The sequence below is a fragment of the Pleurodeles waltl genome, chromosome 2_1 (assembly GCF_031143425.1).
Source record: "Pleurodeles waltl isolate 20211129_DDA chromosome 2_1, aPleWal1.hap1.20221129, whole genome shotgun sequence".
NCBI lineage: Eukaryota > Metazoa > Chordata > Amphibia > Caudata > Salamandridae > Pleurodeles > Pleurodeles waltl.
The window spans coordinates 15,500,757-15,644,935 of NC_090438.1; the positions used below are offsets into that span (position 1 = coordinate 15,500,757).

The 144,179-nt window shown below is 47.3% G+C and overlaps 1 protein-coding gene across 1 annotated transcript; it reads left to right on the forward strand.

Annotated features, from left to right (window-relative positions):
• The first annotated feature begins 36,833 nt into the window (after positions 1–36,833).
• LOC138270197 (vomeronasal type-2 receptor 26-like) lies at positions 36,834–110,040 on the forward strand. Its single transcript, XM_069218849.1, has 4 exons — positions 36,834–36,974; positions 41,702–41,929; positions 57,301–57,424; positions 109,139–110,040. Exons 1-4 carry the CDS (start codon positions 36,834–36,836, stop codon positions 110,038–110,040), a joined length of 1,395 nt encoding a protein of 464 aa, XP_069074950.1.
• The last annotated feature ends 34,139 nt before the right edge of the window (positions 110,041–144,179 follow it).

Below are 144,179 nucleotides of genomic sequence, written 5' to 3' on the forward strand. Positions count from 1 at the left end.
AGTTGTTGCATTGCTGGTTTGTGTCTTTCCTGCATTATTCCTCTAACACGACTATTTTGTCCTTAGAGGAACTTTAGTGCACTTTGCACTCACTTTTCAGGGTCTTGGGGAGGGTTATTTTTCTAACTCTCACTATTTTCTAATAGTCCCAGCGACCCTCTACAAGGTCACATAGGTTTGGGGTCCATTCGTGGTTCGCATTCCACTTTTGGAGTATATGGTTTGTGTTGCCCCTATCCCTATGTTTCCCCATTGCATCCTATTGTAACTATACATTGTTTGCACTGTTTTCTAAGACTATACTGCATATTTTTGCTATTGTGTATATATATCTTGTGTATATTTCCTATCCTCTCACTGAGGGTACACTCTAAGATACTTTGGCATATTGTCATAAAAATAAAGTACCTTTATTTTTAGTATAACTGTGTATTGTGTTTTCTTATGATATTGTGCATATGACACTAAGTGGTACTGTAGTAGCTTCACACGTCTCCTAGTTCAGCCTAAGCTGCTCTGCTAAGCTACCATTACCTATCAGCCTAAGCTGCTAGACACCCTATACACTAATAAGGGATAACTGGGCCTGGTGCAAGGTGCAAGTACCCCTTGGTACTCACTACAAGCCAGTCCAGCCTCCTACAAACATGCCAGGCAAGATGGTACTTTCCTACACAACCCCCCCCCCAAACGAAGGACAATAAGACTAGCCATGACCTGATGAGTCTTCATTGTCTAAGTGGAAATATCTGGAGAGTCCATCTGCATTGGAGTGGCTACTCCCAGGTCTATGTTCCACTGTATAGTCCATTCCCTGTAGGGATATGGACCACCTCAACAATTTAGGATTTTCACCTTTCATTTGTTTTAGCCAAAGTAGAGGTTTGTGGTCTGTCTGAACAATGAAGTGAGTGCCAAACAGGTATGGCCTCAACTTCTTCAGTGCCCAGACCACAGCAAAGGCCTCCCTCTCTATGGCAGACCAACGCTTTTCTCTAGGGGTCAACCTCCTACTAATAAAAGCAACAGGTTGATCCTGGCCCTCAGAATCGGGTTGTGATAGGACTGCCCCTACTCCTAATTCAGATGCATCAGTTTGGACATAGAATTTTTTAGAGTAACAAGGGCTTTTCAGGACAGGTGCAGAGCACATGGCCTGCTTCAGCTCCTCAAAAGCTTTCTGACAGTTTGCTGTCCATAATACCTTTTTAGGCATCTTTTTTGAAGTGAGGTCATTAAGAGGGGCTGCAATGGAGCCATAGTTCTTAATGAACCTCCTGTAATACCCAGTGAGGCCTAGGAAGGCTCTCACCTGAGTCTGTGTGGTAGGGTGAACCCAATCAATAATTGTTTGGATTTTCCCCTGTAGTGGTGCAATCTGTTCCCCACCAACAAGGTGTCCCAGATAAACCACCTTACCCTGCCCTATCTGGCACTTTGAAGCCTTGATAGTGAGGCCTGCCTTTTGCAGGGCCTCCAAAACTTTACATAGGTGGACCAGGTGCTCATCCCAGCTGGAGCTAAAGACAGCTATATCGTCTAGATATGCTGCACTGAAAGCTTCCAGCCCTTGCAGGACTGTGTTCACCAACCTCTGAAAAGTGGCAGGTGCATTTTTCAAACCAAAAGGCATTACAGTGAACTGGTAATGTCCTCCAATGGTCGAAAATGCAGTCTTAGGTTTAGCATCTTCTGACAATTTGATCTGCCAATACCCTGCAGTCAAATCAAAAGTGCTTAGATACTTGGCAGATGCCAGTGTATCTATGAGCTCATCTGCCCTGGGTATAGGGTGAGCATCAGTTTTGGTTACAAGGTTGAGACCTCTATAGTCTACACAAAACCGCATTTCCTTCTTTCCATCTTTGGAATGGGGTTTTGGTACAAGTACCACAGGAGAAGCCCATGGACTTTCAGAGTGCTCAACCACTCCTAGTTCTAACATTTTCTGTACCTCTTGCTTTATGCAGTCCCTGACGTGGTCAGGCTGCCTATAGATCTTACTTTTGACAGGCAAGCTGTCTCCAGTATCTATAGTGTGCTCACACCAAGAAGTGGTACCTGGCACAGTAGAGAAGAGTTCAGAGAATTGATCTAGGAGGTTTATGCAATTGTCTTACTGCTCAGCAGTAAGGCCATCAGCCAAAACTATACCTTCCACAAGAGCATCTTGCTCTGTGGAAGAGAAGAGATCAGGTAGAGGATCACTGTCTTCTTCCTGTCCCTCATCAGTTGCCATGAGCAGGGTGAGTTCAGCCCTGTCATAGTAGGGTTTCAGGCGGTTTACATGGAGCACCCTAAGGGGACTCCTTGCAGTGCCTAAGTCAACCAAATAGGTGACTTCACCCTTTTTCTCAACAATTGTGTGGGGTCCACTCCATTTATCTTGGAGTGCTCTTGGGGCCACAGGCTCCAAGACCCACACTTTCTGTCCTGGTTGGTACTGCACCAAAACAGCCTTCTGATCATGCCATTGCTTCTGGAGCTCTTGGCTGGCCTGAAGGTTCTTACTGGCCTTTTTCATATACTCAGCCATCCTTGATCTGAGGCCAAGTACATAATCCACAATATCCTGCTTAGGAGCTTTTAAAGGTTGTTCCCAACCCTCCTTAACAAGTGTGAGTGGACCCCTAACAGGGTGTCCAAAAAGAAGTTCAAAGGGGCTAACGCCCACTCCTTTCTAGGGTACCTCCCTGTAGGCAAAAAGGAGGCATGGTAGAAGGATATCCCATCTCCTGCGGAGTTTTTCAGGGAGACCCATAATCATGCATTTGAGAGTTTTGTTAAATCTCTCAACCAGTCCATTTGTTTGTGGATGATAGGGTGTGGTGAACTTGTACGTTACCCCACACTCCTTCCACATGGCCTTTAAGTATGCAGACATGAAATTGCTTCCTCTGTCTGATACTACTTCCTTTGGGAAACCCACCCTGGAAAATATTCCCAGGAGGGCCTTTGCCACTGCAGGAGCTGTAGTGGTCCTTAAAGGAATAGCTTCAGGGTATCTTGTGGCATGGTCCACTACCACCAAGATATATCTATTGCCTGAAGCAGTAGGAGGGTCAAGGGGGCCAACTATGTCAACCCCTACCCTTTCAAAGGGAACCCCAACCACAGGCAGTGGAATAAGGGGTGCCTTTGGGGTGCCACCTGTCTTGCCACTGGCTTGACAGGTTTCACAGGACTTACAAAACTCTTTTGTGTCCTCAGACATCCTAGGCCAATGAAACAGGGGAACAAGTCTGTCCCAAGTTTTCATTTGTCCTAGATGTCCAGCTAGGGGAATGTCATGTGCCAGTGTTAGGAAGAACTTTCTGTACTCCTGAGGAATCACTAATCTCCTGGCTGTTCCAGGTTTAGGATCCCTTTGCTCAGTGTACAAGAGGTTGTCCTCCCAGTAAACTCTGTGAGAGTCACTGACATCCCCATTAGCCTGTTTGACAGCTTGCTGTCTGAGACCCTCTACTGTGGGACAGGTTTGCTGTGCCACACTCAGCTCCTCTCTGGCAGGCCCCCCTTCACCCAAAAGCTCAGCAGTGTCTGCTCCAAGCTCCTCTGGTGTAGGTTCTGCACAGGGAGGGAATTCTTCTTCCTCAGAAGTTGAATCCACTGTAGAGGGAGGGATAGTAGGAAGTGATTTGCTTCTACTAGCCCTAACTTTAGGGAGCACTTGGTCCATTGTTCCAGGATCCAAGCTTCCCTGTCCTTTTTGCTTTTTGGTCTGAGCCCTTGTCAAAGCAAAAATATGCCCTGGAATGCCCAGCATTGCTGCATGGGCCTCCAACTCCACATCTGACCAAGCTGATGTCTCCAAATCATTCCCTAGTAGACAGTCTACAGGTAAATCTGAGGCTACCACAACTTTCTTTGGAACAGTAACCCCCCCCCAGTTGAGATTAACAACAGCCACGGGGTGGCTAAGTGTGTTGTTGTGAGCATCGGTTACTTGGTACTGGTGACCAAGTAGGTGTTGTTCAGGGTGGACCAGTTTCTCTATGACCATAGTCACACTGGCACCAGTGTCCCTGTAGGCCTGAATCTCAGCACCATTTATTAGGGGTAGCTGCCTGTACTTATCCATATTAAGGGGACAAGCAGCTAAGGTGGCTAAATCAATAGCCCCCTCAGAGACTAACACAGCCTCTGTGGCCTCCCTAACAAGGCCAACCCCAACTAAGTTACCAATAGTGAGCCCAGCTACTCCCTTGGATTGGCTATTAGTAGGTTTGCTCCCACCACCACTGCTATTAGTAGGGACACTAGGTGTAGCAGTAGGGGTTGTAGTGGTAGGGGACTTGGTGATTTTCTTTGGGCAACTGGAATCTGTTGCCCAATGGCCTTTTACTTTACAAAAATAGCACCATGGTTTCTTTTCCTTGTTCTGATTAAAGGAGGATTTGGACCCACCACCCCCACCAGAGTGTTTTTGTGGGCCTGATGAAGACTCATTTTTAGATTTGTCCCCACCCTTGTCTGAAGACTTACCATCCTTCTTTTTGTTGCCATCTTTGTCACCCCCTGTATGAACTTTTCTGTTCACTCTTGTTCTGACCCATTTGTCTGCCTTCTTTCCCAATTCTTGGGGAGAGGTCAGATCAGAGTCCACCAAGTACTGGTGCAACAAATCAGACACACAATTATTAAGAATATGCTCTCTCAGGATCAAGTTATACAGGCTTTCAAAGTCAGTAACCTTACTGCCATGTATCCACCCCTCCAAGGCCTTCACTGAATGGTCAATGAAATCAACCCAGTCTTGTGAAGACTCCTTTTTGGTCTCTCTGAACTTTATCCTGTATTGTTCAGTGGTTAAGCCATAACCATCCAGGAGTGCATTCTTAAGAACTTGGAAATTATTGGCATCACTTTCTTTCACAGTAAGGAGCCTATCCCTACCTTTTCCACTAAATGATAGCCATAGGATAGCAGCCCACTGCCTTTGAGGGACATCCTGTACAACACAGGCCCTCTCAAGTGCAGCAAACCACTTGTTAATGTCATCCCCCTCCTTATAAGGGGGAACTATCTTGTGCAGATTCCTGGAATCATGCTCTTTTGCAGGATGACTATGGGGAATACTGCTGCTGCCATCATGGGTTTCAAAACCCAATTTCTGTCTTTCCTTCTCTACTTCTAAGGATTGTCTATCTAAATCCAGCTGTTGCTGTTTAAGCTTCAGTCTGGATTGCTCCACTCTCAATCTATTGAGCTCCCTTTCTAACATTCTGTCATCAGGGTGGGTGGGAGGGACATTCCTAGACACAGAAGTATGATGAGAATGGACAGAAGGAGACCTGTCCCTTACAGAAGCCACCCTAACAGCTTGGCTAACAGAAACATCACTACCAGTGTGGTGAGAATAAATGCTTTTGCTATGATGTGAGACAACACTATTTGTATGGTGTGGCTCTCCATCATTACCAACTATGCTAGACTGTCTAGTAATGGGCAGGCTAGGAAGTTTCTTCCTTGAATCTTTTCCTGGGAGAGTCCCTGGATCAGATTGGGAACCACTAGCTACTTTTTCAACAGATGTGGCACTTATTGCCTTATCTTGTTCTCTAAGCATGTTAACTGACAATTCCAAGGAAGGATTCTTCCCTACACTCAAACCTCTCTCTATGCAGAGACTCCTTGCTCCTTTCCAGCTAAGGTGATCATATGCAAGTTTGGACAGCTCAACATTTTGGACTGTGCCAGACATTTTTAGAGAGAGTTAAAGTGATAGAAAAAGAGAAAAAAGTTTTAAGAACTTTTTAGAAAGACAGAAAAAAAACTTTTTAAACTTTTAAGAACTTTTTGAAAGTTTAGAAGTACTTTTCAGCACTTTAGAAAAGAGTGAAAAGAGGAAATGCAAAACTTTTTAGCAATGTGTACACACACTGAACTTGTTTTGTATATTTTTCTCTTATGAAAAGTACAATGACAAGAGTGGTAAGTAGTCTTAAAGCACTTATCCCACCGCTGCACAACCAATGTAGGAGGCTGGACTGGCTTGTAGTGAGTACCAAGGGGTACTTACACCTTGCACCAGGCCCAGGTATCCCTTATTAGTGTATAGGGTGTCTAGCAGCTTAGGCTGATAGATAATGGTAGCTTAGCAGAGCAGCTTAGGCTGAACTAGGAGACGTGTGAAGCTACTACAGTACCACTAGTATCACTTGCACAATATCATAAGATAACACAATACACAGTTATACTAAAAATAAAGGTACTTTATTTTTATGACAATATGCCAAAGTATCTCAGAGTGTACCCTCAGAGTGAGGATAGCAAATATACACAAGTTATATGTACACAATACCAAAAATATGCAGTATAGTCTTAGAAAACAGTGCAAACAATGTATAGTTACAATAGGATGCAATGGGGACACATAGGGATAGGGGCAACACAAACCATATACTCCAAAAGTGGAATGTGAACCACGAATGGACCCCAAACCTATGTGACCTTGTAGAGGGTCGCTGGGACTATTAGAAAATAGTGAGAGTTAGAAAATTAGCCCTCCCCAAGACCCTGAAAAGTGAGTGCAAAGTGCACTAAAGTTCCCCAGAAGACAAAGAAGTCGTAATAGAGGAATAATGCAGGAAAGACACAAACCAACAATGCAACAACTGTGGATTTCCAATCTAGGTTACCTGTGGAACAAGGGGACCAAGTCCAAAAGTCACAAGCAAGTCGGAGGTGGGCAGGTGCCCAGGAAATGCCAGCTGCGGGTGCAAGGAAGCTTCGACTGGACAGAAAAAGCTGCGGTTTCTGCAGGAACGAAAAGGGCTAGAGACTTCCCCTTTGGTGGACAGATCCCGCTCGCCTTGGACAGTCGTGCAAATGTGTTTTTCTGCCAAAAGGACACCAACAAGCCTTGCTAGCTGCAAATCGTGCGGTTAGCTTTTTTGGACGCTGCTGAGGCTCAGGAGGGACCAGGAGGTCGCAAATTGGACCAGAAGAGAGAGGGGACGTCGAGCAAGTCAAGAAGCCCTCTCTGAAGCAGGTAGCACCCACACAAGTGCCAGAAACAGGCACTACGAGGATACGTGAAATGGTGCTCTCCGAAGTTGCACAAAGGGGTCCCACGTCGCCGGAGACCAACTTAGAAAGTCGTGCAATGCAGGTTAGAGTGCAGTGGACCCAGGCTTGGCTGTGAACAAAGGATTTCCGCTGGAAGTACACAGGGGCCGGAGTAGCTGCAAAAGTCGCGGTTCCCAGCAATGCAGTCTAGCGATGTGAGGCAAGGACTTACCTCCACCAAACTTGGACTGAAGAGTCACTGGACTGTGGGAGTCACTTGGACAGAGTTGCTGGATTCGAGGGACCTCGCTCGTCATGCTGAGAGGAGACCCAAGGGACCGGTAATGCAGCTTTTTGGTGCCTGCGGTTGCAGGGGGAAGATTCCGTCGACCCACGGGAGATTTCTTCGGGGCTTCTGGTGGAGAGAGGAGGCAGGCTACCCCCACAGCATGCACAAGCAGGAAAACAGTCGAGAAGACGGCAGGATCAGCGTTACAGAGTTGCAGTAGTCGTCTTAGCTATTTTGTTGCAGGTTTGCAGGCTTCCAGCGCGGTCAGCAGTCGATTCCTTATCAGAAGGTGAAGAGAGAGATGCAGAGGAACTCGGATGAGCTCTTGCATTCATTATCTAAAGTTTCCCCAGAGACAGAGACCCTAAATAGCCAGAAAAGAGGTTTTGGCTACCTAGGAGAGAGGATAGGCTACTAACACCTGAAGGAGCCTATCAGAAGGAGTCTCTGACGTCACCTGGTGGCACTGGCCACTCAGAGCAGTCCAGTGTGCCAGCAGCACCTCTGTTTCCAAGATGGCAGAGGTCTGGAGCACACTGGAGGAGCTCTGGACACCTCCCAGGGGAGGTGCAGGTCAGGGGAGTGGTCACTCCCCTTTCCTTTGTCCAGTTTCGCTCCAGAGCAGGGGCTAAGGGGTCCCTGAACCGGTGTAGACTGGCTTATGCAGAATTGGGCACATCTGTGCCCAAGAAAGCATTTCCAGAGGCTGGGGGAGGCTACTCCTCCCCTGCCTTCACACCATTTTCCAAAGGGAGAGGGTGTAACACCCTCTCTCAGAGGAAGTCCTTTGTTCTGCCATCCTGGGACAAGCCTGGCTTGACCCCAGGGGGGCAGAAACCTGTCTGAGGGGTTGGCAGCAGCAGCAGCTGCAGTGAAACCCCAGGAAAGGCAGTTTGGCAGTACCAGGGTCTGTGCTACAGACCACTGGGATCATGGAATTGTACCAATAATGCCAGGATGGCATAGAGGGGGCAATTCCATGATCTTAGACATGTTACATGGCCATATTCGGAGTTACCATTGTGAAGCTACATATAGGTAGTGACCTATATGTAGTGCACGCTTGTAATGGTGTCCCCGCACTCACAAGGTTCAGGGAATTGGCCCTGAACAATGTGGGGGCACCTTGGTTAGTGCCAGGGTGCCCTCACACTAAGTAACTTTGCACCTAACCTTTACCAGGTAAAGGTCAGACATATAGGCGACTTATAAGTTACTTAAGTGCAGTGTAAAATGGCTGTGAAATAACGTGGACGTTATTTCACTCAGGCTGCAGTGGCAGGCCTGTGTAAGAATTGTCAGAGCTCCCTATGGGTGGCAAAAGAAATGCTGCAGCCCATAGGGATCTCCTGGAACCCCAATACCCTGGGTACCTCAGTACCATATACTAGGGAATTATAAGGGTGTTCCAGAAAGCCAATGTAAATTGGTAAAATTGGTCACTAGCCTGTTAGTGACAATTTGAAAGAAATGAGAGAGCATAACCACTGAGGTTCTGATTAGCAGAGCCTCAGTGAGACAGTTAGTCACTACACAGGTAACACATTCAGGCACACTTATGAGCACTGGGGCCCTGGAGAACAGGGTCCCAGTGACACATACAACTAAAACAACATATATACAGTGAAAAATGAGGGTAACATGCCAGGCAAGATGGTACTTTCCTACACCAGTCTACACCGGTTCAGGGACCCCTTCGCCCCTGCTCTGGTGCGAAACTGGACAAAGGAAAGGGGAGTGACTACTCCCCTGACCTGCACCTCCCCTGGGAGGTGTCCAGAGCTGCTCCAGTGTGCTCCAGACCTCTGCCATCTTGGAAACAGAGGTGCTGCTGGCACACTTGATTGCTCTGAGTGGCCAGTGCCACCAGGTGACGTCAGAGACTCCTTCTGATAGGCTCCTTCAGGTGTTAGTAGCCTATCCTCTCTCCTAGGTAGCCAAACCCTCTTTTCTGGCTATTTAGGGTCTCTGTCTCTGGTGAAACTTTAGATAACGAATGCAAGAGCTCATCAGAGTTCCTCTGCATCTCTCTCTTCACCTTCTGCCAAGGAATCGACTGCTGACCGCGCTGGAAGCCTGCAAAACTGCAACATAGTAGCAAAGACGACTACTGCAACTCTGTAACGCTGATCCTGTCGCCTTCTCGACTGTTTTCCAGGTGGTGCATGCTGTGGGGGTAGTCTGCCTCCTCTCTGCACTAGAAGCTCTGAAGAAATCTCCCGTGGGTCGACGGAATCTTCCCCCTGCAACCGCAGGCACCAAAAAGCTGCAATACCGGTCCCTTGGGTCTCCTCTCAGCATGACGAGCGAGGTCCCTTGATTCCAGCAACTCTGTCCAAGTGACTCCCACAGTCCAGTGACTCTTCAGTCCAAGTTTGTTGGAGGTAAGTCCTTGCCTCCCCACGCCAGACTGCATTGTTGGAAACCGCGTCTTTTGCAACTACTCCGGCTCCTGTGCACTTCCGGCGGAAATCCTTTGTGCACAGCCAAGCCTGGGTCCACAGCACTCTAACCTGCATTGCACGACTTTCTAAGTTGGTCTCTGGCGACGTGGGACTCCTTTGTGTAACTTCGGGTGAGCACCGTTTCACACATCCTTGTAGTGCCTGTTTCTTGCACTTCTCTTGGTGCTACCTGCTGCTGAGAGGGCTCCTTTTCTTGCTCGACGTCCCCTCTCTCTCCTGACGCAATTTGCGACATCCTGGTCCTTGCTGGGCCATAGCAGCACCCAAAAACGCTAACCACACGATTTGCAGCTAGCAAGGCCTATTGGCGTTCTTTCGGCAGGAAAACACTTTTGCAAGACTCTCCAAGGCAAGTGGGATCCGTCCACCAAAGAGGAAGTCTCTAGCCTTTTTCGTTCCTGCAGAAACCGCAGCTTCTTCTGTCCAGTAGAAGCTTCTTTGCACCCACAGCTGGCATTTCCTGGGCATCTGCCCATCTCCGACTTGCTTGTGACGTTTGGACTTGGTCCCCTTGTTCCACAGGTACCCTAGATTGGAAATCCACCATTGTTGCATTGTTGGTTTGTGTCTTTCCTGCATTATTCCTCTATCACAACTTCTTTGTCTTTGGGGGAACTTCAGTGCACTTTGCACTCACTTTTCAGGGTCTTGGGGGGGGTATTTTTCTAACCCTCACTATTTTCTAATAGTCCCAGCGACCCTCTACAAGGTCACATAGGTTTGGGGTCCATTGGTGGTTCGCATTCCACTTTTGGAGTATATGGTTTGTGTTGCCCCTATCCCTATGTGTCTCCATTGCATCCTATTGTAACTATACATTGTTTGGACTGTTTTCTAAGACTATACTGCATATTTTTAGTACTGTGTACATATAACTTTTGTATATTTGCTATCCTCACTCTGAGGGTACACTCTGAGATACTTTGGCATATTGTCATAAGAATAAAGTACCTTTATTTTTAGTATAACTGTGTATTGTGTTTTCTTATGATATTGTGCAAGTGACACTTGTGGTACTGTGGTAGCTTCACACGTCTCCTAGTTCAGCCTAAAGCTGCTCTGCTAAGCTACCATTATCTATCAGCCTAAGCTGCTAGACACCCTATACACTAATAAGGGATAACTGGGCCTGGTGCAAGGTGCAAGTACCCCTTGGTACTCACTACAAGCCAGTCCAGCATCCTACACTGCTGCATGTAGGGGGCACCAGCACCCTTGAACTGCACACTGTCTGCATAGGCATGGGCAGCGCAGGGCCCCCCTGTGGCAGCCAGCACTTGTTCTGTGCCAGCCTTTTCATGGTAGTGGAGCTGCCATGAATATGCTGGGTGAGAACAAGGTTGTAATAAGCTGGCAGATTACAACCTGACCCGCTGCCAGCCCATCGGGACCAGAGATCCTGCTGGAAATGGCAGTCTTCCTCCTAACTGTGTAATGTGGCAGTTGGAGCACTACAGCCAATAGAGGCTCATTTCAATATGTGTTTTTAATTGCTGTACCAGGTCCAACCAACCCAATCTCGATCCTTTAATCCCGTGATCCATGCAAAGCAGATGGCTTGGAACAGGGCGCACAAACTATTGGGGGTTCAATATCAGGCTCATCTGTGGGGCAATGCCACTCTCCGAATCAGTGGGTTGTCCTTCAGAGGGCCGCAGTGGGAAGCGGACGGTATATTGACCCTTGACCAAGTAATAACAGAGAACGGAATTGTGCCCTTTGAACACCTCAGAGAGACATACGGCTTACCTCCCCAACAACAATGGTGATACCTACAGCTACAGTGCTGTTTACGCAGCTGTCTTAGAACATCCCCGTGGCCCCCGGCACCCTCCCCAGTGGTGTCCTACCTGATGACCTGGGGACGATCTAGGGGGGTGATGACGGGTCTCTGTGAAGTCCTTACTAACCATGTCTTCTCAAAACCCGTACTAGCCAATCTACGAACCAAATGGTCCACACGACTGAACATAGACAGAGAGGAGGAAGGATGGCCGGCCCTGCTAGAGGCACTGGACAAAGGGATGCGAGAAGCGATGCTGAAATGTTGTCTATTTAAGACTTTACATGATTGGCATTGGACACCCATCAAGTTACACAGAACGGGACTTCTACCGCACATGAGCTGCTACAGTTGTCCGCATGACCAATGTGACATCACACACATACTCTGGGGCTGCCTCTGGGAGGAAGTTGGCAGCATACTGAGAAAGACCATGCCTATTTGAACGCCATTGACACTCCTGCTCATCTTTCTTCATGACACAGGAGACACGCTAGGACTGTCGCGACCCAAATGCCGACTCCCAAACACAGCCCTCGCAACAGCTGAAGCTTGTATCCTGTGACAGTGGAGATCCCCTACACCCCCATCCCTGGAGGAATGGCTGGTAGCCCACAAAAGAGTCCTTTATTCTCTTCAAGATCAAGTAGCCCTCTTTACCCAGATCTGGTCACCTTTTGTTGTAGAAACCCCCAGAATCCAAGAAAGCTCAGATAGATTTCCCTTGCCACTAATCAGTGAGGGAAAAAGAAATAACAACTATTCATATACAGTTTTACCCCTCACCGCTTTCAACACCCCCTCAATCTCATCACACCCCTCGCTCCCATAACCTGCTGGCCACTGACTGCAGAGAGTGAGTAGCTACCGATTAAGAATCGAAACGGTACCTACTATAAGCCTCCCTGAGAAATTGAGACCTTAGTATCCACACCGCCTGCCGTAACATCCTCCTCACTGCTAGCCCTAAGGGGCCTCATCAAGACATACGCACCCTGCAGTTAGTCGCAAACCCCAATCCCACCCGAACTGACACGCCCCTGGTAAACTAACTCATTATTCCATTAGCTACCTACCCCACCCTGGGATCTACCCTGCGACGGAAACTTCCACCACCCCCTCTTTTATACTCCAACCAGGAGCAGATCTTTCCACGTGAAGGGGGACCTGAGATCTGAGTGCCTAGATGAGGACCTTGAATAAGGACACACAGCTCCTACGGACTCTGTAGTCTTTCCAATACCCTTCTTAACTATTCTTCAACCTTCATCCCTTTCTCCCCACATATTTCTTCTATCCAGAGAATATTCTTTTGTAATGTTGGATTGTTTGTCACTATGGATTTTATTCCCTTCTGGGGATCATTATGTAACTGTACGGATAAATAATGCCTCTTCAATAATAAAAGAAAAAAAGAAAAAAGAAGAAAGAAATAGACATAACAACAGTTAGAAAACAGTGCAATTAGTGAAAATCACAATAGTTAGAAGTGGGCCTCGGGGGAGCAAAAACCATATACTAAGAAAGTGGAATGCGAATGTTGGTTTCTAACCCAGGCAAGTGTAGTGTGTAGAGGGGTGCTGGGAGTACTAGAAAACACAAAAGGTAAGTACTAGAACCCACCCCAGAGCCCAGGAAAGCAGGAGTAAAACACAATAACTTTCCCAGAACACACAGAAACTCAATAAAGAAGATTATGCAAGACCCAGAAGAGACTGCAAGACACCAACAGTGGATTTCCGGACCTGAAGACCTGTGGAAGAACGGGGCCAAGTTCAAGAAGCACAGAAAAGTCTAGAGAGAACAGGAGACCGTGCTAACCCGGATGATGGTGCAAACAAAGAACCACTGGTGAGGAAGAACAGTCAGTACTGCACCCAAGAAGATGGATTCAGGTTCATGGTTGGTGCAGATGATGTCCCACGCTGGATGCAGGATTGCAGTCTGGTTTGCATCACAGGAGTCCACCAGCAAGCCTTGGCAAATGCAAAGGTCGGGGTTAGCAGGAAATGGCACTGCCCGGGACCAGGAGGGACCTGGTGGACTCTACCCAGGAGGGGGAGACAGAGAGGGCTCTCAGTAACTCAGAGAGCCCACCAAAGACCAGGCAGTGTGCAGGAGTCCTACAGCATGGGGACAAAGGAGGTTCATGCAGCACTACGACAAAGGTGCCCAAACCACCGGAGACCCACTCAGGATGATGTGCATCACAGAATGGAGTGCTGCGGGCTGGAGCTTCACGGTGCACAAAGAACTTCGAGGAAGGATGCCAACAAGCCGTGGCAAGTGAAAAACATGCGGTGCACGGGGGTACTGTCTTGCAAGGGAAGGCAAGCTCTTACCTCCACCAAAGCTGGACTGTGTGATGTCAGGACATCAGTCCACCACCCGTGATGCAGGATATAGTCAGCTCATCAGGAGAGGGGATCCACACAGCTGGTCGTCATTGCAGAGAGGTGCCTACTGAAGCAGGGGAGTGAATCCTTCACTCCAAGGGAGATTCCTTCACTCTTCTGGTGCAGGCTGAAGACCTCTGAGGATGCACAACCGGGGAACAGTTGCAGTTGATGGCAGGAGCATAAGATACAATGTTGCAGAAGTAGTCTTTGCTTCTTTGTTGCAGTTTGTAGAGTCCTGGGGGTACAGATGTAGTTTCTTCGGTGAGAAGGTGACAAAGAGGATGCAGAGGATTCCTTGTGGAGTCTTGCAATCCGAATTTGAAGAACCACCCAAGAGGGAGACCCTAAATAGCCCTGAAAGGGTGATTGGTCAGCTAAACATATAAGCACCTATCAGGGGAGGGCTCTGACATCACCTGCTACTACTGGCCACTCAGATGCTCCCAGAGTTCCCTGTCAACTTGGAATCGAACATCCATCCCTTCTTAATGGCAGCTGCTGACCACTGAGAGGGTGACTGTGTCTGTTGCCCTCTTCTGTGCAGCTCCTCCTGTTGCTGCACCTGCCTCTGCCTTGAGAAAACTGAGAGCCTGTCTGACTCTCAGTTTGAGGCCCCCCTCCACCAGCAGACTCCCACCTGAGCCTCATTCCTGGTGGCTTAATGTCCATCTGCATCTTCTGTCTCTTTTTACTCCTGCTTTTTACTTCTGTTTTATTTTCTGTCTTTCATTACATTTGTTCCTTCTTGTCTCTTTCTCTCTACTTTTACTCTCCCCTTGTTTTCCCTGTCCGCTGCTGCCCCTGTGGCTCTGCCCTCTTCCCTCCCTTTTCGAAGCGCTTTTCCCACCCTTCCATCTCCCAGCTGACCTGACACCCCTTCTCCCTCCACTTCTTAAATAGTGGCTGCTGTTGGCCTGCGCCGCCGATGCACTAAAGGCAAGACCATCTGCGCCCCTCAGTGCTTGGACAGCGCCATGGTCCTTGCTCCGTCTGTTGGTTCGACACCAACACTCTACGTGCCCTCACCCTGGGAAGATCCTCTCCCTGCCACCTAGCAGACCCCAGGAACACTCATGGACCTATTTCATGCCACACATGCTCCAATACCCTCCAAGGACTGCCTCATAAACCAAGCACAGATTCAATTACACACTCCTCAACACATGCTCCCTCGTCAAAGATGCAATAGAAGTCTGAGACCTCCTCGACTTGACCGCCCAGGATGTTGCCTTCTTCACAGATACATGGATCACCCCACCTTAGCCTCGGACATCACCACGGCCATCCTGGACAGCTACAAAATCATCCCCAAGGACAGATCCAACCGAACTGTAATAGGCATTGTCATAGTCTACAAGAACACCCTCTACCTGACAATCACCAGTGAGTCACAGTCGCAGCCAACTCATGAACACCTACACATCCAGATTCAACTCCTCCCTCCATGGCACTCTCATCTACAGGCTGCCTGAACCCGACCGCAATTCTGCGAAGACATCACCAACCTTGTCATCCCCCCCAAAAACTCACCTCCTCCGACTACATCCTACTCGGCAACCTCAACTTCGACCTTGATATCAGTGATGACCCCAACACCACAAGCCTCCTGGACAACCTCACAACTCTTGGCCTCATACAACTTGTCAATGTCTCCACCCACAAAGCTGGACCCATCCACGACTCCGTCTTCTCAGCAAGGAACAGCATCACCATCTCTCACACCTCTGAACACCACTGAACCAACCACAAGTGCATCCATTTTACCTTCACTAACAACACTGCATGCCACTACGCCCCCTTCCCTCTTTTCAGATGCTGGGGCAAAGTTACAGAAGAACAACTCACCAATGCTCTCAACCACTCCCTCCCCACTGAATGCAGCAGATGCCATTGAAGCTTCATGCAAAATGCACCGCTGGTTATTGGAATGCGGCAACAACTTAGTCCTCCTAAGGAGACCTGCAGGAAAGAGACATAGCAAAACACCTAAATGGTTTAAGGCTGACCTACAAGAATCCAAACGCTCCTGCAGATGATGGAACAGAAATGGAGGAACAGCAAATCAACGCACAACCTACAAAGAGCTCTTCACTATTGTCAAAGAGTTCATGAACCCCAGGACAGACACCTCATCTATCCCTCCCTTCTAAGACCTTTGCAACAACCTTGCCACCTTTTTCCACTGAAAAATCCAGGACATTTACAAGGCTTCAGGAACCAAAGCAAAACACAACCACAGATCCAGCACCACACCAGAGTCTAAGCTCCTGGACCCTCATCACTAAAGAGGACACCCAAAGACTCATGAACTCCATCCACTCAGAAGCACCCTCTGAACTGTGCCCTCATCACATCTTCAACCTGGCCAGCGCCACCATACAGCCCGAGCTCTGCTGAACTATCAACTAATCCTTCGAGACCGTCACCTTCCCAACAGACTGGAAGCATGCTGAAATCATCCCACTGCTCAAGAAATCCACAGCCGAGTCAAGGGATCTGAAAAACTACAGACTCATCTCCCTGCTCCCATTCCCAGCCAAAGTAACAGAAAAGGTCATTAACCAGCAACTCACAGAGTTCCACAAGGCACACCAAATCCTAGACCCATCCCAATCCGGATTCAGAAGCAACCACAGCACCGAAAGAGCACTCCTAGCAGCCACTGTCGACATACGTACCATACTAGACCATAAAGGTATGGCGGCACTCATCCTCTTCGACCTCTCCGTTGAATTTGGCACCATCTCCCACTACACCCTCTGCACCAGACTACACAATGCCGGCATCCGAGATAAAGCACTGGATTGAATCAGGTCCTTCCTCACCAGAAGAACACATAGGCTCTCATTACGACTTTGGGGGTTTCCAGGCAAGACCACCGTGAAGAATACCACCACCATACCGTCAGTGCTGGCGGTACAGTGACTGCCTTATTATGAGTCACAAAGTAGAAACTGCCCAAATACAGCCACAAATACAACACTGCCAAGCTAACCGATGGCAAAAGAATGACTGTCCGACCACCAGCCCCGTCATGCTGACATCATCCTGTCTGCTCTGTTACGTATCAGATTCCTGCTCAGCAGCCCATGCATGGCAGAATACAATTGGCAGTGCGTACCGCCGTGGTTCATAAAGGTACTGCCAACTTTAGGCAATACCACTGTCGAGAAGCCTGTGGACTGGGTCCTACCCCTGTATGGACAGTTGTATGGGGAACCAGAGCAGCAGGTGGGTCTAATGTCACAGTCCTGTCTGATAGGGATGTCGATGTGGATGTAAGGCTTTGGGACGAGGCAGATAGAGTGGATGCATGGAGATGGGTGAGGAGTCCAAGCGGTAGTGGTGTGAAGACATGTGAGTGTGGGCATGAGATGTGTGCTGTCCACTACTGTCCCTGTGCTGCCACTCTACATGACTTTGCCCTTCTGTCTCTGTCACCCGTGAAGGTCAGAGCCCCTAAGAAGAAGGTGATTTGGTGGGCCATCGCCAAGCAAGTGCAGACCCTAGGGGTTCATGCTCGGTGGAGCACCCACTGCAGAAAGAGGTGGGAGGACCTGAGATGCCGGGCCCAGAAGACCGTCGAGGCCCAGCTGGGGAGGTCCTCCCAACGAGGGAGGGGTGTCCATCATACCCAGATCCCCCTAATGACTCACTTTTTGGCGTGGTCTACCCTGAGGTTGGATGGCCACTTGAGGGCAGCACAGCAGCCACAAATGGGTAAGTACACACTCTCACCTTGTTAATGTGTTGCTTAGGTGGGTTAGGGGTGAGGACTAGTGGGAAGCTGTAGCGTAGGCAGATGACTGTCCACTACGGGTATCAGCCACTTTGGCAGGATTGGTATCACAGATGGGTGCCCATACCCTGCAGACAGTGACTTATGAGGACTTCCAATGTGTAACTTGTGTGGTCTCCCTCGTCCAAGTATTGGAACCTGGATCCTGCCAACATCATCAGTACACCTGAAGGGTCAGAAAATTGTCATCTGTATTTGCCTTCCACTGTGCTAGGGGAGATAAGTGAGTCCTCAATCTGCTGCCATGTGCTGTATGTGTAGTGAGGTAGTGTCGCGTGGGCTCTCATTATCCTAAATAAGACTACTGGATTTCTAGGTAGCAGGATCGTTCACGGTGTGGGGGACTGAGTCTGACCCACTTGGAAGGACCTCTGTCACCCTAAATCCGGTTTTGCTCCGGCTAACTAGCAGTGCCTCATCTCTCCCATGTGGAAGGGATGATTGGGCAGCCGAGCACATTACATCTTTGGAACCTCTCAGGGAAGTCGTGGTCACTCAGATCCAAACCAACCCTCTCATTTACAGTATGATCTCATATACAAATGACAAAGGCAGTTTAAGTTTTATATGTTGTTTTAATAAAACAACTGCATTTTAGATATTAAGGCGTGAGCCGCAATAACCAGAACCATATAACACAGTAAGATTGAAATAGTCGCGAGGAGAGTGAAACATAAGAATAACGCTATCATGTTGCTAACAATTTCTACTCTCTCTCAGCTAGTTCTAGTTCAAGCACAGCATGTTAAGCTTCTAACTTGCCTTTCAGATTCTCTGGGAAGCCATCAACCCTCATACCTGAGCAAAGGCCTGTGATCTGGTTCAGCATCTGCTATGAGGCAGTCAGCGTCTAGTTGTGGTTCCCTGGTCGGAATCTCCCTCTCCCATGTATTTGGACAAGGAAGTGTTTTATAACTAACATGTCAGCGTGATCACAAAATGTCCCTACGCAAGAACGCCAGAGACTAAACTCCTACCACGTTTATCGGCAATGTACCAGACTGTATCCTTGACTGAAGCACAGAGTGAACAGGAATGTGTTATTGAGAACTCCAGTGCTGAAGTAGGCTAAACAGTGTGATATAAAAAATAAAACAAGACCGTAGAACTGGTTATTTGAAAAATAACAGTACGAAGCCGAATAAAAAGAATGTAGAGCAAAGCTCACATAGGCTCAAAGCTGCAAGCAAAGGAATAAAATACATACAGGGCAAAGTGCACAAAGGCCTAAAGCCTGAAGCTAACGCGCAAAGGATACATAAAACTGACCACACTACACCCTCCCCTTGTCGGTAGCAAGTGGTTCTAACAAAATAAAAATATGCCCCAGATACAAAAACACATCAAATATATTTCGACAAGATCAGAGGATAACAAAGCAGAAAACAAATTTAAATTGGGAAGCATGTGACGGGAAAGCCAAATTTGATATAATGTCAATTTAAAAAAATCTAATTTTTAGTCAGAAGCCACGGAAAGCAGGAGATCCTCCACTTCGACAGACGGCAACATTGGAAAATCCACGCCAAAAATCATCATGGAGCAGGTGTGTTCCAAAGCCCCAGAACCATCCGGGGCGGCACCCCGTACAGGGCCTATGAATGAGACAATACCATCTTCCTCCAGGAAGGGAATCTCATAAACCCCTTCACGAAGCAAACGCAACCGCAGTGCACAAGTCTGGGAATGAGCCCTAATCGGGAACATCAACAGATCAGTATCAACCACTGGGGGGTGCTGCAGTGAGAGACAGAGAGCCAGTGCGTGTTCAAACGAGCACCAAAGGCACCGAAACACGGGCTGCACACAATCCAAAACCGGTCGGAATGATAAAGACCAGCCACACTCCAAATGTCCCAGGAGTGTTGCCCCGAAATGCTGCATCATGCGTTCACAACACAGCTGTGCCGACGGGAGCACTAATATTGGATCTCGTCGCAGTGGAACAGCCATTGCGGAAGAACAGCAGCAACAGCAAAACCCCAGCCAACAAAGCCAAAGTAATCGGGAATCCCCCAAAAATGCTTCCGAAAATAGAGTGAATAGCCGAAGATATTAAACCGAATATGGAAGAGAAGGTATGAGCAAAACCAACACCAACGGCTTTGAAAAAATGTGCAATTCCAGCAGTGCTGGACGCATTAAATATACGCCCCACGAGTTCACCAAAGTGACTCGGAAAGTTAGTATTCAAAAGGGACTGTATTTCCGCTGATGACCTCGCCACCTGAAGTGCGTAGGTCTCGCTAGCAGATGTAAGGGCCACATGCTTTTGAAACAATAGAACTTTCAGTCGACTCAACTTGTCGAAATTCACCTTGGAAGTAGCAATATGAGGCCAGATGTCCGCTACCTCCCTAATTTGAGTGGGGGGAAACAACACATTCCCGCAGCACGTAACGGCCTTGGTGACAATGACTACGTAAACTATTCCGGCACGCATGCCACAACAGGGTTCACTGTTAAGAAGGACGTAACTGCCGTTCGAAAACACCTGGAAAGTGTTTTTAATTACCGTGACTGGAACTACCTTAAGATAACAAGCTAAGTTAGCAATCAAGGCATTACACGCCCCGTGCAAAGACAGCTGTTTACAAACCATGGAATGGCTGACAGAGGTTTCGCATTCACTACCGCTAAAAAAAACCTCCCTCAAACCATTAATACATCTGTATAGAAAGGGAAGCTCCCACACCTCGTGAATGTAACTGTCTCCCAATCGTTCATATCTACCCACCGGAATGTGCTTTAAACAAGAAGTAAATTGCAGAGTGGAGATAGGCAAATTAATAACCCTGTGAATCAAACACTCAGCTGACGGAATCTCAGCCACAGTAAAAGGCAATTTCTCTAACTTTTCAATATTTAACATAACATATGTTGCTTCCTTCTTAGCCATCAGCTGTTGTTGATGAGTCAAATTAAAGGAAATAAATATGTCCCTGGCACGAATGTGCTGCTACGGAACGCAACCTGCCTTTAAGGTCTGTAGAGTCCAACCCAACTGAATGACTGTCCGCGTTTGACTCTGCCCATGATATAAAGAAGACATATCAGATTTAATAATGTCTATAGCAGAGGAAACAATGTTGTCAATTGTGTATACACGGTCTGAAAGGGTATGCATTCCATTATCCACAACAGACAAAGCCTGTATCAAATTCTCCTGATCAATTTGCCTCAACCGGGCCGTTGCCTCTTGTTGTGAAAGCTTCCAAATCTCATTATATACTTCATACAAAAAACGTTCTTCCGCGGCATTCTTGGTCCTGACAAAAAATCTTGCAAGTCAGTATCATTAGACAGTACCGTGAGATGTGTCTTAACTGCATCCAGCGTGGATGACTTCAACCATTGTTGACAAAGTTTCCCCACGCTGTATGTAGTAATGATATCAGCATGTTCTGGTGATATGTAGCGAGGGTCTGCCCTACTAGTCCTGAACCCCCCCGAAGAGGTGACAAAACGCTGATGACACCCATTAGTGTCTATGGGCCACAATAACCACCCGTCTGGACGTATCAATGAAGTGTTAAGCGTACCATTCTGGACCCATTCTGTAAGTTCACTAAACGTGGCATTAATATACTGCTGCCAATTGTTCAATTTGGAAGGGACAGGTATGCTAGGCAAATTCAAATCTCTAATTGTTGCTAAGCCCATGCAACTAGTCTGTTGTACAGCGTCATTAAGGAAAATCATTTGGACAGGAATAATACAAGCCCTAAACAATGTGGCCCTGCCCCGCATTTGCCAATTTTTCGTTCCCCAGACACTTTTCAAATCAACAGTCTTGAACCAGTATTCATACCCCTCAATCGAAAGTTTGGAGACAAACAAATTTGAATACAGCAATTTTGTATCAGTCAATAACATTTGCTTATTAGCATGCAGAGTAACTTTAAAATAGTAAGACTTAGCATTCTGTTGATTTTGCCCAGAAAAATATGCAAATTTATCAGAATGCGTTTTAGAGCTCCCCTGTGGAGGAGTCGGGCAATGTTCCCATTGCATATATTCAAATATCGATTTAGGGTTACTAGCCTTATGAATAAAGTGGTGTCCATAATAATTGTAGCAAACCATGTCACCATAATTATCTCTAAATAAGTAAGCATCTTCATTTTCATAGACTGTATAGTATTGCAATTCCGTCAACATAGAATCCACTGTCTTTACATCCCAATCATCAGATACAATGCATGGTATAACGATATCATTCATTGATAACTTGAGAACATACGGTATTTGAATTATTTCGGTGGGACCATATATATCAAACATTACTCTATCCCACACAATCCCATCCGGAATCGGCACAGCAGAAATGTTCATAAAGGATAAGTCTCTTCGAACGATATGTGATGAAAAATGTGGTTTCAACAACGTCTCCACGTGCTCAATGTCAGAGCGTTCAGGAAGAAAATGACCATGTATTACCAGAAAAAAGGTAACAACAAACCCCAGCCACAAGAAAAGAGTCATTACAGTCATAAAAAGCCACAGATAGATCCAAGGAACAACAAAATATGTGTGTTTAAACCAACACAGCAGCTTACGCGGACCCAGAGCTGATGTTGAAGAGGACGAGGAGTCCGACACAGTATCATTAGTGGTGTTGAAGCAGCCTGAGGCAGTTCTTGCAAAAGGTGCAACCGTAAACATAGAAGCAGATGGTGGCTCTCACCTTGGCACGCTATAAACCACATGTTCACCAATATCAGTAGAATGTACTGCAATTTGATTAAAAGATTCCAAATCATTTGTCGTCTGTGGAACAATCGCAAGATCAGCTTCCTCCCTCCCCAAGCTCGGAGAGGAAATAGAGTTGGTGCAAATCACCTGCAGCGGAACTTCTTCCCCAGTAGTGAGAGGGATTCCGGAACTACTGGGTGTCCCCCTTGGTCTGCTGTGCAGATTCGGCCACATGTTGTAACTTGTCATTATCAATAGAAACAAAGCGATTTCCTTTGGCCCCTTGCAACGGCGGCAAAATTACAGTTCTCATGCCGCTGATCCCTATCACAGGGACAAGCACTCGATAAGAAGGACCAAACTCTTTTTTTACTGCAACCTTTTCACGCACAGGATCCCCAATCCTGGGAATCCAACCAGTAGACGTTACTGGTTCATCCTTAATTCCTGTGGAGGCAGCACTTGCAGAAGAGTTTTCCTCACGGAATTGCTGTAAATCCTGCAAGACAGTGACACGTTCATTTATGTCAAAGGGCGTATCCGCCGTCTCCACGCCAGGACCATCTAGATCAGGAACATACATTCTTGTTCCAAACAGGCACTCATATGAAGTATGACCCCCCAGTGACCTTCTAGGCAAGTTATTAAGTGCTCTCTGTACTCCATACAGGTGGGCTAGCCAACTACATCCGTACCTATAACTCTGGCCGTTAAGGATTGCTTTAAATCGCGATTTAAACGCTCCACAACAGAATTTTCCTGGGATGAAATGGAGACGAGAACTGGAGCTGGACCCCCAACAAAGCCATGGTGTCCCTGAATGCCTTAGAGGCAAAAGCAGGCCCCTGGTCCAAATGAAAAGCCGCAACTGCAAATGTATCGACAAAGATGCGCAGATCTTTAATAACAGTTTGAGCGTCAGCCGAGCGCTGTGGCCAGACCCACACAAATCTGGAGCACGAATCTACGGCAACCAATATATATTTGTATGCACTATCTGGCGTCAGTGGACCACAGTGATCCAATTACACACACTGTAAAGGTTTATTTGATATGAGAAGGGGCGTCTGCTGCGGGCGTCTAGCCGTGGAAACTTTAATTTGTTGGCAGACATCACAACAAAGGACATACTGCTTTGTCTCTTTATAGAGACCAGGCCACCAATAACGAGCCTGTAAGAGTGAAATAGTGGCTGCCACGCCCGCATGTGCAGAAGCCGTCCCCTCATGTGCTGCAGTAATTTTTTGAGGTCGCTCAATTTTATTGGGCATTTCACGTACACCAACGCCAGGGATATTAACTACAGCATTTAGCATACCACCCATACAGTAATTATATTTAGAAGGGAATCCTTTAGGAAATGATGTGCCATCATCCGTAGCTTTTGACAGCCAAAATCTCTGTGTCTGGTTTGGAACTCGAACGAGTTACTGCGGCCACAGTGGCAACTGCCACTGCCGATTTTGGGGCTTCATCAGCCAAAGTATTCCCAGCAACGTGTATTCCAATGCGCTGGTGTCCAAGTGTATGCACAACATGGACTTTAGGAAGCGTTTCTTTCAGATCCGCAACCTTCCCCCACAGCAATTTGTGTTTAATGGTGTTACCTTTGGAATCTCTGAACCCTTTCAACCTCCTGTAGTGCAAATATTTGTTGAAAGACTGAACACAGTAATAGGTGTCACAAACCAGCAATGTCAATATCGCCGGATCTGCGTGTTCCAAGGCTAACAATAGAGCTTTCAGCTCAGCCAACTGTGCTGTACAATCTCCCAAGGTCTGTGTATAGTTATGTCGGGGCAGAACACTTCCTCCTCCATATAGCCGTTCACCACTGCACATGCAGCAAAATACTGTTGTTTAGTCCCAACCGCTGGTTACGCAGAGCCATCGGTATACATGACCACTTCATAATGGTCAATAGGCAATGTGCCAGCGGGAACTGGGTACTCCATTTCATATTGAAGGAATTCTTGAGTCTGCAGTTTAGGGTCAAATATGTAATATACATCAGTGGCTGTCAAAGACGTAGCCCATTGAATCCATCACGGGTGTAAAGCTTTTGAATTAGGAACACTCGCTTTTGTAACAGCCTCTAAGGCTGGAATTGGGGAAACGACCACAATGTGTTGGCCCTGGGCAAGAGGCCGTTCTTTAATCACAGCCATCTGTACTGCAGTGAGAATTTTCTCAGTTTGTGCAAAACGTTGTTCTGCAGCAGAATACAAGTGCAACTTATATGCTATCTGGACTGTGTCACCCTCATTAAAGGTGACATATGTAAACCCAACGGCACCAGGTATAACCCTGATGACCAGATGCGTTTTATTGTCCTTAGTGTGTAAATGTGTTACTGCTAAGAGATCAGTTTGTAAATCTCGAAGAATATGAGTATGTTCATTCGTCTAAAATCTACTCGAAAAATTTGGGCGAATCAACTCGTATAATGGTTTTATACGTGTAGCGTAATCAGGAATGTAAGATCTGCCAAAATTTAGAAACCCCAATAACGACTGGAGTTTCCGAACCATATTAGGAGGTTGCAACTGAGCACATTTCTCCAAAAAGTGAGGCGCTAAGCTCTTGCCCTCATTCGACAACTCATGTCCCAGGAAAATGACGCTGAGGAAGGCAATCTTTGATTTTTTTAAATTCAACTTGTAGCCAATTTCAGCAGATCCCACAACAATGCGCGCTACCCGCCTTAAATGTTGCAGCAACTCATCGTCTGTCAGATATATATCATCAACATATGATAACGCTTCGGGGTCCAACCCGTGCAAAATTTTAGTTACACAAGCCGAAAACAGTCCTGGGCTATTCTTATACCCCTGAGGCAGGAGACAAAACTTTTTTTGAGAGCCAAACGCACTAAAGCTCGTATAGTCCCTACTTTCGGGCGCTATATTTTGGCAGAAGAATCCATTCGAGATATCTAATGTTGTTTTGTATTTCTTACGCACTATATTATTCATGAGCGCAGCGCTGTGTGAATTCTGTATTGCATATGTGCGTGTATGTCCAATTAAATGTCTATAATCCACCACTATCCTATAAGAATGGTCCGGTTTTGCTACTGGAAATAAGGGATTATTCATCGGCGAGACACAGGGTTCAATTACTCCCTGGTACTCCAATTGTGTAAGAATTTTCCTTACCGATGCCCTTGCTTCAAATTTTATAGGATACTGCGGTTGCGTCTGAGGCTCGCCCTTTATCGGAATTACATGATAAGGTGAATTTCTATCCCACCCCACATTATTTCTATATAGGGCGGGAGCCTGTGCTAGAGCCCATGTTTTACTATAGGACTCTGCTAGTTCTCCCGGAACAAGTGGTGAGAATGAAGGTGTAATAACATCCTCCCCAACTGAACAGTCACGAACAAAGTCAGGTGGCCAATCCTGTTCGTCCAGCAGAACGTCATACAATTTGACCACACGGTCCCAAAAGATGGCGTTTATAGTGCGCTCAACGTCCCCTTCTAATTGTAAAGTTACTGTATAAACTCTATCGGGATCAGAGACACGCATATCTGCTGTTTCAACTTGTATGAAGTCATCAGTTGCTTTCACCTCCAGATGCTCTAGAAGACTCCGGCGAACTATTGTGACCTCTGCCGCGCTGTCTAACAGTGCTAACGCCCATGTCTTGTTCTTCAAGTGAACTCTCTTCTTGAGTGGCATGTCTAACTGAGACCGCCGCCACTTTCTTCTTTTTAAATTGTTGCTTTTGTGGGATCGGTTTGTCTTCTTGTTTGACTGAAACCTCCGATGAGCGTTGTGACTCCTGTCTCGGTTTCACGTACTCTGTTCTCCGCTCTGACTGCCCACCTCTCTCATTTCTCTTTTCCGAGGAGTCCTGAAAGGAACGAGATTGGCGTGTATCAGTATATCGATATCGATCAGGCGTCTTCAAATTATCCCTAGTCCTGAGATTATACCTATTCTGCGGGGTCTCCAGCTGCGGAGATTGTCCCCTATCTGTCTTAGGTGTCTGTTGTTTTTTCTCCCAGCGCTTTTTAGTACCCTCAGGTTGCTGTTGTTTAGTAGTATCTTTACTATTCTTACCCTGTAACTGGGGTTTCTGCGGTCTAGCCCCAAGGCTATCACGACCGATACTCGAATATGTTTCTGAAATTATCCTCGGCAGTTCCCGCTCCTGGTTACCTTGTGGGACGTCTCGAAGACGCATACGCACCGCTAGTGCTACTGCCTCACCTTTGAGATTACTCAAAATCATAGAAGAAACCGCGGCAAAATTGCCCATCAGCTGCATCCCTAAATCTAAGGCCGGGGCAGCTCCATATTCATCCTGAATTTGTTTCAGCACTTTCGGTAGATTCGCCAATGTCGGTGTACCGTGTGCTGTAGTGTAGAGCGCGGCAAACACCGTGCCCCAAGTATTACAATGGTCCACAGGAGGAACCATTCCATACGGCAAACACATCATCAATACTCTATGTTTATCCTGAGGTCCCGTATGGGGAAATACTGCTTCCAGCATATTAATTTTTTGCTCCCGTTTTGCTGGGACTTTACCCATAACTGAGTGTACAGTGGTCGGATTAACCCCCAGAACCACTGCATGTGGTTGCGCCAGAGCAGCACGCGCTGGGTTTGTGTTAAGTGTCTGCATCACAAATTGAACCAAGCGTCTATATGTAGCCGTTAATTCCATATATAAGCGACGAACTTCAGCCACTGCCAATTGAGCAACCGCAGGATGTGGTGTATATGTAGCCAATAAAGGCCAGGTAGGACCATCATTACTCAGTGGACTTAACCTAACAGGTGTTATGGTATGGTGTAGGGCGCCATCAAGCCAATTATTATGTTCCTGATTTGATAGAGGTATCTCTAAATATGCATATGCCCTGTATTGTCCAGGGACATTAGCAAGAGTGTACTAGTGAAAAGTGTTTGTAGCCCCATCAACTGCTGGAAATACAACCCAAGAATAAAAAATCTCTGTTCTATAAGCTGCATGGGCGTCTACCACAAACGTGACCGGACCCCGCTGGTTCGTGAGACCATGTGCTATCAGATGTCCCGTGAGCGGTTGGCGCATATTAAGCGCTATGTTCACTACTTGAGGATTTGCCATTATAAAAACAGCACCAGGGCAGAGAAGGCACACCAATATCGGGGCTTTCCTTTCAAAGTTCAAGCTTCAACAACCGACCACTAAGGAATAGGATGTACTATCTCGTGGTGGCGGAAATCCTCAGCCCCACGGATGTCTCTGTTAACGGAACCGAGGAGTCAATATATATATGAGACCAAGAGAGTCAGCTGGACCCAAAAATTAGATCCAGACCAATCGTTGGCGGTGCCATGTGTCGTGGGCTCTCATTATCCTAAATGAGACTACTGGATTTCTAGGTAGCAGGATCGTTCACGGTGTGGAGGACTGAGTCTGACCCACTTGGAAGGACCTCTGTCACCCTAAATCCGGTTTTGCTCCGGCTAACTAGCAGTGCCTCATCTCTCCCATGGGGAAGGGATGATTGGGCAGCCGAGCACATGACATCTTTGGAACCTCTCAGGGAAGTCGTGGTCACTCAGATCCAAACCAACCGTCTCATTTACAGTAGGATCTCATATACAAATGACAAAGGCAGTTTAAGTTTTATATATTGTTTTAATAAAACAACTGCATTTTAGATATTAAGGCGTGAGCCGCAATAACCAGAACCATACAACACAGTAAGATTGAAATAGTCACGAGGAGAGAGAAACATAAGAATAACGCTATCATGGTGTTAACAATTTCTACTCTCTCTCAGCTAGTTCTAGTTCGAGCACAGCATGTTAAGCTTGTAACTTCCCTTTCAGATTCTCTGGGAAGCCATCAACCCTTACACCTGAGCAAAGGCCTGTGATCTGGTTCAGCATCTGCTACGAGGCAGTCAGCGTCTAATTGTGGTTCCCTGGTCGGAATCTCCCTCTCCCATGTATTTGGACAAGGAAATGTTTTATAACTAAGATGTCAGCGTGATCACAAAATGTCCCTACGCAAGAACGCCAGAGACTAAACTCCTACCACGTCTATCGGCAATGTACCAGACTGTATCCTTGACTGAAGCACAGAGTGAACAGGAATGTGTTATTGATAACTCCAGTGCTGAAGTAGGCTAAACAGTGGGATATAAAAAATAAAACAAGACCGTAGAACTGGTTATTTGAAAAATAACAGTACGAAGCCAAATAAAAAGCATGTAGAGCAAAGCTCACATAGACTCTAGGCTGCAAGCAAAGGAATAAAATACATCCAGGGCAAAGTGCACAAAGGCCTAAAGCCTGAAGCTCATGCCAAAGGATACATAAAACTGACCACACTACAGTAGAGTGGGCCAACATGTCACTGTGCTAATTATCCATGGCCTAGTAGGCATGCTACCTACCCATGCAGGATCAAGTTGATTCAGGATTACAGGAATTGTTATCCTAAAGGGCCATATGTTGTTGCCAAGTGCTGTGCAAGTCTGACTACTATGACTCACCTCAAGTACGTGAGTGCAATTGTACCACCATCAGATTTTCACATCAGCATAGCTGTAGTTTCCACCATAGTGTCCCACTGTTGTAGCATATATAGGTGAGGGCATGGCGTGCCATGGCATGGCAGCAGATGATGATGTTGTTACTCTGTGTGACTGTTGTGCTGCCATTGACCCATTGTACCCTGCCCCTCTCTCTCTCTCTCCCACCTTCCCTCCCTCTCCTCCTCATTCTTTCTGTGCATCAGCATCATCTGACAAGGGAGAAGGAGCACTGGTGACAGAGGGGCCTGCATCCCACAGGACCCAGGAGGCAGAGACACTTTATTGATATTTATATATTTGAATTTTTTATGTGGCTCTTGCACTAAGCAAATTATTGCAAAGGTGTTTGAAAACCTAGATTAGATTTTCCAGGCCCCCAAGGTCACCTTGTGTGGTCCTGCGTGGTTTGGTAAATCTGGGGTAAACACAACATACTGCAAGTTTCTGTCTTGCATTAGTCTGCCCAGGGAGGTGTCCCTTTCTGAACAAAATCAAGCCTACCTGTAACACAGGCAATCTTGCACCACGGTGTAAGGGTGCCTGTATTGATGCTAAGCAGCAGTTTTGTGTGCCAGCCCAGGCAGAGAGCAGCAGTGTGGCATATCTTGATAGATATGGCACATTCCTGCCCTCTCCTTTTCAGACAGTGCAGCAAGGTGTCTTGCTGCACTGCATTACATGAAATGTTGCCTTACTTTATACCTATAAGGCCATGCAAAGCAATGCACGGTGGCTTCACGTCACCTCATACAAGCTATAACGTGACTCTTACATGTAATGATTTCACTCCCTATCACAATGTTCCAATTCCATGAACGGCAACGTACACGTCCTTCGCAGGATATGAAAATATTCATGCTCAGTTCCTTCACCAGAGGTTTACAGTCCCCTACGAACACAGGTGTGTGAATAAAGACAAAGGTACCTTCATAAGTGTACAAAGCGGCTAAAATCCATTCGGGCACTTGCTGCTGTTTAACTGATTATTGTGTCATGGCCTCTGTAACAGCTCTGTGGCAGGTCTAGTATGATTAGCAAAATGTATGTTACTTGCTTTTAGCAGGTTCCACATGCTGTGGAATGGGCGATGATGTTTAGATGTTGCAGCATAGCTTTCTATCCCCATCTATTCATACCCGTGAAGGTGCCCCTTGGCCTAGAATACAAACTCAAACATACATTTTGTCAAGATCAGCATCTTAGTTGCAGAACTCACACAAAAGGATGTGGGTCTTACATCAGCGGTGGAAATGTTTGATTTACAGACTGCTTGCACCCCATCAGAGATACAGACATTGCTGAGGACCACAATATCTGACACACTTATCTAACTTAATATACAGAACTCCAAGCACACTGAAAACAAATCATCTTTGAGGTGTGTTCTGTGTTATCACTAGCAGGCGTTTTTCCTCTCAAGGAGTTTACAATTCTCTGACAACACATGTTTCGGCGTTGCTGCAGATTTGGAAGCACGCATCATCAGCACTCGTTTGGTGTTCCTACGAAGATGTGTCTATTGTCCATTGTGAAATATCTGGTCATCCAGAGGCCAAGGATTGGAAGACCATGTGTACTAAATCCCTTTGTAATCCACTGACAGGCACTGTGAGGAAGAAATGCATTAAACCAATACAGAGTGATGATGGCCTGTTAGAATGACATAGTTTAAAATATGCACTATACAACACCAATAAGCTACACTAAAAAAATTGAAACGCAACATCTTGAAAATTGCTTACTTAATGGTGCATTTCCATAAACTGTTAAACATGTGAAATCCAAGAAACTACATGGAAGATATGTATTACTTTAACTTTATTCACATGGCTTAGAAATCAATCAGTGTTGTTGGTAAGAGAGTTAAGGATATAAATATAGGGCCCAATAGAATTACATTTCAATATATGTTTTTAGTTGCTACTGGGTGTGAGACCTCGATGGACCCTGTCCACTTAAAGCACTGCTCAGATGAATGCACCACTGCATGAAGGTGCTACAAAGGAGAGGGACAGAATTATGGACCTCACCCTCATTCAGCATCCTTGTGTTTTCATAGAGAGATATATAGGGGGTCATTACGACCTCGGCGGTCTTTTCGCAAGACCGCCGAGGCACCGCCGTGCTGAAGACCGCCAGTGGTGGCGGTCTTCCACGCAGTGTATTATGACCGCTGGCAGGCCGCCGTCCTTTTTCATACGAAAAGCCGCCAGCAGCCATACTGGCAGACGGCGGGAAAGTTGAAGTTGCTCAACCTCCACCGCCACGTCAACAGAACACCGCCCACTGAATCACGTCCCATGATTCGGTGTGGCGCTGTTCTGGTGACGGTGTTCTGGTGGCGGAGCTGCCCTCATGGATCCCGTCCCCTCCCGGAGGATCAACAGACAAGGTAAGTTGATCGTCCGTTAGGGAAGGGGGTGGGAGGTGTTGTGTGTTGTGTGCATGCATGGGGGTGTGTGCGTGTGAGAGTGTAGAGGGGGTGAGTGAGTGAGTGTGTGCGGGCGGGGGGTGCTATGTATATGGGAAATGTGTGCGGGTCGGATGGTGTGCATGTCTGTTTGTGTGTGGGTATGTGTTGTTGGGGTGTATGTGTGCATGTAGGGGTGTGTATATGTGCATGTTCGGGAAGTGTGCATGTAGGGGTGTGTGTATATGTGCATGTTCGGGGTCGGGGTGGGGAGGGTGGTTGTGCCACCTTTAGGGGATGGCAGGGGGGTGGGGGGGTGGGAGGAGGATTAGTGGGGAGTAGCGGGGTGGGGGAGACCCCTATCAGTGCCAGGGAAGGATAGTGCCTACCGCCATGGATCTCATGGTGGTTCCCAACCACCCGAGATCCATGGCAGTATGCAGGGTCCTGATACCGTCGGCGGTCTAGTGACGGCCGCCAGGCTGGAGACCTCAATCTCCAGCCCAGCGGTCTTCACCGCCATGGCGATCAGAATGGTGAAGTGGCAGATGACCGCGGCGGTAACCGGCACGGTCATAATTCCATTTTTTTTCCCGCCGGCCTGTTTGTGGGCTTTAACACCGACCGCCAGGGTCGTCATGACCCCCACAAAGTTATCTTGGAGGGGAAAGGTGCATTGCTTGCTTTAATGTGTCACAGTCTCTTTTCTTCTAAAACACTGTGAACACCTGGTCTATAAATAAATCATAAATTTGTCAAAGGACAAAAGATGGTGTCATTTAATGGCGTGGTTTTGCTAAACCTCTAGGTCCAGGATCTTTTCCAGCAGTTATTAATGTTCCTCTTTATTAGCACTTCAAAGAAGAAAAGACATTTCAAAAGCCACCAATCACCCTGTGCTGCAACATTTCCTAAGAATTTACATTGTAATCAAAGATGCCTTCTTACACACCTTTCTGTCCAGATTATCTTTAAGATATGCATCATTGAAGAAAGCAGCATCTCACCAGGCACTCCATAAGTACTATTCAGTCTCTTCATTAGATACCATGCTTGAACCTTCGCATGCCCATCCCCCAGGCCCTCCACAACACATACGTGGAAATGGTGTAGGGAGGCAGCACACTGGCGAGAATGCAATGTAGTGACTGCGTTTGCCTTCCTTTGCCTTTTGATCCTGACAACGAAAGACCATATGTATACTTTTTTGCGCTGCATTTGCGTTAATATTTGACGAAAAAGAGGCTCAAACTTACAGAATACAATCATATTTTGTAAGTTTGCCCCACTTTACGTCACAAAATGATGCAAATGCGGGGTAAAAAAAGTATAAATATGGGCCTAAGTGTGCAGAAGTTAAAGTGAAGTTGAGCAGCTCACAGACGCGTACCATAAAATGAACATAGGTGGTCAGCAAAGAAAATCCATCTTTCTACTACATAGTGCATTGAACACAGCCCTTGTGATATTGTGTTAAATTGTATAAATGTGTGGATTTATGGTATCTCTCTCTCTCTCTCTAAAACACACAACAGAATAAATGCTTTTGTAACTGACACAGTCCATTGGTGATACCCATTCTAATTGAAGTTGATTTGGCATCAAAATATATTTTCTTCTTTGGTGAAATGTTTTTATTGTTTTACTGACATACTTGTAAGTCAACAACATCCAATAAGTAGAAGTTCAGACATGATTTTTTAAATAATAAACTTAGTTTTAGTGCTTAGAAGCATAAAGCGCCAGCTGGGGTGATCTGGACATGCAAGACCTGGTAAAATCTGAAAAGTCAGGCTGACCGCAATTGAGTGCGGGTTGGATACAGGGACCAGCCTTGGTCCACTGAAATAGTACCTGGTTCAGATATACATCAACATTGAGAAAAAGATGCAAGGAGCAAGGAAGGAGATTTGTTGGTGATGTTTCAGCTCTGAACCGTGCAAAGTCAGAGATGCATGGGGAATAGTGGTGATGCGTCACATAGTCAGCATTGAATGCTCCTGTTCCTCCAGCAATGGCGATGCACAAGCATCGATGTCAACTCAATGTCCTTAATCCCCAATGTCCCTAATTTAGAATTGGTGGTGCATCAGTTTTGGGGGAGATGCACTAGTTCTGGTTGAGGCAATGTGCAACTTAATACCCACTTCTAAGTGCCCAGGACTGGATTGGCACCACTTGGCAGTGCAATATTTGCAGCAAACAAAGTCAAGGTGCTGTTGATGATGAGTTGAAATTGTATGCGTCCCTGAGGCTTCAGAAGAACAGGAGGCATGCCTGCAAGCCCCTAGAGTCTCTCTCTGGGTTCAAGTGAGATTGACCCAGTCCTTTCCCATCAGGGCAGAGGGCAGCAGGCAGCAGGGCAGCACAGCAGAGTAGGAGAACTTCCAGAGCAGCAGTCCAGAGTGGCAGTCCTTGTAGCAGCAAAGCAGTCCTTCTTCCTGGGAGAGTTCTTCACAGGTCCAGTAGTGTAACAATTTGGTAGCGTCAGAGGATATGTACTTACATCTAGCTGTGCCTTTTGAAGTCGGAGTGGCTTCAAAGAAGGGTCTTTCAAGTGCACAGCTTTTCAGGTCTTTCATGTCCTCACTCCATACTTCCCACTGGGAGTATACAACCCTTTGTTGTAACCCTTTGTGTGCCCATTCAGGTGTAAGTGTCAGTTCCTCCCTCCCATCCATTCCAGAATAACCCATCAGGATGTTGCTGGCCCATCAGTCACATCTAAGCTCTCTTTGTGTGTGGCTGTCTAGAGGGAATACACAGATTCCAGCTGTCACCCAGCCCAAACATGTATTGAAGATATGCTGCAGGCAACGGGTTTAAGAGCAGGAAAATGACAACTTTCTAAAAATGACATTTTCTAATTTGCAACTATAAGTCCAATTTTACCAGTAAAGAGGATGTATTATTACAATCCTATAGGTATTAAACATGACATAACTACTCCTTCTCAATTAGAAATGACAGCATATTAAATGTAATAAGGAATCTCTAGGGTTATCCTATGAGAAGGGTAGGCCTCACAGTAATGAAAAATGAATGTGGGGGGTTTTCACTACCAGACCATGTAAAACTTAAAAGTATATGCCCTGCCTTTTAAATAAATAGCAACCTGCCCTATGGGGGGCTACCAAGGGCTTAACTTAGGGGTGACATATATAATAACAGGGAAGTTTACCGCTTTGCAAGAGGTTTTAAATGCCTCGTCGACATGGCAGTGTAATTTCTGCATTGAGAATGCAATAGCTACTTAAGTGGGTGGCACAAGCAGTGCTGCAGGGCCACTGGTATCATGTAATCTTCTGCCCCTGGGAACATGTAGTGCACTTTACTAGGGACTTAGAAGTAAATTAATTATGCCAATTGGGTATATACCAATCAGACATTGTTTTTGGGAGAGAACGTATGTAAATTAGCACTTTTCAACAGTAGTACATTTCTCCCCTCACCTTTTCTAAACAAATACATGCATTTATTTTCATCACTGAATTAAAAGGTGAGAACATTTGATGGATTTGTTTGTAAAGTGCCTCTCACTTCAAAAGTTATACTTTTTAGCTCTTTGCATGTTTTACCTTGTGATACCTCATCAATTCCTGGAAATTAAAATGTCTATCTGCCTTGAATGTGCAGAGGAATCCTAATAGGATACAGGTTATTGTTTCTTCTTTAGGTCAGTTATTCAGCAGTCCACGATGTGCTGAGTGACAAAACCAAGTTCCCATCGTTCCTACGCACAGTACCACCCATGAGACCTCAGGCTACGGCATTTGCACTGTTATTTAATTACTTTGGTTGGACTTGGATAGGGCTTGTCTCTGAAGATAATGACATCTTCTACAAGTGGAGTAAGGATCTGAAGGAGGATCTGAAGAGTGTGGGAATCTGTGTGTCATACTGGGAGAAAATCCATGTCAAGTACTCAAAGGAAAAGATGAGGAGCATCGCCAAGAGGATAAAGAGCTCCTCTGCCAGGGTAATCATCTGCAATTGTTCTGAGATGGAACTTAAATCTCTTCTGCTGGAGCTGAGTGACCTAAACGTAACTGATAAGGTGTGGATTTTCCCAGGTTTAACAATAACTCCACATGTTTTTCCAATATCCTCTTTGAGAGTACTGAATGGTTCTCTGGCATTAGTGCTCCATGCCCCAGGCCTGCCTGGATTTGAACAATTCTTAGAAAGCCTTCACCCTAACAGGTTTCCTGAAGACATGTTCATCCATTCCTTCTGGGAGGCAGCCTTTGGGTGCAAGTGGTCAAACAATACCAGCTCTTCAGGATCAGGGCCAGTGGATGCTAAGGATTTGGAACTTCAGTGCAATGGCACAGAGGTGCTTAAAGGTCTTGAGTCAATGTTTGTATTATCAGATATGAGTTATACTTATCACATATATCTGGCAGTGTACGCCCTGGCACAGGCTCTGCAGGACCTGATCTCATGCACACCTGGGATGGGACCATTACAGAACAGCAGCTGTGCTGACGTACAACATCTAAAGTCCTGGCAGGTAAGAGATGTTGATTGATTTATTTGTGTTTTTTTGTATTCAAAACTAGTATGGGCTGCCTGAAGACTAATCTCTAAACATTCATCACTCAGGTTATTGTTTGCTTATGTGTGAAGATCTTGGTTAATAAGGCCTGATTTATACTTTTTTAGCGCTGCATTTGCACCATTTTTTGACACAAAAGTGGTGCAAACTTACAGATTATTTAATTGGCGCTACTCCTGCAGAGTACATAGTTGCCCATTATAAATAATGGAAGCCCCCTTTTAACGCCTGCTCTGAGCACGCGTTAAAAGTGCCATGCAAAATGAAGAAAGGAAATCTCTTAGATTTCCTTATGCAATTTGTTAGGGACCCCCTAAGGGGGGAATGTCCACTTTGCATACATTATGCATGGTGCAGACATAATGTAGCACAAAGGGTTAAAAAGTGGTGCAATGCATGCACTTTGTAAATATGGCACTAGGATTTTGGCCTTGTTGGGCCACATTAGCGTAAACAAAATGATGCTAACGTTGCACAAGGTGGCCCTAGGGGCCTATAAATATGCCTCTTAGTACTAGAAGCCTGTCCTAGGTCACATGACTGGGTGTAGTTGGCAGTTGAACGTTGTGGATTCATATCTGACAGACACACACAATTGAGAGCTTAGATGTGCCTGGTTGGGCCAATAATGGGAAGGATAGGGGGGCAGAGCTGGGTTCTGCTCCACTTGTAACTGAATAGACTGTGACCTGCCTTCATAGAAAGGGCAGCATGGTCCCTGTAATTGGCTGGAGCAAGGGCAGGGGAGGCAGGAAACCTGAGCACTTCAAAGGGAATCTTAAAATATTGGTCACAATCAGCGTGATCTTGTGGCAACACTGAAGCATCATCTGGAAACTGCAGCATCTGAAGCTGAAGCAATTACCAATGACGCTTCATGATTGCAATAAATATGCCCGTTGACATCAAGGGACTCACAGACCAATATGAAAACATTGACAGCCTCTTTATCAAGCCCATCACAAAAGTTAAATCCAAGAACTTCTTCAGCTCATCAAGATTTGTGGGAGACCACCAGGTAGCTCTGGAGAGGGACCTAAGTCTGGCACTGCTGTCCCTCAAGTACTGTTCACCATACAAATTAGTCTTCTCAACAATCTCATCCATAAATACATTGTTCATAAACAACTGAAAGAAATGTATAGCCAAAAAATATTCAGTATTCTCTCTATATTACAGTGATCATCATTATAACCAGTGTAAAGAGGATTAACAAGTCCACTGACTCCTGTCTAATACTAGTCTTTGCCTGACACCATGATGGTAGTAAGCTATCCACCTGTCCCGATCAAAGAGAGTAAACCCAATCCCAGACTTGAATAGGATAGCAAGGGTTTGCCTGTTGTCAAGATGACAATCCTCTTGGGAAGCTGAAGAGTCAGTGGGTGCCAGGGTCAGCAAAGCTGTCAATGGAATGATGTGCATCCCAGGAAAAGCCATGACTGTAGGCCTGATGTCCTGATGCATCTAGAGAATAGGAACTATCTCCTTGGCCAGCAATCCAAGACAGTATATCATGTATAGAATGTAACAGCCTTCAAAAAGTCACAGAGTGCATGTTCAACAAAAGGCTGATAAAATATGCAATACGAGCTCCGTCTTCCTAGAAGGAGGCAGCTGATTAAAATTGTAAAACAATTAACTTAAACAGGCTCTGCTAAATAAATAAAAATGAATAAAAGTACATGCATATGTTAAAGGTGCAGGCCATGAAATTAACTAAATACAAGAAGGACTTGTGCCAACCAAAATGTAAGTGAACCTTGTGGAGGTGAAGGACTGAGAGGTACACAGTCTATCTTTTGACTGGGCCCTTATTGGAGATATCCTATTTGCAGCGCACAACATGTGGCACAAGACTTACTGTACAGTCTAAGGCCTGAATTTAAGAAAAGTGGTACTGCATCTAATGCAGCGCCACTTTTATTGCACCTCTTACTTCCCTGTAGGAAAGTACCATCTTGCCTGGCATGTTACCCCCATTTTTACTTGTGTGTCAGTTTGTTTTTGCCTGTGTCACTGGGTCCCTGCTAGCCAGGACCCCAGTGCTCATTGTGTGTGGCCTATATGTGTTCCCTGTGTGGTGCCTAACTGTATCACTGAGGCTCTGCTAACCAGAACCTCAGTGTTTATGATCTCTCTGCTTTTAAAATTGTCACTGCAGGCTAGTGACTAATTTTACCAATTCTCATTGGCATACTGGAACACCCTTATAATTCCCTAGTATATGGTACCCAGGTACCCAGGGTATTGGGGTTCCAGGAGATCCCAATGGGCTGCAGCATTTCTTTTGCCACCCATAGGGAGATCTGACTATTCTTAAACAGGACTGCCACTGCAGCCTGAGTGAAATAACGTCCACGTTATTTCACAGCCATTTTATACTGCACTTAAGTAACTTATAAGTCACCTATATGTCTAACCTTTACCTGGTAAAGGTTAGGTGCAAAGTTACTTAGTGTGTGGGCAACATGGCACTAGCCAAGGTGCCCCCACATTGTTCAGGGCAATTTCCCCGGACTTTGTGAGTGCGGGGAGACCATTACACGTGTGCACTACATATAGGTCAATACCTATATGTAGCTTCACAATGGTAACTCCGAACATGGCCATGTAACATGTCCAAGGTCATGGAATTGTCCCCCCATGCCAAATATGGTATTGGGGTGCCAATCGCATGCATCCCTGGGGCTCCAGCATGGACCCTGGGTACTGCCAAACTAGCTCTCTGGGGTTTTCACTGCAACTACCGCTGCTGCCAACCCTCAGGCAGGTGTCTGCCCTCCTGGGGTCTAGGCAGCCCAGTCCCAGGAAGGCAGAACCAAGGATTTCCTCTGAGAGAGGGTGTCACACCCTCTCCCTTTGGAAATAGGTGTTAAGGGCCTGAGAGGAGTAGCCTCTCCTGGCCTCTGGGAATGCTTTGAAGGGCACAGATGGTGCCCTCCTTGCATAAACCAGTCTACACCAGTTCAGGGATCCCCCAGCCCCTGCTCTGGTGCAAAACTGGACAAAGGAAAGGAGAGTGACCACTCTCCTGTCCATCACCTGCTCCAGGAGTGGTGCCCAGAGCTCCTCCAGTGTGTCCCAGACCTCTGCTATCTTGAATGCAGAGGTGTGAGGGCACAATGGAGGCCTCTGAGTGGCCAGTGCCAGCAGGTGACGTCAGAGACCCCTCCTGATAGGTGCTTACCTGGTTAGGTGGCCAATCCTCCTTTGAGGGCTATTTAAGGTCTCTCCTGTGAGTTCCTCTGCATCTCTCTCTTCAACTTCTGCCAAGGATCGCCAGCTGACTGTTCCTGGATGCCTGCAAAAACCGCAACAAAGTAGGAAGACGACTACCAGCAACATTGTAGCGCCTAATCCTGCCGGCTTTCTCGGCTGTTTCCTGGTGGTGCATGCTCTGAGGGCTGTTTGCCTTCACCCTGCACTGGAAGCCAAGAAGAAATCTCCCGTGGGTCAACGGAATTGTCCCCCTGCTAATGTAGGCACCAAACTTCTGCATCACTGGTCCTCTGAGTCCCCTCTCATCTTGACGAGCGTGGTCCCTGGAACACAGGAGCTGGATCCAAGTGACCCCGACAGTCCAGAGGTCCTTCAGTCCAAATTTGGTGGAGGTAAGTGCTTGCCTCCCCACGCCAGACAGTAAATCTGTGATCTGTGTTCTGCGTGAACTGCAGCTGCTAGGGCTTCTGTGCACTTTTGCAAGGCCTATTTAGTGCACAGCATAGCCCAGGTCCCCAGCCCTCCGTCCTACATTGCTCAACTCGCTGAGTTGACCACCGACTTCGTGGAACCTTCCTTTGTAGTTTTGAGATGACCGCTGTGCTCAGATTTCTTGAATGCCTGTTCAAGTGCTTCTGCGTGGGCTCTCTGTGTTGCTGAGTGCCCCCTCTGTCTCTTCCTCTAAGGGGCGACCTCATGGTCCTTCCTGGGCCCGGGCAGCACCCATTTTCTTCTACCGCGACTCTTCCAGCTAGCAAGGCTTGCTTGTGGTCTTTCTGCGTAGAAACAACTCTGCATCCTCCAGCACGCCGTGGGACATCTTCTGTGCAAAGGAGAAGTTCCTGGCTTCTTCCACCCGGAGGCAGCCCTTTTGCACCTTCATTCGGGGTTTAGTGGGCTCCTGCCCCCCGGACACTTGAGTGACTCTTGGACTTGGTCCCCTTCCTTTACAGGTCCTCAGGTCCAGGAATCCATCTTCACTGCTTTGCAGTCAGTTACAGCCTTTGCAGAATCCCCTATCTCGAATTTACTGTCTTTCTTGGGTAGTAGTTTAACTTTACTCCTACTTTTCAGGGTCTTGGGGTGGGGTATCTTGGACACCCTTAGTGTTTTCTTACACTCTCAGCGACCCTCTACAAACTACACTAGGCCTGGGGTCCATTTGTGGTTTGCATTCCACTTTTGGAGTATATGGTTTGTGTTGTTCCTAGGCCCATTGCATCCTCTTGTATTCTACAGTGTTTGCACTACTTTTCTAATTGTTTACTTACCTGATTTTGGTTTGTGTTATATTTTGTGTATTTTACTTACCTCCTAAGGGAGTATATCCTCTGAGATACTTTTGGCACATTGTCACTAAAATAAAGTACCTTTATTTTTAGTAACTCTGAGTTTTGTGTTTCTTTTGATATAGTGCTATATGATATAAGTGGTATAGTAGGAGCTTTGGATGTCTCCTAGTTCAGCCTAAGCTGCTCTGCTATAGCTACCTCTATCAGCCTAAGCTGCTAGAACACTACTAATCTACTAATAAGGGATAACTGGACCTGGCACACGGTGTAAGTACCATCAGGTACCTGCTATATGCTAGGCCAGCCTCTTACAGAATGTCTATTTGTAAAAAAGTGGTAAAGAGCCTTGGAGGGATGAGTTATAGTTATACATTTTTTGTAACAAGTCACAGAGATGAACAGAATAAAATAGAACGGGGGAAGATATGACGTAAAAATGTTTGACAGGTAATTGAGAGCTCAGGCATGGATGATTTTTGTGGGTGAGGCAAGTTGGTTGGAAAATGATCCACTTCATTTACAAGCAGGCAGTCAAGTGTGATATGGTAATGTTGTTTCAGGCTCAGTAGGAGATAAACAGAACTAGTTTTACTGTCTTGCTATTTAATAATTATATGCTTTTAGGTCGTATTACATAGTTTTATATATTGTGAAGTCATCAGTGACAATTCCCAAATGAAACTGTATGTTATTTCAAAAAGCTCAAATTACTGCCTTTGCTTAATTCTATGTTCTATCTGGCTAATGGCGTTTGCAAAATCATTAGTAAAAACATTGCTGGGTGGTATTGCAATAGTTCCACTGAGCATGCATACATGATGGTGTCCATCAGGCTTTTAGCCCCAATGATGGGCAGACTGGGATTAAACCTCTGTTCTGTCAGGATGGGGCGGATAGAGTATGGTTGAAGTTCAATGGTGAGGCGATCTGTGCAGAGAGCACATTATTGTGAAAACAAATTACTTACTAGAAGAGGAGTGAGTGGAATTTCATCCATTTCCATGTTACGAGAATATCAGGGTTACACATCTTGTGCATGGACCAAAGGTTTCCCCAGCACCACATGCATGAACTAGTGTTCACCATTTTTCTGGAATTCATTGGCTATTGTATCATTTTCACAACTTTAATCCAACAAGTGTGCTATATATAAGGATGATCTTGATGGAGAAGATGAAAAAAATGACTGTGTTTAATAAATTCACAAGATTCCTTTTGTTTCTAATTTAAGATGGTGCACTATGTGAGGAGTGTGCACTTTAACACCAACTCCGGAGAGGAAGTCTTCTTTGATAAAAACGGTGATGCACCAGCGGTGTTTGATTTTGTAAACGTCCAGATCTCCTCTGAAGGCACCATGAGACTGGTGAAAGTGGCGACCTATGACTTCAACTCCCCTGAATGGAAGCAAATCACAATACAGGATGATGCCTTGATGTGGAACACAGAAGACAACCAGGTGAGAATCCTTGGTGATTCCTTCATGAAAAGGGGCAGGTACTATGGCCTGACATAAGTATGAGATCAATGCAAAGTATAATTGTGACAAACCAGGTCTTTTTGCAGTCTCCCACATTTCTTTACCCTCATGTTTGACTAGAAGGTGCTGGTTTTCTGACTCCGTTTCTGACTCCAGGGCCTGTGCTCAGATTAAACGTATGGCAAGTAGGTGTAATTGCAATTGGTACTGATACCCTACCTGTAAGTCCCAGCACATGATAGGACAAGTAGATTTATTGCACTATGTATGCACTGCTGTGATGCCCGTTGTCAATTTAAAAGCCAGCCCTACCTTTCAGATTCCTTTTAAATTTCACTTATTTGCAAATCGACTTTGGATTTAAAGGTAGTTCCAAAGTCTTAAACTTACTTATTTTTACATATAAGTCACCCTGAAGGTCCCTCCAGAGGTGCCCCAGGGGTAGAGAGCCTTAAAACTACAAGCAGGGAAGCTATAAAAGTTGTTTTATTTTCCCTACTGAGAGATAAACTGATGATTTTTGATTTTCACCATTGTATCGCATAGGCTAACATGGGAATACTTTATTAAAGAATAACTATTGCTTTGACAAATGTCATTCCAGCACTTAAAACAATAGTTAGAATACATATACACACTTGCTACTGTTAGATTTATTATAACTACCATAGAAAACAAATGATAGTATTTGATTTTCTGATGAGCTAAAAACTAGCCTTCCAGCAGCTAGTCTATGATTGGCAAGCCTCTGCCAGGCTATGCCAAGATCTTTTAATGAGGTGTGAAGTGGCCTGCAATGAGGCCACAGGACGTCTGGTGAGTGGAGATCTGCAAGCTGCAGAGCAATAGGTAGACTGGGTAGTCAAACTGGTCTTCAAGGAGAAATAACAGGGCAGGACATAGGCTCATCCCCAGTTCCTGCCACACCAGCTAGAAGGGAGCCCCAGTAATTAGATTGGAGGGTGGGGCTGGAGGAGGTTGTTAAGGAAACCTAGCTACACCAGTGGGAAGGCTTAGCCAGATCTTAAACTACAGCAGAAAGTTACTCCATTCTGAATTTTGGAAGAATAGTGTAGGAGGCTGGCCTGGTGTGGTGCATACCTATGGTACTTGCACCTTATGCCAGGTCCTGTAGGCGTAGGTATCAACACCATTTATCTGAATGTGCTGCTTGTACTTATCGATTTTAAGGGGACAAGCAGCTAAGGTGACAAGGCCAGTGCCACCTGGTGAGACAGAAGCTGCCTTGGGGGTTTCTACACCTACCCCAGTTTCTATAATAGATCCAAATGTGAACCCAACTACACCTTTGTTTTGACTATTGCCAGTAGTCCCACCACTATTACTACTAATACTAGGGGCACTAGAAGTGGATGTGGAGTTAATAGTGGCAGAACGCTCAGGGGTCTTACAAGGACAGGGTTTGTCCCCTGGCCTATGGCCTTTATTTCTACACACATAGCACCAAGGATTTTTAATGTGTGTAGAAGATGAAGAAGAAGTTGTATTACCACCCCCAAAGGAGTTTTGTGGTCCTTTGTTGCAGCTTGTAGAGTTTCTGGAGGGTCCAGATGCAGTTTCTTCAGTGAGAAATTGAAGTGGAGGATGCAGAGGATTCCTGCTAGAGTCTTGCAATCTGAGTCTGAGGAATCACTCAAAGGAGAGACCCTAAATAGCCCTGGAAGGGGGATTGGCCACCTAACCAGGTAAGCACATATCAGGGGAGGGCTCTGATGTCAACTGCTACTACTGGCCACTCAGATGCTCCCAGACTTCCCTGCCAACTTAGAATCCAAGATCTCAAAACCCAGAGACCGTCTGGAAGAGCTCTGAGCACCACCCCCTGGGTGGTGATGGACAGGGGAGCAATCACTCCCCTTTCCTTTCTCCACTTTTGCATCAGAGCAGGGACAGTGGGTCCCTGAACTGTTGTAGGCTGATTTATGCAAGGAGGGCACCAAATGTGCCCTTCAAAGCAATGCCAGTGGCTTGGGGAGGCTACCCCTCCCCACCCTGCAACATCTATCTCCAAAGCGAGAGGGTATAACTCCCCTCTCCCAAATGAAATCCTTTGTTCTGCCTTCCTGGGCTTGAGCTTCTCAGGCAACTGGAGGGCAGAAATCGGTCTGGGAAGTGACAGCAGATTGGGCTGCCTAGAAACCTGCAGAAGGCTGAAATGGCAGTACTGGGGGTCCTCTAAGGAGCCCCCAGAGTGCATGGAATCATACAACTAATGCTTGCAAAAGCCTTGGGGTATGATTCCAACATGTTTGATACAAAACATGCCTATGTTCGGGGTTACTGTAGGTAATAGCCTAAGTCCACTTCACACGTAAAATGTCGTCCCCGCACTCACGAAGTCCGGGGAAATCAGGATGGAGTTCCTGAGGGCACCTCTGCTACTGCTGGGATGCCTTCACACACAGGTACAGTGCACCCTCCTCTCTGGGCTGGAAAGGCTGCCATAGGGGTGACATAGAAGTGACCTAGTGTAGTGAAAAATGGTGCTAACCCCTTTTCACGCATGCTGCAATGGCAGTCCTGCAGAAGCCATTGCCCGGGCTCCCTACGGGCAGCAAAATATATACTGCAGCCCATAGCGATCCCCTGGAACCCTAATACCCTGAGTACCTAGTTACCATATACTAGTGACTTGTAAGGGGGCACCAGTGTGCCAATTTTGGGTGAAATACTGTGATAACAATAACCAATAACCACATTTAAGTGAGAGAGCATAACTACCGGTGTCCTGGTTAGCAGGATCCCAGTAGACACAGTCAACCACACTGACAAACAGGCCACAAGCGGGGGTAACCAAGCTAAAACGAGGCTACTTTCCTACAAATTGTGATTTCTGGAGAAGAAGATGCCACACTTTGAAGGAAGTTGTCACACTTCTGGGTGTCACCCTGCTCTCCATTGGACAAAGGTGCCCCTTGCTTGTCGCCCAGGAACACTGGATAAATGTGCCTGAAACTACACGGAGAAGAAGGGCTGATGTGTGTGTCTGCAACCCAACAGAATGCACTTGTGATGACTGCACCTGCTGCACACTCTGAAGGCACAGCTCTGTCAGTGTTGGCTTCAAGAGAGTGAAGGAGTGGACTCCCTAAAATCAACAGGCTAAAAGAGCTTCACCTATATCATCTTCACCAAGAATAACACAGCTGACCATCTTCAATTGGCCTTTTAAGGATTTGGCAGGTGCATTCTAGGAAACGCAGTCCCAACATTTGAAATACCATATTACCCTTGTATTGGTGTTGTGAAGAACTGGAGACCCAACGGAGGACTTCTAGAAGGAGATCCAGACATTTGGAGAAGTTTGCAGCAACTTTGGTAAAAAGCCTTATAAGCTGACTGACCCGTTAATGAGAGTGAAGATGCCAACATCGAATCGTGACCCTGCCTCCATTTCTACTAAGCTGCTGTTGTCACATTGCATCCCGGGCCTAATGGAGAGCCTCACCCGATGATATGAGAAATAGATCCAGAAAAGTGATTAAGTCAGAATGTACAAACTTGCCCGGGACCACCCGCCAAATATATCCAATCCTCGCTCTATCCCTGTCAGCCTGAAACTTTTACTTTGTCCGAGTCAAGTGTGACCAGAGATCCCAAGTGGCCCTTTTGGCTTTTGAGTGGCACTTTTAGCTTTTGGCCTCTAGAAAAAATGTATTCTTTAAAAATTCATATTGCCGGTTCTCTACAGAGGAGTTTTGCCATTTTGGTGTAATTTTATTTAGAAGAATATCTCCTATGTTTATAAATTGGTATTAGATTTTTATTGTGTGGTGTGTCTTACTTATTTAATGGAATGGTGTTTTTAAATGCTTTACCCACCTGTCTCTTAAATTAAGCCTGCATGCTCATTGGCAGCTGCCAGGAGCTGAGCAAGAGATTAATTTACTGAGACCTTGACTTACCCTTATTTTGTGGCCTTAGTACTAGTGGTGGGTACCCACCAACCCCTATTAACAAACCCCCTTCCAACATTATGATATTAAATCCAAGGGGAGAAATAAGGTGCATTTATTGGTTTAATTCATCAAATACATTTCTCAATGAAATGTTCCTTAAACTTTTAAAACGTCTTAAGCTGTGAAATTAGCCGGAGGCAATATAGCTGTCACTGCTGTGAACAAGAACATAGAAGATAACGTGAACAACATGACCCAAAAAGAGGCAACAATGTGCTTATGAGGGCTTTCAATGTGTTTTTGATCCTTAATCTGCTTTCTACTTCACCTTTACATTGCCAGGTTGAGACCTAACCTCCATATAGCCATGCTGATTGTATCAACACTGAGCACCTCCATCTCCAAGAAGAAAGAAAGGAGGCAGGTAACTTAAATTCAGAAAAACTAGCCAACTAGAAACCAGGGAGAATTGAAAAGGCTCGAATTGGTCTCACACTGCTTATCTGAGTTCTTCCAGTGCAATAAGAAATCACTGCCTGACAATGCGCAAACGCAGACCAAATTCTCACAGTTGAACACAGATGTAAGAAATTGAGTTACTTGTTGGGGTGGGGTAAAATCTCACTCAAGCAAAACATTCTAGTGGTCATTACAACCCTGACAGTCGGTGTTAAAGCGGCGGTAAAACCGCCAACAGGCCAGCGGTAAAAAAAAAATAATCACGACCATGGAGGAAAACTCCCACATAGACAGCCACTTTAACAATCCGACCGCCACAGCGGTACAAACAAACACCGCGGCGGTAACCGCCAACAGACAGGTGGAGGACAATGTACCGCCCACACTATTACAACCCACCAATCCGCCACCTTTTCCGGGGTGGATTCACCGCAAACATAAACACGGCGGAAACTGGACTTTGAAGGGAAAATGCTCACCTCTACACACCCCACGAGGAACCAGGACGCCATGGAACCGGAACTTCAGATACGCCCAGCCTTTATCTTCCTGCTCCTCTACCAGGAGCACGAACGCCGGTGGCGAAGACCGCAGTGAGTACTGCACCTACGACACAGGGGAGAGGGGAGGGAAAAAATAGGTACACACGCAACACGGAACACCCCCAGTCCACCCTCACCCACTACAACACACACACTAATACATATTGATAAATCACAGTTACACCCCCCAACTCCCTCTGGAAGAATGCAAGGACAAAAGGAAATGAGTGGAATAATTGTGTTATATTCAATTACATAAATCAAAAATATTAACAAATATATACATTTATACTATATACAATTATACACACCAATAACACAAGTCCAAGGGATTCCACTATCATAGTCCTTGGATCAGCGAGGCCCACACTCAATACTCGAACAAGACGGAGAGAACAGTGCAGGGGCTTCAGATAGAAATAAAACAGGCACCTCAGGGGGAAGGGAAGGGGCAGGCACCTCAGCCGGTTGAGTGCACGACACCAGATAAACAAGGGGGCTCCATGCCCACTGTTCAATCCTGGGGAGTGCAAAGCCACAGTCTCTCAAGTCTCAATAGTGGGTGGGTTGTCCACTGTTCAATCCTGGGGAGTGCAAAGCCACAATCTCTCAAGTCTCTACAGTGGGTGGGTTGCCCACTGTTCAATCCTGGGGAGTGCAAAGCCACAGTCTCTCAACTGGACGTAACTCTCCACTGGTGCTGGAGGGGGCTTTGTGCCCAGAGTGCTTCATCCTGCCAAGGACTGAGGTAGTGGATGAGATACTCCACTGGTTCTGGAGGGGGCTTTGTGCCCAGAGTGCTTCATCCTGCCAAGGACAGGGGGAGTGGATGAGATACTCCACTGGTTCTGGAGGGGGCTTTGTGCCCAGAGTACTTCATCCTGCCAAGGACAGAGGTAGTGGATGAGATACTCCACTGGTTCTGGAGGGGGCTTTGTGCCCAGAGTGCTTCATTCTGCCAAGGACTGAGGTAGTGGTTGCCTTTCTCCACTGGTTCTGGAGGGGGCTTTTTGCCCAGAGTGCTTCATCCTGCCAAGGACTGAGGTAGTGGATGGGATACTCCACTGGTTCTGGAGGGGGCTTTGTGCCCAGAGTGCTTCATCCTGCCAAGGACAGAGGTAGTGGATGCCTTTCTCCACTGGCTCTGGAGGGGGCTTTGTGCCCAGAGTGCTTTATCCTGCTAAGGGTAGAGGTAGTGGATGTAACTCTCCACTGGTTCTGGAGGGGGCTTTTTGCCCAGAGTACTTCATCCTGCCAAGGACAGAGGTAGTAGATGCCTTTCTCCACTGGCTCTGGAGGGGGCTTTTTGCCCAGAGTGCTTTATCCTGCTAAGGACAGAGGTAGTGGATGTGACTCTCCACTGGTTCTGGAGGGGGCTTGGTGCCCAGAGTGCTTCATCCTGCCCGTGGTGGCCTCAGTAGCGTCGGAATCATTGGCGCTCACTGGCCTGCGTTGCTGCTGGCAGCGGTGTCCTGGGCAGCGGTTCAGCTGGTGACGGTCTTGTCCTGGCCTGCGGTGCTGCTGGCGGTCTTCTCCTTGGCAGCGGGGCTGCTGCTGGCGGTCCTGTCTTGGGCAGCGGTGCTGCTGGCGGTCTTCTCCTAGGCAGCGGGGCTGCTGCTGGAAGTCTTCTGCTGGGCAGCGGGGCTGCTGGCGGTCTTCTCCTGGGCAGTGGGGCTGCTGCTGGCGGTCTTCTCCTGGGAAGCGGGGCTGCTGCTGGCTGTCCTGTCTTGGGCAGCAGTGCTGCTGGTGGTCCTGTCTTGGGCAGCAGGGCTGGTGCTGGCGGTCTTCTCCTGGGCAGCGGGGCTGCTGCTGGAGGTCCTGTCTTGGGCAGCGGTGCTGCTGGCGGTCTTCTCCTGGGCAGCAGGGCTTCTGCTGGCGGTCTTCTCCTGGGCAGCGGGGCTGCTGCTGGTGGTCCTGTCTTGGGCAGCGGTGCTGCTGGCGGTCTTGTCCACCGTGCTGATCTTCCCATACTTGCCGGTTTTAATGTGCCCCTTCCCCACCTTGGATGGTGTTGCAGCTGTCTCCACACTCCCAACTGTACCCCTGGGAGCGGCTTTGGTGGCTGATTTCTTTCCCCCTCCTGCTGGGCACTGGCCAACTTTTTATGCTTGACAGGTGGGGGACTGTCCGTGCTTTGGCTCTTTTCCACACTGGCTGCCCTGCTGCCTGGTGCACTCCATAATCCGGTGACTACTGGCACCACTGGTCCCGCCGATGTGGCTGAGGTGCTAGGTTGGGAACTGGAGAGTCGGGCCCTGGGAGACTGAAGGGGTGGGGGAGGTGAGGGAAAGAGGTCAAGGGTGGCCAGGAAAAGTTTCTTAGGAACACTGAGACGGGTAGCTGGAGGGGGTTTGGGAGTGGAGGAAGAGGTTGTGGTTGTAGGAGGTGTACGTTTGCTGACTTTGGGTGCAGGTGCATGGGCTGGAGGCTGTCATGAGGTGGATGACTGTTTGTTGGGTGAGTGTGTGGCTGCGTTTGTGTACTTTGGGAGGTGTCCTTACAGACACACTGGGAGAGGACACAGGGGATGTGTGAATGGTAGTGGGGGTGGTGACTGCACGTGAGCGGGGTGTGGTGGTGGGTGTGCTGGTGATGGACGTGGTGGCTGAGGATGTAGTGACTGCAGGTGTGAGTGGAGACGAGACAGGGAGGGAGGAGGGAGACAAGGAGGAGGGGGACACAGTGGAGGCACTGAATGTTGGTGTGTCTGCATGCGTCTGATGCTTGTGTGAGTGCCTGTGGGATGTGTGGTGCTTATTGTAGGAGGCTCGACTGGCTTGTAGTGAGTACTAAGGGGTACTTACACCTTGCACCAGGCCCAGATATCCCTTATTAGTGTATAGGGTGTCTAGCAGCTTAGGCTGATAGATAATGGTAGCTTAGCAGAGCGGCTTAGGCTGAACTAGGAGACAAGTGAAGCACCTACAGTACCACTAGTGTCATATGCACAATAGCATAAGAAAACACAATACACAGATATCCTAAAAATAAAGGTACTTTATTTTTATAACAATATGCCAAAGAATCTCAGTGAGTACCCTCAGTATGAGGATAGCAAATATACACAAGATATATGTACACAATACCAAAAATATGCAGTATAGTATTAGAAAACAGTGCAAACAATGTATAGTTACAATAGGATGCAATGGGGACACATAGGGATAGGGGCAACACAAACCATATACTCCAAAAGTGGAATGCGAACCACAAATGGACCCCAAACCTATGTGACCTTGTAGAGGGTCGCTGGGACTGTAAGAAAACAGTGAGGGTTAGAAAAATAGCCCACCCCAAGACCCTGAAAAGTGAGTGCAAAGTGCACTAAAGTTCCCCAAAGAGCACAGAAGTCGTGATAGGGGAATTATGCAGGAAAGACCAAAACCAGCAATGCAACAACAATGGATTTCCAGACGAGGGTACCTGTGGAACAAGGGGACCAAGTCCAAAAGTCACGACCAAGTCGAGCGTGGGCAGATGCCTAGGAAATGCCAGCTGTGGGTGCAAAGAAGCTGCTACTGGACAGTAGAGGCTGAGGATTCTGCAGGAACGACAAGGGCTAGAAACTTCCCCTTTGGAGGATAAATGTCGCACGCCGTGGAGAGTCGTGCAGAAGTGTTTTCCTGAAGAAAGACCACAAGCAAGCCTTGCTAGCTGCAAGTCGTGCTGTTAAGGTTTTTGGATGCTGCTGTGGCCCAGGAGGGATCAGGATGTCGCCAATTGTGTCAGGGGACAGAGGGGGCACCCAGGATGACAAGGAGCCTTCTCAGAAGCAAGCGGCAGTCGCAGACGTGCTGGAACAGGCACTACAAAGAGGAGTGGAACAGTGCTCACCCGAAGTTGCACAAAGGAGTCCCACGCCACCGGAGGACAACTCAGGAGGTCGTGCAATGCAGGTTAGAGTGCCGTGGACCAAGGCTTGGCTGTGCACAAAGGATTCCCTCGGAAAGTGCACAGGAGCCGGAGTGGCTGCAAAAGACGCGGTTCCCAGCAATGCAGTCTGGCGTGGTGAGGCAAGGACTTACCTCCACCAAACTTGGACTGAAGAGTCACTGGACTGTGGGAGTCACTTGGACAGAGTTGCTGGATTCAAGGGACCTCGCTCGTCGTGCTGAGAGGAGACCCAGGGGACCGGTGATACAGTTCGTTGGTGCCTGCGCTTGCAGGGGGACGATTCCGTCGACCCACAGGAGATTTCTTCGGAGCTTCTAGTGCAGAGAGGAGGCAGACTACCCCCACAGCATGCACCACCAGGAAAACAGTCGAGAAGGCGTCAGGATCAGCGTTACAGAGTTGCAGTAGTCGTCTTCGCTAATTTGTTGCAGTTTTGCAGGCTTCCAGCGCGGTCAGCAGTCGATTCCTTGGCAGAAGGTGAAGAGAGAGATGCAGAGGAACTCTGATGAGCTCTTGCATTCGTTATCTAAGGAAATCCCCAAAGCAGAGACCCCAAATAGCCAGAAAAGAGGGTTTGGCTACTTAGGAGAGAAGATAGGCTAGCAACACCTGAAGGAGCCTATCAGAAGGAGTCTCTGACGTCACCTGCTGGCCACTCAGAGCAGTCCAGTGTGCCAGCAGCACCTCTGTTTCCAAGATGGCAGAGGTCTGGAGCACACTGGAGGAGCTCTGGGCACCTCCCAGGGGAGGTGCAGGTCAGGGGAGTGGTCACTCCCCTTTCCTTTGTCCAGTTTCGCGCCAGAGAAGGGCTGAGGGGTCCCTGAACCGGTCTGTGCCCATGAAAGCATTTCCAGAGGCTGGGGGAGGCTACTCCTCCCCTGCCTTAACACCTTTTTCCAAAGGGAGAGGGTGTAACACCCTCTCTCTGAGGAAGTCCTGGACCCCAGGAGGGCAGAAACCTGTCTGAGGGGTTGGAAGCAGCAGCAGCTGCAGTGAAACCCCTGAAAAGGCAGTTTGGCAGTACCCCGGTCTGTGCTACAGACCCTTGGGATCATGGAATTGTGCCAACAATGCCAGGATGGCATAGAGGGGGCAATTCCATGATCTTAGACATGTTACATGGCCATATTCGGAGTTACCATTGTGAAGCTACACATAGGTATTGACCTATGTGTAGTGCACGCGTGTAATGGTGTCCCCGCACTCACAAAGTCCGGGGAATTTGCCCTGAACAATGTGGGGGCACCTTGGCTAGTGCCAGGGTGCCCACACACTAAGTAACTTTGCACTTAACCTTTACCAGGTAAAGGTTAGACATATAGGTGACTTATAAGTTACTTAAGTGCAGTGGTAAATGGCTGTGAAATAACGTGGACGTTATTTCACTCAGGCTGCAGTGGCAGGCCTGTGTAAGAATTGTCAGAGCTCCCTATGGGTGGCAAAAGAAATGCTGCAGCCCATAGGGATCTCCTGGAACCCCAATACCCTGGGTAACTCAGTACCATATACTAGGGAATTATAAGGGTGTTCCAGTATGCCAATGTAAATTGGTGAAATTGGACACTAGCCTGTTAGTGACAATTTGGAAAGAAATGAGAGAACATAACCACTGAGGTTCTGGATAGCAGAGCCTCAGTGAGACAGTTAGTCATAACACAGGTAACACATTCAGGGCACACTTATGAGCACTGGGGCCCTGGCTGGCAGGGTCCCAGTGACACATACAACTAAAACAACATATACACAGTGAAAAATGGGGGTGACATGCCAGGCAAGATGGAACTTTCCTACACTTATGTTTGCCAGAGCATCCCTTGTGTGTTGAGGTGTGTGCATGCTGGTCTGATGGTGTGCTTGGGGTAGGCTGAGGTACATGGCTGTGGGTCTGGGTGGAGGAAGTTGGAGGGGTGAGGCTAGAGACAGGGACAATGGCTGCCATCAATGCTGAGGCCAGAGTCTGAAAAGCTTGCTGAAGGGCTGCCTGACCAGAGTGAATGCCCTCCAGGCATGCATTAGTTTGTTGCCACTGCCTCTCTACACCCTGGGTGGCATTCAAAATGGTAGACTGCCCAACAGAGAGGGACCTGAGGAGGTCAATGGCCTCCTCACTGAGGGCAACAGGGGTGACTGGGGCAGGGCCTGAGGTGCCTGGGGCGAAGGTGATGCCCACCCTCCTGAGTGAGCGGACTCTGGGCAAATGCTGAGGGTCTGCTTGGAGGGCGGTGCTGGTAGGGGTGGTGCGGCTGTACCTGCAGATGCAGGGGGCACAGATGGGGTCCCCACTGCAAGGGAGCTCACATCAGAGGAGGAGTCCGTATCAGTGGTGTCAGCTCCTGTCCCCGCCGTGGAGCTCCCCTCGCACTCCGTCCCACTGGTGACTTCAGACTCTGTTTTGTCGCCCTCCAGAGCCATGTGGGATGCAGCTCCCTCCTGCTCCGGTGCCACTGCTCCTCCACCTGATGATGCTAATGCACACAAGAACAGGGAGACCAGAAAAATGGGGGGACAGAAGAAAGACATGTTCAGTGCATGCAAAACCGCTGCCATTGGCAGACATATCAGACACAGAAGCCCCCTGTACTACGCCGCACACTTGGGGTCCACTACTGAATCCCTGGGACATGGCTTACAAGGCTATGCCCGATTTCTGCACACATGGATGTCACAGGAGCCTGACTAGGTGTAGTTGGCACCGTACACAGGTGGGGTGGGGTGCCACAGGGCCTGCCTTAAGAAGGGACCTTAACTACTAAACTCGCCCTGACCTAGGGTAACCCACAGCCCACCCCTCCCACCCAGACACCTACAATGCGTGCTGAATCAGCAGAATGAGAGTGTACTCACCCCCTTGTTGCTGCTGTGATGCCGTCAAGTGCCCATCCAACTCCGGGTACGCCACCGCCAGGATCCTGAACATCAGGGGGGTCATGGTGCGACGGGCACCCCTCCCATGTTGGGAGGCCATCCCCAGCTGGGCCTCTGCCATCTTCTTGCTCCAGCGGCGAATGTCCTCCCATCTTTTCCGGCAGTGTGTGCTCCGTCTGTGGTAGACCCCCAGGGTCCGGACTTACTTGGCGATGGCACGCCAAATGTCGTTCTTCTGGTGGGCGCTGACCTACAGGAATTGTACAGGGGAAAAGAGAAGTAATTACCAACTGCATCATCAAAGTCATTGGCCTGCATCCCTACCCTTGCCATGATGCACATGCACTCACCGTCGTTTCATGCACGCCTCATTCTCATCCTCCCATCTTTCATCCACCCCACTCCACGCAGGCATTGCCCATACAGCATGCTCACAGTGTACTTACCTGTTTGTCTGGAGGACCGTAGAGTAGCGTGTACTGGGGGAGGACCCCATCCACAAGTTAATCCAACTCCTCCGTGCTGAAGGCAGGGGCCATTTCCCCAGACACATGAGCCATTGTCTCTATTCTAGACTGAGGTCACAGCAGCACTTGCACTGTAGGTCCTCTCCTGTCGAAGATCAGGTATCGAGTGATTGAACAGAGAGAAAATGGCGGTCACGTCCGTGGCGGTGCGTACCCTCACCGCCGGCGTACATCGTCATTGGCTCCTGGGACCCATAGGGTCCAATGTTAACCAATGCAGAATTGTGCTGCGGTCTTCGACCGCATACTGCGACGGTGTACAATGCCAGCGCAGTTACCTCATATCCACTTGTCCCACTTTACAGGTCAGACAGCCACCATTTCAGGGGGCCACATTGCATTATTTTTAACTGTGTCACACATACCTAGGCCTTGCCTAAACACTCATACAGGCAAATTTAGAATTATGATTATTTTCAGAGTAAGCTGTGTTTATGTACCTCAGAGTTGTTTGACTCTCTACTCACTGTTCTCCTCCATAGGCACCGTCCGCTGGGGCATGTGAAGAGATGGCGGCATCCTCCATTGTACAGTCCGCAGGTGGGCCTGTCGACAATGGAGGAGCGACATGTGTTCATCACCTACAGGCTTGATCGTGCCACAATCCTAGAACTGTGTGCCCAGTTGGAGCCAGACCTGATGTCAGCTATCCGCCATCCCACAGGAATCCCCCCTCAAGTGCAGGTGCTGTCAGTACTCCATTTCCTAGCAAGTGGGTCTTTTCAAACAACAGTGGCCATAGCATCAGGGATGTCCCAGCCTATGTTTTCCAACGTGTTGTCCAGAGTGTTGTCTGCCCTGCTGAAACACATGCGGAGCTACATCATTTTCCTTCAGGTGGAGATTTGCCTACAGTGAAAGATGATTTCTATGCCCTGGGACATATCCACAACATCATAGGTGCCATTGGTGGGACACATGTGGCTTTGGTCCCCCCACGCAGGAGTGAACAGGTGTACAGAAACCGGAAGAGTTACGATTCAATGAATGTGCAGATGGTGTGTTTGGCAGACCAGTACATCTGCCATGTTAATGCAAAATTCCCTGGATCATAGCATGACGCTTACATCCTGCGGAATAGCAGCATCCCTTATGTGATGGGGCGACCACAGAGGCACCAGGTGTGGCTATTAGGTGAGCACATGAACCCACTACAGTGGGAATAGTTGTCTGGGTCTGAGGATGTCCCTGTGAGTTAGTGTGTGTCTAACAGTTGTCCCTTGCCATTTGCAGGTGACTCTGGTTACCCCAACCTGTCATGGCTACTGACCCCAGTGAGGAATCCCAGGACAAGGGCAGAGGAACGCTACAATGAGGCCCATGGGTGAACTAGGAGGGTGATCGAGCGGACCTTCAGCCTCCAGAAGGCCAGGTTCCGGTCCCTCCATTTGACAGGTGGTTCCCTATTCTACTCACCAAAGAAGGTGTGCCAGATCATCGTGGCCTGCTGTATGCTTCACAACTTAGCTTTGCGACGACAGGTGCCTTTTCTGCAGGAGGATGGTCCAGATGGAGGTCCTGTGGCAGCTGTGGACCCTGTGGACAGCGAAGACGAGGAAGCAGAAGAAGAGGACGTCGACAACAGGAACACGGTGATCCTGCAATACTTCCAGTGAGACACAGGTAAGAAGACAACACTGCCTGCTACATCATGGTGACTGCACTCATTTACCATCAGAGGTGATTAGTTTGCTTTACAGGTGGCAAGCAATTGTCTTCTGGTGAGGTTAGTTGAAGAGCCAGGTCTTCAGCCGCTTGTAGATCTCAAAAAGCGATGAGGAGGCTCTGATCTGGTGGGGGAGGTCATTCCATGTTTTGAAGGTAAAAGTATGAGAAGGGACAAAGTCCGCCAAACAAATAGTCCTTTAGGACCATTGTAAATCTGGGGCTGCATCGCATTTCCTAGGTGGAAGGATGGAAACACCCATGCTCACCCAGGGAACTAATTTTCAATAAGGCAGGGTCGTGCACGGCAGCAATTTGCTTTGCCTTGCAATTGTCTGGATTTATTAAGACACCCAGGACCACACAAGATGTTTTTTCATGGCTTAGTAAATCTCACTAAAAGGCTTGGGCTGCCTTGTGTCACCCTGCTTGATGCAAGGACAACATTACACCTTTGTGAATCTGGCCTAAGCTTCACATTGTGATGGATGTCATTATATTTATTAGGAGCCATGTTCACAATGTATTTCTTATAAAGCTGTCAAGGGGGGCTGAAATCCTCTACATTGAAGCTGCTGGGCCTCTAACTGATGCAGCTGTATCTCTTCCTTTGACATGGTATGGCTCACACGTCTTATGTAGTACAGAAACATACCAATACAAATCTTAATAAACAATAAACACAGTGTTTTGTGCTTTTTTTCAGTGAAATAACATAAAGTGACTTCACTGCTATATCATTATGATGCTTCCACAATCCTTGATGGATAGAACAATATATATTCAAGTTTTTGCTAGATTGCTGTGTTGTGACTCTGCAAGCAAATAAAATGAAACATGAATGAGAATAGCATTAAATGCTTTGCAGCACCAAAACAGGTTCAAGAAAAAGAAGTCAAGTACACCTTGTGCATGTTTCATGCTGTGTTTTAAATGTCCAGACATAATGGGGACTGGAATGCAGATTGTCTAGCAATAAGAAAATCCCAGAGCACTAATTCAAGTTCTGTAGAAAACCGGGAACCTTAGGTAGCATCTGGAAATAAGCCTAAACATGTCTACAGCAGGTATGGTGTTGGGTCACTACATCCCAAAGACACACAATCACTGTTTTATCTCTACCACTGTCTACTTTCATTAAAGGGGTACCTGCGGGCAACACAGGCACTGTTTCTAATTAGAAGATCCCGTTAGGAAAAGTGTTCCTTGGAACATGAAATATGTTTGTGTCCATCCTGGTTTATTGGAACCAGGATGAGACATCGATGAGGAAGCTTTATATTAATCGAGATTGTGAGGGTCTATAAGAAGAAGTATTAATGAATCTTTGTGTGGTCTCTTTTATCGGCTCATGTTAACTCTGGATATAAGACCCCTTCCCAAACTTTTGGTTATATTTCTGGTAAAAGTGATACAGTGTTTTTCATCACATGAGTTATGGTTTTAGTTCCTCATATTGTATCTGTTTGTTTCCCCAGACACCTACTTCCTTATGCAGTGAGAGTTGCCTCCCTGGATTTAGACAGTCTGTGAGGAAAGGATGGCCTGTGTGCTGCTTTGACTGTGTTCCCTGCTCTGCTGGTGAGATTTCAAATGAGACAGGTGAGTATCCTTTAAGTCTGAAGGGAATGCTTTGCTGGTGCTCCTACGAATGGGACATGGTCATGTTTGAAATAGCACAACTATTGCTGTCACCCAGGCAGGTCCATGGAGGGACCACTATTATTTGTCGGCCTCCACCACCCGCCAATGTCATAACGAGGGCCTTTATGTTGAAAGTTAAATTGTGCCAGACACGGTCACAAATTTAAAATACGATACAAAAATACTGGAAAGCATCCAGGGGTTTCACATAATTTTTGAAAGACTTAATAAAGAAGTTTGTGCATAATGCAGGAGGAATCTGGCTCCAGATTTTGGGGGGAGAACTAAAAATGATTGAGAGTTGTGAAACTTTCTTCTGTACCATCTTGGCCACAAGAAATCTGATTCATAGCTTCAAATAGTCTCTAGTCTCCTCAGCTTGTCAAAATGTACATTATCAGTAGCAATGTGAGGACACATGTCAGCTACCCTTATTTCTTGTGTGGGGGGAATAAAACATAGCCACTACAGGTTAACATTTCAGAAGCTGACATCGCGTAGGCTATTCCAGGCTTCATGCCACTGCAGCTTTGATCATTCAGAACCACATAAGTTTCATTTGAAAGTATATGAAGTGCTAAACAAATCAAAGGGACGGTAGTACCCTTAAGAAAGCATGTCAAGTTTGTGACCTCTTCATTGCTGTGAAGGGACACCTGCTTGCAAATCATTGTATGACTAAGAGTAGTCCCACATTCGCTTCCGCTCAGAAAGACCTCTGTTTTAGCAATCGTATCTGCCCACAGCAAATTGTTTTAAACATTTTTTGAAACAAAAGGTGAAAATTGGCAGATTTGTAACGCCATGCACTAACAATACTGTTGATGGAGTCTGCTACAGTGAAAGGCAGCTTTTCTAACTTTTCAATGTTAATCATGTTGCAACTTTCTTCCGTTTTATCTATTATCTGTTTCTCACTGGACAAATTAAATGCAGCAAACAGGTCACTGCTGTTTATATGTTTCCCTAAGCTGCGGCCCTTCTTCAGAATCTGCAATGTCCAATCCAACTGCATATTGGGGCGCAGCTGACTTTGCACGTGTTGCAAAAGGGACATGCCATTTTGAATTATGTCAATTTCAGATGGCATGATATTATTAAGTGTGTATATTCTGTTGGATAGCTTGTTCAGGCCGTTATTGACAACAACCTTTTCCATATTTTCTTTATCTATTTGCTCAGCTGCTTTCATTTGAGAAAGTTTCTAGATCTCTTTGTATACAGGAGAAGTTTGGAGAGAGGTTTTCTTGGACCTGGAAAGGAATCCTGAAGGTCTACTTCCTCTGATAGGAGACTAAATTGTTCTTTAACTGCTGCTAAGGTGTCAGTGCATAACCATTCTTGCCACAGTTTTCCCATACTGTATGTGGTAACTCATGTCTATTGGCCACAATAAACACAGACCGGGACTTGAACGTGTAGAATTAAAGGTACCATTGTCAACTCAAGTATTTAGTTCTTCTTTGGTGACATTTCGGTATTTTTGCCAATTATGGAATTTAGCTGGTGTGGGGATACTGGGTGCGTTCCAGTCTTTTATTTTTGCCAACCCTAGGCAGGATGTTTGTTGAATGGTGCCATTTAAACATATCATTTGTACAGGATAAAGGCATGTTCTAAACAAAGCTTCCCTACCCTGAACTTGTTAATCTTGTGTTTTCCATACACTTTTCACACCAATAGTGCTCTTGCAGTATCCATAATCTTCAACAGCAAGCAGAGAAACAAAGGAATGTGATAGATTAATTTGGTGTTGGTTAGCAAAAGTTTCCTCATTTTGAAAGGTGGTAATTTAAAATAATATGACTCTGCATGTGTAGTGTCATGCCCAAAGAAATATGTAGATGTCTCTACATATGTTTTAAAACTCCCCAGAGGTGGAATTGAACAATGTTTGCATCGTGTGTAATGAAATACTGATCTAGGTCTATTAGCTTGGTGCAGAATGTAAGGCCCCCAATGATGATAACAGAACATTTCCCCATAATTCACTGTGTTCATATGCACATTATCACTTTCAAATACAGTGTAATCCTGCAGCTCAGACAGCATAAAACCCACTGTTTCAACATCCCAGTCTTCAGAAACAACACCAGGTGTAATTTCATCAGTCATAGAAATCTTAAATACATATGGCATTTGGGTAACTTTAGTAGGCCCGTAAATATTAAAAGGAACTTTATCCCAAACAATCCCATCTGGATTGGGACCGCTGAAATGTTCACAAGGGAAAAGTCTCTTCGGACCTTATGCAAGGAGAGATGTGGTGTTAAAACTTCATTCACTGGCTCAGTAGAAGAGCATTCAGGAAGATAATGACCATGTATCAGGAGAAAGAAAACAGTCACAAAACCAATCCATAACAGAAAGGCAAGTAATGTCAGCAAAATCCGCAGATAATACCATGGATACACCAGATAGTTATTTGTTAGCCATGTGTACCGCGTACGTGTCTTGGGAACAGGGTCAGTTGCAGATGTAGATGAGGATGAAGAGAAGTCATCTAGGTTGATGAAGCAACCAGAAGCAGTCTGCGCAAACACAGGAGCTTGTGCAGCACTGGTGGATGGATCCACTTCTTGTGGAGATTTATAGTAGATAGTGTCATCAGTTTATGTTGCATTGGACTAATAAACAGCCACATCTTGGACAGTTCTTGTCGGTGAGGTGGTGACAGGAATCAGCAGAAGCTCATTCTCAGGTATCGAAGCGGTCTGGAGCTGGAGATCCGGGTTCAACTCTCGGCATGGGTGTGATTTTGGGCAAATCACTTAGGACCTCATTGAAACATTGGCAGTAAATGCCACCTACCACCACAGCGAAGGCCACCAAAAGAACGTGGCTGTGGCTAACAGCCATCCCCCAAATAATGACCACAGCCGGATTTCCGCCACAAGAAGGGTGGAAATCCAGCTGTGGCCATGCTGGCAGAATGTGTTAAGGTGGCACTGCTACAACCAGTAGTGCCACACCAGTAGACAGCCGCCAGCCGTATTATGTCAACCTAGTGGTGTTCTGCTGGTGGGCACTGCTGACCTAGCAGCTCCCTGTCCTGTCCCCTGCTGGAAGACCCCCTGGATCCAGGTAAGTTGGGTTTATGATAGAGGTGGGGGATGGGGGTTGTTGTGTGTGTGTGTGTGTGTGTGTGCATGAATGTATGAGTATGTGCATGAATGCAACTTTATGTGTAGTGTTGTTTGCATGCGTGTATGCATGTGTGAGTGAGTTTGTATATGCGTGGTGCATGTCTGGATGTATGTGTTGGGGGGGTGGGGAATTGAAAGGAGGGGGAGCATGGATGGAGGGGGGCTGAGAGCGTCTGGGGAATGTTTGGGGGGAGGGGACCTCCTATATGTGACAGGGAAGGAATTTCCTGTCACTGATAGGGCCTACCGCCATGGTTTTCATGGTGTTGCGAATGCCACTAAAACAATGGCAGTAGGTAGGGTCAAAATGCCTGAGGCGGTACAATAGCGGCCGACGGGCCGGAGATTCTTCTCTCCAGCCCGGCGGCTGCTACTGCCATGGCAGTCGGAGTGATACATTAGTGGGTTGGCTTCAGCCAATCCGTCAATGTCATAATGTAGAGGTGTGCCTCTTGGCGGTACCACTGCCACATTACCACCGACCGCCGGGGTCAAAATGACCGCCTCTACCTCCCCGTGCCCATAGACATGGCTGATAAGCTGCGCTATGTAAATCTACATTTCGTTACCCACCCAATCCTGGAGGAGGCATTTGTAGCATTGTTGTACACACCAGTATATTCAGAAGCATTATTCCATCTTTGAAGAGATATATATGGTTGGGTAGTGAAAGGGGAGTGGGGCCTATCCTGTGCAGGATTGGCCACGTGGTACATTTTGATATTATCAATGGAGACAAATCTCTTTCCTTTGGAGCCTAGTAGTGATTGTACAATGACAGTTCTGGAGTCTTGAATTCCCAGGACTTTAACCGGTGCTCTGTAGGTTGAACCGAATTCCTTTTCACAGCAATCTACTCATGAACTAGGACCCGAACTTTAGGAATCAAGCCACTAAATGTTGTTGGTAGATACCTTATTCCCAAGGTGACAGCTCTGGCATATAAATTGTAATCACAAAATTGTTGAAGGTCCTGTAAGGCAGTGGAAAGTTCATTTATGTCAAATGGTGTATCTGCCATCACCATACCAGGGCAATCTAGATCTGGGACATTCATAGGTGTTCCAAAGAGGACCTCATAAGGAGTGCATCCTACCGAGGACCATCTTGGCAGAATATTCAGTGCTCTATAGACCCCATATAGGTGATGAAGCCAATTGCAGCCTGAACATAATACTCTAGCTGTTAAGGACTGCTATAGATCTTCGATTCTTCCTCTCCACAACAGAATTATTCTCAGGATGATATAGGGAAGAGTAATATAGCTTAACACCCATTGTCCCCACGGAGTCCTGATTGCCCTAGAGGCAAAAGCAGGGCCCTGGTCCGAATGGAATGCTACAACCAATAAAGATCAGAAAGTATTTAATGACAATTTGAGCATCAGCTGACCACTGTGGCCATACCCACAGGAATCTAGAACAAGAATCTGCAGTGACCAAGATGTATTTGTATGCACCATCAGGTTGTAAGGATTTCAACAGTCCAGGTACTCACATTGTAGTGGCCTATTGGACACTAAGAAGGATGTCTGCCGAGGATGTTTGATGTTAGACCTTTTTATTTGCTTGCAAATTTCGCAGCAAAGGACATATTTCTTAGTCCGTTTATATAAACCTGGCCACCAGAAATGTTTCTGTAAGAGTGATATTGTGGCTGCTACACCAGTAAGAACAGAAGTGACACTGTCATACGCTACTTTGATGAGATCTAATCTCTGATCTTGGTTGGGGATAATTCGATCACCCACCCCTGGAATGGTTGCAAAGACAACATTTAGTTCACTTATGTGGTTGGAATATTTTGCAGAGTATGAAAGAGGCTTGTCCTCATCCGAAGCTTTCATTGCAGCCAGCTTCTCATTATCCAGCCGCATGTGAGAACGAGTCACTGTAGCAACAGAAGCCGTGCCTACTGCAGATTTGGCAGCTTCATCAGCCAAAGTCTTTCCTATAATGTGTAGTCCTACATGTTGATAGCCCAGTGTATGTACTATATGAGCTTCTGGTAGTCTGTCCCTAAGATCTGCAACTTTCCCCCTCAGAGTTCTGTGTTTAGTGGTGTTCCCTTTTGAGCCTCTCAACCCGCTTACACACCAGTGATTAAGATATTCATTGTAGGACTGAACACAATAACTTAAAACAAACACTATTAGTGTGAGCTGTTCTAGATCCATATGTTCCAATGTGTGGTGATTAAGATGTCCCATGCTGGAGACAACTTTTGAGAGTGGAAGACACCACCCCTCATCACACTACTCACAGCTGTACATATGGCTAAATGCCTATTGATGACATTGCTAAACCATCAGTATAAATTACACTTTGGTATCTGTCAAGGGTCAAGATGCTAGTAGGTGCAGGATACTCCTGTTTGTATTGGAGAAATTCTTGTGTTTGTAATTTTGGATCAAAAATGTAATCTAAGACATTCGGAGGTTGTCCACTGAATCCAGCATCGATATAATGCTTTAGCATTAGGAATGCTTTCCTTTGTGACAGGCTGTAAGGCCGGCACCCGGGTAATGAGAAATAGTGCATTTGCCAAGTGGTCTCTCCTTAACAACAGCCATCCAAACCGCAGTCCGAATTTTTTCTGTGGGTGAAAAACGTAGTTCTGTGTTGGAGTACAATTGTGATTTGTATGCTCTGGTTACTCTGTCACCCTCATTGAATGTGACATAGGTGAACTCGATGGCACCAGCAATTATTCTGATGACCAAATTTGTTTAGCTGTCTCATGTGTGTAAGTGTTTTGCTTCTAGCATATCATGCTGCATTTCTCAAGGAATGTTTGCGTGTTGTCCAATGTTGTTTGAAAAATCTGGATGGATTAAATCCAAGAATTGTTTTATGCGTTGAGTATAATCAGGAATGTAAGTTCTGCCAAAGTTGAAGAAAATGAGCAGCGAGTATAGTTTCTTTATTGAATTAGGTGGTTGGGCTTGGGTGCATTGTTTTAGAAAGTGCGTGGCGAGGCCCTTCACTTCATCTGACAGCATGCATTCCAAAACCAGGACAAGGAAAAAAGGCAATTTTTGTTTCTTAAAATTAAATTTGTAGTCAAGGGCTGCAAAACCTAAAATTATCTGATCAACCATGGCAAGTTGAATGTTGAGGTCAAACATCTGTGAGCTAGATATCATCCACATAGGATCAATATCATGCAATATTGATGTCACATGAGCTGAAAACAACTCCAGGCTATTATAATCTTGTAGTAAATGGCAAAAACATTTTTGTGAGCCAAATAAGAATGCATTTAGGTCCCGACTTTCAGGCGCTAGGTTTTTTCAGAAGAAACAATCAGAAATGTCCAAGGTTGTTGTTGAAGAGTGCTGTGTGCATTTTGTAGGGCATATGTGCTTGTGTAATTGTTGGCCTGGTTTTGAAACGGGGGAATAATGGGTCATTCATTACAGGGCTCAATTACTCCTTAATACTTGAGCTGTGTAAGGATCTCTCTCACTGGAGCATTAGCCTAATTTTTAACAGGATATTGGGGCTGAGGCTAAGGTATGGATATAATTGGTATTACATGATAGGGTGAATCTTTATCCAACCCTTCATGGTTGTGGTATAGCACTGGTGCCTACACTAAAGCCCATTTGACAGCATACGCTTCTTTTACTGCATCCAAAACAAGATCTGAGAAAGAAGGCAAAATTATATCTTACCCATGTGGGATCTTGTGGACAAATTCAGGTGGCCAATCTTTCTCTGCTAGTAGGATATCACAATTAAGTTCTTCCCAAAATATTTATCTTCTGGTGTGCTCTACGTCTCCTTCAATGCAAATGTTTAGTTCAATCATCATATCAGGTAGGGAGACGTGCCAGTCTGCTGTTTGAATTATAATAAAGATGTTATTTGTTGTCACATCCAGATGATCTATCAGACTCTGGCTACATATCGTAACCTCTGCCATGCTGTCCAGCAGTGGTACTGCTTACGTCTTGTTCCACAGCAATGTTCTCAAGGTTGCTGGCATGTATTTTTTAAATTGCTGCCATATTTTTCTTTTAAAATTGTGAATTTTGTTGTGGGGATTTATCCTCCCTCTTTTCTGAGGATCGCTGTCAGTCTTTCTTCTGTTTCACTCAGTGCATTGCTCAGACTGGCCCACTCTTTCTCCCCATCTATCCAGCGTGTCCTGAAAGGAATAAGAGGGATAAATTTAGGGCCATATTTATACTTTTTGACGCTAAACTGCGCTAACGCAGTTTAGCGTGAAAAAAATTAGCGCCGGCTAACGCCATTCTGAAGCGCCATGCGGGCGCCGTATTTATTGAATGGCGTTAGACGGCGCTAGCAGACCGGCGCTGCCTGGTGTGCGCGAAAAAAAAACACGTACACCAGGCAGCGCCGGCGTAGGGGGAAAATGGCATATGGGCGTCTTAAAATGGGGCAAGTCAGGTTGAGGCAAAAAAATCGTCTTAACCCGATTTGCGCCATTTTTTTACGACGACCATCCCCATTAACATGACTCCTGTCTTAGTAAAGATAGGAGTCATGCCCCCTTGCCCAATGGCTATGCCCAGGGGACTTATGTCCCCTGGGCATGGTCATTGGGCATAGTGGCATGTAGGGGGGCACAAATCAGGCCCCCCTATGCCACAAAAAAAATAAAAATTAAAAAAATATATACTTACCTGAACTTACCTTAATGACCCTGGGGTGGGTCCCTCCATCCTTGGGTGTCCTCCTGGGGTGGGCAAGGGTGGCAGGGGGGGTCCCTGGGGGCAGGGGAGGGCAGCTGTAGGCTCATTTTGAGCCCACAGGTCCCTTAACGCCTGCCCTGACCCAGGCGTTAAAAAGAGGCGCAAATGCAGGGTTTTTTGCCCCGCCCACTCCCAGGCGTGATTTTTGCCCGGGAGTATAAATACCACGCACATGCCACAGAGTAATTTTTTTAGACGGGAACGCCTCCCTTGCATCTCATTAACGCAAGGAAGGGGTTCACGCCAAAAAATGCCGCTAACTCCGTGCACTTTGGCGCTAGACCCGTCTAACGCCAAAGTATAAATATGGCGTTAGTTTTGCGTTGAATTTGCGTCGAAAAAAACGACGCAAATTCGGCCAAACGGAGTATAAATATGCCCCTTAGTATATCTGTCAGGAGTCTTTGAAGTTTTTCTTCTACGGACAGTATGGCCCTCATTATGACATTGGTGGTAAATCCCACTTACCTCCATGCTGACTGCAGCCAAAATACCGCCGCTGCAGTGGATATCCGTTCACCATATTATGACACACACACACCAATCCGTCACTATTCAGCCATACACACAAGTCCACCACAACAAAGGTCAGTGATAAACTGGCGGTATCAATGGCGGGAAAACATTGGCGTGCATACCGCCACGCCCAAAATTCACACATGTAGGAGGCTGGCCTGGTTTGTAGTGGGTACTTTGGGTACTTACACCTTACACCAGGTCCAGTTATCCCTTGTTAGTGAATGTAGTAGTGTTCTAGCAGCTTAGGCTGATAGAAGTAGCTGTAGCAGAGCAACCTAGGCTGAACTAGGAGACAGGCAAAGCTCATGCAATACCACTTATAGTTACACAGTACTTATACACAAGCAAATACAATACTCAGTGTTACCAAAAATAAAGGTATTTATTTGGGGTGACACAGTACCAAAAATATCTTAGAGGCAATACCCCTTCTGGTAATAATTATACACAATATATACACTAGACACCAAAATTAGACAAGTAAATAGTCATAGAACAATGCAAACAGTAGAAATCCTGTAGAAATCCTATAGAATGCAATGGGAGAAAATAGGTCTATGGGCAACATAAACCATGTACTACAAAAAGTGGAATGTGAATCACAAATTCCCCCCTAGACAAGTGTAGTGTGTGCAGAATCGCTGGGAGAGTAAGAATACAGTAAAGGTGAGTAAATTACCCCACCCCAGAGCCCAGAAAAGCAGGAGTAAAGTACTGCAAGTTTCCTTATGGCACACTACGCCTTGTTTTGGGGATTTTGCAGCAGCCAACCAAGTCTGCAAAGAACAACTGCTGGATTATTGGACCTGAAGACCTGCAAAGGAAGGGGACTAAGTTCATAAGTCGAAAGAAGTTCCATGAAGGACAGAAGCCCCTGCCAACCCAGAAGAGGGTACGAAAGAAGAGTCCCTGGTTAGTCAAAGACTGTAGAAATGGACCCTAGGATGATGCCAGCGGGTCCCTGCATAATGCAAAAGATGTCCCACGGCATGAAGATCATTTCAGATGAGATTTCGTATTGGAAGACACCAACAAGCCTTAGCTACGGCAGAAGTGTATTTTTCATCAAAATGGCGCTGGATTGACCCAGGAGGGACCTGGGGTCCACAAGCCTGTGTCAGGAGAAAGAGGGGGCTCTCAGCACTTTAAAGAGCCCTCAGGATGTCAGCCAGCACCACCTGAAGCCGCAGGATCTGGGATCAAAGGAGATGCAAAACACAGTTGATGCAGAAAAACAAAAGAAGGGCCCACGCCGCCAGAGAACAACTCAGTGAGTTGAGCATCACAGGGTGGAGTGCTGGGGACCTGGGCCAGGCTGTGCACAAAGGAATTTTGCAAATAGTGCCCAGAGGCCTCAGGAGGTTAAGAAGACACAGTACATAGGGGTACCATCGCTCTCACGGAAGGCAATGTCTTACCTCCTCCAAATTGTGTCAGCAGAACCTCAGGACAGTCTATGTTGATGATGTCCACCCTCTGTGTCCTTAGAAGCATGCTCGTCGCTGTGAGAGGAGTCCAAGGGTACTGGTCGTTGTCTTGGAAGGTGCCTGCTTGAGCAGGGGAGTGACTCTGTCACTCCACGGGAGATTTCTTCAGCCCTTCTGGTGCAGGATGAAGACAGGGAGTCCCCAGAGTGTACACATTGTGGAAACTGTTGCAGTTGATGACTTGGAGTCGAGGTTGCTGAAGAAAAGTATCTCTTGTAGATACAGTTACAGCATTTCTTGGAGCAGGCTGCGGTTGATCCAAGGTCAGAGGATGCTGAAGTTGTTGCAGAGGGTTCCTGAAGGAAACTTGAAAGCAGAATCTGAAGAGAACCCACAGGAGAGACCTTAAATAGCCTTCAGTGGGGGATTGGTTACTGTATCAGGTATGGGTCCATCAGGAGGGGTCTCTGACGTGTCCTGCTGGCACTGGCCACTCAGAGCCCTCCAGAGTGCCCCCACACCTTACAAAGCTGGCTGAAGTCTGTGACACACTGGAGGAGCTCTGGGCACAACCCCTGGGGTGGTGATGGACAGGGGAGTGGTCACTCCCCTTTCCTTTGTCCAGTTTCGCACCAGAGCAGGGGACAAGGGGTCCCTAAACTGGTGAAGACTGGTTTATGCAAGGAGGGCACCATTTCTGCCCTTTAAAGCATTCCCAGAGAATGGAGGAGGCTACCCCTCCCCAGTCTGTAACACCTATTTCAAAGGGAGAGGGTGTAACACCCTGCTCTCAGAGGAAATGCTTTGTTCTGCCTTCCTGGACTGGGCTGCCCAGATCCCAGGAGGGCAGAACCCTGTCTTTGAGGTGGCAGAAGATGTAGCTGGAAAGTAGGAGTAAAGTACTACTATTTCCCCAGAAACATACTAAAGTTGTGGTAAAGGATTTTACAAGGACCACAACAGACTGCAAAGCACTGGAGATGGATTCCTGGACCTGAAGACCTGCAAAGGAAGGGGACCAAGTCCAAGAGACGCTAATGTGTCCGGGGGAGGGGCAGGAGCCCACTAAACCCCAGATGAAGGTGCAAAATTGCTCCTTCTGGTTGGAAGAAGCTGCAGGTTTTGCAACAACGGAAAGAGGAAGAAAGTTCTTCTTTGTGCAGAAGATGTCCCACGTAGTATTGGAGGATGCAGAGTTGTGCCCTTGGCAAAATACCGCAAACAGGCCTTGCTAGCTGCAAGAGTTGCGGTAAGAGAAAAAGGTGCTGCCCGGGCCCAGGAAGGACCAGGATGTCGCCACTTGGGAGAGGAAACAGAGGGGGCCCTCAGCAATGTAGAGAGCCCTCCGACAGGAAAGAAGCACCCACAGAAGTCCTTGAACACAGGTTCAAGAAGTCTAAACATGGCACTCATCGCAACACTACAAAAGAGGGTCCCACGAAGCCGGAGATCAACTCAGGGAGCTGAGCATCGCAGGACAGAGTGCTGGGGACCTAGGCTTGGCTGTGCATGAAGGATTTCATGGAAATGTGCACAGAAGACTTTGTAGCTGCAGCTCACGTGGTGCACAGGATTACTGTCTGGGGAGGGGAGGCCAGGACTTACCTCTCCAAATTTGGACAGTTGGACCACTGGACAGACTGGGTCACTTGGCTTCACCACCTGTGTTCCAGGGGCCACGCTCGTCAGGATCAGAGGGGTCCCAGAGTACAGGTGAAGCTGAAATTTGGTGCCTGCTGGAGCAGGGAGAAGATTCCGTCGGCCCACAAGAGATTTCTTTGTAGCTTCCAGTGCAGTATGAAGGCAGGCAGCCCCCAAAGCATGTACCACCAGAAAACTGTTGAGAAAGCTGGCACGATTAGACGCTACAATGTGGCTGGTAGTCTACTTGCTGCTTTGTTGCAGTTTTGCAGGCGTCCTGTAGTGGTCAGCGGTTGATCCTTGGCAGAAGTCGAAGAGAGAGGTGCAGAGGAACTCTGGTGAAATCTTGCAAGTCGTTATCTGAGGAAAATCCCACTCAAGAGACTCTAAATAACCCTCAGAGGAGGATTGACCACCTAGTCAGGTAAGCCCTATTAGGAGGGGTGTCTGACATCACCTGCTGGCACAGGACACCCAGAGGCCTCCATTGTGCCCTAACACCTCTGGATTCAAGATGGCAGAGGTCTGAGACACACTGGAGGAGCTCGGGGCACAACCCCATCCCCCGTCCCCCTGAGGTGCCTGCCTATTTTCTAACTGATGACCCTGCAGTGTTCTCTCTGTGTTGGTGCAGGTGACAAGTGGGGCTTTGGCCTGTGGCCCTGTGGCCCACGCACAATGAGGACTGGGCAGTGTCCCTTGATCTGTACATATGTATATACCAATAAACTGCATCTTAGTATTTCTATTGTGTTGTTATTATTACACTCACTTTAGCACATTCCTGTTGTCTTGCATTATTCCTCAGGGGTACGAAGGTAAAAATGTTTTATTACTGCAGCTGATTGTGTGTATGGTGTTGATGGTGGGGGTGGGGGTGCTGCGTGTGTGTGTCGCTCTCCTTTCCCTTCCCCCTCCCCCTCCCCCTCCCCTGTGTGCTAGGCGGCTGTCCTCACCGTGCTCGTTTCCGCCATCATTCGTGTTCGTGGTTGGGCAGGAAGTCTAAAATATTTGGAAATATTTGCAGCTCGGGCGCGATGGTGGCATGCTGCTTCCCTGTGTCTCCAAAGGTGAGTCCTTTCCTTTCTGTGCAGTGTTCCCGCCAGGCTTTTGATGTTGATGGGAATGCCCCAGAAATTGTGGTAGTTTCCTGTCTCATAATACGGTGGGGAATATTGACTTCTGTCTGGTTGATGGCGACTACCACCGTGGAGGCTGTTGTTTCCACCCTGGCGGTCGGTGTGGTAAAGTGGCTGTCTATCTGAGTTCTCACTGCCATGGTCATAATTTGGCGGTAGTTACTGCCAGCCTGTTGGCGGTATTACCGCCACTTTATCGCCGACCGCCAGGGTGGTAATGACGGCCCATATCTACTTTCAGAGGATGCGGAGAGTCTGATCTCTGACTGTGTCTGTCTTTCTTCTTTTTTTGTTTATCTCAGAGTTATTCAGAACACTTGTGTGCTTATTTGGTACTTTGCATTTCAGGCTTTTTTGGCTTGACTCCCAAACTATCCCGTCCCATACCAGTATAGGTTTTAGAAATAACCTTCCATAGTTGATGCTTCTGTTCCAGCTGTGGAATCTCCCAAAACTGCTTGTGTAGGGCCAAGGCTACTACTTCCAACGTTACTGAGTTTTATTGAGGAGTCAAAGTTGCCCATTCATCCTCAAATCCAGGACTGGAGCAGCCCCATGTTCATTTTGAATTTGCTTGAACACTTCTGGCAAATTGGCAAGTGTTGGGGTACCATGCGTTGTAGGGTAAATTGCAGCAAAGAGTGTACCCCATGTGGTGCAGTCATCCATTAGGGAAACCTTTCTGAATGGCAAGCACATTGTGAGAATTTGTTGTTTATCTTAGTGTCCCGTATGGGGAAACACTGTTTCCAGCTGATTGTTTTATTGTGCTATCCAGGACGGAATTGTCTCACGTTCCGTGGGTACCTTGCCAATGACATAATGGGGGTCATTCTAACCCTGGCGGTAAAAACCGCCAGGGCGAATGACCGCGGTAGTACCGCCAACAGGCTGGCGGTGCACCGCCGGGCATTCTGACCGCGGCGGTACAGCCGCGGCCAGAAGCGGAAAGTCGGCGGGCTCCCGCCGACTTACCACTGCCCGGGAGAATCCTCCATGGCGGCGGAGCGCGCTCCGCTGCCATGGGGATTCTGACACCCCCTACCGCCATCCTGTTCCTGGCGGGTCTCCCGCCAGGAACAGGATGGCGGTAGGGGGTGCCGCGGGGCCCCTGGGGGCCCCTGCAGTGCCCATGCCAATGGCATGGGCACTGCAGGGGCCCCCATAAGAGGGCCCCACAAAGTATTTCAGTGTCTGCTTTGCAGACACTGAAATACGCGACGGGTGCCACTGCACCCGTCGCACCTTCCCACTCCGCCGGCTCAATTCTGAGCCGGCGTCCTCGTGGGAAGGCTGTTTCCCACTGGGCTGGCGGGCGGACTTTTGGCGGTCGCCCGCCAGCCCAGTGGGAAACCCAGAATGACCACTGCGGTCTTTCGACCGCGGTACGGTCTTCTGGCGGTAACCGCATGGCGGGCGGCGACCGCCGCCTGCCGCGGTTAGAATCAGGGCCAATGTATTGTTTGTGGGTCAACCCCAGTAACAGCCAATTTATGACCAGCTACTGCAGCCCGCGCTGGGGCGGTATTTAAAGTCTGCATAGTAGTAGGAAAGTACCATCTTTCTTGGCATGTTACCCCCAAATTCTACCTGTATGTCATTATGCTTTGCCTGTCTCACTGGTATCCTGCTGGTCAGGAACCCAGTGCTTATAGTTTGTGGCCTAATGTGTGTGTTGTCAGTAGTGCTTGTGTCACTGAAGTTCTGCTAACCAGAACTTCAGTGCTTGTGCTCTCTCTGCTTCTAAATTAGTCACTACTGTATAGTTTAGCGACTTAATTTACCAATTCCAATTGGCACACGGGACCCCCCTTATAAGTCCCTTTGGAAATAGGTGTTACAGGCCTGGGAGGGATAGCCTCCTAGAGCCTCTGGCAATGCTCTGAGGGGCACAGATGGTGCCCTCCTTGAATAAGCCAGTGTACACCGGCTCAGGGACTCCCAGTCCCTGCTTTCTTGCAAAGCTGGACAGAGCAAAAGGGAGTGACCACTCCCCTGTCCATCACCACCCAGGGTGGTGCCCAGAGCTCCTCCAGTGTGTCTTGTTTTCCAAGGTGTGGGGACACTCTGGAGATCTCTGAGTGTCCAGTGCCAGCATGTGACATCAGAGACCCCTCTGCATACCTGGTTAGGTAGCCAATCCCCCTCTCAGGGTTATTTAGGGTCTCTCCTGTGGGTTTCTCTTCAGCTTCAGCTTGCAAAATAACACCAGGAATACTCTGCAACTCCTGCTTCATCCTCTGACTGTCGGATCAACCACAGATTGCTGCAGGAACCACTGTAACTGCAACAAAGTATCCAGAAAGGCTACTGTGACCATGCTACTTCAGTTCCAGCCAGCAACTGCAACAGTTTCCAAGGTGTGCATGCCCTGGTGACTCCCTGTCTTCAACCTGCACCAGAAGGACCGGAGAAATCTCCTGTAAAGTGACAAAGTAACTTCCCTGCTCCAGCAGGCACCTCCTAAGACAACAACTGGTTAGCTGGGACTCCTCTCCTGGTGACGAGTTTGCTCCCAGGAACACATGTGGTGGACCCCTGTGACACAGACTGTCCTAAGGTTCATCTGTCTAAATTTGGAGGAGGTAAGAGCTTGCCTTCCCCGTTTGAAAGAGTACCCCAGTGCACTGCATCATCTTCACCTCCTGAGGCCTTTGTGCACTATTTGCAAGAATCCTCCATGGACAGCCTGGCCCAGGTCCCCAGCACTCTATCCTGTGATGCTCAACTCACTGAATTGTTCTCTGGCGGTGTGGGACCTTCTTTTGTAGTGCTGCAACAATGGCAATTTGCACCATTTTTGTCCACGTGTCCTGAGACCTCTGTGGGTGCTGCCTGGTCATCTGTGGGTTCCCTCAAGTATTGGGAGTCCCCTCTGCCTCCTCAGTCCAAGTTGAGGCCCCCAGGTCCCTCCTGGGTCCAGGCAGTGCCATTTTGACGCAATCCGTGACAATGCTTGAACCAAGGCTTGTTGGACGAATCCAGTGCTGCAACTCACCTGCATCCAACATCTCCAGGTGGGACATCCTTTGCATCATGCAGGAACCCGCAGCCATCTTCTTTTGGTGCTCTTCTGCAGACTTCTTCCAACCGGAGAATCCGCTTTTGCACCATCTTCTCGGTTGGCAGGGGCTCCTGTCCTTCCTGGAATCTTCTGTGACTTCTGGACATGGTCTTCTCTCTTTACAGGTCTTCAGGTCCAGGAATCCACCATTTGTTGCTTTCAGTCTTGCTTGGTTCTTGCAATAACTCTAATCACGATTTGTAGTGTACCCTGAGAAAACTTGCAGTACTTTACTCCTATGATCCTGGGCTCTGGGGTGGGGTATTTTACTCACCTTTGTGGTTTTCTTACACTCCCAGTGACCCTCTACACACTACACTTGCCCAGGGGGGAATTTGTGATTCGCATTCCACTTTCTTAGTATATGGTTTGTGTTGCCCCTAGGCCTATTTCTTCCTATTGCATTCTATGGTGTTTTCTATTGTTTGCACTATCCTATGACTATTTACTTACCTGATTTTGGTGTCTAGTGTATATATTGTATATAATACTCACCTCCAGAAGGAGTATTGCCTCTAAGATATTTCTGGCCTTATGTCACTAAAATAAAGTACCTTTATTTTTGGTAACACTGAGTATTGTCTTTTATTGTATATAAGTACTGTGTAACTATAGTGGTGTTGCAGGAGCTTTGCATGTCTCCTAGTTCAGCCTAAGCTGCTCTGATACAGCTACCTCTAAGAGCCTAAGCTGCTAGAACACTACTACATTTCACTAATAAGGGGTAACTTGACCTGTTATAAGGTGTAAGTACCTAAAGTACCCACTACAAGCAGGCTAGCCTCCTACATTGGTGAACTGAACTAGTCACCTGTATACTGTTATAGCTCATAAAGTATGCGTACAATAGCTACTTGCATAGCCTGCACTTCGGGATGTGGTGTATATGTGGCAAACATTGGCCATGTAGGTCCTTCATTACTTAAGAGTCCTAATCTCATAGGTCGTATTACACGTACAATGGCGCCATTGAACCGGTTTTGGTGATCTTGATAAGAATGTGGTATTTCTAGGTGTTGGTAAGCTTGGTAATGCTGCAGTACGTTTGTGTGAAAGTCATGTGTACCTGTGACTGTCTCAGGAAAAGTGTGGAAAGGCATGTGTGTCTGCGTCTGTTTCAGGAAAAGTGACCCAAGAATAAAATGTTTCTGTTTGGTAAGCTCCATTGGCTTCCACTACATATGTTACCTCTCCACCCTCGTCTGTTAAGCCACTTGTAGATACTGAGTCCCCTATTTATCCTTTTTGAGGCAAAACTGCGCAACTGCAGTTTTGCATCAAAAATTGTAGCGATGGCTTGCGTCATTCCAGCTGGTGCCAAATTAATGGAATCCCACAAACCGGCAGATTGAGCTAGCATCAGAAAAAATGACGTTAGCCAAGTGGGGTTGGCGATAAAGGGAAAGGGGGTTTTGCCTAAAAAACTGACACTAGGCTGGTTATAGGCAAAAAGAATGCCGTTAACCAGCATAGCATCCTTTCGTAATTCAAGACCATCCATACCACATGGTCTTATAGAAGACAGGAATAATGCCCACCACCCCAATGACCAGCACAGGAGACAGTTGACCCCTGGGCATGGCGATTGAACCCAGTGCCATGTTGGGGGGGCCATTTCAGGGACCCCAATAGCACTTTAAAAATAATGTTTTAATGCTTCCCTCTAGGTGTTCCTGGGGCTTGGGTGGGCACCTGTAGGCTCTTTCCATGGTGTTTGACCATTGAAATTGTTCCACAGGTCCCCTAACGCCTGCTCTGTCCCAGGTGTTAAATAATGAAGCTAAGTAGGCTTAGCGCCATTTTTTAGGCCCGTCTCCCCATTTTGTATGGGAGGATAAATAGGGCGCTAGGGGCTTTGAGTCATTTTTGGGTCAGGAACACCTACACTGCATCTCATTGACGCAAGGAGGTTTCACACATCCAAAAAAATTACGTTAACCCGAATATCTTTATGATAGATTGGTATAGTGTCAATATATAAATGTGGAGTTAAGTTTGCGCTAAATTTGCGCAAAACAAAATTACACAAATTCAGCACAGAGTATAAATATGCCCCTGAAGTTAGAACTTGTCTGCATATCACCGGTATATTTATATTTATGTTAAGAGATGGATAGCAGAGAATATAAGACCAAACGGGGGAGAAACCCATTTAAATGTTCATGTTTGAACAACTTACAGCCCAGTTAGGTGCTCCCTATTCAGATGAGGAGGATTGTCCCTAAGACCACTGACGTCTCCATACAATGGTACTAAGGGTACCTGCTGTGTGTGTATAGGAAAGTACCCACTTTTTGGCATGGTTACCCTTATTTTCTCCCTGATTTCAGTGTGTTCACTGGAACCTGCTTCCCAGGACCCCAGACATTATGCTCTCTCTCCTCTAAATTTTGACACTGCATACTGGTAACCCAGTATTTCCCCCACAATTGGCATGCTGGTGCCCCTTATGAGTCCCTAGTATATGGTACCTAGGTACCCAGGGCATTGGGGTGCCAGGGAGTTTCCTATGGGCTGCCACGTTTATTTTGTCATCCATAGGGAGCCAAGATTTTTGCAAGCATTGGTTGCATAATTCCATGCACTCTGGGGGCTACTTAGAGGATCACCAGTATTGCAATTGCAGCCTTTTGAGGTTTTCCAGGCAGCTGCTGCTACCTCTGAGACTGGTTTCTGCCCTCCTGTTGCTTGAGCAGATCAAGCCCAGGAAAGAAGAACAAGGATTTCCTTTGGGAGAGGGGTGTTACACGCTCTCCCTTTGGAAATAGGTGTTACAGGCATGGGAGGTGTAACCTCCCCAAGCCTGTGGACATGCTTTGAAGAGCACAGATGGTGCACTCCTTGCATAATCCAGTCTACACCGGTTCAGGGACCCCCAGTCCCTGATCTGGCATGACAGTGGACAAAGGAAAGGGGAGTGACCACTCCCTTGTCCATCACTACCCCAGTGGTGGTGCTCAGAGCTCCTCCAGAGGGTCCCTGAGTTTTGCCATCTTTGATTCCAAGTTGACAGGGTACTCTGGGAGCATCTGAGTGGCCAGTGCCAACAGGTGATGTCAGAGCCCTCCCCTGATAATGCTTACTTGTTTAGCTGACCAATCCCCCTTCCAGGGCTATTTAGGGTCTCTCTCGTGGGTGGTTCTTCAGATTCGGATTGCAGAACTCTAGCAGGAATCCTCTGCATCCTTTACTACACCTTCTTACCGAAGAAACTGCATCTGGACCCTTCAAGAACTGAAGCAACAAAGCAAAGACGACTTCTGTAACATTGTGTCTTCAGTTGCTGCCAGCAACTGTTTCCAGGTTGTGCATCCTCCGAGGACAGCCTGCGTTTAGCCTGCACCAGAAGAATGAAGGAATCTCCCTTGGAGTGAAGGAGTCAGTCCCCTGCCTCAGCAGGCACCCTTCTGCAGCGACGACTGGTGGCCTGGGACCCCTCTCCTGACAAAGTGCTTGGATTCAGCATTATGGGTGGGTGATCGAAGTGGTCCTGATGGTCCTGATGTCCTACTGTCCAACGTTGGTGAAGTTAGGAGCTTGCTTCCCCACGCAAGTCAGTACCCCGTGGTCATCGTGTTTTGCAGTTGCCAAGGCTTCTTGGCATCCTTCCAAGAAGTTCTTCATGCACTGTGCAGCTCCGGCCCCCAACACTTCTTCCTGAAATGCATAGCTTCCTGTGTGGTTCTCCGGCGGCATGGGATACATTTGTGTAGTGCCACACAGGCCTCCTTTTGAGCATTACTTTGTCCCCATGTTATGGGACTCCTGTGTGTGCTGCCTGGTCTTTTGAGGGCTCTCTGAGTTGCTGAGAGCCCCCTCTGATTCCATCTCTTGGGTAGAGTCTACCAGGTCCCTCCTGCTCCCAGGCAGTGCCATTTTCCACTAACCGTGTGCCAAGGTTTGTTTGCGGAATCCAGCGACATAAACTGAACTTCAATCATCCCTCCAGCATGGGACATCTTATGCACCAACCAGGAACCCGCATGTGTCTTCTTGGGTGTAGTACTGACTGTTGTTCTTCACCAGTAGTTTTTCTCTTGCACCTTTATACGGGTTAGCAGGGGATCCTGTTCTCCATGAACTCTTCTATGCTTCTTGGACTTGGTCCCCTTCTTCCATAGATCTTCAAGTCCAGGAATCCATTGTTGGTGTCTTGCAGTCTCTTCTGGTTCTTGCAATATCTTCATTCTCGTGTTCTTGTGTGTTCTAGGAAAGTTACAGTTTTTTACTCCTGCTTTGCTGGGCTCTGGGCTAGGTTCTATTACTTACATTTGGTGTTTTCTAATACTCCCAGCACCCCTCTACACACTACACTTGCCTAGGTGGGAAACCAACTTTCGCATTCCACTTTCTTAGTATATAGTTTGTGTTCCCCCTTGGCCCATTTCTAACTATTGTCATTTTCATTATTTGCACTGTTTTCTAACTGTTTTTACAACTATGTCTGCATACTAGTGTATATAATTTGTGTATTACTTACCTTCTAAGGGATAATAGTTTCTATGGTATTTTTAATATTTGTGTCACCAAATTAAAGTACCTTAATTTTTGTAACACTTTATTTTCTTTCATGTGTTAGAGTACTGTGTGACTACAGTTGTATTACATGAGCTTTGTATGTCTCCTAGTTAGGCCTTGGCTGCTCATCCACACTACCCACAGCGGGCCTGACTTATAGACACTGTCTACATTTCACTAATAAGGGATAACTGTACTTGGTAGAAGGTGTAAGTACCTTAGGTATCCACTACAAACCAGGCTAGCCTTTTACAGTGTGAGAGACAGATACTTAGGATATCCATAAATTAGTGCCCAAATACCATCGTTGGAGGTGCCATGTCATAGTTGGACTCTTGCTCCTAAGCATGACTGCTGGTTTAGGGGTGACCACACTTTTGTTTTTAGGCAACTGAGTCACTTCTACAAGACATCCTAACCTTCCTGACTCACAATCTGAACCTCACCAAAATGTAGACAGCAAAGGTGATTTCTGGAAGCCGCATTGTGGTGAATTGGAAGTTACACTTTTCTCTCGCTAGCAACAAGTCTCAATCACACACATGTAATGGAGGAGAGTTTTCAATATATTTATTGAAAGGACTGCAATCTATGATAAAATGCATGAGGTGCAATCATCAGTATAACGAGCAATAATAAAAGCAAGTGTAAAGATGAGAGTTGTGAATATGAAAACTCACACCATATTGCAATAAAAACAAGATATACCCCAGGGGGGCAGAAAAGGCCTTAAAAACAAATGCCCCCCCTGGGAGCGACCCTTGCCCAAGGGGTCGCTCCCCTTGCGTGAAATTTGCGAAAAAATAAAAAAAAAACTCCCTGGTGTCTAGTGGTTTCTGTCCCCCTTGGGGGCAGATTGGCCTCATAAAAATAGGCCAATCTGCCCCCAAGGGGGGCAGAAATGGCCTAAATATAATCTGCCCCACAGGGGAGCGACCCTTGCCTAAGGGGTCGCTCCCCACCTCAAAAATATAAAAAAATGTTTAAAAAAATGCTCCCTGGTGCGTAGAGGTTCCCCCCCCCCCGGGGGCAGAAAAGGCCTAATTATAGGCCGATCTGCCCCCGGGATGGGTGGGCGGGGGGGGAAAGGCCTTTAAAAAAATGTCCCCCTGGGAGCGACCCTTGCCCAAGGGGTCGCTCCCTCATGCCAATTTCCTTGAAAAAAAAATCCCTGGTGTCTAGTGGGTGTTTTAGCAGCCGGATTGCTTGCAATCCGGCTGCTAAAACGCTGAGAGAGACTTCAAAGGGAAGGAAATAACTTTCCTTCCCTTTGAAGTCTCTCAGCCTCCTCCACGTGATTGGAAGAGAAATGCTTTTGCATTTCTCTTCCGATCGCTCTGGGAGCTGAGCTTCCAGCGCGATGGGAGGAGGCCTTGTGACAATCAGGGGGGGGTCGGGGGTGGAAGGGGAAGGTCTTCCCCTTCCATCCCTGCCTTGAGGGGGTGGGGGGAACCCCACAGAGCTATGTGCCCAGGACATAATGGTTACGTCCTGGGCACACGAGCACTGTGCCTCAGGACGTAACCATTACGTCCTGGGCACAGAAGGGGTTATTAAAGTATTCCTATGTTAGCCTATGGAGCTAATTCACTACAATGGAAAAAACCCTTACTAGGGCATTTAAAACATATTTTATAATGTCTCCGCTTATAGTTACAAGGCATCTTACCCTAAGGGCACATAGGGGAGACCTTAGGAGTGACACATATGTAAACATTAGGTAGTTTGAGACTTTGGGATGACCTGTAATTCCAAATTTGAATTTGCGCATACATTTTTATTAAAAGCATCCTCCAAGGCAGGGGTGGCTTTTAAATTGATATCAAGGACCACCGCGGTGCACACAAGTGCATTAAGTCTGCTGGGCCTCCAAACCTACATGCCATACCATATACTAGGGACTTACAGGTAGATTGTCATTAACAATTGTAATTACACCTAATTTCCATATACTTTTAATTGGAACACAGGTCCTGGGTCTGGTGATCAGAGCCCACGGCTGCCTCAGAGTTAGAAAACCAGCATCTAGTAGCCATAACTGGGGGCAAAGAGAGGATGGGGCACTTTGTGTGTGTTGTTCTGGCTGTTTCTGCTCTCTAGGAATGAAAGTTCTCACTCCTGAAACTTCAAATGCCTTCAAATGAACACTCCCTGATATATTCAGAATTTACCACATAAACTAAGTACGGATTCCACAATACATGGTGAAAACTCACAATCAGCGTTATTTAAAGCATGTGTTATTTACCAAATATTGTGTAATTGCTTTTGGCCTGGGTGTAAGACGCATGATTTTTGAGGTCTAAGTGATTTGCCAGAATCACAGGATGTTGAGCCGACTCCAGGACTCAAGCCTGGTTCCCTAGGACTAAAGTCAGTATTTATGTCTATCAGGACTTACCTCTTCAGGACTGGCATTGTCTTGTTGGTAAATTACATAAACTTTTATATTTCCCTGAAGATGGGTTTAATAAAAGGCAAAAAAAAATAGCTTTATGGTATCCTCCATGGATATGAACTAAAAAAATATCTGAGCGTCAAATGCATGGGGATTGCACACAAGCATACATCACCAAGGCAGTGAGTTTAAATGAAACATACAACACCGAGGCATTGAGTGTAACTGACACAAACAACACAGAGGCAGTGAGTGTAACACACATATAACACCAAGGCAGTGAGCGTAACTCACACAAACAGGACTGTGGCAGTGAATGTAACTCACACAAATAGCACCAAGGCATTTGAGTGTGACTGACACATAGAATACCAAGGCGGTGAGTGTAACTCACACATATAACACCAAGACAGTGAGTGTAACTGGCACAAACCACATCAAGGCAGTGAGTGTAACTGGCACAAAAAACTCAGAGCAAGTGAGTGCAACTGATGTAAACAACACCAAGTCAATGAGGGCAGTGAGTGTAACTGACACATACTACACCAAGGCAGTGAGTGTAACTGACACATACAACACTTAGGAAGTGAGTGTAACTCACATATACAACACCAAGGCAGTGAGTGTAACTGACACAATCAACACTGAGGCTGTGAGTGTAACTAACAAAAGCAACACTGAGGCAGTGAGTATAACTGACGCTTACAACACGGAAGCAGTGAGTGTAACTGACAAACACAACACCAAGGCAGTGAGTGTAACTGGCAGAAACAACACTGAGGCTGTGAGTGTAACTGACACAAGCAACACTGAGGCAGTAAGTGTAACTCACACAAACAACACAGAGCCAGATAGTGTAACTCGCACATACAACACAGAGGTAGTGAGTATAACTGACACATACAACATGGAAGCAGTGAGTGTAACTCACACAGACAACACTGAGGCAGTCAATGTAACTGACACATACAACACTGAAGTAGTGATTTTAAACAGCATACAACAATGAGGCAGTGACTTTAACTAATTCGACAGCCTGGTAGGCGTAAGGTATCCATCCACTCGAAATGGTATCCTGGCACCTAAAGAAGAAGTTGCATTCCTTGCTGGTGTGTATTGGAATAGCTAGGCTGTCAGATTCTTACGAAATTCAAGGACTGAGCTTGCTCCTCTAATTTGCAAGGGGAGGTTGTCCAGGCTTTGGGGCCAGATACAAAAGGCATGACTGCATGCTCATGTCTCTTTGGGTGAGGCGGGGGGTATGTGGGTGAGCAGGAGACCAGTGGGGAGGAGGTTTGTATTTGGGGCATAGCACCTAATGCAGCTGTTCAGGCAAGTGGGGCCTAGATTGTGTAGGGATTTGTATGTGTGTGTGTGGGACCTTGAAGAGTGCACATTTGTGAAATGGGAGCCAACAACATCTTTGAGGAGTGTGGTGGTGTGAGTGCAGTGTGGGAGTTTTTGATGATCTTGAGTCTTTTAGGGCGGTGGGTGAAGATACCAACAAAAAGAGTGTTCCCATAGCCCAGCTTGCTCAGTGGCATAATGAAACTTGAGTACCCCTCCTCCAAAGTACATGGAGGAACCTCCTGGCGCCCATGCACAGTGCTGGCTATAATGAGGGGGCCCTCTGGAGGGCCCCCCGCACAAGGGGTCAGCTCCGGAAGCTTATCTTAAGTCACTAAGCTCACAAATGCAACACCAAGGCAAAGAGCATGACTCACATACAAAATCAAGGCAGTTTGTTGAACCAACAGAAGCAACACTAAGGGGCATATTTATACTCTGTTAGCACTGAATTTGTTTTTACTCTAATTCGGTGCAGAACTAACTCCATATTTATACTTTGGTGCTAGACCCGTCTAGTGCCACATTTATGGAGTTAAAGTCATTTTTTGGAAGTGGAGATCTACCTTGCCTTAATGAGATGCAAGGTAGGCGTTCCTGTGCAAAAAATGACTCTATGATTCTAATCATAAACACTTCCAAACGTTTAGCGGATACTCTCACTATTCAAATTAACACCATAGAAAATGGCTTAAAAACGACGGTCACTTTGACATCTTTCAAAAGCCGTCTTTCTGAAATCAATACTGAACTTAACGAGAATAAGGAGTTTTTAACACAACAAAAGATTACTAAACTCCAAAAGGATATTACAAGATTCAGCAGGGAGAAGGTTTACCCGTATATTTGAGATGATTATGATGGGGACAACTAATCTCGATCATCTGATGAGTCTACCTCATCTCAGAAGAAATTTCGCAAATTTAGCAGTGGCTCATCATCAGATGGGTGGAGTACTGATGAAAATCCACCTCAAACTTTTTACAATTATCCTCCTTACCCGGTGCAACACCCTATGCCTTGGCAAACACCATTTCTCTTCTTTCAACCTCGCCCTATGATGCAGTACATGCCTTTTTTAGGCCGCGGCCGGGGCAGAGGCAGAAGGAGAGGAAGAGGCAGGCACATCCAGTGGCCCAGAGAGGAACCACAGATGGTCACGAGGAGCCAAACAAAAAACCCTCCAATGAGAACCTAGGTGTTAATTTATCAACTAGGACTCTCACAGAAGTAGAAACAAATGTACTCAACAAGGGCCTGGGGTTTGTCCCTACCCCTGAGGAAGATTTCTTCCGCCTACATATTGAAATTTCTCAACTCTTTCGCAAAATTCGTTTACATTTTTTCTTTAAAGACAAACCTGCTGAATCACCACTGACTGATTCAGGCCTTAAGAAACCATCTGGTTTTGTGCCTCCACTAGCCGCTATGCCTAGTGAAGTTGTGACCTTTGAAAAGGCTGTGTTAGCTGATCTGAAAAAACTATGTCCCAAACATCCATATAACAACACACCTACAAATGAGAAGAGAACACTACTAGCTTTAGCATCTGACTCCAACATTACCATTAAACAGGCTGACAAAGGTGGTGCCATTGTGATCATGAATTCCACTGACTACAGACACGAATGTCTGCGCTTGCTAAGTGATTCAACTTATTACACACAAATAAGAAATGATCCCACTGGCAGATTAAAAACATAGATCAGGATTCTTATTGAAGAAGCCAAGAATAATCTGTGGATATCATTAAAAGAGGCTGAATTTCTGGACACACCCCATCCTCGGGTTCCATACTTTTACTGCCTACCCAAGATTCATAAGGGCACCACACCGCCACCTGGACGCCCAATTGTTTCGGGAATAGGCTCAGTCCTAGAACCTCTTTCAACTTTCTGTGACCATTTCTTACAACCTTTAGTGAAGAACTCTTCCACCTATCTGAAAGATACTAAAGATGTCCTCAATTTAATCAAGACCATAAATGACTCAGGAACGGTACAAGGAATCATTACTTTGGATGTTGAAGCACTTTATACCAACATCCCTCAAGAAGCTACTTTAGAAGTCATTGAATCATCCCTACTGGAAACATCAGATTCCTTGTCCACCCCGGTTTCCTTCATCATGCACTGTGCTAGACTGGCCTTGACAGAAAATTATTTTCAGTTTGAGGACCAGTTCTATCATCAAATCCGAGGGACATCAATGGGGAGCACTTTTGCCCCTAGTTTAGCTTGTTTGTACATGTATGATTTCGAAAAGAAGTTCATTCTTTCTCCTAGGAATATTTACCAGGATCACATAAAGTTGTGGCGTCGTTATATCGACGATATTCTAATTATCTGGCAAGGGCCTTTGTCCATGACTGATCAGTTCACGGCATGGATTAACACACTTGACCCTTTCTTGAAATTCACAACAACTGTATCTGCCACTCAGCTACCCTTTTTAGATTTAATGATTTCAATTGACAATGGTAAATTAACCACCACAGTTTATCATAAACCCACTGACCGTAATTCACTTTTGTTGTACGAAAGTCATCATCCTAAAGCTCTACGAGACAATCTTCCGGTAGGACAATTCCTACGGCTCAGACTGAACTGCAGTTCATCCCATGAATTCAACCATCAGGCTGATTCGCTTCAGGAGAAACTCTTGGAACGACACTACCCTTCAAGAATTTTTAATCAAGCACGGAAAAGGGCGAGGAATAGTAATAGGGAAGCCTTATTAATGACCATTGACAAGAACCCCCAAACTAGGATAACGTGTGTTTCTACTTCCACACCCTTATCCAACTCTATTAAGAAATTGATTAACAAACGTTGGCCTATTTTGACCAGTATTGGTAGTAACATCTCCAGACCTCTTTTTGCATTCAAACGCACGTCAAATATTAAGGATATGGTAATACATACCCGTCCACAGCTTACGCTTGAGGTCCCGAAGCAGAAAACATTATGGGACCTTCCACCTGTTATAGGCCACCACCCTTGTGGCAACTGTAACGTCTGTACCCTTACCAAACATCTTACATCAATAGTTTTAAATCCTATTGGGACCTGGCACCTCAAGAAACATACCAATTGTAACACCAGGAACTGTATCTATATGATTACATGCCCCTGTGATTTACGTTACATTGATATGACATCAAGACCAGTAAAAACTCGTATTAACGAACACAGGAGTACCATTTGTTGTAACAGAATCACTACCAAACTTAGTGAGCACTTTCTGGAGGCAAAACACACGCCTGATGATATGTGGTGGGTGGTAATAGAGGCACCTAAAAACCGCCCGTGCGACACTGGTCATCTTTTTAGAACAGAACAAAGATGGGTTTTTAAAATAGGCACTAATTCACATGGTTTGAACGATGACATACCTTGGACTTCACTGGCCTGATTTGGCTTTTAAGCTAATCACAAAATACTCACATTATTTAATTTGTTTTTTGGCTGTAATTTATATCCAGCTTACATTACATTTTCGGTATTATTGACCTGAGAACACTCCTCTCAACGAGTATTACTCATTCCCGACTTTTTTGTAAATTTTGAGTACTTGTACCTGCAATTTCAGAAGGAGATATGCGTCTGGGAACTTAAAGATGGTTCTAGATCTGGTACGAATAGACCTAAGTACACTTCCCCTTTTTATAAGTTTAATTCTTATGCGTGTGACTCATTCCCGACGCTCCTTTGGAATTTTGAGGACATGCACCTTCAATTTAGTAGGAGAGGCGTGTCTGAGCACTTAATAAGGGTCTAATAATGAGTTGTCGGTGATCTGTTTAGTATATGACACTGTTAGTCCTTTCTCAGTGTTGATCGTGGGTTCAGGAGTCCTTCCTCCCTTTCCACGACCGCAGACGCGCGAGACCCAGGGAAACAGAGTTGCTTCCGGGTCCGCAGCGTCTTTTTGAGCTCCGACAGCGCTCGCCTCTCACTTATGTGAGACGCCGCTTCGGAGGGTAGGTCCTCAGTGACGGACCTGGCATACAGACGTGAGTAATGTTATTGTGATTCGAAAGCTCGTTTTTGCGAGCTGAGATACGCCAACAATACCGCCCATTGTTTTACTTTTTGGTACATCGTGTGTCTCAGTGCTCCCACAATTTCACTAATAACCTGCTATAACGGTCATTATGACACAGAGATGCCAGTCAATAATTTTTGGGTACACTAATGTGGGCACAATTTTTGATATCTGCTTTTAATTGTGTGGCACTTATGGTGGTTACTAATTTTATACGGAGTACTCGCATTTAATGTTTTTTACTAATACTTTTCACGCACTAAAGTTGCTGTGTTACTCATGTTGTGAGTGGCACCAATCAGGTCTCACTAATGTTGTGCACTCACAATAGAGCGCATGGTGCCACCCATACGATCTGTGTAAATTGGTTACATGGTAATTTTTTGCTTGTTGACGACTTATATTTACCAATAGGCAGTGTGTTTCCAAGTCCCCGAAACGTGCCTCTCAAGGAGCCCTTTCCTGATTGGGGGATGGTAAGCCCATTTCTCTACATTAATGACTGCTTGATCCACCTTATGAGAATAGCACAACTACACCATGATATTCACAATAAGAGGTATTATTAGGTGTATGTATATACTTTTGTTTTTGACAAAACCCTTCTCTGTCCCCTAGGGCGAACTGACAGTGACGTAGCCAGTTTACTTGAAGTGTAAGTGACCGGTATATATATTTAATTTTCGTCACCTTCCTCTTTTTTAATTGGAGAAGAATTGATATAAAATTTTCTTTTGGTCCTGATGAAGCGTCACTGGATCCTGTAGGACCACACGACGCGAAACATGCCGACCCTAACCTGAGGGTACTGTTAAAATTACAGTCCCCGTCAGTTTGTTGCTCTTTAAGAGTAATTGAGCATCAACACTCAGTTTATTACTTTCTTTTTGATTTTAATCTTGGTCTTCATCCTAGTATATTGATTAAAGTTATGAAACATTTTTGGGATGAATAACCAATTTTAGTTTCACATTCCATTCTCTCCGAGCGTATGCTGGTGCCTGAATATAGGCATTCCTGTCTGACGAGCTATCATCAGAACAGTACGGCTGAGTGCCCCCCTTTTTAGGGGAGCCCGTCAGGCGTTGCAGCGCCGGCCTGGCGAGGAGCAATTCCCAATGATGATGCCTGTCATCCATTGTGATGCTTGAGGGCTTTTGCTCCTGACACCTCGGGTGCCCTAGGCTATTTGAGCACGTGTGGAACAGTGTACCTTTTGTATATTATGCCACTAATGATACATTACTCACATACTGTGAATCTTACAACATGTCAGTTAATTCGGATTTTAAATACATGGTTGCTCAAAGCCTGCCCTGTGGAATAGATATGTTTCAGACATTGTGACGCATCTTTAATTGAACGTTTCTGAACATCTAAGAACTTTAAAATGGTAGCTGCCTGACCTACTGTACTGGACATTAGGAAATGAACTACGTCCACCCGTGGAAGTCGTCATGGCAATAAGTGGCTACTACTGCAGTGAATATTGCCATTAGGAACACATTGCTACCTTTGGCAGTCTTGGGCCAATGAAGCTGTATGCCAGCGGTTACGGTGTCTTATGTGGCTGACATTTTTTATAATTCATCTCTCACTTGACTCCTGATACTCCTGATACCGCTGCCAGCAAAGCCTCTATGAACTGAACTGCTGTGTACTGCCTCTGAGAGCAATCACGCCACGTCCTGCAGGTGATAGGGCCCCTGCCGTCTCACCTGAGTAGCTGGAGAAGCTGGTGTAGGAGGTCCTACCCATTTATGAACATCTCTATGGTGTATCAGAGGAGCAGGTACGTGCACAAATATGTTATTAGCTTAACTGTACCTTCTTAAACTAAGCAAATCCTGATGGGCAATGTTGCTGATTGTGTCCTTAAAATGTATAGGGTGCCAAAGTTGTGATAGAATGAGAAGAGTTCCTGGTCATGTACTTATGTTTGATCACCCTTTTTGAGTCCTGAGACATTGTGGAGAGTGTTTGATGTATGTTCCCTGACCACCTTGTTGCACAAGATTAGTGTGGTTGATATAGCAGATTACTCATGAAATACCATATTTGCAAATGTGTTTGCTGTCTGGTCATATGTGATAACATGACAGCTGGTGCTGGAGATGCATGTTTTCTGCCTGTTTCAACCTCATATCTGGCCTGTCTGCATATGCTCATCTTTCAGTGAAGGGGATGTTAAAGACAATCTATGTTTGGCTTGTTGTACTAACTAGTTGGTAACCCTGCCTGTTTTAGTATGGTACATGTGGACATGACATACTATTATATCTAGGTCATCTATGCAGCTCAACTCCCATCTGAAGAAGGGGATTTGGTGTCCATTGCCAAGACAGTGCGGTCCCAGGGGGTCCACAGCCGGCAGAGCACCAACTGTCAAAAGAGGTTAGAGGACCTGATACGCAAGGCCAGGACAACTGCAGAGGCCCAGCTGGGGATGCCCTTCCAATAAGGGCAGGGTGCCCGTCAGACCATGACCCCCCAATGGCCCACATTTGAGCAGTGGCCTACCCTGAGTTGGATGGGTGCTTCAGGGCAGCACAGCAGCCACAAGGGGGTAAGTACAGACCTATCTCGTGTTTGTCCCTTTACCAGGTGATTGAGCGAGGGAACAGAATGTTGGCTCTGACAATATGGTAAGTGCAAAGTCTCACAGATCTCCTGGGTACACATTGTGGTACCTTAGTGTAGGAAAGTCTTCCATTTTGCCCTGGTCACCCCCACACTTTTTGGACAGGTACTGGTGGTTATTAACTCTTGGCTGTGCCCTGGGTACTGCTTACCAGCCCCAGGGCCAGTGCTCTGTGTAAAATGGATATGCAGATTAGGCTAATTATATTTGACTAAGTTAACCTACCTATAAGTCCCTAATATATGGTAGGGCATGTAGGTTTAGGGACCACAGCATAGGTAGTGCATCCATAGGGGCACTGCTGAGGTGCCCAGTGTCATTTTAAAGGCAGGCCTGCCTTGCTGGCTGCTTTTAAATTAAAGTTATAGGCAAATTCGACTTTGGAATTAAAAGTAGTTCCAAAGTCTTAAACTACCTTATTTTTACATATCAGTCACCCCTAAGGTGTGCCCTATGTGGCCTTAGTGCTGGGTGCCATGTAACTATAATCAGGGACCTTATAAAAGTAGTTGTATAAGCCCTGGTGAGGTAAAAACAGCCAAATTCGTTTTTCCCTCATTGTAGTAAATGGCCTTCATAGGCTAGAATGGGGAAACTTTATTTTAATTCTTAAAGTCCCCTTAAATGATGGATACCAAGGGTTTGGTATCAAATTAATTGTTATAATAAATCCCACAACTTCCAGTTGTGGGATTTAATATAACTTGTTCAGGTAAAGAGTTTTAAACTTTACCTGAAAAGTTGCCAATTTCAGCCCTGCATTGTTTTTGCTACTGTTCTCTGATTGGCCAGCCTCTGGCAGCCTGGACATGCTGCATTGATGAGGTGTGAAGTGGCCTGGCTTCACACAAAGAGATGTGCCTGTGGGAGGGAATTCCCCTCAGCAGATGGTGAGGCAGGAAGGGGGAGGGTGCCAAACTGGTATTCAAAGGCAGAGAAGGACATTTGGAACAACCCAGCAACACCGCCACATCCTGCAACCCCAGTCAAATTGGTGCCCCCTTGATTAGATTAGTAGAAGGCAGGAGAGGGGTGTGTTTATGATTTTTAGCCCCACCAGTGTGTGGGCTCAGCCAGATGTAACCTCCAAAAATCAGATTCAGCCATGATGGATTTTTGAAGAATTTTACCTCCTGGGATTGATTTTTGCCACACTTCCCAGGAAGTGGTCAACACAGGGAGAAGGCCCCTGCCCCAGTCACCCCTGCTGCCCTCAGTGAGGAGGCCATTGACCTCCTCAGGTCCCTCAATGTTGGGCAGTCTACAATTTTGAATGCCCTCCAGGGTTAGAGAGGCAGTTGCAACAAACCTATGCATTCCTGGAGTGCATTCATTCTGGTCAGACAGCCCTTTAGCGAGCTTTTCAGACTCTGGACTCAGCACTGATGGCAGCCATTGTCCCTGTCTCTAGCCTCCCCCCTCCAACTTCCTCTACCCAGACCCAATCCCCTGTACCTCTGCCTACCTCAAGCACACCATTAGACCAGCATGCACACACCTCAACACACAAGGGAAGCTCAGGCAATCATAAGCACCACACATCCCACAGGCACTCACGCAAGCATCACAAACATGCAGACATAGCAACATCCACTGCTTCCACTGTGTCCCCCTCCTCCTCGTCTCCCTCCTCCCTCCCAGTCTCGTCTCCACTCACACCTACATGCACTACATCTACAGCCACTACGTCCATCACCAGCACACACACCACCACACCCCGCTCACGTGCAGTCACCAATCCCACTACCATTCACACATCCCCTTTGTCCTAGCCCAGTGTGTCTGTGACGCCACCTCCCAAGGTACACAAACGCAGGCACACACCCACCCAACAACCATCCACCTCACGACAGCCTCCAGCGCATGCACCTTCACCCAAAGTCACCAAACGTACACCTCCTACAACCACAACCTCTTCCCCCACTCCCAAAACCCCTCCATCTACCCGTCCCAGTGTTCCTAAGAAACTTTTCCTGTCCACCCTTGACCTCTTTCCCTCACCTCCCCCACCCTGTCAGTCTCCTAGGGCCCGACTCTCCAGGTCCCAACATAGCACCTCAGCCACAACATCTCCGGGACCAGTGGTGCCAGTAGTCACCGGATTCTGGAGTGCACCAGGCAGCAGGGCAGCCAGTGTGGCAAGGAGCCACAGCATAGGCAGTCCCCCACCTGTCAAGCATCAAAAGTTGGCCAGTGCCCGCCGGAAGAGGGGGAAGACACCAGCCAGCAAAGCCGCTCCCAGAGGCATAGGTGGGAGTGTGGAGTCAGCAGCGACACCTTCCAAGGTGGGGAAGGGCCACAAGAAACCCGGCAAGTTTGGGAAGATCACCACGGCGGAGAAGACGGCCAGCAGCCCCGCTGGCCAGGAGGCGACCGGCAGCAGCCCCGCTGGCCAGGAGGTGACTGCCAGCAGCCCCGCTGACCCAGGCAGGACTGCCAGCATCAGCCCCACTGGCCCAGAGAGGACCGCCAGCAGCTGCCCCGCTGGCCCAGAGAGGACCGCCAGCAGCTGAAGCGCTGCCAAAGACAGGACTGCCACAAGCACCGCTGCACAATACAGGACCGCCACAAGCACCGCTGCCAAAGACAGCACCGCCACAAGCACCGCTGCACAAGACAGGACCGCCACAATCACTGCTACCAAATACAGGACCTCCACAAGCACTGCTGCCAAAGACAGGACCGCCACAAGCACCGCTGCGAAAGACAGGACCGCCACAAGCACCACTGCCAAAGACAGGCCCGCCACAAGCACCGCAGGCCCATGACCGCCAAATGCACTGAGGCTACTGAGGCCGCCACGAGCAGGATGAAGCACTCTGGGCACCAAGCCCCCTCCAGAACCAGTGGGGACTTACATCCACTACCTCTGTCCTTGGCAGGATGAAGCACTCTGGGCACCAAGCCCCCTCCAGAACCAGTGGAGAAAGACATCCACTACCTCTGTCCTTGGCAGGATGAAGCACTCTGGGCACCAAGCCCCCTCCAGAACCAGTGGAGAAAGACATCCAATACCTCTGTCCTTGGCAGGATGAATCATTCTGGGCACCAAGCCCCCTCCAGAACCAGTGGAGTCTGTTATCCACTTGAGAGACTGAGGCTTTGCACTCCCCAGGATAAAGCAGTGGGCAAACCACCCACTGGAGAGACTTGAGAGACTGTGGCTTTGCACTCCCCAGGATAAAGCAGTGGGCAAACCACCCACTGGAGAGACTTGAGAGACTGTGGCTTTGCACTCCACAGGATTGTACAGTGGGCAACCCACCCACTGTAGAGGCTTGAGAGACTGTGGCTTTGCACTCCCCAGGATAAAGCAGTGGGCAACCCACCCACTGGAGAGACTTCAGAGACTGTGGCTTTGCACTCCCCAGAATTGACCAGTGGGCATGGGGCCTCCTCATGGATTTGGCGTTGTGCACTCAACCGGCTGAGGTGCCCACCCTTTCCCTTCCCCCTGAGGTGCCTGTTTTATTTCTATCTGATGCCCCTGCAACGTTCTCTCCATCACGTTCGGGTATCTTGTGTGGGCCTCGCCCATGCAGTGTGGGCCCAGTGGTCTACGGACTTTAAGGGTGGAATACCCTGGACTAATACTCTTGGTGTATATATTTGTAAATAGTGTATGTATATTATTTGACTACTGAATTTTAATATATTTCAATCGTTCAGCTCATTTCCTTTTCTCTTTGCATTCTTCTTGGGGGGTCGGGGGGTGTAACTGTAATGTATCATGCTGTATTGGTATGTGTGTTGTAGTGGGTAAGGGTGGGGGTGGGGGTGTTGCGTGTGTGTGTCACTCTCTTTTCCCTCCCCCTCTTCTGTGTTGTAGGTGCAGTACTCACCGTGGTCTTCGCCGCTGGCGTTCGTGCTCCTGGTAGAGGAGCAAGAAGATGAAGGCTGGTAAAATATGGAGCTCTGGGTCCATGGCATCCTGGTTCCTCGTGGAGTGTGCAGAGGTGAGCGTTTTCCCTGTGGAGTCCTGTTTCTGGCGTGTTTTTGTTTGCGGTGTATCCGCCCTGGAAAAGGTGGCGGATTGGTAGGTTGTTATACTGTGGACGTTACATTGTCTCCCGTCTGTCTGTTGGCAGTGACCTCTGCGCTGTTTGTTTGTACCGCTGTGGCGGTCGGAGTGTTAGAGTGGCTGTCTTTGTTGGTGGTTTCCGCCACGGTCGTAATTCCATTTTTGTTTCTGCGGCCTGTTGGCGGTCTTACCGCCACTTTAACACCGACCACCAGGGTTGTAATGACCACCTAAGTGTGAAGGTAAACTTTTGACGAGGCCTCTCGCGGCCTGTAGCCGAGACGGGCTCTATTGTGGGCGGCCTGATCCTTTGACTTTGCCCCGGTCGAGGTGCAACCAGATGACTCGATTGGCACTTTTTGTTTCTAGGCGCAAAAAAAAAAAACAATCTTTAAAAATTCATATCTCCCGTTCCCCTTATCCGATGTTATTTGTTTTTGTGTCATTGTAAAGATAAAAATATAATCTATTTTTATCACTTGGTTTTGGATTCTTAAACTGTTTCCTGTGTTTTATTTAGTTACTGTTTTGTGATATTTGAATGCTTTACACTCTATCTCCTAAGTTAAGCCTTGACGCTCTTTGCCAAGCTACCAAGGGTTGAGCTGGGTTTAATTTACTGAGACCTAACTGGACCTAAGTGGAGGTTAGTGGCCTATTGCTAAGTGTAGGTATCTACCTGCCCTTACCAATGACTTAGCCATCTATTGCACACCGGTGTGCACATACAAATGTACTTAGAGGCATGTTACTCAACTATAATGTTCCCTCAGTACAATAGCATATTATGGTACACATATGACTTTGTCATATGTGTACCACTATACAGCATTTTTCTACTCTTATGAGTTTTAATATGCACCAACAGGTCAATCCTCCAAATGTCATGGTGGTAAGCTGTGTAGGTCCTTGATCTCTGTCCTCTGCAATGTCTCAAGATTCCTGCCTATACGCAACATGGAGTCGACATAATCAAGCCATCTCTAGGTTTCTAATGCTTTCCATTAAGCGACAGCAACATGTGAGGCTGTTATGTCCATCTGACATGTCACATGACATACAAGGTTAACATCTTCACACCTGTTACAAGGTAATCCCCCTTGGTACCTTTGAGGAGTTGCAGCATTTCAAAGGACACACATGTATTGGCATCTGTGGATAGGAATGTTACTACCTTGCTAATGTTCTGTTAGTTAGAAGTGGCAACACAGCATTGTCCTTAGGCACGTTATAAAAGCCTATATAATCTTATTTTGATAGAGCATATTTTGAATAATTGTGTGTGACTTGTTACATCAATACTTGTTAGATTCAGATCGGACCTCTCCCTAAGAATTGGGAAAGAAGGGAGAAAATGGGTCAGAACAAGAGTGAACAGAAAAGTTCATACAGATGGTTACAAGGATGGCAAGAAAAAGGATGGTAAGTCTTCTGACAAGGGTGGGGTCAAAGATAAAAAGCATTCTGAGTCTTCATCAGGCCCACAAAAACCCTCTGGGGGAGGTGGGTAAAAATCCTCTTCTAACAATCAAAAGAAGCCATGGTGTTATTTATGTAACAGTAAAGGCCATTGGGCAAGTGATCCCACTTGTCCAAAGAAAAACACCAAGGCTCCCACTACCACACCCCCAACTGTGTCCTCTAGTGCCCCTATTAATAGCAGTGGTGGTGGGAAGTCTACTACGAATAGCCAACCAAAGGGTGTAGCTGGGCTCACCATTGGTAATGTACTTGGGGTTGGTGTGGTTAGGGAGACCACAGAGGCTGTTTTAGTCTCTGATGGTGGCATTGACTTTGCCACCTTTGCCACCAAGCAACTTCCCCTAATAAAGGGTGTTGAGGTTGAGGCCTACAGGAGCCAGTGTCACTATGGTGATTGAGAAACTGGTTCACCCGGATCAACACCTATTTGGTCAGCAGTACCAAGTGACTGATGCTCATAACAACACTCTTAGCCACCCCATGGCTGTTGTGGATCTCAACTGGGGGGAGGGAGTTATGGTCCAAAGAAAGTAGTGGTGGCCACTGATTTACCTGTAGACTGCTTACTGGGCAATGATTTGGAGACACCAGCTTGGGCTGAAGTGGAGTTGGAGGCTCATGCAGCAATGCTGGGCATTCCTGGGCATATATTTGCTCTCACAAGGGCTCAGGCCCAGAAGCAAAGAGGACAGGGGAGCTTGGATCCTGGAACAATGGACCAAGTGCTCCCTAAAGCTAGGGGTAGAAAGGGTAAATCCTTGCCCACTAACCCTCCCTCTCCAGAAGATTCCCCTTTTGAGGAAAATGAATCCTCTCCCTGTGCAGAACCTACACCAGATGAGCTGGCAGCAGACACTACTGAGCTTTTGGGTGCAAGGGGGCCTGCTAGGGAAGAGCTGAGTGTGGCTCAGCAGCCTGTCCCACACTAGAAGGTTTAAGACAGCAAGCTGTCAAACAGCAGAATGGGAACATCACTGATAGCCATAAGGTCTATTGGGAAGACAACCTCCTCTACACTGAGTCACGGGACCCTAAACCTGGAGCTGCCAGGAGATTGGTCATCCCTTTGTAGTATAGGGAGTTTTTTCTGACCTTGGCACATGATATTCCTTTGGTTGGGCATTTGGGCCAGAATAAAACTTGGGACATACTTGTTCCATTGTTTCACTGGCCCCACATGTCAGAGGACACTAAGGAGTTTTGTCACTCCTATGTGACCTGCCAAGCCAGTGGCAAGACTCGTGGCACACCTAAGGCCCCCTTAATTTCACTCCCAGTGGTTGGGGTGTCCTTTGAAAGGGTAGGGGTTGACATCGTTGGCCCCCTTGACCCTCCAACAGTTTCAGGCAATAGGTTTATACTTGTGGTAGTGAACCATGCCACTAGGTATCCTGAAACCATACCCTTAAGGACCACTACAGCTGCTGCAGGGGCAATAGCCCTCTTGGGAATCTTTTCTAGAGTGGGTTTCACTAAGGAAATGGTGTCAGACAGATGTAGTAACTTCATGTTTGCACACCTCAAAGCTTACACTACTCATTTTCATCCACAGACAAATGGTCTGGTTGAGAGGTTTAATAAAACTCTCAAAGGCATGATCATGGGACTCCCTGAAAAACTAAGGAGGAGATGGGATGTCCTGTTGCCATGCCTCCTTTTTGCTTATAGGGAGGTAACCCAAAAAGGAGTGGGCTTCAGCCGCTTTGAACTCCTCTTTGTGCACCCTGTAAGAGGTCCCCTACCTCTTGTGCAGGAGGGTTGAGAACAACCTTTAAGAACTCCCAAGCAAGACATTGTGGACTATGTACTTGGTCTGAGATCCAGAATGGCTGAGTACATGAAAAAGGCCAGTAAAAATCTTCAGGCCAGCCAAGAGCTCCAAAAGCAATGGCATGACCAGAAGGCTGTCCTGACCCAGTACCACCCAGGACAGAAGGTGTGGGTATTGGAGCTTGTGTCTTCAAGAGCACTCCAAGACAAATTGAGTGGACCACATCTCATTGTTGAAAAGAAAGGTAAGGCCACTTACTTGGTAGAACTGGGCACTGCAAGGAGTCCCCTTAGGGTGCTCCATGTCAATCGCCTGAAACCTTACTATGACAGGGCTTACTTAACCCTGCTCATGGCAACTGATAAGGGACAGGAGGAAGAGAGTGACCCTCTCCCTGACCTCTTCTCCACAACTGAAGCTGATGGCTTAGTGGAGGGAGTGGTGCTTGCAGATTGCCGTACTGCTGAGCAGAAGGACAACTGTATAAATCTCCTAGGCCAATTCTCTGACCTCTTCTCACTGATTCCAGGTACAACTACCTGTTGTGAGCACACAATCAACACTGGAGACCGTTTGCCTGTCAAAAGTAAGATTTATAGGCAGCCTGACCATGTCAGGGATTGCATAAAACAAGAGGTTCAAAAAATTTTGGATCTAGGAGTGGTTGAGCCTTCTGAAAGCCCATGGGCTAGCCAAGTGGTGCTTGTCCCAAAACCTCACAGTAAAGATGGTAAAAAAGAAATGAGGTTTTGTGTTGACTATAGAGGTCTCAATCAGGTAACCAAAACTGGTGTTCACCCTAAACCCAGGGGAGATGAGCTAATAGATAGAGCTTCTGTCAAGTATCTAAGCTCTTTTGACTTAACTAGAGGGTATTGGCAGATTAATTTGTCAGAAGATGCTAAACCTAAAACAGCATTTTCCACCATAGGTTGCAAGGGTTGGAGGCCTTTAGTGCAGCATATCTAGATGATATAGCTGTCTTTAGCTCCACCTGGGATCATCACCTGGTCCACCTATGGAAAGTTTTGGAGGTCCTGCAAAAAGCAGGCCTCACTATCAAATTCTTCAAAGATAGGGCAGGGAAAAGTGGTTTATCTGGGCCACCTGGTAGGTGGGGAACAGATTGCAACACTGCAGGGGAAGATCCAAACCATTATGGAATGTGCTCCCCCTACAACTCAAACCCAGGTGAGAGCCTTCTTAGTCCTCATGGGGTAATATAGGAGGTTCATTAAGAACTATGGCTCCATTGCAGCCCCTCGTAATAACCTCACCAGCAAGAAGATGCCTAAAAAGGTATTGTGGACAGCTAGCTGTCAAAAGGCTTTTGATGAGCTTAAACAGGCCATGTGCTCTGCACATGTCCTAAAAAGCCCATGTTACTCCAGGAAATTCACAGTCCAGACAGATGCTTCTGAATTAGGGGTAGGGGCAGTTCTATCACAGCTTAACTCTGAGGGCCAGGATCAACCTGTTGCTTTTATCATCAGAAGGTTGATCCCTTGAGAAAAGGGTTAGTCTGCCGTAGAGAGGGAGGCCTTTGCTGTGGTCTGGGCACTGAAGAAGTTGAGACCATACCTGATTGTTACTCACTTTATTATTCAGACAGACCACAAACCTCTATTGTGGCTTAAACAAATGAAAGATGACAACCCAAAATTGTTGAGGTGGTCCATATCTCTACAGGGAATGGACTATACAGTGGAACATAGACCTGGGAGTACCCACTCCAATGCAGATGGACTCTCCAGATATTTCCACTTAGACAATGAAGACTCATCTGGGCAAGGTTAGCCTTATTGTCCCTCGTTTGGGGGGGTTGTGTACGAAGGTACCATCTTGCCTGGCATGTTACCACCATTTTTACAGGTATGTAAGTTTGCTTTTGCCTGTGTCACTGGGATCCTGCCAGCCAGGACCCCAGTGCTCATAGTTTGTGCCCTGAATGTGTATATCTGTGTAGTGACTAACTATGTCACTGAGGCTCTGCTAACCAGAACCTCAAGTGCTTATGCTCTCTCTGCCTTTAAAATTGTCACAATAGGCTAGTGACCGTTTTCACCAATTCTCATTGACACACTGGAACACCCTTATAATTCCCTAGTATATGGTACATAGGTACCCAGGGTATTGGGGTTCCAGGAGATTCCTATGGGATGCAGCATTTCTTTTGCCACCCATAGGGAGCTCAGACAAATCTTACACAGGACTGTCACTGCAGCCTGAGTGAAATAACACACATGTTATTTCACAGCCATTTTACACTGCACTTAAGTAACTTATAAGTCACCTATATGTCTAACCTTTACCTGGTAAAGGATAGGTGCAAAGTTACTTAGTGTGAGGGCACCCTGGCACTAGCCAAGGTGCCCCCACATTGTTCAGGGCCAATTCCCTGGACTTTGTAAGTGCGGGAACACCATTACACGCGTGCACTACAGATAGGTCACTACCTATACTGCCTATACATAGATTCCTATGGGATGCAGCATTTCTTTTGCCACCCATAGGGAGCTCAGACAAATCTTACACAGGACTGTCACTGCAGCCTGAGTGAAATAACACACATGTTATTTCACAGCCATTTTACACTGCGCTTGAGTAACTTATACATCACCTATATGTCTAGCTTTCACTTGGTGAAGCTTAGGTGCCAAATTACTATGTTTGAAGGCACCCTGGCACTAGCCAAGTTGCCCCCACATAGTTCAGGGCAATTTCCCCGGACTTTGTGAATGCAGGGACACCATTACACATATGCACTACATATAGGTCAATCCCCATATGTAGCCCCATATATGTCTAAGATCATGGAATTGTCCCCCCATGCCAAATCTGGTATTGGGGTGCCAATATCATACATCCCTCGGGCTCCACTAAAGATCCCATGTACTGCCAAACCAGCTCTCTGGGGTTTTCTCTGCAGCTACCGCTGCTGCCAACCCACAGACAGGATTCTGCCCTCCTTGGAGTCTGGGCAGCCCAGTCCTAGGAAGGCAGAACAAAGAATTTCCTCAGAGAGAGTTACACCCTCTCCCTTTGCAAATAGGTGTTAAGGGCTGAGGAGGAGTAGCCTCACCCAGCCTCTGGAAATGCTTTGAAGGGCACAGATGATGCCCTCCTTGCATAAGCCAGTCTACACCAGTTCAGGGAACACCGAGTCCCTGCTCTGGCGCGAAACTGGACAAAGGAAAGGGGAGTGACCACTCCCCTGTCCATCACCACCCCAGGGGTGGTGCCCAGAGCTCCTCCAGTGTCTCTCAAACCTCTGCCATCTTGACTCGAGAGGTGCGAGGGCACAATGGAGGCCTCTGAGTGGCCAGTGCCAGCAGGTGACGTCAGAGACCCCTCCTGATAGGTGCTTACCTCTCTAGGTGGCCAATCCTCCTCTGAGGGCTATTATGGTCTCTCCTGTGCGCTTTTACTCAGATAACGACTTGCAAGAATTTACCAGAGTTCCTCTGCATCTCCCTCTTCGACTTCTGCCAAGGATCGACCTCTGACTTCTCCAGAGCGCCTGCAAAACTGCAACAAAGTAGCAAGAAGACTACCAGCGACATTGTAGTGCCTAATTCTGCAGTCTTTCTCAACCGTTTCCTCGTCGTGCATGCTTTGGGGGATGTCTGCCTTCACCCTGCACTGGAAGCCACAAAGAAATCTCCCGGGGGTCGACGGAATCTTCCCCCTCCTCCAGAAGACACCAAACTTCAGCATCACCAGTACTCTGGGACCCCTCTCATCCTGATGAGTGTGGCTCTTGGAACAGAGGTGGTCAACTGTCCAAATTTTGAGGAGGTAAGTACTTGTCTCCCCTCTCCAGACAGTAATCCTGTGCACCACGTGAGCTACAGCTGCTAGGGCTTCTGTGCACTTTTGCAAGGAATCCTTCAGGCACAGCCTAGCCCAGGTTCCCAGCACTCCATCCTGCATTTCTCAACTCGCTGAGTTGACCACCGGCTTCGTGGAACCCTCTTTTGTAGTGTTGAGACAACTACCGCTCTCAGTTTTCTTGAACCTATGTTCAAGTACTTTTGTGGGTGCTGCTTTCGCATGTGTGGGCTCGCTGTGTTGCTGAGGGCCCCCTCTGTCTCCTCTTCCAAGTGGCTTCCTCCTGGTCCTTCCAGGGCCCGAGCAGCACCCTTTTTCTTTATTGTGACCTTTGCAGCTAGCAAGGCTTGTTTGTGGTCTTTCTCCAAAGAAAAATGTTGCATCCTCTATCTATCCCTGGGACAACTTGTGCACAAAGGAGAAGTTCCTACCACCTTTCGTTGTTGCAGAATCTTCAGCTTCTTCCATCCAGAGGCAGCCATTTTGCACCTTCATCCAAGGTTTATTGGGCTCGTGCACCCCCTGGACACTTTTACAAGTCTTGGACTTGGTCCCCTTCCTTTGCAGGTCTTCAGGTCCAGGAATCCGTCTTCAGTGTTTTGCAGTCTATTGTGGTCTTTGCAGAATCCTCCATCACAAGTTTAGTGTGTTTCCTGGAAAGTAGTATCACTTTACTCCTACTTTTCAGGTTCTTGGGGTGGGGTATCTTGGACACCCTTAGTGTTTTCTTACACTCCCAGAGACCCTCTACACACTACACTAGGCCATGGGTCCCTAAGTGCATCGCATTCCACTTTCTTAGTATATGGTTTGTGTTTCCCCTAGGCCTATTGCATCGTATTGTATTCTGCTGTGTGTGCACTATTTTTCTAACTGTTTACTTACCTGATTTTGGTTTGTGTGTATATTTTCTGTATTGTACTTAGCTCCTAAGGGAGTATATCCTATGAGATATTTTTGGCACATTGTCACTAAAATAAAGTACATTTATTTTTAGTAACGCTGACTATTGTGTTTCTTATGATGTAGTGCTATATGATATAAGTGGTATAGTAGGAGATTTGCATGTCTCCTAGTTCTGCCTAAGCTGCTCTGCTATAGCTACCTCTATCAGCCTAAGCTGCTAGAACACTACTAATCTATAATAAGGGATAACTGGACCTGGCACAAGGTGCAAGTACCATCAGGTACCCATTGTAAGCCAGGCCAGCCTCCTACATCACCCCAGGCATCGTACTCACAGTGTACTCACCTGTTGGTCTGGAGGCCCATACAGCATACTGTCACCACTGGCGTACATAACCATTGGCCAATGTACCGTATAGTGCCCAATGTTAACCAATGAGGAGTTGCACGGCAGTTTTCAACCACCTCCCGCAACGGGCCACAACGTCAGCGGAATTACCGCATTTCCACCTGTCCCTCCAAACAGGACAGACAGATACCATTTCGGGGGGTGGGGAGGGAGGGGTGCAGGCCATGGCTCCTAACTGAGTCACAGTTGACATATGCACCAGTCAGACCTCTCCAACAAAATACTGTTACAATTATAACATGCATTGAAGTGTAGTGGTTGAAGATAAGAGATACTGAACAGCTGCTCACCATTTTGCCCCATAGATTGCAACTGCTGCGGATGAATAGGAGATGGAGACATCCCCTGTTTACAGACAACAATGGAGGACAGGCACATTATCCTCACCTATAGACTGGACAGGGCTCTCATCACAGAGCTGTGTGCCCAATTGGAGCCTGACCTAATCTCTGCTATCTTCCACCCCACCGGGATCCCCCCTCTTGTGTAAGTGCTATCAGTGCTCCATTTCCTGGCAACTGGCTCCTTCCAAGTGACAGTGGGCTTGGCAGCAGGAATGTCTCAGCCAATGTTTTCAATAGTGCTGACCAGAGTGTTGTCTGCCCTAATTAAACACATGCGCAGCTACATCGTTTTCCTCCAGGTGGAGGATTTGGCCACAGTGAAAGCTGATTTCTATGCAATGGGACATATCCCCAAAATTATTGGAACAATTGGTGGAACTCATATTGCTTTTGTCCTCCCCTGGTGAAATCAACAGGCGTTCAGAAATCGAAAGAGCTTTCACTCCATGAATGTGCAGATGGTGTGCATGGCAGACCAGTACATCTCCCACGTAAATGCAAAATATCCTGGGTCTGTGCATGATGTCTTTATCCTGAGGAATAGCAGCATCCCATAGGTGATGTCTCAACTCTAGAGGCACAGGGTGTGGCTAATAAGTGAGCCCTGGTTCCCAGCCAGTATATGTTGGTATGGGTATGGTGTGGGCCCTAAGTGTTGGTGTGTGGCTCACAGTTGTCTCTCGAAATTTGCAGGTGACTCTGGTAACCCCACCCTCTCATGGCTACTGACCCGTGTGGGGAATCCCAGGACAAGGGCAGATGAATGTTACAATGAGGCACATGGACAAACAAGAAGAATTATAGAGTGAACCTTTGGCCTTCTGAAGGTCAGGTTTCGTTGCCTCCACCTAGAAGGTGGATCCCTGTACTACTCACCCAAGAAGGTCTGCCAGATCATCGTGGCATGCTGTATATTGCACAACCTTGCCTTACGTCACCAGGTGCCTTTTCTGCAGGAGATGAGGCTGGAGAAGGCCGTGTGGCAGCAGTGGACCCTATGGACAGTGAAGATGAGGAGGCAGAGGATGAGGGTGAGGACAATAGAAGTGTAATATGTCAACAATACTTCCAATGACACACAGGTAAGACAATGGAAATTCACATTTGAATGACTGTTTTGTGTTTGACATTGTCACTGGCAGGTTGATTTTCCCACTTCTATGGCCACTCACGGTACCTTTTGGCATCTCTATTTGCAGACATTTGTGCCCCACTATTGCTCCTGGTGTGTTGGCTTCAGCGAACTGCAGGTCCTCCCTATGTATATATTACTGTACAGTTGATTTTCAATGTTTAAACCTTGTTAAACTAATACATACTTAAATCATTTGACATTCTCCATAATTTTATTTTTTCAAATGGTGTTTATTTAAGTGCTAAGAAGTAGAGGGAATGTGCAATGGGCTGGGGTGATGGTGGAGGAAAGTCCAGGGAAGAGTCCAGTCTATTTGTATTACAGATGTATTGTCCAAGGGGGCATAGGAAGTGGAGCAATGGCAGTTCAAGGTGGACAGGGTGACAGAGTGGGACAGAAGGGGGACAATCAGGAGAGTCTTATTTCCTGGTGGGAGTCTTGACAATAGTCTCTGGATTCTTCCTGGATCACAGGGAAAGTCTGCGTGGTGGTTATCCTTCTGCAGGGGAGGGGTGCTAGTGGCCACTTGGTCATATGGCCGGGCCTCCTGTCCACTAGCGGTAGCGGAGGTGGAGGGCTGTTCATCGGTTTGGCTAGTGGCAGAATCATGGTGAGTTGCCACTGCCTCCCTCATAGTGTTGGCCATGTCTGCCAACACCCTTGCAGTGGAGACCAGGGTGGTCGTGATGTCCTCCCTGATCCCCAAGTACTGTCCCTCTTGCAGCCACATGTTCTCCTGCAACTTATCCAGTATCTGGCCCGTCGTCTTCAGGGAATGTTGGTCTGCTTCCAGGATCGCAGTGAGTGCCTTCTGGAGAGTTGGTTCCCTGGGCCTGTCCTCCCCCTGTTGCAAAGCAGTCCTCCCAGTTTCCCTGTTGTCCTATGCCTCTGTCCCCTGAACCGTGTGCCCACTGCCACTGACCCCAGGTCCCTGATCATCCTGTGTTTCTGGGGTGGCCTGGGGTCCCTGTAGTTGTGGACACACTGCTGATTGACGTGTCCTGGTAACAGAGGAATGGCCCCACAGGTTGGGTGCTGTGGTAGTGTTTCCTGAGGGGAGAGCCTTTGTGGTGGTGTGAGTGTGTGCCTGGGTAAACGACTGTCCGGAGATCCCTGATGGGCCAGGTTGGTCATCAAGATGCAGGCAAGCAGAGCTCTTGTCATCACTGTGGGCCTCTTCTGGAGGGGGGCTGGATGTTGCTGGTGCCTCTTATCCAGTGACATTGGTTGGGGGACCTGTGGGGATGTAAATGCAGTGTTATTGTTTCTGCGTGTTACATCATGTGCATGGGTGTTTTGCCCTCTATGGTTGTTGTTGCCCTGGCAAATTTGCCTTTGTGTGAGTTGCTATTTGGTGGGCTAGGTGATTCTCTCCAGTGTGTATGCAGTGGTGATAGGTGTCCATGCAGGTCTGTGAGGGGTGTCCATGCATTGGTGTTACTTCAGGGCTTGGCATTGGGATGAGTGTGTTGTAATGGTGGGGTATGTGGGAGGTGGTGAAGTTATGTGAGTGAGGGTGAGGGTGGCGGTTTGTCATGGCATGCAGGTGGGGGGTGATAGTAATAGAGATTTGACTTACCAGAGTCCAATCCTCTTCCTACTGCTGCCAGGCCCTCAGGATGCATGATTGCCAAGCCTTGCTCCTCCCATGTTGTTAATTGTGGGGGAGGAGGTAGGGGTCCTCCACCAGTCTTCTGTACAGCCAGTTGGTGTCTTGTGTCTGTGGAACGCACCTTCCCCGTAGGTTGTTCCACCTCTTCCTGATGTCAGGGGTACTGTCCCACGACGGTGACCCTGTCCATGATTTTCCGCCATAGCTCCATCCCTCTAGCAATGGATGTATGCTGCTCCTGTGCTCCAAATAGCTGTGGCTCTACCCGGATGATTTCCTCCACCATGACCCTTAGCTCCTCCTCAGAAAATCTGGGGTGTCGTTGTGGTGCCCTGGGTGTAGTGTGAGTGGTGTGGGTGAAGGTGTGTAGGATGATGTGTTGGGGGGTGTGATGTAAGTTGCCTGGATGGTGTACAGGTGATGATGTTATGAGGCTGTACAGGTGATGATGTTATGTGGCTCTGATTGTGTGGGTGCTCTTGCTGTATCTCTGTTGGCAATGGTTTGTATTCGTAAATGGTTGTGGGTACTGTGGGTGTGTGTTTTATAGTGGTGTGGGTGTGTTAGTGTGGTGTGTAGTTTAAATTGTCCAATGTGGTGTAGTTTTGTTTGAGTGTGTATTTTTTGAGGGCAGCGGTATGTACTGCCAATGGTTTCCCGCCATTGAATGTCTGCTGTGGTGATTTGTGGGTCATAATGCTGTGGTCATAGTTCTGTTGGCGTAACGATGTGGGTTTTGCTACCACCAGTTTATCACTGACCTTTGGGCTGGTGAACTTTTGTGTGTGGCTGTATAGTGACAGATTGGTATGTGTGTGTCATAATAAGCTTGGCGGTTATCCGTCGTGGCCGCATTATGTTGGCCCCAGTCGGCACGGCGGTAAGCAGTATTTACCGCCAATGTCATAATGAGGACTTAAATTATTTGCATGTGTTGAATATGTGTTTTTGATTACTGATTAGCAATGTCACATTCCTAAACAATTGTTTGGTTCTTGACTATGTTGTTGTGGATAGGGGACCTGTATCATGTGGCAAAGTTACATTGTCACGGTATGGACAGTATGACTGGTCAGCATCATTCATGGTATTGTAGGTGTTAGTTACATAGCTTAGCTGGTTTTTCACAATGTATTGAGGAACATACATCATACCCCCAGGAGGTGTTTACTGGCACTACCTGGGGCTATTGGTGAACCGTATGTTTTGTGACCTATGTGTACTGTATGATGGAAGTGTTATCTGGTGAATGTGATGATCATACCTGATTTTCTGATTTCAGCATCCAAACCGGCAGGAAAAGTAGATGGGGCGCAGCAGAGATTCTGGCCATGGGACCTTCAGTCATAAGAACACTAACAGTGATTGACCCAGTGGCCACTACATCTTCTTCGGAATCCTTCTCCAGTGGCCACTGCCTAGTGGTGGTGGACCAATCTGGGACCATCTCTGTCCGCCACCCCCATTCTATCACTGCCCTCCGTGCAGCTTTCAACGCAGTTGGTCATGTCCGCCCTTCTAAGAGAGTGGGTGTCTCCTTCGGCGCAGGCTTCTCTGCCTCAGTCCTTGTTAGCCCTGCTGCCCTCAGTGGGGTGGTTATTTACCTCCTGAGGTTGATCTCTGTGGGTCAGTCAATCAATGTGAATGCCATCCAGGGACTGGCAACTCAAATCCAACAGAGCAATTCATTCCTGGAGGGCATTCATGGTGCACTGGCTAGATCATTTCAGGCTATGGCCTCCACACTGATGGCAGCCAGTCACCTCTTGTCTACCATCCCCCCTCTATTTTCTTCTTCCCACTCCGAATCACCCCCTTCCCCGACCCAGCCAAAGCACACAGAAAGGCATGCATCCACCTCAACATCCAAGGATAGAGCAGACAAATATAAGCACCACAAGACACACCACCAGCATGCACACAGACAACATCCAGCTGCAGACACAGCAACAGACACAACCTGTCTGAAACCCACACCACCTCCAGCATCACGGACGCAACACCTGACACACCTGCAGACACCACATCAAATTCAATGATCCAGCCACCACACCTGTCCTACCCACAGACAGCATCCTGTTAGGACCTCACACATCCACCACAGTCACCACACCTAGATACACTGCAACCACTAATAAATCCACATGCAGCACATCCACCGTACCTGCAGTCATCACCCCAACAGTCAACCACGCACCCATTAGGGTATCCCCCAACACCTCTAACCCTTTCAACCCAAGGCACATAAAGGCTCTCAGTCACCCAGTCAACAGACACCCACTACCTCCCACAAACATGCACCCAAGACATCCATAACTAAACGTCAGACAGCCACTCCCTCATCCTCCACACCCAAACCCCCTTCGTATGACTGTCCCAGTGTGTCTAAAAATATTTCATTATCAAGTTTGACCTTTGCCCAACTCCTCCCCCCATGAGTCCCTGTTACCCCCCCCGATGCCATCCCTTCCACCTCCAAGGTCTCCCCTAACAGCACCCGTGCCCGGCCCTGCTCCAAAAAGAAGTCCACCCTTCCCAAAAAGGCCTGATCCCTTCCCAAGCCAAAACCTAAACCTTCCTTCCAAGCCTAAGACCAACCCCCTCCCACACTACCCTCAAGGATCTCTGAGGTACCTCCCTGACCCCTTGATGCTCCTACCTGTGAATGTTACATGGCTGTCAGGAGTCAAGTTGGGGCACCATTTTGTGGCTTTTGTACATATTTTGTATTTATAGACTGGCCAATGGCCTTGGATTTCTATTTTATTTTAAATATAAGAATATTTAATAACCAACCAGTTGTTGGCTTTCTGCTTACATTATTGTCCTGCATTTCCTTTCCTAGGCTTGAACTGTTCCTGTCTGACAACAGTTGTGTGGCAGTATTTGTCTGTGTTTGTGTGCAGCTTGATGCTTCATGTATTGTATGAGCAGTCTCTGAGGTTATGTGCAGTGCCTTTATTACCCAGGGATCGGATGTGTTTTGTGTGATGGTTTTGGGTATGAAGCTGAAATGTTGTAGTCATGATGGTGTGTTGTGTTAGTGTTGATATGTGTTTGTTGTAGTGCTTCATGGCTTTGTTTGTTTAGAATGTTTAAGTCTGCATCTATTGTCCATGGCATCATGGGTTTGGTGTACTGTGTGTGATGTTTATGTCGATTGCAAGGTTGTATGATGGTTTAATTGTGTGTGTTTCATCACAGATGGTTGTATATTGTGTTGTATTTGTGTGCAGTCCCTGGCCAGTGTTGGTTGTGAGTTTTTGACATGTGTTTATATTTGAGCAGTTTTGGTGTTGTTGTTATGAGTTTGTATGTTGTATGCTAAGGCTGGGCCTCTGCTGTGTTGCTGGGCGTAACTGGGTATTGTTGATGTCTAGTGTGTGTGTGTGTGCTGGCTGCAGTGGGCGTACTGAGTATGTGTGGGTGTAGTTGTTGCTGTATTTGTCACTGTACTATTACGTCTGAATATAGGCCTTGTCTTCCTCATGAACAATGATTCCATTGTCTTTCTGCGAGCAGGAGCAACTGGACGACGTCTGGTTGTGGTTCTATGGAATTCCGCATTCCAATGGTACTGAGCAGGGGGGCTTCCCTGTGGCATGAGCACTGGTGGGGTCCGTGCCACAGAAATGCTGGCAGAAGGCTGAGTTGTAATCAGCCACAGCAGTGCTGAGTTTAGCGCCGCCATGGCTGAGTACAACTCAAACTGCCATCAGCCCATCTGGAATCCTGGCTGAGTTAAAATGGTATGGGCATACTTTTATGTTTTTGTTGACCTATCTGAGATGGATCATTACAAGAAAAGGCACGAATGTCTTAAAACTTTTTAAATGATGACCACGTTGTGGGAGTGGGTTGGGAGTGAGTTGGAAAAGGTGGTGGGGCACAAACAACAGAGTGGGGATGAGGAAAAGCAACACAAACGTAAGAGAGCAGCATGGACCATAGAGGGCAGAACACACTGTGATGACAGCACAACAAGAGTGATTGTGGGGATGAGAAACCCACTAATGAGGGATAATTACATGGAGGGGGGAAGAAAGCATGCAGGGGAGATAGCTTCAAAACACATGCACACACAAATAGTCTTAAAACAGGAAGTAAACAAAAAAATAGTCTCCTAAAAGCAAGCAGTGGAAGTGAGTATATCAAAAAGATGGTAAAGAGGCTATTCTCAATGGGCGTGGCAATTACAAGATCTACAAACAGAAACAGAAATAAGATGAAGGCAAAAGAGAGTGACAGTAAAGCTAATTCGTGGTAAGCAGTTGGACAGATGCACACCCCAGTATGTTCTTGGTAAGCTTAAAATATATGCTTCAAGATCAGATAGCTTGCACTGTCTGATAGACTCAACTTAAAAAGTAGGAAAGGGCTTATTGATAGCTTTCTGGATGTGTGAGTTGCTATGTCAGGGAGCATTCCGAAGGACAAGCAAGTAATACCCAGAACCGTGGATGTCTTCAACCTAATAGGTGTTGTTTAGCCTAGAGAAGGTATGCTGGGAAATATCCGGGGGGAACATGGGTACATCTCTTCATCCCAGCAGTTCATCCTGGCAGAATTTAGTTATGTGAGATACATTTTTATGTATTAGATGTTAGGAATTTGTCTCACATTCACCTTTCTAATTCATGTCTGTACTAATGCTTTCATTATCATTATTGCTAGTTACTTTTTGATTTTGTTACAGGCTGAGATAACATATAGGGGGCCATTATGACCTCGGCGGTCTTTTCAAAAGACCGCTGAGGCCGCGGGAGACAGAATACCGCCATTGCCGGTGGTATTTCTGTCTCCCTATTATGACATTTCTGCTGGGCCAGCGGACGGTAACAGGGTTACCGTCCGCTGGCCCAGCAGAAATGTCACATCAACATTGCAGCCGGCTCGTAATAGAATTCGGACAGTGAAATGCGCGACGGGGCTATGCCTGGGGGCCCCTGCACTGCCCATGCCAAGTGCATGGGCAGTGCAGTGGCCTCCAGGGGCACCCCAATTCCCCTTACCGCTGGTCTTTCCATGGCAGTGTGTACCGCCATGGACAGGCCGGCGGTCGGGGACTCAAAATCCCCAGGGCAGCGGTGCTGGCACTGCTGCCCTGGGGATTATGACCACCAAACGGAATCCAGGCGGGAAAGTGGAGGGGCCGGCGGTATGGCCGTGGCAATTCCGCCATGGTCATAATTGCTGGCGGAACACCGGTGTTACCGCCAACATACCGCCGGCCGCCAGGGTCGTAATGACCACCATAATGTTGATCTGTGGATATATCTTTAGTCAATGGCTCTTAGTACAGGCCGAGAGCTGCTTCACATAAAACCACACTAATAGCATCTCTTTTAGGCTCTCTACCTCCTCCATGAAGGAGCTTGAAATGGGTGGGGGTGTTTAATAAGACCCCTCTCTATTCCCCACCAAGGGGCCACAGAAAAGACTACCAAGGGGTATTTCTTTGTCCAACAAAAGCTGCACTTTCTCTCTATGATCAATTTGACACTTCTGAAGTACAGATATTGTAAAAAGTAACCAATTTTCTTCTTTACTTCAGATTCCCATGACTGCTGGCCTTGCCCTGAAGACCACTGGCCCAATGAGAAACAAACTCAATGTGATTTAATAACTCTCCAGTTCCTCTCCCATAAGGAGCCCTTGGGAATCACACTCTCATGCCTCACCAGCCTCCTCTTCCTAATCACTTTGCTTATTCTCTGCATCTTCAAGAAGTACCAGGACACGCCAATTGTCAAAGCAAACAACAGAGGTCTCAGCTATGTGCTTCTCATCGCCCTCATGCTCTGCTTCCTCTCTCCCTTCACCTTCATTGGACATCCCACGATGGCAACCTGCATGATCCGGCAAAACTCATTTGGAATTATCTTCTCCATCAGCATTTCCACTATTCTGGCCAAGACCATCACTGTCATTATAGCGTTCAATGCTCGAGATCCCACCAGCCGTTCTTCAAGGTGGTTTGGGACAAGAATGCCCAGTGGCGTGGTCCTTCTGTGTTCATGTGTTCCTATCCTGATATGCACAGTCTGGCTGCTCCTTGATCCTCCGTTCCCCGTGAAGATACAGATGGGGGACACCACCATCTTCCAGTGTGATGAGGGCTCTGTTCTCTTCTTCTACCTGATGTTGGGTTATCTAGGCTTGTTGGCCACTATTAGCTTTGTGATTGCATTTTATGCCCGTAATTTGCCTCAGAGTTTTAACGAGGCCAAGTTCCTTACTTTCAGTATGATTGTGTTCCTTGCCGTCTGGGTCTCTTTTATACCAGCGTATCTCAGCACAAATGGAAAGTATTTGGTGGCCGTGGAGATCTTTGCAATCCTGTCATCAAGTGCAGGGCTATTGTGTTGTATCTTCATTCCTAAATGTTACATCATCCTTTGGAGGCCAGATATGAATACAAAACAGTACTTATTGCAAAAACCTATTTCCAAATGAAAGGATGAAATATCTACAATTTATGTATACAGATATGTTATTAGTACAATCTCACTTCTTGGCATGTCTGCAGCAGAAAGAATCAACATGAAAAAATAGGTCTGCTATCTCAGTAGACTAATGCATCCACTCCATGAAACCTCATGCTTACAGGTTCCAATGCTGGCTTCAATCAGGACTTTCCTCATTCTAAGATTATTAAAATGAGATGTGTAACAATAATTATCTGTGCCTAGATGCTCCTATAGGTTCTGTGAAATGTACAAATTCACATGCTATGTTAGGTGTTGTGTAAGCACTATTTTCTTTCGGAACTATATGAAAAAGTATGAGTGGATTTTTGACTAAAAAAATGATTTTTTTCATGAAATAGCAAATTTTGATGGGCAAGATTTCCATATTGTTTGTCCTTTCAAATGAACACCATCAAAATTGAATTATAATAGCTGAATGGTCATTTCACCATTCTCTATTAAGTGTTTATTCTGAAAGTTTTCAACAAAGATCCTGAATCATCTTGTAGAAGCTTTGCACAGAGAGATAAGGATTAGAGTGGACCTTCACACCCCGGAGTAAGAAACAGAACCAATCACAGCATCCCTTCTAACTGAAGGATGCTAGGAGACAAACTGACTTTGCTGGCTGGCTGGCTAGCTAGCTTGAGTGATTATAAAGTACACACAGCAGCTTTTCTGGGACTAAATAGCAGAATTTCAATAAACTGAACAATAGTCATTATTATTCTGAATCAGTTCATTTAAGTCTGAACCACCTTTGAAACTCAGAATGGGATTTTTATTGGCTAATGTGCCTAGATGTAGCACATGTCTGTGTTAATGCTGTCAGATGCATAGCACAATTTCAGAATACTACTTGCTGTTTACACTCTATGTAAGTTTGTTTGCTTGTCCGTTAAGAAATGTTAGTTGACACACTCAAGAGACCACGTATTTGAAGTTATTCTCATTTTTACATTTCTGTATTTTGAATTTCATGTGTTGCATCTATTTGTTATATTGGCACCAGGTCCTGGTGAGACAGGGTAAATGACGGAGCTCCATTCACACAACAGGTCCTTGCTAGGGGTGTCCCTATCATGGAGAGGGGTAGCATTTGTTGTAAATGCACACACTGCATATCCCTTTGAAATGTTTTACTCATGGGTGGAGTTTGATTCTGTAGAACCAAACATTTTCATGCATTCAGACTTGCACAGCTACCAGGTACCTCATGTACCAAACAACGACCTTGAAGCCGCGTTAGGTCAGCATTAACGTGGGCCATGGTTTGTTGGTCAGCTACCCCATGTAGAATGTCAGAATGGGCCCTGCAGTAGTCATTGGATTGACACTTGCAGAAGTAATATGGTTACTAAACTGTGGAGAGACATCGACCAGCCACCAAAGAGTGAGCCTGTCGCTGTTCATAAACTGCTCTTTTATAGTTACTACAGCAACAAAGGGGACTAAACGTGTAATGAATCGGCCCAGCTCAGCGCTAGAGTAAGTCGGGCACCATGCATGGCCAACCGCTGGTATTAAAACCCCCTTCCATAGAAAATAACTGAGTTTGGGGATTAGACTAAACCCCATTGGGATTATTCTTTTTATAGCCGCCAATTAAGGCTGTTGAGGTTTCAACAACTATAGCGCCAACGTGATCTGCCTTTATGATAAACTGTGAGAGCTACGTGCAGCAGTAATTCCCCGTTCAAAAATCAACGGCTTTATGAAAATCAGTCTGAGCGCTAATGCGTGAGGTCCCCCCTTCACAAATGTGGCAATCAAATTCAGTGGTAACACTTTAAAATATTCAATATTCAATCAGTTGAATGAGTATTTTGAAATCACTCTGAGTGGCACTTTACTTTTCCCTCACAGTGCAGCACCTGACTCATGGAGGCTGGGGCATTAGTGATTCGCCTAAACCAGTCTAGCGCTGGGAAGCTTCCAGGTAGTCATGTGCTTTAGAAATCAACATAGAATAGAGAAGGACAGTACATTTTTTTAAATAGTTGAAAAGCATAAATATTTAACAAACAATGTAAACATAATTTAACTAAATGATACAGGTTTTTGTTTAGTTGTAATTAATGTTGCTTTTGAAAACAATTTTGATAACAATAATTTTGATAACAAACACTGATTGTAAACATTGATTACAATTTGACGTCAATTTACATTTTAGTAAATAATTTTCCTACACACTCGGGCCCTCATTAGGAGTTTGGCGGTCAGTGGACCACTGCGGTGGAGTTGGCGGTCACACTTACATGGGCCTGGTGGTTTAGACAGCCATATTGCAGTTAATGGGAAGGCATCTGCAGAACGCAGTCAACACAGTAAAGTTTCCGTCAGGACTGCCACTGTGGATGGACCCCTGTTGCCGGCACCCACCTTCTTGAACACAGGCAGGTCTGTAGGCAGCATGACACGCGAATTGCAAGCCTTTCCAAAGCTCCTGCTGGCCATTGACATCCAGGACCAGTGATGCTGACATAGACACCAACTGTAAGTGCCCCAGCCCAGCACACACTGGAGGGAAGGGCATTAGGACACATGCACAAATGCACAGTCAACACACATACGTGAACAAGGAAAGCCAGGGCAAGCTTTGTAGCATCGACACCAACTGTGCCATTCTAGAAATCACAATTAAAACAACTATTTAAAAAATGCCACAAGGGCCAGTGCATGAATATACAAACGTCCCGGGCACAATTGGCATATGAGGAGTGCCCAACTTGACTCCTGACTGCAATGTGCAGACCTCCACAGGGCAGGGGCATCAATGGGCCATGCAGTCACCTCAGGGATGGCGGTTGGGGGTGTGATCAGGGTTTGTATGGGGGCGTCCCTCTCTTCTTTTTAGGCTTCCCCTCCTTACTGACCAGCTTTCGGGAGGATGCCTTAGCCTGGCCCCTCTTTTGCACCTTCTTTGTTAGGACGGCAGTGGAGGCCACCACAGCAGGGGACCCACATGTAGTTTTACCAGGGCTGGAGGTGTGAGGGGCAGGTGTGCTTATTGTGGCGCACTGCAGACTGCTGTCTGCGGGGTATGGCTCAGCCTAGAGGAGGACAGGGAGGCAGAAGCCAGGGGGCTGGGAAGGGTAGCAGGGTGTTTGGGGTGAACAGGGCCTGGACCAGGGGACGGGAACAGGGAAAACCCATGGAGTAATCTTTTTTTGGGGCAGCAGGTCGGTCATGGGTAAAGTGTTTGGGAGTGGAGGGAGAGGTAATGGTTGACAGGTGTATATGTGGATGTGGTTTGGGTACTGGTGCGTGGGTGTATGACATGTGTGTGCTCTGTGTGTGTTGGGTGGATAAGTGTGGGCATATAGGTGTACTGGGAAGAAGAGTGGAGGAAACACAGGGAGTGAGTGAATGTTGGGGTGGTGTGTGCAAGTATGGTGGATGTGCTGCATGTGGTTGCGTTGTCTGTTTTGGTGCATGCCGATGTGGTATACGAGGGCATGTATGAGGGTCATTTGTTGTGGCGACGGTGGCAGTGATTGCACATGTGGCTGGACCTGGGACTGATGTCTGCATGATGTCTGCATGAGTAAGTGGTGATGTGACTGTGAGGGGGAAGAGGTGGGGGAGTCAGTGTAGGGAGTGGATGTTGTTGTGTGTGCGTCTTTATAGTATGTGTGTGCATGGCAATGGTGGTGTTTGTGGTGCATGTGATTGTTCTTGTGCTCTGGGTCTGTTGGAGGGGATGCATGCTGAAATGAAAGTGTACTTGGGTTGGGAACTGGGAGATGGATGTTGGAGTGGGAACAGGTAGTTGGAGGGGGGGCGGAAGAAGAAGGAACACTGGCTGCCGTCAATGAGGAGGCCAGAGCCTGAAGCGATCTCTGAAGGGCAGACAGGGCACCGTGAATGCCTTCCAGGAATGCATTTGACTGTTGCATCTGGGATGCCAGTCCCTGGATGGCATTCACAATGGTTGTCTGCCCAACAGAGATGGACCTCTGGAAGTCAATAGCCTCCTCATTGAGGACAGCAAGGCTGACTGGGGCAGAGGCAGAGGTGCCTGGGGCGAAGGAGATGCCCACCCTCCTGGGAGAGCGGGCATGGAGCGAAGGCTGAGGGGCTGCTGGGAGGATGGTGCTGGTAGGGGGGTGGCGGCTGTACCTGTAAAAGGGGGGGGGGCACAGATGGTGCAGCCACCACAAGGGAGCTCCCATCGAGGAAGAAGTCTGTCTCGCTGTTTGCTGATCCGGTGACCGACGTGTAGCTCCCCTCGCCCTCCGTCCCACTGGTGTATTCAGAGTCTGTGGTGGGCCCTCCATGGCCATGTGGGATGCAGCTCCATCGTGCTCCTGTGCCACTGTACCTCCGACTGATGATGCTGATGCACAAAAGAACAGGGAGAGCACAAAAAGGGTGGGGGAATGACAGAAGAAAGACAGGTTGAGTGCATGGCTTACCGCTACCGTTGGTGGACAATACAGACACAGCAGCACCCTGCACTATGCCATGCTCTTGGCCTCTACAGATGCAATTCCTGGCATATGGCCTACATGGTTATGAGTGTCATCTGTCAACATAGATGACACAGGGGCATGTATACCTGTACTTGACATTCTACAGAGGTGGGGTGGGGGGCCACATGGCCATGCCTTACGAAGGGGCCTAGCCTACGTAACTCGCCCTGGCCTAGGGAAACCCACAGCCCTCCTCCCCCACTCAGACACCTCCACTGCGCGCAAAGTCCGCAGAATGAGAGTGTACTCACCCCCTTGTGTCTGCTGTGATGCCCTCAAGCGCCCATCCAACTCAGGGTAGGCCACCGCCAGGATCCGGAACATCAGGGGGGTCATGGTGCGACGGGCACCCCTCCCACGTTGGGAGGCCATCCCCAGCTGAGCCTCCGCCGTCTTCTTGTTCCAGCGGCGAATGTCCTCCCATCTTTTACGGCAGTGGGTGCCCCGTCTCTGGTGGACCCCCAGGGTCCGGACGTCCTTGGCGGTGGCACGCCAAATGTCCTTCTTCTGGTGGGGGTTGACCTACATGACATGTACAGGGGAAGAAGAGAAGTCATTACCAACTGCACCGTCGAAGTGAGTGACCCCCATCCCTACCGATGCCATGTGGCACATGCATTCACACTCCTTCATGGTGGCAGACCTGTGCCCCCTTCATACTGACATCCAGCCCTCTCGACCCAGCATAGCCCATACAACGTGCTCCCTGTGTACTTACCTGTTGGTCTGGAGGACCGTAGAGTAGCGTGTACTGGGGGAGGATCCCGTCCACGAGCTTCTCCAACTCCTGAGCAGTGAAGGCAGGTGCCCTTTCCCCAGACGCAGCAGCCATAGTCTCTTCCAGACCGAGGTCACAGCAGCACTTGCAGTGTAGGTCCTCTTCTGTCGAAGATCAGGTATCGAGTGATTGGACAGATAGAAAATGGCGGTCACGTCCACGGTGGTGACGTCCGCGGGGGTGCGTATCATCACCGCCGGCGCACTTCATCATTGGCTCCTGGGTCCAATGTTAACCAATGCAGCATTGTGCCGCGGACTACGACCGCCTACCCCGACGGTGTACAACGCCAGCGTAGATACCTCACATCCCATTGTCCCAGTTTAGAGGTCAGGCAGCCGCCATTTCAGGGGCCCACATGGATTAACTTACTACTGCGTCAGACATACCTAGGCCTACACTCAACACACATACAGGAAGAGTTTTGTATTTGGTGTTGTGTTCTGTGTAGCTGTGGGTACATACCTGAGAATTTGATTACTCTGTGGTTGCTGTTGTCCTTCTTAGGCACCGTCAGCTGGGTCATTTGTGGAGATGGCGGAATCCTCCGGTGTACCGACCGCTGGTGGACCTGTTAACAATGGAGGAGCGATATTTGATCATCACCTACAGGTTTGACCGTGCCACAATCCAGGAACTGTGCACCCAGTTGGAGCCAGACCTGATGTCAGCAATCCGCCATCCCACAGGAATCCCCCCTGAAGTGCAGGTGCTATCAGTGCTCCATTTCCTTGCAAGTGGGTCATTTCAAACAACAGTGGCCATAGCATCAGGGATGTCCCAGCCTATGTTTTCCAACGTGTTGTCCATAGTGTTGTCTGCCCTGCTGAAACACGTGAGGAGCTACATCATTTTCCCTCAGGTGGAGGATTTGGCTACAGTAAAAGGTGACTTCTATTCCCTGGGAAATATCCCCAACATCATAGGTGCCATTGATGGCACCCATGTAGCTCTGCCCCCCCCGCAGGAGTGAACAGGTGTACAAGAACCGGAAGAGATCTCACTCGATGAATGTACAGATGGTATGTTTGGCAGACCAGTACATCTCCCAGGTAAATGCCATGTTCCCTGGCTCTGTGCATAATGCCTACATCCTGCGGAATAGCAGCATCCCGTATGTGATGGGTCAACTCCAGAGGCACCGTGTGTGGCTATTAGGGGACTCTGGTTACGCCAACCTGTGATGGCTACTGACCCCAGTGAGGAATCCCAGGACCAGGGCAGAGGAAAGCTACAATGAGGCCCATGGGCGGACTAGGAGGGTGATCGAACGCACCTTCGGCCTCCTGAAGGCCAGGTTCAGGTGCCTCCATATGACAGGTGGTTCCCTATTCTACTCACCAAGGAAGGTGTGCCAGGTCATCATCGCCTGCTCGATGCTTCACAATCTTGCTTTGCGACGCCAGGTGCCTTTTCTTCAGATGACGGTGTTGTGGCAGCTGTGGAGCCTGTGGACAGTGTTGAGGAGGAAGCTGAGAAAGAAGACATAGACAACAGGGAGTCAGTCATACAGCAATATTTCCAGTGACACACAGGTGAGAACAATTTTTTTACTATTACATTCACTTTCACAATTCTACCTCTATCCTGTCTGTCAATTAGAAACAGTACTTGGTAACTGAGTTGTACATTTCCATTACGGTTTCACAGGTGTGGTTACCAACGTGTGTCATCTGCTTGCATCCTTCATGGACTTGTGATGTGTGACATAGGTATGTTGGCATTACATTTGAAAACGGATTTTGTCACTGTCATTGCTAATACACAATTTAAAAATCACAGACTGACTCCAGATTGTTTTTTGGTTCAAGGGTGTTTATTGAAGTGCTAATTATTGGAGGGGGTGGTAAAATGGTGATGGGTGATGGTGGAGGAATGTCAATGGCAGAGTCCAGTCTATTAGTCTCACAGGAAGTGGAGCTGGGACAGTTCCAATCTGGACAGGGTAACAAAGTGGGACAGTGGGATGACAATCAGGGTGGTCTTGCCATCGTGCTCTGTCCTGTTCCTGGATCTCAGGGACCACTTGCGGGGTGGTTCTCCGTCTGCAGGGGCTGGGGTGCTGGTGTGGTGGTCCTGTGGCAGGGCATCCTGTCCACTAGCGCCGGCAGAGGTGGTGGGCAGTTCATCTTCCAGGCTAGTGTCAGGGGCCCCTTGGAGTGCCACGGTGTCCCTCATGGTCTTTTGTATGTCCTTCAACAACCCTACGATGGTGCCCAGGGCGGAGCTGATGGTTCTGAGCTCCTCCCTGAACCCCAAATACTGTTCGTCCTGCATGCGCTGGGTCTCCTGAAACTTGGCCAGTACCGTAGCCATTGTCTCCTGGGAGTGGTGGTATGCTCCCATGATGGAGGAGAGGGCCTCGTGGAGAGTGGGTTCCCTTGGCCTGTCCGCCCCCTGTCGCACAGCAGCCGTCCCAGTTCCCCTGTGTTCCTGTGCCTCCGTCCCCTGGACCGTGTGCCCACTACCACTGCCCCTAGGTCCCTGTTGTTGTTGGGGTGGTGGGTTATCCTGGGTTCCCTGTAGTGGTGGACACACAGCTGATTGACGTGTCCTGGGGACGGAGGTATGGGCCCGCTGGGTGGGTGCTGTGCTGGTGTTACCAGAGGGTGGAAGGTCAGTGTTGGGCTGTGCCTGTGCAAGGGGAACCGACTGTCCCGAGGCCCACAATGGTCCAGGCTGGTCATCTGGATCCAGTTGGCCAGAGCTGCTGTCGTCACTGTGGGCCTCTTCTGTGGGTGGAGTGGAGATGTCTGGACCCTCCTGTGTGGTGACGTTACGTAGTGGTCCTGCAGGGGTATAAAAGCATGAATATTGCATGTGTGTGTGTCATGGTGTGCAATGGGTGGGTGAGCGTGAACCCCAGTGCAAGCATTCCTGTGTGGGGGCTTGTATGATAATGGTTGGAGGGGTGTTATGGGTATGTGCAGTGAGCATGCTTTAGTGATGGGTGTCCATGCTTAGTTGTGTCATGCAGGGCTTGGTGTTGGGATGTGTGGTTTGTGTTATTAGTACATTAGTGAGGAGTTGGAGTGATAGGGGAGGGGTGAGGGTGGGGGTGTGTGATAGCATGCAGGTAGGGTGGGGGATATGATAGTTAAGATTCGACTTACCAGTGTCCATTATTCCACCGACTCCACCGAGGCCCTCTGGATGCATGATGGTCAAGACCTGCTCCTCCCATGTTGTTAGTTGTGGGGGAGGAGGTGGGGGTCCGCCGCCAGTCCGCTGAATCACGGTGTTGTGCCTGGAGACCACTGAACGCACCTTCCCCCGTAGGTTGTTCCACCTCTTCCTGATGTCCTCCCGATTTCTTGGATGCTGTCCCACAGCGTTGACCCTGTCGACGATTGTTCGCCATAGCTCCATCTTCCTGGCTATAGAGGTGTGCTGCACTTGTGATCCAAAGAGCTGTGGCTCTCCCCGTACGATTTCCTCCACCATGACCCCGAGCTCCTCCTCCGAAAACCTGGGGTGTCTTTGGCGTGACATGGGGTGGTGTAGGTGATGTGTGGGGTGGTGTATGTGTTGATGAGTGTGGTGATGTGTGGTGGTGTGGGGTGTTTTGAGCGTGGATGTTGTATGGGTGATGGTGTTGTGTGCCTCTGTGTGGTGGGGTTGTCTATTGCTGTGGTCTCTGTCTGTCACCTTCGTCTCTGATTTGGGTCATAGGGGTTTGTGGGTGATGTGGGTGTGTGTTTTATATTGTGTTGGGTGTGTGGGAGTGGTGTTTGTATGTGTATCAGGTGTGTGTATTTTGAAGTGTCCAATGTGGCGTGTTTTGGAGATGTGTGTGTATTTTGAGCGCGGCAGTGTGTACCGCCAATGGAATACCGCGGTTGAAAGACCGCCGCGTGGATTCGTGTGTCATGATAGCATGGGCGTGTTTCTGTTGGCGTGACGGTGGAGGAATTGTTTTCACCAGTTTATCACTGACCTTTGTTGTGGTGGACTTGTGTGGGTGTCTGAATTTCGGCGGATTACGTGCTGTGGGTCATAATAGCTGTGGCGGAATTCCGCTGCCGCAGCGGTGTATTGGCAGTCTTCTGCACGGCAGTAAGCGGCTTTTACCACCAATGTTTATGTTAATCTGGCTAACCCTCTATAACCACCCAACCCTGAGCCACGCATGGCCTTTGGCCATGGTCATCGGGTTGGACTCAGGGCCTGGTAGGCAGCCAGGTCCTGCAACTAGTACCCTATAATCATCTAAACCCTATCCAGGCCTGAGTGAGTCTGTGAATGGGTTCATGAATGTCTGAGTGGATCGGTGAGTAGTTTGATGAGTGCCTGAATGGGGCTGTGAGTGGGTGCATGAGTGTCTGAGTGGGTCTGTGAGTAGTTTGAGTGCCTGAATGTGTCTGTGACTGTGTGCATGATTGTCTGAGTGGGTCTGTAAGTGGGTGCATAAGGGTCTGAGTGGGTCTGTGAGTGGGTGCATCAGTGTCTGAGTGGGTCTGTCAGTGGGTGCATGAGTGTCTCAGGGGGTCTGTCAGTGGGTGCATGATTGTATGAGTCGGTCTGTGAGTGTGTTGATCTTTTTTGTTTCATTTTGTGATATTCACAAATTCATCGCAACTTTACATGGGGGCCACCCTGAGCATTGCAACGTATTGGAATGTATTGGGGAATATAACAAGTGGAGAAAAAATATATTTTTACTTTTTTTTCAAACTGATAATTTCAGCCCCAGGGAGCATTTTCCATTATATACAATGGTGGCCACAACTTCTCTCTTAAAAATGCAGGTGGGTGCTGTATGTACTGTAAAACTTGAAACAGCTTTAACGTTACAGCTCCATATTTCACTTGAATGCACTGCACCCAGGGCAGCACGAGTTCAGGGCTTTTTGGGGTAGAACATTCACAACAGGATACACTTTCCCTATTTGTGCACAGTGCACTTATTTAAAGGTGCGCAGTGGTGCAAACATGAAAAGTGTACCCTACGTGTAATAGGGCAGCTGATGGTATTTCAGACATGGTTGCTAAACAAGAGCAAAGACTGAATTGTTCCATGTATATATATTAGTTGCACTTCATTTCATTGACACTGGTTATTTTTGAGGGTGTACTCTGAAAACATTGTCATCTCACAGGATGCCAGACTCTATGCTTTTATTAGGTAATGAGATGCATGAAACAAAGAGTGTATTTGTTTATCAGCATGCCACATTCGCTGATGGTAAATGGTGTGCTCCCAAATCCTTCACGTGCTATGAAAAATCTATAAATTGTTGCTTCAGAACACCCGAAAGACCGTCACAGAGCAGGCTGGACTACATTAACACTGTCTATGCAGGAATATACAAACATACAGAACACCACTAGAAAGGCTCATACTTTATGCCCCATGGCGCACCCACATCACACTCAAGAAGCTTCAATGTCTCCCCATTCACAAGCACAGTCAATTCAAACTTCTCACATGCACATCCAGAGCCCTACATAACACAATATCAGAAAACTGTCTACACATTCACCAACCTACCAGACACCTACTCTCTGCCTCACTCACACACATTCCTCACATCCACAAAAGCACAGCTGGAGTTTGCTCAGTTTCTTACATCACCCCTCAAGACATGGAACAACCTCCCTCAACTCATCAGTGTCTCCTTCTACTCACTTGAGTTCTGCAAGAAGCTGAAGAACTAGGTCTTCCAGTAAGCACCTTGGGCACCTTATACCTATAGACCTGCCCACGCATCTAGATACCCTCTTGGAAGATTAATGTTACACAAATATATTGTAATTGTAATAATATTTATATAGCGCTTTCTACCCCTGACAAGGCATCAAAACGCTTTTCGGTGAGTAACACGCTACTCCGGAACCCAAAAGGAATTAGTGGTGGATTAGTATAGGAAAATATGAGCACAGTTTAAGTGTTATTATGAGTTCACTTGAGCCGTGGATATGTGAGTTTGTTAATTGGATTGACTGGAGTAATGTAGGCGTGGAGGAGGGAAGAATCCAGAAGTGTTAATTGGGAGTTTATAGTAATAGGATTTAGGCTTGGGATGAGTAAGGGGGGGCAGAGGAGGGAAGAGTCAGTGGAAAGGGTTGGGAGATCATAGTAGCAGGAGGGTTTTTTGGATAAGTTAAAGGTGAGATAAATGAGGGAGAATTTAGTAGGGTTGTGTGGGAGATCATGGTAGTAAACTGAGGTTTGGGTGAGTTAGATGCGGAAGAGGAGGGAAGAGCTTAGGCAGGGTTATTTAGAAGATGAAAGTAGTAGAATGGATTTGGGAGGAGTCAGAGTGGGAATGGAGGATAGATTGATACATGACATTTGGTGATGGGTAGACAAAGTAAGCTTACAAGAGAGTAAACATATAATATTTTTTATTTATAATTCATATATATATATATATATATATATATATATATATATATATATATATATATATATATATATATATATTTATATATGTATATATATATATATATATATATACACAAATTTGTGATCATTATTTTAAGTTAATTTATTTATTCTTTATTATTATTAAGATATATATTTTTTAGATTTATTTGTAATTTGAATTTTATTTATAGATTTTATTTTCTCTAGTACAGTAGGACTAGAGTAATAAATAAATAGATATGTAAGCACATAGTAAGGGGATATATGTCCAAGGAATATAATAATGGGTATAATATGAGAAGAAAAGTAGTATTGTATAAACACAGACTTTCAAGATTTGTAATATTTGAAGTTAATTAATAAGTGTACTTTTCTAACATTTATTTATCTTTTCTCATTTTTTGAATAGCCAAATACCTATGACAATAAACATTTGATCAGTGTGATATAAAATGAGAGCAGGGATTTATAAGTATCTAACAACTTATCTAGGAGCTATGCAATGACCTATGAATATGTTAAGCATACAATAACATACACACACATATATATATACACACACATGCACACATATATACACACATGAATACACATACATATACATATTAAAACTGGAGTAAATATACATTAGTTAAACAGGTTTAAAGAGTATGTGTGTAGTTTATTGTTATGACAGTAGCGATGCACATTTTCTAAAGAACTATATATATCTAAAATATACACATAATCAGATAAAACAAATTTATCACAAACAACATAATATAACATAATGAGCAAATAATAGTATATGACTGGAGACATAAAAACCAGGAACCAGCTCTATGTAAGGCAAAGCAACATTGCAAATAATCCATTCTAAGGTGAGTTAACTAAAATGTAAACTGTGCATTTCAGACAAACAATAAATATAGTCCAATTCCTTTTGATAAAACCAAGGGAACTTGTTCTTGTTCTATAGAATTGGAGTTATAGAGACATTCTTCTTTTGTTTTGTTTCACTGTCATCATAAAACATGCTTTTTACTCTTGAGATTGCTGACTTATCAATATGTTCTGGGTGCTCAAATACCTATGAGGCCAACTAGACCTTGAAGGTTTGTTTAACATATCTGAGCGAGGGTATATCTAACATGTTATCTAACACCAGGCTGTCCTTAATGATGTATTTTTAAAAGACTGTTACATCCTTAGCCCAAATTGAAACCTGCAATGTGCTCAGTCATTTTTACATAAAGTCACTAATTTGGGTGTGCCGGTCTCCAAGTGACAAATACAATTAGAAGATCATTTTCATTTTTTAAAGGGTTAATGGTGACACAGATAGGAACCCACAGATGTACAAGTATGGGACCAACTGGTGTCTAAGCTAGCTTAGCAGTAAATCAGTGGACTTCCTTAGTTGATCTAAGAAGTTGTTGAGATCTAACAGACAGGAGATGTTTGCAAACTAGGGATGATGCAAATGGAATGTCTGATGTGTGGACTGTATATCCTGTGAGTATGACATTAAATGGTATGCCAGTGCTATGTGTCATGGAGCCTGCCTCTATCCTGTGGCTCTGTGTGAATAGGCTTGTGTGTAAATACTATGTGGGGGGTGTCTAAATGATGTGGATACTAAGGGGCTGATTTACAAATCTGCTGGGCTAGGTTTGTGTCATGAAAGTGAGGCAAACCTGTGAAAGCATTTTTATTGTACTTACTTTCTGTTGCAAAAATTGCTTTGTGCTGGAAAGTTGATTAAAAGTAATACATCTCAGCACAAAGCACTGTTTTGCCTTACTCTTCATCAGAGGGGAATTAAATAGGTGATCCACAGCCATTTCAATGCAACCACCCATGCATTCTGACACAAAACTCTTTCTACTAACAATCCTAAAGAGGGTTCTGCACCGAAAAATAATGTCATTTTTTAGCAAGCGTTGGAAGAAAAAATACTTTTATTTTTATGTCTCCTTTATTTTCCAACTTTTCATGTGTGCTCTACTGTACAGCACACATACAAAGTAGGAAAAGATTTACAGTTTATCTATGCATCATATTTTGTACTGAAAGTTTACCCTTCAGTACAAAATCTATTCTAGACTAACGCATTCTCTTCTTTGCACTTTTTCACTACGGTACAAAAGTATGTGAATGGCGCTCTCCAGCCTGAATATGCACCAGAGCTAGGGAGAGGGGAAATGAGAGCCATGCTGTAGCTGGTTTGTAAATGTGACCTCTAGTCTATTTTTCTCTTTCAATGGTGAGTTCTTACCTATGGCCTGATCTCCAGGCTGAAAGAGGGAGAATACTCTCTAAGTACCTTAATTTCACATTGAGGTTGACTGTGTAGTAGGTGACATGGGGAAGGATGGGGACGTAGGGGCATGTCAGGATTATAGGAGAGGTAATAAGAAATACTCCCAGTTGCTTGGCCCTTAAAGAAGGTGTTTTCCTAACTAAGGGGGTATATATTTACTGTGGATGGAATATAAAGAGAGGGACGTTTTTCCCTTGACCATCAACTTGGGTGAGCATTATAAGTGCTATACAGCCAGTACACAACTGAATATTAGCAGGGACTTAATAATAGTTCATCAGACTGTTAGTCATCACCAAAACATTGTATGCCAATTTCTTCCTCTTACAATGGCAAGGGTTATAAAAACAATCTGAGTTCTTCTATTTGTTTAAATCATCTTCTCACTTTCTGTCTGTATCCTGAAGATTCAGAGGGTCATAACGAGTTTATCGCTTTTTATGGAAGGCCGCCATGGAGGGGGCCGCCAAAAGACTGCCAAGTTGGTGGTCATACAACCACTGTAATACGAGTCACACTGCGAACTCTGCCACAAAACAGGCACATTTCTAAAACTGCCTGGACACTGGAGGACTAAAAAGAGGTGATCCCACCACCAGCACCATCAGCCGACAACTCACTTCAGTCAGAACACCACACCACATTGGATAGTTTGAATACTATGATACACATCCACACACCAAACATACCTATTCACTGCATTATATACCACACCCCTACAAGACCCATAGGCCCTCATTACAACCCTGGCTGTCAGTGATAAAGTGGCGGTAATACCGACAACAGGCTGGCGGTAACTACTGCCAAATTATGACCATGGCGGTGAGAGCTCAGAAAGCTATTTTACTACACCGACCGCCAGGGCGGATACAACAGCCACCATGGCGGTAGCCGCCTACAGCCATCCGGAAGTCAATGTTCCAGCCACCATATTAAGACCCTGGAAACTGCCACTTTTTCTGGTGCAGTACCAACGACATCAAAAGCCTGGCTGAAACACTGCACAGAAGTCAAAAGGACTCACCTTTGGAGACACAGGGAAGAACCACACCGCCATGGAGCCTGAACTTCAAATATTCCCAATGCTTTTCTGCATCCTGCATCACCACGAACACCAACGACGGCAAAGATGACCACGGTCAGGACAGCCACCTAGCACACAGGGGAGAGAGGGAAGAAAAAGTGAGTGACACATACAACACATACTCCTCCCCCAAAACCATACACACAATCAGCTGCAGTAATAAAAAATATTTACCCCATACCACTGAGTAATAATGCAAGTACATCATGATTCTGCAAAAGTAAGTGTATTAATAACAACACAGTAGAAATACGAAAATTGAATCTAATGGTATATATATGTACAGTTTAAGGGACACTGCCCAGTCCATATTGTGCGTGGGCCACATGGCCAAAGGCCAAAGCCCAAGGCCCCACTTGTCAACTGCATCAACACAGAGAGAAAACTGCAGGGGCATCAGTTGGAAAATAGGCTGGCACCTCAGGGGGATGGGGAATGGGGGGCACCTCTGCCGGTAGATGGATCAACACCACTGGTTCTGGAGGGGGCAACAAGCCATGTGCTTGGTCCTGGGGAGTGCAAGGCCACAGTCTCTCAAGTGGGCGACTTGCCCACATGCTCTGGAGGGGGCAACATGCCCATTGCTTGGTCCTGGGGAGTGCAAGGCCGCAGTCTCTCAAGTTGGTGACTTGCCCACTGCCTCTGGAGGGGGCAACAGGCCCATTGCTCGGTCCTGGGGCATGCAAGCCACAGTTTCTCAAGTGGGTGACTTGCCTACTGGTTCTGGAGGGGTCATCGTGCCCTCTGCTTATGATCCTGGGGAGTGCAAGGTCACAATCTCTCAGCTGGGTGTGATACCCACTGGATTTGCAGGGGGCAGGCTGAACAGCAGCCCAAGGAAGCAGGACTACACTGGTGGTGACGGCTGCTTAGTGGTGGTGGTGCTGCTGCTGCAGCCGCTGGTGGGGGGATGCTCCAGCCCATCCCCTGCAGCCTCGGATGGCTGCCCACTGGTGGTGGTGGTGATGCTGCTGGTGGTGGTGGGGGGAATCTCCAGCATATACCCTGCAGCTTCGGATGGCTGCATAACCATGGTTGGTGGTGGGGGCTCCGTCTGAGTACCTGTAGCAGTCCCCTTGTCCTTCCTGCCTGCTGGTGCTGACTGCTTGCCCTTCCTGGCAGCAGCTGGGACAGGCACCTTTTTCTTCCTGGCAGCAACTGGGGATGGCTCCTTGCCCTTCCTGGCAGCAGCAGGGGATGGCTCCTTGCTCTTCCAGGCAGCAGCTAGTGATGGCTCTTTGCCCTTCCGGGCAGTAACTGGGGCAGGCAGCCCCTCCTTGTGGGTGCCTGGTGCCCTGGATCCTTTCCCACCACGAGTGGGTGTGGATACTACTGGTCCCCCGTGGACTGGTTGGCTGAGTTGCTTGCCTGGGTGTTTGCCACCCTGGCTAGACATGAAGGATGGGGGGAGGGGTAGGGAAGAGGTCAATGGTGGAGAGGAATAACTTCTTAGGGACATGGAGATGGGAAGAGGGAGAAGGTTTGGGAGTGGAGGAAGAGGGAGTGGTTGTAGGAGGTGTCTGTCTGCTGTGTTTGGGTGCAAGTGCATGGGCTGGATGCTGTTGTGAGGTGGATGGCTGTTTGGTGTCTGAGTGCTTGCGTTTGTGTAGTTTGGGAGGTGGGGTGAGAGACACAGTGGGAGAGGACACAGGAGACATGTGCATGGCTGTTGTGGAGGTATCTGCCAGTGAGGTGTGTGTTCTGCTTGGTGTTGTGGTGATTCTGGTAGTAGATGAGGATGTAGTGCATGCAGGTGTGGGTGTAGACACAACTGGGAGGGAGGTGAAGGGGGGTGAAGGGGACACAGTGGAAATTGTGGATGTTGGTATGTCTGCATCTTGATGGTGTTTGTGTGAGTGCGTGTGGGATGATGTGTGGTGCTTATGTTTTCATGTGCCACTCTTGTGTGTTGTCTTGTGTTCATGCTTGTCTGCCTGTGTGCTTGGGATAGATTGGGGAAGAGGGGAATGGGATGGGGAAGAGGAAGCTGGAGGGGGGACGGGAGAAACAAGGACAATGGCTGCCATCAGAGAGGAGGTCAGAGCCTGGATCGATCTCTGTTGGGCCACCAAGCCAGTGTGAATGCCATCCAGGAATGCATTAGTCTGTTGCATCCGGTCTGGGCATTCACAATGGTTGACTGCCCTACAGAGATGGATCTCAGGAGGTCAATAGCCTCAGGGCAGCAGGGCTAACTGGGGCAGGGCCTGAGTTGCCTGGGGTGAAGGAGATGCCCACCTTCCTGGGTGAGCGGGCATGGGGAACTCACTGAGGGGCTGCTGGGAGGGTGGTGCTGGTACAGTGTAGGCGGATGCACCTGTAGCTGGGGTGGGCACAGAGGTGTCAGCCACCACAAGGGAGCTTCCATTGGAGGAGGTATCTGTGTCCGAACTGTCCCCTCCTGTCTCTGCCATGGTCCTCCCCTCGCGCTCTGTCCCACTGGTGCCATCAGTGTCGGTGGACTCTGCCTCCTGGGTCCTGCAGGATGCAGCTCCTTCAGTCGCCGGTGCCTCTGCTCCTCCGCCAGATGATGCTAATGCACATAAGGACAGGGTAACAAAAGAAAAAGAGGGGGAAGAGACAAAGGATACACTGGGTCAATGGCGTACACACCACCGTCACACACAAGGAGCTGCCCTAAGCACTATGCATTGCACTACCAGTTATAATGCTAGCCACCAAGGCATGGGGAGGGGCCCATACTGCCAGATGCAGCACACCTAGGACCCATACAGTCCTGACCATTGTCGATGCCTAAGAGCTAGGCAGCAGGATTATCACTACAGAACCCTGGGCATCATGGGACCTACTCTGCAATGTCAGACCTTATCCTAGGGGCACCCACTGACACACATCCCCCACCCAGGTAACCCCCTACCATGCGTAAATTGTAACGATGGGCACTGTATTCACTGCCTTGTGGCCCTCAAGCACCCATCCACCCCAGGACAGGCCACCGCCAGTATGCAGGCCATCAGGGGGATCAGGGTTCGACGGGCACCCCTTCCTCATTGGAAGGCCATCCCCATCTGGGCCTCTGCCATCTTCTGTACCCAGTGTCTCAGGTCCTCGTACTCCACCTGCTGTACAAACCCAGGGTCCGCACATCCTTGGTGATGGCACGCTATGTACCATTCTTTTGATGGGCGTTGACCTGCAGAGAAATACACACAGGAAAGGGTATCAATCACACCATCCTGCCTGTTACACTTATGGCCCACCATACCCCTTCACATTGCCATTTAAACACACATGGCCCAGCACACAAGCTGTATGCCACCCAGAGAACATCCACTCACCCTCCCACACGAGGTTTCAATACACACCACTCCATGCATTCATACCACATGCATCGTGCTCACAGTGTACTCACATAATGGTCTGGAGGCCCATAAAGCAGTCCGTACTGGGGTAGAACCCCACCCCCCAGTCGCACCAACTCCGCCGAGCTGAAGGCAGGGGCTCTTTACCCAGTTGCACGAGCCATAGTAGGTTCCAGACACACGTCACAGCAGCACAAACAGTGTAGGTCCTCTTCTGTGGAAGGTCAGGTAGCAAGTGAGTGATCAGATAGAAAATGGTGGTCACGTCCATGGTGGTGCATACCGTCACCACCAGCATACATCACCATTGGCCACTTTACCCCATAGGGCTCAATGTTAACCATGAGGAGTTGCACAGTGGTTCCCGACCACCTCCCGCAACAGCGCACAGTGTCAGTGGAATTACCTGACTTCGCCTTGTCTCTCCACACAGGACAGGCAGATGCCATTTCAAGGAGGGCAGTGTAGGAAAGTACCATCTTGCCTGGCACGTTACCCCCATTTTTACTGTATGTATGTTTGTTTTTGCCTGGGTCACTGGGATCCTGCTAGCCAGTGCTCATAAAGTATGCCCTGCATGTGTTCCCTGCGTGGTGCCTAAATGTATAACTGAGGCTCTGCTAACCAGAACCTTAGTGGTTATGCTCTCTCTGCTTTTAAAATTGTCACTGCAGGCTAGTGACTAATTTTACCAATTCTGATTGTACACTGGAACACCCTTATAATTCCCTAGTGTATGGTACCTAGGTACCCAGGGTATTGGGGTTCCAGGAGATCCCTATGGGCTGCAGCATTTCTTTTGCCACCCATAGGGAGCTCTGACAATTCTTACACAGGCCTGCCACTGCAGCCTGAGTGAAATAACGTCCACGTTATTTCATAGCCATTTACCACTGCACTTAAGTAACATATAAGTCACCTATACGTCTAACCCTCACTTAGTGAAGGTTAGGTGCAAAGTTATTTAGTGTGTGGGCACCCTGCCACTAGCCAAGGTGTCCCCACATTGTTCTGGCCAAATTCCCCGGACTTTGTGAGTGCGGGGACACCATTATATGCATGCACTACATATAGGTCACTACCTATATGTAGCGTCACAATGGTAACTCCGAACATGGCCATGTAACATGCCATTTTGATATTGGGGGGACAATTCCATGCATCCCCGGGTCTCCAGCATATAGCCCGGGGTACTGTCAAAATAACTTTCTGGGGTTTTCTCTGCAGCTACCGCTGCTCCAAAACCCTCAGACAGGTTTCTGCCCCCCTGGGGCCTGGGTAGCCCAGTCCCAGGAAGGCAGAAAAAAGGATTTCCTCTGAGAGAGGGTGTCTCCCTTTGGAAATATGTGTGAAGGGCCTAAGAGGAGTAGCCTCTCCTGACCTCTGGAAATGCTTTGAAGGGCACAGATGGTGCCCTCCTTGCATAAGCCAGTCTACACCGGTTCAGGGTTCCCCACAGCCCTGCTCTGGCACGAAACTGGACAAAGAAAAGGGGAGTGACCACTCAATTGACCAGCACCTCCCAGAGGAGGTGCCCAGAGCTCCTCCAGTGTGTCCCAGACATCTGCCATCTTGGATGCAGAGGTGTGAGAGCACAATGGACACCTCTGAGTGGCCAGTGCCAGCAGGTGACATCAAAGACCCCTCCTGATAGGTGCTCACCTTTCTCTGTATCCAATCCTCCTCTGAGGGCTAATTAGGGTCTCTCCTGTGGGTATCTCACCAAATAACGAATGCAAGAGCGCACCAGAGTTCCTCTGCACTTCCCTCTTCGACTTCTGCCAAGGATCAACTGCTGACTACTCCAGGACCCCTGCAAAACAGTAACAAAGTAGCAAGAAGACTACCAGCAACATTGTAGCGCCTCAACCTGCCAGCTTTCTCAACTGTTTCCTAGTGGTGCATACTCTGAGGGCTGTCTGCCTTCACCCTGCAATGGAAGCCAAGAAGAAATCTCCTGTGGGTCAACGGAATCTTCCCCCTGCCAATGCAAGCACCAAACTTCTGCATCACCGGTCGTCTGGGTCCCCTCTCATCATGACGAGCATGGTCCCTGGAACACAGGAGCTGGGTCCAAGTGTCTCAGACAGTCCAGTAGCCCTTCTGTCCAAATTTGGTGGAGGTAAGCCCTTGCCTCCCCACGCCAGACAGTAATCCTGTGTACTGCGTGAACTGCAGCTGCTCGGGCTTCTATGCACTTTTGCAAAACTTCCTTTGTGCACAGCCTATCCCAGGTCCCCAGCACTCCGTCCTACATTGCCCAACTCACTGAGTTGGAGTCCGACGTTGTGGGACCCTCCTTTGTTGTTCTGAGTCGACTGTCATCCTCAGACATTCTGAGTGCCAGTTCAGGTGCTTCTGCGGGTGCTGCCTGCTTCTGCGTGGGCTCTCTGTGCTGCTGAGTGGCCCTCTATCTCCTCCTCCAAGGGGCGACCTTCTGGTCCTTCCTGGGCCCTGGCAGCACCCAGAAACCTCAACCACGACTCTTGCAGCTAGCAAGGCTTGTTTGCGGTCTTTCTGCATGGAAACAACTCTACATCCTCCAGCACGCCGTGCGACATCTTCTGACCAAAGGAGAAGTTCCTGGCGCCTTCTGTTGTTGCAGAATCTTTGGCTTCTTCCACCCAGAGGCAGCCCTTTTGCACCTTCATCCGGGCTTTAGTTGGCTCCTGCCACCCCTGGACACTTGCGTGAATTTTGGACTTGGCCCCCTTTCCTTTACAGGTCCTCAGGTCCAGGAATCCATCTTTAGTGCTTTGCAGTCGGTTGTTGTGTGTGCAGAATCCCCTATCTCGACTTTACAGTCTTTCTGGGGTAGTAGGGTAACTTTACTCCTACTTTTCAGGGTCTTCAGGTGGGGTATCTTGGACAGTCTTAGGCCCTCATTCTGACCTTGGCGGGCGGCGGAGGCCGCCCGCCAAAGTCCCGCCGTCAGATTACCGTTCCGCGGTCGAAAGACCGCGGCGGTCATTCTGACTTTCCCGCTGGGCTGGCGGGCGGTCGCCTTTAGACCGCCAGCCAGCCCAGCGGGAAAGAGGCTTCCACGATGAAGCCGGCTCGGAATCGAGCCGGCGGAGTGGAAGCTGTGCGACGGGTGCAGTTGCACCCGTCGCGTATTTCACTGTCTGCGCAGCAGACAGTGAAATACATGTAGGGGCCCTCTTACGGGGGCCCCTGCAATGCCCATGCCAGTGGCATGGGCACTGCAGGGGCCCCCAGGGGCCCCGCGACCCCCCCTACCGCCATCCGGATCCCGGCGGTCCGACCGCCGGGATCTGGATGGCGGTAGGGGGGGTCGGAATCCCCGCGGCGGTGCAGCAAGCTGCGCCGCCGTGGAGGATTCAATGGGGCGGCGGTACACTGGCGGGAGCCCGCCAGTGGTGCCGGTCCGACCGCGGCTTTACCGCCGCGGTCGGAATCCCCATTGGAGCACCGCCGGCCTGTCGGCGGTGCTCCCGCGGTCCTCCGCCCTGGCGGTCAAAGACCGCCAGGGTCAGAATGACCACCTTAGTGTTTTCTTACACTCCCAGTGACCCTCTATACACTACACTAGGCCAGGTGTCCATTCGTGATTTGCATACCACTTTTGGAGTATATGGTTTGTGTTGCCCCTAGGCCTATTTTTCCCTATTGCATTCTATTGTGTTCTACAGTGTTTGTACTACTTTTCTAACTGTTTACTCACCTGATTTACTAAAAATAAAGGTACTTTATTTTTATGACAATATGCCAAAAGTATCTCAGTGAGTACCCTCAGTTTGAGGATAAGATATATACACAAGTTATATGTACACAAACCAAAATTAGGTAATAGCAAGAAAAGTAATGCAAACAGTGTAGAATTACAATAGGTTGCAATAGGAGCACATAGGTATAGGGGCAACACAAATCATATACTCCAAAAGTGGAATGCGAACCACGAATAGACCCCAGACCTATGTGACCTTTAAAGGGTCGCTGGGACTGTAAGAAACAGTGAGGGTTAGAAAAATACCCCACCCCAAGACCCTGAAAAGTAGGAGTAAAGTGCACCTACTACCCCCAGAGAGCACAGAATTCGTGCTAAGGGGATTCTGCAGGAAGAACAACACCAGCAATGCAACAACAGTGGATTTCCGGACCTGAGTACCTGTAAGACCAAGCCCAATAGTCACAACAGTGTCAAGAGTGGGCAGGATCCAGGAAAAGCCAGCTGAAGGTGCAAGGAAGCTGCCACCGGGTGGAAGAAGCTTGGAGTTCTGCAAGAAAGAAGAGGAATAGGGACATCTCCTTTGGAAGATGGATGTCCCACGTCGCGGTGAAGCACGCAGAAATACTGCAAACAAGCCTTGCTAGCTGAAAGGGTTTTTGGGTGCTGCTGTGGCCCAGGAGGGACCAGGATGTCACCTTTTGGAGCAGGAGACAGAGGGGGCACCCAGCAACTCAGGGAGCCCTCACAGAAGCAGGCAGCACCCGCAAAAGTACCCTAACAGGCACTTAGAAGGAAAGTGAATCAGAGTACGAAGTCACAAAAGGGAGTCCCACAACGCAGGACGACAACTCAGAAGGTGGTGCACTGCAGGACGTTGTGCTGGGGACTCAGGCTTGGCTGTGCACGAAGGAAATCCTGGAAGAGTGCAAAGGAGCCGGAGCAGCTGCAAATCACACAGTACACAGCTTTGCAGTCTAGCGTGGGGAGGCAAGGACTTACCTCCACCAAACGTGGACTGAAGAGTCACTGGACTGTCCGAGTCACTTGGACAGAGTTGCTGTGTTCCAGGGACCACGCTCATCAGGATGAGAGGGGACCCAGAGGACCAGTGTTGCAGTCTTTTGGTGCCTGCGTTAGCAGGGGGAAGATTCCGTCGACCCACAGGAGATTTCTTCGGAGCTTCTGGTGCAGGGTGAAGGCAGGCCACCCCCATAGCATGCACCACCTGGAAACAGTCGAGAAAGCTGGCAGGATTAGGCGCTACATTGTTGCTGGTAGTCGTCTTGCTACTTTGTCGCAGTTTTGCAGGCGTCCTGGAGCAGTCAGCGGTCGATCCTTTGGTAGAAGGTGAAGAGGGGGATGCAGAGGAACTCTGGTGAGCTCTTGCATTCGTTATCTAAAGAATTCCCTAAAGCACAGACCCTAAATAGCCAGAAAAGGAGGTTTGGCTACCTAGGAAGGAGGATTGGCTACCAAGAGAGGTAAGAGCCTATCAGAAGGAGCCTCTGACGTCACCTGCTGGCACTGGCCACTCAGAGCAGTCCAGTATGCCCCCAACACCTCTGTTTTCAAGATGGCAGAGGTGAGGGACACACTGGATGAGCTCTGGGCACCTCCCCTGGGAGGTACTGGTCAGGGGAGTGGTCACTCCTCTTTCCTTTGTCTAGTTTCACACCAGAGCAGGGCTGGGGGATCCCTGAACTGGTGTAGACTGGCTTATGCAGAGATGGGCACTATATGTGCCCATCAAAGCATTTCCAGAGGCTGGGGGAGACTAATCCTCCCCAGCCCTTCACACCTATTTCCAAAGGGAGAGGGTGTAACACCCTCTCTCAGAGGAAATCCTTTGTTCTGCCTTCCTGGGCCAGGGCTGCCTGCACCCCAGGATTGCAGAAACCTGTCTGAGGGGTTGGCAGCAGCAGCAGCTGCTGTGGAGACCCCGGAAAGGAAGTTTGACAGTACCCGGGTTCTGGGGTGACAATTCCATGATCTTAGACATGTTACATGGCCATGTTCGGAGTTACCATTGTTACGCTATACATAGGTAGTGACCTATGTATAGTGCACACGTGTAATGGTGTCCCCGCACTCTGGGGAATATGCCCTGAACGATGTGGGGGCACCTTGGCCAGTGCCAGGGTGCCCACACACTAAGTAACTTTGCACCCAACCTTCACCAGGTGAAGGTTAGACATATAGGTGACTTATAAGTTACTTAAGTGCTGTGGTAAATGGCTGTGAAATAACGTGGACGTTATTTCACACACGCTGCACTAGCAGGCCTGTGTAAGAATTGTCAGAGCTCCCTATGGGTGGCAAAAGAAATGCCTGCAGCCCATAGGGATCTCCTGGAACCCCAATACCCTGGGTACCTCAGTACCATATACAAGGGAATTATATGGGTGTACCAGTATGCCAATGTGAATAGGTAAATTTAGTCACTAGCCTGTTAGTGGCAAATTTGGAAAGCAGAGAGAGCATAACCACTGAGGTCCTGGTTAGCAGAGCCTCAGTGAGACAGGCACCACACAGGGAACACATATAGGCCACAAACATATGAGCACTTACACATTACAAACACACTGACAACATAGGGTTTTCAGTATGAGCACTGGGCCCTGGCTAGCAGGATCCCAGTAAGACAGTAAAAAAAAACCAACATATACTCACAAACAGGCCAAAAGTGGGGGTAACAAGGCTAGAAAGAGGCTACTTTCCTACAACTGGTCTGCCAGACTGTTCATGGAGTAGTATACACCATACACCTCCTATACACCTGTTCATTGCCACTGGGGGAACCAAGGCTACATGAGTACCATCTATGGCTCCAACCACATGTGGAATGTGTCCCATAGCATTAAAGTCTGCCTTCACATAGGCCAAATCCACTTGTTGGGGACACCTGATGTAGCTGCCCAGGTGTTTCAGCAACACACACAGTACATCCTTCAAAACCAGCTGAACATGGGCTGAGACATCCCAGCAGTTAGAGCCACTGTATTCTGAAAGGAGCCTGTGGCCAAGAAGTGTAGCACTGACTAGACTTGAACAATGGGAGGTATGCTTTAGGGATTGCAAATGTCAGGCATCAGATCTGGCTCCAACTGTTTACAAAGATCCGTGATAGTATGACAATTCAGACAATATGTCTGTATACAACGTCTTTCCTTCATGGTGTGCAGGTCAACTAGTGGACGGTACACTGATGGTTGTCTTCCTCCCCTTATGGCAGGGTAACTGTGTGAAAAGGTGTAAACATAGTATGTGACATGCAGCATGCACACATCAAGTACACTTCATTAAATCACTCACATGTAACAGCTATCGAGGACAGCTACTACCTCCGATATATACAGTACATCAGATAGCTATGCATCGGATCCTTGGTGCACATTGCCCCAATTAACTATGGGATGACACTTAAAAATTAATCTATTACTGTACATGTTTGTAAGACCAATCATTTAGACATGTCTCACACATATTGTTGGACATATTTCCCCTTGGAAATTGGTATTATAGGTATGGGAGGGGTAGTCTCCCAGAGCCTCTGGAAATGGTTTGAAGGGCACAGATGGTGCCCTCCTTGCATAATCCAGTCTACACCGGTTCAGGGACCTCAGTCCCTGCTCTGGTGCAAAACTGGGAAAAGGAAAGGGGAGTGACCACTCCCCTGTTCATGGCCACCCTAGAGTTGGTGCTCAGAGCTTCTCCAGAGTGTCCCTGGGTTTTGCCATCTTGGATTACAAGTTGGCAGGGCACCCTGGGAGCGTCTGAGTGGCCAGTGCCAGCAGGTGACATCAGAACCCTCCCTTGATAGGTGCTTACCTGTGTAGCTGACCAATCACCCTTTCAGGGCTATTTAGGGCCCCTCCTCTGGGTGTTTCCTCAGATTCAGATTACAAGACTCCAGCAGAAATCCTCTGCATCCTTTACTTCACCTTCTACCGACAAAACTGCATCTGGATCCTCCAGGAACTCTACAAACTGCAGGAGCAAAGATGACTTCTGCAACATTGTATCTTCAGCTCCTGCCAGCAACTGCAACTGTTTCCAGGTCGTGCATCCTCGGAGGACTGCCTGTCTTCAGCCTGCACCAGAAGAACAAAGGAATCTCCCTTGAAGTGAAGGAGTCACTTCCCTGCTTCAGCAGGCACCACTTTGCAGCAATGACTGGTGGCTTAGGTGCCCTCTCCTGAAGAAGTGTGCAGATCCAGAAACACAGGTGGTAGACTGAAGTGGTCCCAACGGTCCTGAAATCCAGCTGTCCAACTTTGGTGGAGGTAAGAGCTTGCCTTCCCACGAAAGACAATACCCCCATGCACCACATATTTTGCAGTTGCCAAGGCTTGTTGGCATCCTTCCATGAAGTTCTTCATGCACCGTGCAGCTCCACCCCTCAGGACTTCTTCCTGTGAAGCACAGCCCCCTGCGTAGTTCTCCGGCTGTGTGGGATCCCTTTGTGTAGTGCTGAACAGGCCTCCTTTTGCCCCTTCGTTGTCCCGATGTTGTGGGACTCCTGTGTGCTCTGCCTGGTCTTCTGAGCACTCTCTCAGTTGCTTAGAGTCCCTTCTGTCTCCCCCTCCTGGGTAGAGGCCACCAGGTCCCTCCTGGCCCCGGGCAGTGCCATTTTCAACTAACCACGAGCGTTGCATGTGCCAAGGCTTGTTGGTAGAATTCAGCAACACAAACTAGACTGCAATTATCCATCTGGCGTGGGACATCATCTGCACCAACCAGGAACCCTCATCCATCTTCTTGGGTGCAGTACTGACTGTTCTTCTTCACCAGTGGTTCTTCTTTTGCACCTTCTTCTGGGTCATCAGGGCCTCCTGTTCTTCCTGGATTCTTCAGTGCTTCGTGGACTTGGTCCCCTTCTTCCACAGGTCTTCAGGTCCAGGAACCCATCGTTGGTGTCTTGCAGTCTCTTCTGGTTCTTGCTAAATCTTCTATCACATGTTCTTGTGTGTTCTAGGAAAGTTACTGTGATTTACCCCTGCTTTCCTGGGCATGTGGTTTTACACTCCCTGCGTCCCTGTACACACTACACTTACCTAGGTGGGAAACCGACTTTCCCATTCCACTATTTTAGTAATGGTTTGTGTTCCCCCTAGGCCCATTTCTAACTATTGTGATTTTCACTATTTGCACTGTTTTGTAACTTTTTTAAACTATTTCTGCGTTCTAGTGTAAATACTGTATATATTACTTACCTCATAAGAGAGTATAGTCTCTACAGTATTTTTGACATTTGTGTCACCAAAATAAAGTACCTTTATTTTTGTATCACTGAGTAATTTCTTTGATGTGTGTCAGTACTGTGTGACTACAGTGTTATTGCAAGAGCTTTGCATGTCTCCTAGTTCAGCCTTGGCTGTTCAGCTACAGCTACCCCCAGAGAGCCTGGCTTCTAGACACTGACTACATTTCACTAATAAGGGATAACTGACCTGGTATACGGTGTAATTACCTCTGGTACCCACTAAAAACCAGGCCAGCCTCCTACATTGGTGGCAGTGGTAGGAAAAGAACTTGAAATTGCCTTATCTCTCTCCTGTTCTAGGTGTAAACCCATAATAACTGCTAAAACCCCACCAAAAGGGAAACAGGCCTCATTAGGTTCAAACATTTAAACATGATTGAACATTTGCACAATCACAAATGCCATTCAAAGAAAGGAAAGTGAGAGAGAAGGAGTATGTTTTATTCTTTTTTTACGATGGGATAAACATGCTGTAACTTTGTTATATAAGGTAGCAGCAAGAAAGGCTTTTTCTAAAATTATTCTGTTGAGGTTTGTTGCTCAAGGATGTCACTAAAATATTGTCACTTCTTTTTGTTTCTTTGCGTTTTGTGTGCTTGTATTGAAGTAGCAGGGTTTAGAAGCATGTTTTACGACTGATCTAATAATTTTATACACTGTTGAAAATCTGTAATATAAGGTCAAATTTGATCGTTGTGCAATGTTTAATTCTTTCACTGATTTGGTGAAATGGCTGTTTCACAAGAATCTTGGCAGATGCGAAGATACTTATGGAAGATACAGAAAAGTGGGACACTTGTGTGACCCCAGACTGCTACAGTCACAGACTTCTCACCAGAAGCCACTGTCCAGGTGTGTGGATGTCACGGGCCCATCCACTGTGCCCCACTTTTTTTAAAACTTTCCTGGCAACATATTTCTGACAGCTCTGCCTTGTGTGTTGTGTTTTTGAAGGTAGACAAAACTTAGGGACTGATTTATATACTGACAAAGCTGCCTTTGTAAATGACCAACTGGTCAGGGCCATTTGTAAATTAGGTGGGCAGGCTCTCTACCATGGGGACTGAGTAATGTACGTCATCCCCATGGCAGAATGGTGGGCCACCTGATGTAAATTAGATCAGGCCCTAAATGTTAGTAAAAAGCTACCAATGGATTCTGTTTTGGCATTAATCGTTTCCATGAATGAAATGTCTAAGGTAGCTGCCCTGAGTCTGTTCAGTTGACAACAAATCTTCTGGCTGAACGTGGATCCTGGTGCTGGGTCTGAAGTTTGAAATTTAACCGAAATGAAGAGTGTGGTCTGAACTGTAGATTATTGACCTACATTTCAATAAAGAACTGTTGAACATTTGCAGATCTCCCAGAATGCTGCCTTGCATCTAGTATCAGGTTCAAGGAAAGAGGCCATGTTTCAGCATTAAAAGGGGCCTGCACTGACTGTGTATCGAGGACCAGGCTACCTTTAAGGGTATCAGCCATTACTTAGATGTGTCTGATGTTGAGATATTGGTCAGAAATGCTCTATGACTGTGAAATAAAATGTCTGTGATTTATTAAATGCAAAGAGAGACTCCAAAATTCAATCTCTGCTTCCCTACTGAAGCCAAGTCTTTCAGGGCTCCTGGAGAGGGACCTTTATTGGTAGAGAGACCCTTAGGTGCTCAATGGTGCATTCTAATGATCACTATTCCTATGGAGCCTTGGATACTCCAGGGGCACTTGATGGTCACCTGATCATGGAACCCATCTGTACCATTTTCGACGTGGAGGGGCTTGATTACATAAATGTCAATGACCCCATCAGAATTTGGCGTGCACCCATAGCTTAAAGATAATTCTGACTTTTACACAATTTTTAGTAGTCAAAACTGTTTAGCAGACATCAATGTGATTCTGATGGGTTTCTTAGCGTATGCCTTGTAATATAAAAAACTAATGTATGCACAAAATAAACCACAAGTTTGGGTACATGTTTCTGCAAATAGCAACAAATATTCCCTGGACAGTCTCGTCTCCAGCCCTACTATTACCACAATAATGTGTGTTGTGTTCACTTACAAACACTGACCGCTCCGGGACAGTTATGTTTGGTTATGCTTTGCCATGGTTTGTGAATACCCACAGAGTTAAGGTTGTGAACGTCCACACAAGTGCACTGGCTGCTGCCTTGCAACATCCCTGACAGCACCTACCTGGCTGCCAAGGTGTCCCTCATGACGGCAGATGAAGCTATGCCCTGTGATGATTTGCTTTTACATGTACATTTATCCCTTTTTCTTTTTTTTCTTATATGCAAGAGGATTTGATATGTAAAGTATTTATGCAGCACAGTAACAAAGTAAAAATACACCAGGAAATCCCAAACCAGTTTAGAAAATAGAGTAGATTGTAATAAATAATTTGACACCATAATGACAAAAATCAAATAAGTAGAATTGTAGTTAAGAATGTAGTCGAGTGAAATTGGGACACATTCTAAAGTTATGGCCGATCCTGATGACATGCATGTCAGATGACAGGACCCCAGCATTCTACGTCATTGAGTTAAGTCATCCATTCCTCCAGAGCATCGCATCTGTTTCGGAATAACCCTATATTAAGTAATAGCATTTTCATTTTTGTTGTTAGATCAGAAATGTTTGCATCCATGGAGGCCTACTTGGCCCCTCTCCTGAGATTTCTTTGAAACAAATTTCAATTGATGCTTATTTGGTGAAAGGGCCCTCACATTGGTTGCTACCAAAAAATCTGTAGCAATCTGTACTTCATGTCCTCATAAGCAGTGTGGGTCATGCTTTCGAGTTGCTGTTAGAACCTCTTGAGCCTGTTCATGCCTGAGGATGTGGGTTATGATCGGTCTGGCTTTTCTACATTTTCAGATGTGTTAGTTCAGGCTAGGATTGTGTGGACTCCCTGCAATTCACATTGAGGTGTGAAGGTCATATCCAGAAGCAAGGAAGTAATTGTGTCAGGAAGCCACTTATGTCATTATTTTCTATTTTTTCTAGAATATCATAAAATCTGAGGTCATTATGGCTCGCTGTCTTCCAGATTAGTCACCTCCTTTTTCAAGTACCAGATGTCAGAACCTGCAGTCCCCATTATCTATTCATTCTTCTAGTGCGGACATCTGTTTTTCCAACTATCCATCCTATTATAGAATGACCCTCATATCAGCTCGTAATGTATTGATCTCTGTTGTGAGGTCCTTCATTCATGACTCTGTAGAGCCCACTTTGGTCCCCACTGCTGAGATGTCTTGCCTGATGGGCCACAGATCATCCTGCTTCTCAACACAACTTCAGTAAAGAGCATGTTGCTAGGAGGAGGTGCCACTGGCCATTGTGAAGATGAAGGTGTACTGCTGGATATAGAAAGCCAGGGGTGTCAAGGTAAGGCTTATTATTTTGCAGGCTCCTTTGTGGGGAGTCATCATTGCCCAAAAGTTCATTATCTTATTTAAATACAACAACAGTTCTCACTTCTCAAAAGACAGCAGGGAATTAGGTAGAGCTCAGTTTGTTCACACTACATGCCCTTTAAGCTCCCCGTCAGGCACTTGTTTCTTGTGACATGATCCAGTGTATCAGCTAAACTATCCCTCAACTCTCCGAAGCCAGGCAGTTTTTACGCTGCACCATGTCCCTTGTAAATATGGCCCAAAGTATTTATTGCTACAGGGACAATCTGTTTCTCAGTATATCTAAAACAGCTACACCGAATATTATAAAAACAGTACCAAGACATGGCATAAAGAACAATAATAAAATGAACATTGCCAGAATTATTAAATGTCATTACAATGATTTTGTAACACCTAACACCCTCACACCTACCTCTATGCACTATACTAAAAGAGCATGAAAGGCAGAGAAAATTGCAATTTAGAGTTTGTTCGAGAGAAGAGATGCTCCGCATACCTGTAGGAAGCTGGCTAAATGTAGTGTACCAATGTAAGGAAACACTATGCAGACAGTCCACAGAGGCCCTTAGAGACATTCTGCATACCTGTAGGAAGCTGGCTAAATGTAGCGTACCAATGTAAGGAAACACTATGCAGACAGTCCACAGAGGCCCTTAGAGACATTCTGCATACCTGTAGGAAGCTGGCTAAATGTAGCGTACCAATGTAAGGAAACACTATGCAGACAGTCCACAGAGGCCCTTAGAGACATTCTGCATGCCTGTAGGAAGCTGGCTAAATGTAGCGTACCAATGTAAGGAAACACTATGCAGACAGTCCACAGAGGCCCTTAGAGACATTCTGCATGCCTGTAGGAAGCTGGCTAAATGTAGTGCGAGCAGTTAGACTAATTAGAGGACAGTCTGACACCAATTTGTTAAAATATTTTTATATGAATTTAGATACCAAGATCATTAGAATCAGGTAAGTACTTTTTGAGATATTAATTGTTCTATGTTTCAAAAGTAGACAGTCCAATTTCTGGAGTGGTATAGTTATCTGATGGGGTGAAAACATATATTGCATTTGGTTACTTGTCACAGTTTAACTGGACTGTTTTAAGGACTTGAGGTGAGTGTAGGGCAAAGTCCAAGGCCAAACCAACAGGTCACCTCAGGGGGATCTGGGGCATCAGGGAGCAGAGGTGTGTTAGGTCAGGTTTTCCATTCACTTCAAAGGAGATCAGTTGGGTTAGAAAAAGGCTGCAATCAGGGACTGAGTACAAGTCTGGGGGAACACCCTTGAGATGCAATGGTGTCTTTTTGTGTCGCTCTTCTGTGTTGGAATTGCTCGCGGCTGGAACGCCACAGAAAAATACTACTGGTGGCCACTAGAGTGCCATTCTGGCCAGACCAAGAATGGGCTTGGTTCCTGCACTTTTACACAGGCTTCCAATGTATGTGCAAATAAAAACTGTGAATCCCAAGTCCAAAAAGGGCTTGAAAATGGATTTGCTCAGGTTGAGCAGTAGAACTTGAGGAACATGGTCAGACGTGAGTGAGCCAGGTATGAGTGTGGGGAAGCTACTAAAATTACTTGTTAAATCCAAACCACAACTTATTTACACCTGCCCAACATTGGGCTGACTCCCAAATCATTTGGGCCCTCATTACAACCCTGGCGGTCGGTGCTAAAGCAGCGGTAATACCGCCAACAGCCCGGCGGAAAAAAAATTGAATAATGACCATGGCGGAAACCGCCAACATAGACAGCCACTTTAACACTCCCACCACCACGGTGGTAGAAACAAACCTGGCGGCGGTAACCGCCAACAGACAGGCAGAAGACAATGTACCGCCCACACTATTACAAGAGGCCTTTCCGCCACCTTTTCCGGGGCGGTACCAACGCTATCAAAAGCATGGCGGAAACAGGAATTGGAACAGAAACCACTCACCTCTCGACACCCAACGAGGAACCAGGACGCCATGGAGCCTGAACTTCAGGTCCTGCCCATGCTGGTCTTCCTCCTACTGTATCAGGAGCCGCAAAGACGGTGTCGACGACCACGGTGAGTACTGCACCTACAACACAGGGGAGGGTGGGAGGGAAAAGAGAGTGACACACACACACGCAACACACAACACCCCCCCCACCCCTACCCTCATCCACAACACCATACACACAAATACATGCAGCAACATTACATATACATCCCCTCACCCCCTGGAAGAATGCAAGGACAAATGGGTGTAAACAATGAAAATTTAAAAAATCAGTATATACAAATATGTACACCAACTACACAAGTCCGGATATTAATCAAATCATTGTCTGTGGATCAGTGTCCCAAAATGCTTGGGCGAAGCCCACACAAGATACCTGACTTGAAACAGAGAGATCACTGCAGGGGCATCAGATCGAAATGAAACAGTCACCTCAGGCGGAGGGGGGGGTACCTCAGCCGGATGAATGCACAAAGCCACTGCTCCAAGAGGGAGCTCCATGCCCACTGCTGTATCCTGGGGAGTGCAAGACCACAGTCTCTCAAGTCTTTTCAGTAGGTGGTTTGCCCACCGCTCTGTCCTGGGGAGTGCAAAGCCACAGTCTCACAAGTCTTTCCAGTGAGTGATTTGCCCACTGCTCTATCCTGGAGTGTACAAAACCACAGTCTCTCAAGTCTGTCCAGTGGGTGGTTTGCCCACTGCTATATCCTGGGGAGTGCAAAGCTACAGTATCACAAGTCTTTCCAGTGGGTGGTTTGCTTACTGCTCTATCATGGGGAGTGCAAAGCCACAGTCTCTCAAGTCTTTCCAGTGGGTGGTTTGCCCACTGCTTGGCCCTGTGGACATTGTTTTCTGGACGTGAAAGCCTACCTTGCGTCAATGAGATGCAAGCGTTCCCGTCCAAAAAAGGCTGATATGGCCTTAGCGCCATATTTATTCCCCTGTACTAAAATCCAGCACGGGGGTATGGGAGCCTTAAATAATGTTGTTAAGCTTTCCTAGCGTCATTATTCAACGTCTGGGTATGGGCAGGCGTTAGGGGACCTGTAGGCATATTTCCATAGTCAGAGACCATGCCCTTCCCTGTCCCAAGGGACACCCTCACCCACACCATAGGAACACAACAGGAGGAGGGACCAATCCCAGGTAAGTCCTGGTAAGTATTCTTCTTTTAAATTTTCTTCATGCTCGGGGGCCCTGACTTAGTGCCCCCTGCATGGCGCTTTCCCCAGTGGCCATGCCCAGTGGACATATGTCCCCTTGACATGGCCCTTGGGGTGGTGGGCATGGCTCTTTCCTAAGACAGGAGCCATGTCCATGGGGGTTGAAGCCACCAAATGCTGTACACTGCTTAGAGGCATTTTTTCGCACAAGCTCCAGGTTCACCTATGACTCCCCCACCCTATTAACGTCCTTTACAAGGATGC

Excerpts from the sequence above, each read along its gene's own strand:
- LOC138270197 (XM_069218849.1), top strand. The coding sequence starts at position 36,834 with ATGATTGCAATAAATATGCCCGTTGACATCAAGGGACTCACAGACCAA. Across the intron at positions 36,975-41,701 it reads GATTTGTGGGAGACCACCAG|ATGGTGCACTATGTGAGGAG; the intron begins GTAGCTCTGGAG and ends TTCTAATTTAAG. Across the intron at positions 41,930-57,300 it reads GGAACACAGAAGACAACCAG|ACACCTACTTCCTTATGCAG; the intron begins GTGAGAATCCTT and ends TTGTTTCCCCAG.